We start from the raw sequence: 138,456 nt of genomic DNA on the forward strand, positions 1-138,456 counted from the left end.
TATTTGCATAGAAAGTCGCTCACAGCAGCTGTACTTATGCTGTGATACTGAGCTGCTGTCAGGAGGATCAGTCAGAAATAGAACAGAAAATATTTGCTTTAGTGGAAACGCAAGTGAATCTTTAATGTCAAAATCTACATATGGATTTTAGTCAAACGTGCTTCAACAACACGTTTCCAACAGCAACAAGGAGCAACAAACAGAAAGATGATGTCATGGATAGAAAGTGTTCAGGGATCAATGACACAATCAGCCCTGGACCTCCAGGAGCCTCATTCAGCTTATAAAGAGTGTGGGCCCAGGTCTGAGAGGGGCTTCATGTCAACGGAGGTAAGCATGAGACACACACTCACACACAGTCGACAAATGACGCTGCTGTTTGTTCACTGCATAATGCCAACCAGCTTAGTGATGACCGACTCATTATGTGTGTTGTAGATTCCAAAACCAGAAATCACCTTTCATGCTTAAGTTCCCTTCAATTTGATGAGACTCTAGAAAGATGAGTGTTGTTGTTATCGCTCTGTGCAGTTTGTGATGTGTTTTGTGGAGAATGAACACAATGAAATCTTGACAACATGAAAACAACTGAAACGGGAAGAAAAGAATAGAAATGCTATGAAATGCTGCAAACAGCATCACAGCTTCTGCTGCAAAACCAAGTGTTTGAAATGATTGTGTTGAAATGGAGCAATGAAGAGCTGTGGTGATGGTGTTTTCAGCTGCAGCTGTAGCAGCCTGTTCCACATTCAGCCCAAACTATTTGAAGATTCAGCTGCTTTAAAACCAGCCTGTCAAAGCTTTGTGGATTTGAAGCTACACAGCAGTGACTTCCAACCATGTGCCACTGAAAACTGTGTCTGTAGACTTTTATTTTCAGACCTTTCAGCAGTTTTACAAATCTGATGAGCCCATTTCTCTCCTTTCCATAAGGAGACAGTTTGTGTGCTTCACTCCTGAATCATGGCACCGTGACACCGTCACCTTTTCTACACAATCCAGTACATTAGAGCTGTTTTTGTGTTGCTGAGAGCCTCCACATGTGAACTCTTTAATGCATAAAGCTTCTGATGGTTTGAACATGTTCATGACATGTTTTGATCATAGTTTTATGTCTCAGTGTGACGTCCTGAGGTTTCTGTGTTTCTGTGGCTCATTAAATCAAAGTCATATCTGAAATGGAAATGTTCTATTGACTCTTGAAGCAGTGAATCCTTCTCAGTGTGTTTGATTTGAATGAGAACCTGCAGACACATGGATCTTAGTGACACAAACCAGAAGTCATATTTAATATTTCCAGCTGCTCAGTGATAGAAATGTAACTATTCCCAGAAAAATAAGGGACGTCTATGAAGTTAAAAACATTTTAATTTGCTAATTTGTGCATAACCAGGCAGGAATCGAATAAAAATGCAAACTGATATGTCGTTTTTCATTTAGTTTGATATGAAGGATTCTGACTTTTATCCTGTTTGAATAATTGGATCAGCTCAGTTTGAGTTTTAAATTTCACATTGAGACAAATGTGTGTCCCAACACAAGAGAAATGCATTATCCTCAGTTTGGGCATATTGACTCTCTTTTTTGCTTTGAACAGTCGTCTTTCTCTGAGGTGCTACTTTCAACACGTATGACAATGAAATTCTCCTGGAGTTTGTGACCATGACTATATCTACATCTCTGTCTGTATCTCAGCACTATGGAGAACCAAACTTTAGGTAAAGATATCCTGCTCCTGGAGGGGCTACAGGTCACCCCTCAGTCCTCCACCCCTGCCTTCATCCTCCTCCTCCTCATCTACATCTTCATCATGGTGTCCAACATCAGCCTTGTGGTCCTGATCTTCATGGACCAGAGCCTCCACCAGCCCATGTACCTGCTCTTCTGCAACCTGAGTATTAATGACGTGTTCGGGGCCACGGCCATCATTCCTCGCTTGCTGAGTGACATGTTGATTCCAAGTACAGAGCGGTACATTCACTACATCGACTGTGTCCTTCAGGCTTTTTGTGCTCAGATTTACGCTGGTGCCTCTCACACAGTTCTCATGGTCATGGCCTTTGATCGGTACGTGGCCATCTGTAACCCCCTGCGTTACACCAGCATCATGACCAACTGGATGGTGGTGAAGCTGTCGGTGTTGGCCTGGGGGGTCGTTTTTGTCATGGTGCTGATCCTCATTGGACTCAGTGTCCGCCTGTCACGCTGCAGGTCGATCATAGCCGGCCCATTCTGTGACAACGCCTCCCTGTTCAAACTGTCCTGTGAAAGCATCCTCATTAATAACATCTACGGCCTCGGCTACACAGCTGTCCTGCTTGGCTCCTCCATCTGCAGCATCATGCTCACCTATCTGAGGATCACCATGGTGTGTCTGAGCAGCAAGAACAAGGTTCTGAACACCAAAGCCCTGCAGACCTGTGCCACCCACCTAGCTGCGTTCCTCATCATGTATTTTTCAGGGTTAATTAACATCATCCTCCATCGTTTCCCTGACTTATCAGAGCAAAGGAAAGTGGCGTCCATCATATTTCACATGGTCCCTCCTGGCATCAACGCCTTTATATATGGGCTGCAAATCAAAGCTGTCAGACAAAAAGTTTTTGTCATGTTTACCAAAAACACAATGAAAGAGTGAATGAATCTAAGTCACTGTTCATGTTTTAATGTCATATACTGGACTATTTAAGACTACATGTACATCCATCATTCTAAAGATCATTTAGTTTCCCATATTAATTCAATTTGTCTAATCATCCATTGTTAGGACTCGCTGGTTAAGTCTAGGAAGTTACCTGAGAGTCTGACACAGCTGCAGGAACTCCATTGACACACGGATGGATTTCCTCAAGCTTAATGAAGTAATTTTGTGAAAGTACAACACACAAGCTGGACACAATGCATTAACGTAAAGAACAGCAATCAGAAGAAATGCTCACATGCTAAAGAAACTGCTGAGGTTCTGGCCAATTGCTTCAAGTTACAGCATAAATAAATCTCTCTTGACTAATGAAAATACCCTACTGACTATCTACAGGCTTCTAACAATACTGTACTTACAGATGTTGCTGTAAATGGTAAATGGTCCTGTACTTGTAGAGCACTTTTCTACACTCAAGCCCACTCAAAGCTCTTTTCCAATATTTATTGAAACACACAATCACTCATGCGCTCAAACACCAGTTGAACAGCCACCTTGGGGCCCTCATGCATCTCTCCTTGTCCAAGGACACTTTGACATGTGGACTCGTGTTGCTAAGGATTGGACCACCCACCCTTTTGATTCATGGTTGACCTGCTCTACCTCCTGAGCTACAGCTGCCTCTGCAACAAGTAGGAACAACACAAAACAAGAGGAGAAATACATCAATGATAGGGTGATAGAAAATCTTTTTATCACCATGTGTGGTAACTTCAACTTTTCTAAGCAGTCAATCTCTGCTGGTAAATTCTTTGTGACAATGGTCATGAGCCAATCGTTCCTTGTCACTTGTGCGTCCCTGAGTAGAACAACGTTTCCTTCCTGAAGGCTTGGTCTCTACTCCTGCCACTTGTGGTGAAACTGCAGTGTGCTGAGATACTCTTGCATCCACATATTCCAAAATATGACACAATCTGCTGTACCGTCTTCCATTGTTCCTTTTAGGGGGGAGCTGGAGGTTGAATCTGTGTTTTGGGTGGCTGGAGGGAGACTCAGAGGTGATTCTGGGTCTGACACTAGGATGAGAGGGCGTTCATTGATTATTGCAGCTGCATCAGCCAAGAAAGTGGATAACATTTCATGGGTCAACTGTGATTCTCCACGCTGATGTAACATGCAGTCAAGAATGCATTTGGTGATGGCGATGATCCTCTCCCATGTGCCACCCATTTACAGAGCGTGAGTTGGATTGAATATCCAGGAGCAGTTTAGTTTGTTGAGGTATCTCCCTACAGTCTTGTGTTGTCCATTTTGTGGTCGTGAGAATGACCATGAAATTAGTGCCACAGTCAGGCTGTATCTGCGTTGTGGGGCCTCTGATGGCAAAGAAGTGTTTCAAGGCACTGATGAAGCAGTCGGTGCCCACTGCTTCCATTAACTTGATATGTGCTGCTAATGTGCACATGCATGAAAACATCATAGCCCTCCTCTTGTGCAGTGTGAAATGATTACCCATGGTCCAAATACATCTGTGCTCACATGCGTGAAAAGGTGCAGCTCCTTTAAGTTATTTGGCTGGTAGGTCTCGTATCTGCTGACATTCTGTTTGTCCCTGCAACCTTTTGCAAGTGACACAGTTAGAGAATAAACTACTGACACTATGTTTGGCCCCCACTATCCAGAATCCTGCTGCTCTAATGAAGCCCTCGCTGAAGTACTTTCCCTAATGACTGACAGCTTCATGTTGATGCCATATTCGGAGGGGTGCAACCTGATGTCGACCAGGGATTGTCATGGGATTGATATCACCTGTGTCTAACTTGGAGGGTGACATGCAACCACCAACTCTCAACAGTCCGTCACATTTGAGAACTGGGTGCACTTTCTGCAGGCTGCTTGATGCCAGAATGTTTACCCCTGTAAGTATGAATCTGATTTTGTCCTTGTAGTGTTTGGACTGGACACTTTTGATAACGCACACTTTGGCTTTCATTGTGTCCTCTGTAGGGCTGCAGATGTGCCAACTGGTGCAGCTGTTGGCTGGGAGGGAAGAAGCAACATGGATGACATACTGCTCAGATGAGTGGGCTAAGCTTTGAAAATCATTCAAGGCATTTGGAGGCTGTTGAAGTCATACATCTCTTGTGACACCACATGCAGTGATGGGATTGATGAAGAAGACTGGCCTGTTAAGCCAAGTAGTGCTGTGAGCAGCTGTGACAGCTCTAGACCCACAGTCGGCGGGAGCACAGGTCATGTAGACTGTAGATATGTTGGACGCTGTTATGCATTTAGATATAGAAACTCCTGAAGTGGTTTTGGATGTACCAGAGCGCGACCCACTATTATTGTTATATGAGATGCTGTCGAATGTCTCATCCATCTCCCTCACGACCATCTCGGATATTTCAACTGTGAGCACTGCAGCTCCAATCTTGAAATTGTTTGATCAGGCTGCGGCACTAGCTTCGTCTTCCCAAACACAAAGCCAACGTGAATTTGATTTCCTTGTGTGTGATCTTCATATAGTTTCTGGCCAGGTGGTCGGTGAAGAGAAGCCGTGTTTTCTCAGCATTAAAGGCTGGGCAAATGTGTGCTCTTAGTGAAAAGGTCTGAATGAGCGGGAAATAATGGGAATATTTGCATAGAAAGTCGCTCACAGCAGCTGTACTTATGCTGTGATACTGAGCTGCTGTCAGGAGGATCAGTCAGAAATAGAACAGAAAATATTTGCTTTAGTGGAAACGCAAGTGAATGTTTAATGTCAAAATCTACATATGGATTTTAGTCAAACGTGCTTCAACAACACGTTTCCAACAGCAACAAGGAGCAACAAACAGAAAGATGATGTCATGGATAGAAAGTGTTCAGGGATCAATGACACAATCAGCCCTGGACCTCCAGGAGCCTCATTCAGCTTATAAAGAGTGTGGGCCCAGGTCTGAGAGGGGCTTCATGTCAACGGAGGTAAGCATGAGACACACACTCACACACAGTCGACAAATGACGCTGCTGTTTGTTCACTGCATAATGCCAACCAGCTTAGTGATGACCGACTCATTATGTGTGTTGTAGATTCCAAAACCAGAAATCACCTTTCATGCTTAAGTTCCCTTCAATTTGATGAGACTCTAGAAAGATGAGTGTTGTTGTTATCGCTCTGTGCAGTTTGTGATGTGTTTTGTGGAGAATGAACACAATGAAATCTTGACAACATGAAAACAACTGAAACGGGAAGAAAAGAATAGAAATGCTATGAAATGCTGCAAACAGCATCACAGCTTCTGCTGCAAAACCAAGTGTTTGAAATGATTGTGTTGAAATGGAGCAATGAAGAGCTGTGGTGATGGTGTTTTCAGCTGCAGCTGTAGCAGCCTGTTCCACATTCAGCCCAAACTATTTGAAGATTCAGCTGCTTTAAAACCAGCCTGTCAAAGCTTTGTGGATTTGAAGCTACACAGCAGTGACTTCCAACCATGTGCCACTGAAAACTGTGTCTGTAGACTTTTATTTTCAGACCTTTCAGCAGTTTTACAAATCTGATGAGCCCATTTCTCTCCTTTCCATAGGAGGACAGTTTGTGTGCTTCACTCCTGAATCATGGCACCGTGACACCGTCACCTTTTCTACACAATCCAGTACATTAGAGCTGTTTTTGTGTTGCTGAGAGCCTCCACATGTGAACTCTTTAATGCATAAAGCTTCTGATGGTTTGAACATGTTCATGACATGTTTTGATCATAGTTTTATGTCTCAGTGTGACGTCCTGAGGTTTCTGTGTTTCTGTGGCTCATTAAATCAAAGTCGTATCTGAAATGGAAATGTTCTATTGACTCTTGAAGCAGTGAATCCTTCTCAGTGTGTTTTGTGTGAATGAGAAGCTGCAGACACATGGATCTTAGTGACACAAACCAGAAGTCATATTTAATATTTCCAGCTGCTCAGTGATAGAAATGTAACTATTCCCAGAAAAATAAGGGACGTCTATGAAGTTAAAAACATTTTAATTTGCTAATTTGTGCATAACCAGGCAGGAATCGAATAAAAATGCAAACTGATATGTCGTTTTTCATTTAGCTTGATATGCCAGTGCATGTTGTGTTTACTTTATTTGATATTTCAGTTTGGCTGCACAACATATCCACACAATGCTGAAAGACATTTCAGTGATTTCAGTATTTGTAAAAACTGGACAATCGGCTTTTACTTTGAAGGATTCTGACTTTTATCCTGTTTGAATAATTGGATCAGCTCAGTTTGAGTTTTTAAATTTCACATGAGACAAATGTGTGTCCCAACACAAGAGAAATGCATTATCCTCAGTTTGGGCATATTGACTCTCTTTTTGCTTTGAACAGTCGTCTTTCTCTGAGGTGCTACTTTCAACACGTATGACAATGAAATTCTCCTGGAGTTTGTGACCATGACTATATCTACATCTCCCTGTATCTCAGCACTATGGAGAACCAAACTTTAGGTAAAGATATCCTGCTCCTGGAGGGGCTACAGGTCACCCCTCAGTCCTCCACCCCTGCCTCATCTCCTCCTCCTCATCTACATCTTCATCATGGTCCATCATCGCCTTGTGGTCTGATCTTCATGGACAGGAGCCTCCACCAGCCCATGTACCTGCTCTTCTGCAACCTGAGTATTAATGACATGTTCGGGGCCACGGCCATCATTCCTCGCTTGCTGAGTGACATGTTGATTCCAAGTACAGAGCGGTATATTCAGTACATCGACTGTGTCCTTCAGGCTTTTTGTGCTCACATTTACGCAGGCGCCTCCCACACAGTTCTCATGGTCATGGCCTTTGATCGGTACGTGGCCATCTGTAACCCCTTGCGTTACACCAGCATCATGACCAACAGGATGGTGGTGAAGCTGTCGGTGTCGGCCTGGGGGGTCGTTTTGTCATGGTGCTGATCCTCATTGGACTCAGTGTCCGCCTGTCACGCTGCAGGTCGATCATAGCCGGCCCATTCTGTGACAACGCCTCCCTGTTCAAACTGTCCTGTGAAAGCATCCTCATTAATAACATCTACGGCCTCGGCTACACAGTCATTGTGATGGGTGCCTCCATTGGCAGCATCATGCTCACCTATCTAAGGATCACCATGGTGTGCCTGAGCAGCAAGAACAAGGTTCTGAACACCAAAGCCCTGCAGACCTGTGCCACCCACCTAGCTGCGTTCCTCATCATGTATTTTTCATGTTTAATTAACATCATCCTCCATCGTTTCCCTGACTTATCAGAGCAAAGGAAAGTGGCGTCCATCATATTTCACATGGTCCCTCCTGGCATCAATGCCTTTATATATGGGCTGCAAATCAAAGCTGTCAGACAAAAAGTTTTTGTCATGTTTACCAAAAACACAATGAAAGAGTGAATGAATCTAAGTCACTGTTCATGTTTTAATGTCATATACTGGACTATTTAAGACTACATGTACATCCATCATTCTAAAGATCATTTAGTTTCCCATATTAATTCAATTTGTCTAATCATCCATTGTTAGGACTCGCTGGTTAAGTCTAGGAAGTTACCTGAGAGTCTGACACAGCTGCAGGAACTCCATTGACACACGGATGGATTTCCTCAAGCTTAATGAAGTAATTTTGTGAAAGTACAACACACAAGCTGGACACAATGCATTAACGTAAAGAACAGCAATCAGAAGAAATGCTCACATGCTAAAGAAACTGCTGAGGTTCTGGCCAATTGCTTCAAGTTACAGCATAAATAAATCTCTCTTGACTAATGAAAATACCCTACTGACTATCTACAGGCTTCTAACAATACTGTACTTACAGATGTTGCTGTAAATGGTAAATGGTCCTGTACTTGTAGAGCACTTTTCTACACTCAAGCCCACTCAAAGCTCTTTTCCAATATTTATTGAAACACACAATCACTCATGCGCTCAAACACCAGTTGAACAGCCACCTTGGGGCCCTCATGCATCTCTCCTTGTCCAAGGACACTTTGACATGTGGACTCGTGTTGCTAAGGATTGGACCACCCACCCTTTTGATTCATGGTTGACCTGCTCTACCTCCTGAGCTACAGCTGCCTCTGCAACAAGTAGGAACAACACAAAACAGAGGAGAAATACATCAATGATAGGGTGATAGAAAATCTTTTTATCACCATGTGTGGTAACTTCAACTTTTCTAAGCAGTCAATCTCTGCTGGTAAATTCTTTGTGACAATGGTCATGAGCCAATCGTTCCTTGTCACTTGTGCGTCCCTGAGTAGAACAACGTTTCCTTCCTGAAGGCTTGGTCTCTACTCCTGCCACTGTGGTGAAACTGCAGTGTGCTGAGATACTCTTGCATCCACATATTCCAAAATATGACACAATCTGCTGTACCGCTTCCATTGTTCCTTTTAGGGGGGAGCTGGAGGTTGAATCTGTGTTTTGGGTGGCTGGAGGGAGACTCAGAGGTGATTCTGGGTCTGACACTAGGATGAGAGGGCGTTCATTGATTATTGCAGCTGCTGCATCAGCCAAGAAAGTGGATAACATTTCATGGGTCAACTGTGATTCTCCACGCTGATGTAACATGCAGTCAAGAATGCATTTGGTGATGGCGATGATCCTCTCCCATGTGCCACCCATTTACAGAGCGTGAGTTGGATTGAATATCCAGGAGCAGTTTAGTTTGTTGAGGTATCTCCCTACAGTCTTGTGTTGTCCATTTTGTGGTCGTGAGAATGACCATGAAATTAGTGCCACAGTCAGGCTGTATCTGCGTTGTGGGGCCTCTGATGGCAAAGAAGTGTTTCAAGGCACTGATGAAGCAGTCGGTGCCCATGCTTCCATTAACTTGATATGTGCTGCTAATGTGCACATGCATGAAAACATCATAGCCCTCCTCTTGTGCAGTGTGAAATGATTACCCATGGTCCAAATCTCTGTGCTCACATGCGTGAAAAGGTGCAGCTCCTTTAAGTTATTTGGCTGGTAGGTCTCGTATCTGCTGACATTCTGTTTGTTCCTGCAACCTTTTGCAAGTGACACAGTTAGAGAATAAACTACTGACACTATGTTTGGCCCCCACTATCCAGAATCCTGCTGCTCTAATGAAGCCCTCGCTGAAGTACTTTCCCTAATGACTGACAGCTTCATGTTGATGCCATATTCGGAGGGGTGCAACCTGATGTCGACCAGGGATTGTCATGGGATTGATATCACCTGTGTCTAACTTGGAGGGTGACATGCAACCACCAACTCTCAACAGTCCGTCACATTTGAGAACTGGGTGCACTTTCTGCAGGCTGCTTGATGCCAGAATGTTTACCCCTGTAAGTATGAATCTGATTTTGTCCTTGTAGTGCTTGGACTGGACACTTTTGATAACGCACACTTTGGCTTTCATTGTGTCCACTGTAGGGCTGCAGATGTGCCAACTGGTGCAGCTGTTGGCTGGGAGGGAAGAAGCAACATGGATGACATACTGCTCAGATGAGTGGGCTAAGCTTTGAAAATCATTCAAGGCATTTGGAGGCTGTTGAAGTCATACTTCTCTTGTGACACCACATGCAGTGATGGGATTGATGAAGAAGACTGGCCTGTTAAGCCAAGTAGTGCTGTGAGCAGCTGTGACAGCTCTAGACCCACAGTCGGGGGAGCACAGGTCATGTAGACTGTAGATATGTTGGACGCTGTTATGCATTTAGATATAGAAACTCCTGAAGTGGTTTTGGATGTACCAGAGCGCGACCCACTATTATTGTTATATGAGATGCTGTCGAATGTCTCATCCATCTCCCTCACGACCATCTCGGATATTTCAACTGTGAGCACTGCAGCTCCAATCTTGAAATTGTTTGATCAGGCTGCGGCACTAGCTTCGTCTTCCCAACACAAAGCCAACGTGAATTTGATTTCCTTGTGTGATCTTCATATAGTTTCTGGCCAGGTGGTCGGTGAAGAGAAGCCGTGTTTTCTCAGCATTAAAGGCTGGGCAAATGTGTGCTCTTAGTGAAAAGGTCTGAATGAGCGGGAAATAATGGGAATTTGCATAGAAAGTCGCTCACAGCAGCTGTACTTATGCTGTGATACTGAGCTGCTGTCAGGAGGATCAGTCAGAAATAGAACAGAAAATATTTGCTTAGTGGAAACGCAAGTGAATGTTTAATGTCAAAATCTACATATGGATTTTAGTCAAACGTGCTTCAACAACACGTTCCAACCGCAACAAGGAGCAACAAACAGAAAGATGATGTCATGGATAGAAAGTGTTCAGGGATCAATGACACAACAGCCCTGGACCTCCAGGAGCCTCATTCAGCTTATAAAGAGTGTGGGCCCAGGTCTGAGAGGGGCTTCATGTCAACGGAGGTAAGCATGAGACACACACTCACACACAGTCGACAAATGACGCTGCTGTTTGTTCACTGCATAATGCCAACCAGCTTAGTGATGACCGACTCATTATGTGTGTTGTAGATTCCAAAACCAGAAATCACCTTTCATGCTTAAGTTCCCTTCAATTTGATGAGACTCTAGAAAGATGAGTGTTGTTGTTATCGCTCTGTGCAGTTTGTGATGTGTTTTGTGGAGAATGAACACAATGAAATCTTGACAACATGAAAACAACTGAAACGGGAAGAAAAGAATAGAAATGCTATGAAATGCTGCAAACAGCATCACAGCTTCTGCTGCAAAACCAAGTGTTTGAAATGATTGTGTTGAAATGGAGCAATGAAGAGCTGTGGTGATGGTGTTTTCAGCTGCAGCTGTAGCAGCCTGTTCCACATTCAGCCCAAACTATTTGAAGATTCAGCTGCTTTAAAACCAGCCTGTCAAAGCTTTGTGGATTTGAAGCTACACGGCAGTGACTTCCAACCATGTGCCACTGAAAACTGTGTCTGTAGACTTTTATTTTCAGACCTTTCAGCAGTTTTACAAATCTGATGAGCCCATTTCTCTCCTTTCCATAAGGAGACAGTTTGTGTGCTTCACTCCTGAATCATGGCACCGTGACACCGTCACCTTTTCTACACAATCCAGTACATTAAAGCTGTTTTTGTGTTGCTGAGAGCCTCCACATGTGAACTCTTTAATGCATAAAGCTTCTGATGGTTTGAACATGTTCATGACATGTTTTGATCATAGTTTTATGTCTCAGTGTGACGTCCTGAGGTTTCTGTGTTTCTGTGGCTCATTAAATCAAAGTCGTATCTGAAATGGAAATGTTCTATTGACTCTTGAAGCAGTGAATCCTTCTCAGTGTGTTTGGTTGAATGAGAACCTGCAGACACATGGATCTTAGTGACACAAACCAGAAGTCATATTTAATATTTCCAGCTGCTCAGTGATAGAAATGTAACTATTCCCAGAAAAATAAGGGACGTCTATGAAGTTAAAAACATTTTAATTGCTAATTTGTGGCATAACCAGGCAGGAATCGAAATAAAAAATGCACAATGATATGTCGTTTTTCATTTAGTTTGATATGAAGGATTCTGACTTTTATACCTGTTTGAATAATTGGATCAGCTCAGTTTGAGTTTAAATTTCACATGAGACAAATGTGTGTCCCAACACAAGAGAAATGCATTATCCTCAGTTTGGGCATATTGACTCTCTTTTTTGCTTTGAACAGTCGTCTTTCTCTGAGGTGCTACTTTCAACACGTATGACAATGAAATTCTACTGGAGTTTGTGACCATGACTATATCTACATCTCTGTCTGTATCTCAGCACTATGGAGAACCAAACTTTAGGTAAAGATATCCTGCTCCTGGAGGGGCTACAGGTCACCCCTCAGTCCTCCACCCCTGCCTTCATCCTCCTCCTCCTCATCTACATCTTCATCATGGTGTCCAACATCAGCCTTGTGGTCCTGATCTTCATGGACCAGAGCCTCCACCAGCCCATGTACCTGCTCTTCTGCAACTGAGTATTAATGACGTGTTCGGGGCCACGGCCATCATTCCTCGCTTGCTGAGTGACATGTTGATTCCAAGTACAGAGCGGTACATTCACTACATCGACTGTGTCCTTCAGGCTTTTTGTGCTCAGATTTACGCTGGTGCCTCTCACACAGTTCTCATGGTCATGGCCTTTGATCGGTACGTGGCCATCTGTAACCCCCTGCGTTACACCAGCATCATGACCAACTGGATGGTGGTGAAGCTGTCGGTGTTGGCCTGGGGGGTCGTTTTTGTCATGGTGCTGATCCTCATTGGACTCAGTGTCCGCCTGTCACGCTGCAGGTCGATCATAGCCGGCCCATTCTGTGACAACGCCTCCCTGTTCAAACTGTCCTGTGAAAGCATCCTCATTAATAACATCTACGGCCTCGGCTACAGCTGTCCTGCTTGGCTCCTCCATCTGCAGCATCATGCTCACCTATCTGAGGATCACCATGGTGTGTCTGAGCAGCAAGAACAAGGTCTGAACACCAAAGCCCTGCAGACCTGTGCCACCCACCTAGCTGCGTTCCTCATCATGTATTTTTCAGGGTTAATTAACATCATCCTCCATCGTTTCCCTGACTTATCAGAGCAAAGGAAAGTGGCGTCCATCATATTTCACATGGTCCCTCCTGGCATCAACGCCTTTATATATGGGCTGCAAAATCAAAGCTGTCAGACAAAAAGTTTTTGTCATGTTTACCAAAAACACAATGAAAGAGTGAATGAATCTAAGTCACTGTTCATGTTTTAATGTCATATACTGGACTATTTAAGACTACATGTACATCCATCATTCTAAAGATCATTAGTTTCCCATATTAATTCAATTTGTCTAATCATCCATTGTTAGGACTCGCTGGTAAGTCTAGGAAGTTACCTGAGAGTCTGACACAGCTGCAGGAACTCCATTGACACACGGATGGATTTCCTCAAGCTTAATGAAGTAATTTTGTGAAAGTACAACACACAAGCTGGACACAATGCATTAACGTAAAGAACAGCAATCAGAAGAAATGCTCACATGCTAAGAAACTGCTGAGGTTCTGGCCAATTGCTTCAAGTTACAGCATAAATAAATCTCTCTTGACTAATGAAAATACCCTACTGACTATCTACAGGCTTCTAACAATACTGTACTTACAGATGTTGCTGTAAATGGTAAATGGTCCTGTACTTGTAGAGCACTTTTCTACACTCAAGCCCACTCAAAGCTCTTTTCCAATATTTATTGAAACACACAATCACTCATGCGCTCAAACACCAGTTGAACAGCCACCTTGGGGCCCTCATGCATCTCTCCTTGTCCAAGGACACTTTGACATGTGGACTCGTGTTGCTAAGGATTGGACCACCCACCCTTTTGATTCATGGTTGACCTGCTCTACCTCCTGAGCTACAGCTGCCTCTGCAACAAGTAGGAACAACACAAAACAAGAGGAGAAATACATCAATGATAGGGTGATAGAAAATCTTTTTATCACCATGTGTGGTAACTTCAACTTTTCTAAGCAGTCAATCTCTGCTGGTAAATTCTTTGTGACAATGGTCATGAGCCAATCGTTCCTTGTCACTTGTGCGTCCCTGAGTAGAACAACGTTTCCTTCCTGAAGGCTTGGTCTCTACTCCTGCCACTTGTGGTGAAACTGCAGTGTGCTGAGATACTCTTGCATCCACATATTCCAAAATATGACACAATCTGCTGTACCGTCTTCCATTGTTCCTTTTAGGGGGGAGCTGGAGGTGAATCTGTGTTTTGGGTGGCTGGAGGGAGACTCAGAGGTGATTCTGGGTCTGACACTAGGATGAGAGGGCGTTCATTGATTATTGCAGCTGCATCAGCCAAGAAAGTGGATAACATTTCATGGGTCAACTGTGATTCTCCACGCTGATGTAACATGCAGTCAAGAATGCATTTGGTGATGGCGATGATCCTCTCCCATGTGCCACCCATTTACAGAGCGTGAGTTGGATTGAATATCCAGGAGCAGTTTAGTTTGTTGAGGTATCTCCCTACAGTCTTGTGTTGTCCATTTTGTGGTCGTGAGAATGACCATGAAATTAGTGCCACAGTCAGGCTGTATCTGCGTTGTGGGGCCTCTGATGGCAAAGAAGTGTTTCAAGGCACTGATGAAGCAGTCGGTGCCCACTGCTTCCATTAACTTGATATGTGCTGCTAATGTGCACATGCATGAAAACATCATAGCCCTCCTCTTGTGCAGTGTGAAATGATTACCCATGGTCCAAATACATCTGTGCTCACATGCGTGAAAAGGTGCAGCTCCTTTAAGTTATTTGGCTGGTAGGTCTCGTATCTGCTGACATTCTGTTTGTCCCTGCAACCTTTTGCAAGTGACACAGTTAGAGAATAAACTACTGACACTATGTTTGGCCCCCACTATCCAGAATCCTGCTGCTCTAATGAAGCCCTCGCTGAAGTACTTTCCCTAATGACTGACAGCTTCATGTTGATGCCATATTCGGAGGGGTGCAACCTGATGTCGACCAGGGATTGTCATGGATTGATATCACCTGTGTCTAACTTGGAGGGTGACATGCAACCACCAACTCTCAACAGTCCGTCACATTTGAGAACTGGGTGCACTTTCTGCAGGCTGCTTGATGCCAGAATGTTTACCCCTGTAAGTATGAATCTGATTTTGTCCTTGTAGTGTTTGGACTGGACACTTTTGATAACGCACACTTTGGCTTTCATTGTGTCCTCTGTAGGGCTGCAGATGTGCCAACTGGTGCAGCTGTTGGCTGGGAGGGAAGAAGCAACATGGATGACATACTGCTCAGATGAGTGGGCTAAGCTTTGAAAATCATTCAAGGCATTTGGAGGCTGTTGAAGTCATACATCTCTTGTGACACCACATGCAGTGATGGGATTGATGAAGAAGACTGGCCTGTTAAGCCAAGTAGTGCTGTGAGCAGCTGTGACAGCTCTAGACCCACAGTCGGCGGGAGCACAGGTCATGTAGACTGTAGATATGTTGGACGCTGTTATGCATTTAGATATAGAAACTCCTGAAGTGGTTTTGGATGTACCAGAGCGCGACCCACTATTATTGTTATATGAGATGCTGTCGAATGTCTCATCCATCTCCCTCACGACCATCTCGGATATTTCAACTGTGAGCACTGCAGCTCCAATCTTGAAATTGTTTGATCAGGCTGCGGCACTAGCTTCGTCTTCCCAAACACAAAGCCAACGTGAATTTGATTTCCTTGTGTGTGATCTTCATATAGTTTCTGGCCAGGTGGTCGGTGAAGAGAAGCCGTGTTTTCTCAGCATTAAAGGCTGGGCAAATGTGTGCTCTTAGTGAAAAGGTCTGAATGAGCGGGAAATAATGGGAATATTTGCATAGAAGTCGCTCACAGCAGCTGTACTTATGCTGTGATACTGAGCTGCTGTCAGGAGGATCAGTCAGAAATAGAACAGAAAATATTTGCTTTAGTGGAAACGCAAGTGAATGTTTAATGTCAAAATCTACATATGGATTTTAGTCAAACGTGCTTCAACAACACGTTTCCAACAGCAACAAGGAGCAACAAACAGAAAGATGATGTCATGGATAGAAAGTGTTCAGGGATCAATGACACAATCAGCCCTGGACCTCCAGGAGCCTCATTCAGCTTATAAAGAGTGTGGGCCCAGGTCTGAGAGGGGCTTCATGTCAACGGAGGTAAGCATGAGACACACACTCACACACAGTCGACAAATGACGCTGCTGTTTGTTCACTGCATAATGCCAACCAGCTTAGTGATGACCGACTCATTATGTGTGTTGTAGATTCCAAAACCAGAAATCACCTTTCATGCTTAAGTTCCCTTCAATTTGATGAGACTCTAGAAAGATGAGTGTTGTTGTTATCGCTCTGTGCAGTTTGTGATGTGTTTTGTGGAGAATGAACACAATGAAATCTTGACAACATGAAAACAACTGAAACGGGAAGAAAAGAATAGAAATGCTATGAAATGCTGCAAACAGCATCACAGCTTCTGCTGCAAAACCAAGTGTTTGAAATGATTGTGTTGAAATGGAGCAATGAAGAGCTGTGGTGATGGTGTTTTCAGCTGCAGCTGTAGCAGCCTGTTCCACATTCAGCCCAAACTATTTGAAGATTCAGCTGCTTTAAAACCAGCCTGTCAAAGCTTTGTGGATTTGAAGCTACACAGCAGTGACTTCCAACCATGTGCCACTGAAAACTGTGTCTGTAGACTTTTATTTTCAGACCTTTCAGCAGTTTTACAAATCTGATGAGCCCATTTCTCTCCTTTCCATAAGGAGACAGTTTGTGTGCTTCACTCCTGAATCATGGCACCGTGACACCGTCACCTTTTCTACACAATCCAGTACATTAGAGCTGTTTTTGTGTTGCTGAGAGCCTCCACATGTGAACTCTTTAATGCATAAAGCTTCTGATGGTTTGAACATGTTCATGACATGTTTTGATCATAGTTTTATGTCTCAGTGTGACGTCCTGAGGTTTCTGTGTTTCTGTGGCTCATTAAATCAAAGTCGTATCTGAAATGGAAATGTTCTATTGACTCTTGAAGCAGTGAATCCTTCTCAGTGTGTTTGGTGTGAATGAGAAGCTGCAGACACATGGATCTTAGTGACACAAACCAGAAGTCATATTTAATATTTCCAGCTGCTCAGTGATAGAAATGTAACTATTCCCAGAAAAATAAGGGACGTCTATGAAGTTAAAAACATTTTAATTTGCTAATTTGTGCATAACCAGGCAGGAATCGAATAAAAATGCAAACTGATATGTCGTTTTTCATTTAGCTTGATATGCCAGTGCATGTTGTGTTTACTTTATTTGATATTTCAGTTTGGCTGCACAACATATCCACACAAATGCTGAAAGACATTTCAGTGATTTCAGTATTTGTAAAACTGGACAATCGGCTTTTACTTTGAAGGATTCTGACTTTTATCCTGTTTGAATAATTGGATCAGCTCAGTTTGAGTTTTAAATTTCACATTGAGACAAATGTGTGTCCCAACACAAGAGAAATGCATTATCCTCAGTTTGGGCATATTGACTCTCTTTTTTGCTTTGAACAGTCGTCTTTCTCTGAGGTGCTACTTTCAACACGTATGACAATGAAATTCTCCTGGAGTTTGTGACCATGACTATATCTACATCTCTGCCTGTATCTCAGCACTATGGAGAACCAAACTTTAGGTAAAGATATCCTGCTCCTGGAGGGGCTACAGGTCACCCCTCAGTCCTCCACCCCTGCCTTCATCCTCCTCCTCCTCATCTACATCTTCATCATGGTGTCCAACATCAGCCTTGTGGTCCTGATCTTCATGGACAGGAGCCTCCACCAGCCCATGTACCTGCTCTTCTGCAACCTGAGTATTAATGACATGTTCGGGGCCACGGCCATCATTCCTCGCTTGCTGAGTGACATGTTGATTCCAAGTACAGAGCGGTATATTCAGTACATCGACTGTGTCCTTCAGGCTTTTTGTGCTCACATTTACGCAGGCGCCTCCCACACAGTTCTCATGGTCATGGCCTTTGATCGGTACGTGGCCATCTGTAACCCCTTGCGTTACACCAGCATCATGACCAACAGGATGGTGGTGAAGCTGTCGGTGTCGGCCTGGGGGGTCGTTTTTGTCATGGTGCTGATCCTCATTGGACTCAGTGTCCGCCTGTCACGCTGCAGGTCGATCATAGCCGGCCCATTCTGTGACAACGCCTCCCTGTTCAAACTGTCCTGTGAAAGCATCCTCATTAATAACATCTACGGCCTCGGCTACACAGTCATTGTGATGGGTGCCTCCATTGGCAGCATCATGCTCACCTATCTAAGGATCACCATGGTGTGCCTGAGCAGCAAGAACAAGGTTCTGAACACCAAAGCCCTGCAGACCTGTGCCACCCACCTAGCTGCGTTCCTCATCATGTATTTTTCATGTTTAATTAACATCATCCTCCATCGTTTCCCTGACTTATCAGAGCAAAGGAAAGTGGCGTCCATCATATTTCACATGGTCCCTCCTGGCATCAATGCCTTTATATATGGGCTGCAAATCAAAGCTGTCAGACAAAAAGTTTTTGTCATGTTTACCAAAAACACAATGAAAGAGTGAATGAATCTAAGTCACTGTTCATGTTTTAATGTCATATACTGGACTATTTAAGACTACATGTACATCCATCATTCTAAAGATCATTTAGTTTCCCATATTAATTCAATTTGTCTAATCATCCATTGTTAGGACTCGCTGGTTAAGTCTAGGAAGTTACCTGAGAGTCTGACACAGCTGCAGGAACTCCATTGACACACGGATGGATTTCCTCAAGCTTAATGAAGTAATTTTGTGAAAGTACAACACACAAGCTGGACACAATGCATTAACGTAAAGAACAGCAATCAGAAGAAATGCTCACATGCTAAAGAAACTGCTGAGGTTCTGGCCAATTGCTTCAAGTTACAGCATAAATAAATCTCTCTTGACTAATGAAAATACCCTACTGACTATCTACAGGCTTCTAACAATACTGTACTTACAGATGTTGCTGTAAATGGTAAATGGTCCTGTACTTGTAGAGCACTTTTCTACACTCAAGCCCACTCAAAGCTCTTTTCCAATATTTATTGAAACACACAATCACTCATGCGCTCAAACACCAGTTGAACAGCCACCTTGGGGCCCTCATGCATCTCTCCTTGTCCAAGGACACTTTGACATGTGGACTCGTGTTGCTAAGGATTGGACCACCCACCCTTTTGATTCATGGTTGACCTGCTCTACCTCCTGAGCTACAGCTGCCTCTGCAACAAGTAGGAACAACACAAAACAAGAGGAGAAATACATCAATGATAGGGTGATAGAAAATCTTTTTATCACCATGTGTGGTAACTTCAACTTTTCTAAGCAGTCAATCTCTGCTGGTAAATTCTTTGTGACAATGGTCATGAGCCAATCGTTCCTTGTCACTTGTGCGTCCCTGAGTAGAACAACGTTTCCTTCCTGAAGGCTTGGTCTCTACTCCTGCCACTTGTGGTGAAACTGCAGTGTGCTGAGATACTCTTGCATCCACATATTCCAAAATATGACACAATCTGCTGTACCGTCTTCCATTGTTCCTTTTAGGGGGGAGCTGGAGGTTGAATCTGTGTTTTGGGTGGCTGGAGGGAGACTCAGAGGTGATTCTGGGTCTGACACTAGGATGAGAGGGCGTTCATTGATTATTGCAGCTGCATCAGCCAAGAAAGTGGATAACATTTCATGGGTCAACTGTGATTCTCCACGCTGATGTAACATGCAGTCAAGAATGCATTTGGTGATGGCGATGATCCTCTCCCATGTGCCACCCATTTACAGAGCGTGAGTTGGATTGAATATCCAGGAGCAGTTTAGTTTGTTGAGGTATCTCCCTACAGTCTTGTGTTGTCCATTTTGTGGTCGTGAGAATGACCATGAAATTAGTGCCACAGTCAGGCTGTATCTGCGTTGTGGGGCCTCTGATGGCAAAGAAGTGTTTCAAGGCACTGATGAAGCAGTCGGTGCCCACTGCTTCCATTAACTTGATATGTGCTGCTAATGTGCACATGCATGAAAACATCATAGCCCTCCTCTTGTGCAGTGTGAAATGATTACCCATGGTCCAAATACATCTGTGCTCACATGCGTGAAAAGGTGCAGCTCCTTTAAGTTATTTGGCTGGTAGGTCTCGTATCTGCTGACATTCTGTTTGTTCCTGCAACCTTTTGCAAGTGACACAGTTAGAGAATAAACTACTGACACTATGTTTGGCCCCCACTATCCAGAATCCTGCTGCTCTAATGAAGCCCTCGCTGAAGTACTTTCCCTAATGACTGACAGCTTCATGTTGATGCCATATTCGGAGGGGTGCAACCTGATGTCGACCAGGGATTGTCATGGGATTGATATCACCTGTGTCTAACTTGGAGGGTGACATGCAACCACCAACTCTCAACAGTCCGTCACATTTGAGAACTGGGTGCACTTTCTGCAGGCTGCTTGATGCCAGAATGTTTACCCCTGTAAGTATGAATCTGATTTTGTCCTTGTAGTGCTTGGACTGGACACTTTTGATAACGCACACTTTGGCTTTCATTGTGTCCACTGTAGGGCTGCAGATGTGCCAACTGGTGCAGCTGTTGGCTGGGAGGGAAGAAGCAACATGGATGACATACTGCTCAGATGAGTGGGCTAAGCTTTGAAAATCATTCAAGGCATTTGGAGGCTGTTGAAGTCATACTTCTCTTGTGACACCACATGCAGTGATGGGATTGATGAAGAAGACTGGCCTGTTAAGCCAAGTAGTGCTGTGAGCAGCTGTGACAGCTCTAGACCCACAGTCGGCGGGAGCACAGGTCATGTAGACTGTAGATATGTTGGACGCTGTTATGCATTTAGATATAGAAACTCCTGAAGTGGTTTTGGATGTACCAGAGCGCGACCCACTATTATTGTTATATGAGATGCTGTCGAATGTCTCATCCATCTCCCTCACGACCATCTCGGATATTTCAACTGTGAGCACTGCAGCTCCAATCTTGAAATTGTTTGATCAGGCTGCGGCACTAGCTTCGTCTTCCCAAACACAAAGCCAACGTGAATTTGATTTCCTTGTGTGTGATCTTCATATAGTTTCTGGCCAGGTGGTCGGTGAAGAGAAGCCGTGTTTTCTCAGCATTAAAGGCTGGGCAAATGTGTGCTCTTAGTGAAAAGGTCTGAATGAGCGGGAAATAATGGGAATATTTGCATAGAAAGTCGCTCACAGCAGCTGTACTTATGCTGTGATACTGAGCTGCTGTCAGGAGGATCAGTCAGAAATAGAACAGAAAATATTTGCTTTAGTGGAAACGCAAGTGAATCTTTAATGTCAAAATCTACATATGGATTTTAGTCAAACGTGCTTCAACAACACGTTTCCAACAGCAACAAGGAGCAACAAACAGAAAGATGATGTCATGGATAGAAAGTGTTCAGGGATCAATGACACAATCAGCCCTGGACCTCCAGGAGCCTCATTCAGCTTATAAAGAGTGTGGGCCCAGGTCTGAGAGGGGCTTCATGTCAACGGAGGTAAGCATGAGACACACACTCACACACAGTCGACAAATGACGCTGCTGTTTGTTCACTGCATAATGCCAACCAGCTTAGTGATGACCGACTCATTATGTGTGTTGTAGATTCCAAAACCAGAAATCACCTTTCATGCTTAAGTTCCCTTCAATTTGATGAGACTCTAGAAAGATGAGTGTTGTTGTTATCGCTCTGTGCAGTTTGTGATGTGTTTTGTGGAGAATGAACACAATGAAATCTTGACAACATGAAAACAACTGAAACGGGAAGAAAAGAATAGAAATGCTATGAAATGCTGCAAACAGCATCACAGCTTCTGCTGCAAAACCAAGTGTTTGAAATGATTGTGTTGAAATGGAGCAATGAAGAGCTGTGGTGATGGTGTTTTCAGCTGCAGCTGTAGCAGCCTGTTCCACATTCAGCCCAAACTATTTGAAGATTCAGCTGCTTTAAAACCAGCCTGTCAAAGCTTTGTGGATTTGAAGCTACACAGCAGTGACTTCCAACCATGTGCCACTGAAAACTGTGTCTGTAGACTTTTATTTTCAGACCTTTCAGCAGTTTTACAAATCTGATGAGCCCATTTCTCTCCTTTCCATAAGGAGACAGTTTGTGTGCTTCACTCCTGAATCATGGCACCGTGACACCGTCACCTTTTCTACACAATCCAGTACATTAGAGCTGTTTTTGTGTTGCTGAGAGCCTCCACATGTGAACTCTTTAATGCATAAAGCTTCTGATGGTTTGAACATGTTCATGACATGTTTTGATCATAGTTTTATGTCTCAGTGTGACGTCCTGAGGTTTCTGTGTTTCTGTGGCTCATTAAATCAAAGTCATATCTGAAATGGAAATGTTCTATTGACTCTTGAAGCAGTGAATCCTTCTCAGTGTGTTTGATTTGAATGAGAACCTGCAGACACATGGATCTTAGTGACACAAACCAGAAGTCATATTTAATATTTCCAGCTGCTCAGTGATAGAAATGTAACTATTCCCAGAAAAATAAGGGACGTCTATGAAGTTAAAAACATTTTAATTTGCTAATTTGTGCATAACCAGGCAGGAATCGAATAAAAATGCAAACTGATATGTCGTTTTTCATTTAGTTTGATATGAAGGATTCTGACTTTTATCCTGTTTGAATAATTGGATCAGCTCAGTTTGAGTTTTAAATTTCACATTGAGACAAATGTGTGTCCCAACACAAGAGAAATGCATTATCCTCAGTTTGGGCATATTGACTCTCTTTTTTGCTTTGAACAGTCGTCTTTCTCTGAGGTGCTACTTTCAACACGTATGACAATGAAATTCTCCTGGAGTTTGTGACCATGACTATATCTACATCTCTGTCTGTATCTCAGCACTATGGAGAACCAAACTTTAGGTAAAGATATCCTGCTCCTGGAGGGGCTACAGGTCACCCCTCAGTCCTCCACCCCTGCCTTCATCCTCCTCCTCCTCATCTACATCTTCATCATGGTGTCCAACATCAGCCTTGTGGTCCTGATCTTCATGGACCAGAGCCTCCACCAGCCCATGTACCTGCTCTTCTGCAACCTGAGTATTAATGACGTGTTCGGGGCCACGGCCATCATTCCTCGCTTGCTGAGTGACATGTTGATTCCAAGTACAGAGCGGTACATTCACTACATCGACTGTGTCCTTCAGGCTTTTTGTGCTCAGATTTACGCTGGTGCCTCTCACACAGTTCTCATGGTCATGGCCTTTGATCGGTACGTGGCCATCTGTAACCCCCTGCGTTACACCAGCATCATGACCAACTGGATGGTGGTGAAGCTGTCGGTGTTGGCCTGGGGGGTCGTTTTTGTCATGGTGCTGATCCTCATTGGACTCAGTGTCCGCCTGTCACGCTGCAGGTCGATCATAGCCGGCCCATTCTGTGACAACGCCTCCCTGTTCAAACTGTCCTGTGAAAGCATCCTCATTAATAACATCTACGGCCTCGGTTACACAGCTGTCCTGCTGGGCTCCTCCATCTGCAGCATCATGCTCACCTATCTGAGAATCACCATGGTGTGTCTGAGCAGCAAGAACAAGGTGATAAACAGCAAAGCTCTGCAGACCTGTGCCACCCACCTGGCTGTTTACATCATCATGTATTTTTCAGGGTTAATTAACGTCATCCTCCATCGTTTCCCTGACTTATCAGAGCAAAGGAAAGTGGCGTCCATCATATTTCACATGGTCCCTCCTGGCATCAACGCCTTTATATATGGGCTGCAAATCAAAGCTGTCAGACAAAAAGTTTTTGTCATGTTTACCAAAAACACAATGAAAGAGTGAATGAATCTAAGTCACTGTTCATGTTTTAATGTCATTTACTGGACTATTTAAGACTACATGTACATCCATCATTCTAAAGATCATTTAGTTTCCCATATTAATTCAATTTGTCTAAACATCCATTCAGTAATTATTTGTTGATATAAATTAAACATATTTACACTTTTAGTTCATTTGAATTGCATTAATTGTTGCTAGTTTGGAGTGAGAACCCATTTCCCTGGGCACAAATCTGCTAATTGGCACAGATGTTTTTTATACTAATACAATTAAACTGTGTATACCACAAGTATTACATACGATATGGGACCATACAGATCCACAGTGCAAAACTGTTGTACATAAATAAAAACAGCTGAAAACCAAACTGCTGTGAGTTGACACACACACTGATAACGTGCTTAATCAAGTTGATGCAAAGTTGACAGCATTGGTTGTCTGGAAGCTGTAGACCAGGGAGTGCTCGGTCAGCCCATAAAACCTGGTTGCCCGACCAGCTGTGGTCTGAGCACAGGAGCTTCATGACACACACCTACACACACCTGAGCAGTGTTTTTCATTGACGCTTGTGCTTAGTGTGAAGACAGTGAACTGTGAAATTATCCCATCAATTGTGTGTTTTATATCAAAATAACTGTCCAGTTTGTTGTTGGAGCAAAATTTGAGAAGATGTGTTAAGCATTTTTATCTTCTTAACAATTATTTGAATATACTCAAATATTTGCTGAGTGACATGTTGATTCCAAGTACAGACTGGTACATTCAGTACATCAACTGTTGTCCTTCAGGCTTTTTGTGCTCACTTTAATGCAGGTACTTCTCATACAAATCACATACAGTGAGGTTTTATTTATCTCGGGTGTTAGAAAAAAAAAAACAAGCTTTTAACACAGCAAAGGTTTTATTTTGTGGTTCTGTGAACACTTTTTACTGTAACTACTGATCAGGAAGATCCTTTGCATTAGTAAAAAATAAAACAAAAGTAAAGTAAAACAGTATCAGATGAAAAAAAACCCAGAAAAGTCCTTGTTTTGCAGTAAAATATCTCCTGTGACTTAATACTGAAGTGTTTTACTTCTGAAAATAAAGAAATCAGAAAACTGGTACCTTCTTTTACCAATAGTCTGCTCAACATTAGCCATTTCCCACAAATTTAGCAGTGAAATAAAACCTATATTGTGACTCCTACTGTCCACAGAAGCCTGAAAGAACATAAACTTACATCTGACAACGCAGTTAATAAATTTAAGAAAATGATTCCATCTTTATTTCCATCTATGCCATGTGCCAACACAGTGGAGGGCAGCTGCCTCAATCCCACTTCCTACCAAATTGATGATATTGTTGACAGCACTGTAACCTCACTTGATACTGTGGCCCCTCTGAAAAAGAAGTTAGTGAATCAGAGGAGATTAGCCCCACGCTATAATTTACATATTTGTACCTTAAAGCAGCATCACGAAGGCTGGAAAGGAAGTGGCATTCCACTAATTTAGAGGAATTTTATCTAGCCTGGAAAAACAGTCTACTAACATATAAAAAAGCTCTGTAAAGCCAGAACTGCATACTATTCATCACTAATAGAGGAAAATAAGAACAATCCCAGGTTTCTTTTCAGCACTGTAGCCAGGCTGACAAAAAGTCACAGCTCTGTTGAGCCCAGTGTTCCCTTAGCTCTCAGCAGTGATGAATTTATGAGTTTCTTTACAAATAAAATCACAACTATTAGAGATAAAATTCAGCAGATGCTTCCTATACCTGCAATAAATGAATCTTCTACTACAGTAGCTCTTGAATCATCTGTAGGACCTCAGTTATGTTTAGACTGCTTCTCTCCCATAGATCTCTCTGAATTCACATCAGAAGTTGCTTCATCTAAATCATCAACGTGTCTCTTAGACCCCATCCCGACTAGACCGCTTAAAGACACCCTGCCATTAATTAACTATTAACTATTAGACTTAGTAAATTTATTTCTAGTATCAGGCTACGTACCACAGGCCTTTAAGACTGCAGTAATTAAACCCTTACTCAAAAAGCCAATAACCAATAGCCAACCTACCATTTATTTCTAAAATCCTTGAAAAAGCTGTTGCTAAGCAGCTATCAGATTAATCAGGATTTAGAGCACATCATAGTACAGAAACAGCACTGTTAAAAGTCACCAACGATCTTCTCTTAGCCTCAGATAATGGACTTGTTTCTATACTTGTCGTCCTAGACCTTAGTGCTGCATTTGACCACAACATCTTATTACAGAGACTGGAGCATGTGACTGGTATCAGAGGAACAGCATTAAAATGGTTAAAATCCTATTTATTGGAGAGATTCCAGTTTGTTCATGTCCATGATGAACCTTCCACACGAACAAAAGTTAGTTATGGAGTTCCACAAGGCTCTGTGCTAGGACCGATTCTGTTCACCCTGTACATGCTTTCTTTAGGATATGTTATTAGGAAACACTCTATTAATTACCACTGCTATGCAGATGACACTCAGCTGTATCTATCTATTAAACCTGTTAACACAAACCAGTTAACCAGACTTCAAGCATGACTAACTGACATGAAAGCCTGGATGACCAGTAACTTTCTACTTTTAAATTCAGAGAAAACAGAAGTTATTGTATTTGGGCCTTAAAACCCCAGAAATAACTTTTCTAAAATTATAGCTACTCTAGATGGCATAACCCTGGCCTCCAGCACTACTGTGAAAAACTTTAGAGTTATTTTTGATCAGGATATGTCCTTTAACTCACACATAAAGCAAATCTCTAGAACTGCCTTCTTGCTCTTGTGCAACATTGCCAAAATTAGGAACATCCTGTCTCAAAATGATGCAGAAAAACTAGTCCATGCATTTGTTACCTCAAGGCTGGATTACTGTAACTCATTACTATCTGGATGTCCCAATATTGCCATAAAAAGGCTCCAGTTAATCCAGAATGCTGCAGCCAGAGTCCTGACAGGAACTAGCAAGAGAGATCATATTTCTTGGCTTCTCTTCATTGGCTCCCTGTAAAATCCAGAATAGAATTTAAAATCCTTCTCCTCACATACAAATCCCTTCATGATCAAGCTCCTTCATACCTTAAAGACCTCATAGTACCATATTATCCCACTAGGCCACTTCGCTCTCAGAGTGCAGGTGTTGTGGTTCCCAGAGTTTCCAAAAGCAGAATGAGAGGCAGAGCCTTTAGTTATCAAGCTCCTCTCCTGTGGAACCAGCTCCCAGTCTGGGTTCAGGAGGCAGACACTCTCTGTACTTTTAAGGCTAGACTTAAAACCTTCCTCTTTGACAAAGTATAGTTAGGGCTGGCTTCAGGTAATCCTGAACCATCCCTTAGTTACTGAGCCCGGTTCTGCTGGAGGGTTTTTCTTCCGTTTAAGGGAGTTTTTCCTTTCCACTATCGCCAAGTGCTGCTCATAAGGGATTTGTTGGGTTTTTTGTTTTTGTAACTTTGTTTTTTGTTTTTGTAAAGTGCCTTGAGATGATTAGTATTGTGATTTGGCGCTATACAAATAAAACTGAATTGAATTAAATTGAATAAACATATTCCACATAACCATGATACCACATTGATGGATTTCAGGAAATTCTAACAAACTTCACAAAGTCAAAGTGCTTCCACCTGGATGCCCTGCTCAGGCACACATATAGACCCCTTCTGGGTGTGCTCGGGTCCTTAACAAGACCAGGAAGTGCTACCAGGTAAGAACAAAACAGACAATGAACTGGTGCAACACCCAACTGCAGAAAATCGGTTCTTCCAACTTAATGCTTGAGACTATGGCTGGATAAAACTAAGGGTTTGAATCACTGAATGAATATGGAGCAGCTGTGTTTTAAATAGTTCACTCTAATGAAGCTCATTTAAATAACTCATCCACTGAACTCCATTCTCATGTGACTTGTAGTCTAAGAACTGCAAACAAAGGACACCCACAGATGGTGACTTTGTAACCCAAAATGAATTAAGTCTCCTGAATGGTCTTTGTATTCTCATGTGCTGTCAGCAGAGCAGCAGGTTTTCTCTCCCAGTCAGGACACTGTGTTGACGTCCTTCGTGGATGAAACAGCAGCAGATCTGAACCTGCTCATGGTCCTTCTTATGGACTCTTGCAGCTCCTTGTTCCTCAAACTGTAGATCAGTGGGTTCAGGAAGGGAGTCAGAGCAGAGTGTAGCACAGCCGCAATGATACGGACCTGAAACAGTAATAAATAAATATATTAATAAATTTAAAAAATGAACCTTTTTATTGGACATGCAAGGTTGACTGATCACATCTGGCATATCCAACTGTGGATGATAAGGATCACTCTGTCATCCAGGCTTAAAAAAATCATGCTAATTTATTTTGGACTTCTAGGAAATCTGCTGTGGAAACTTCTCCCGAGCGATAGTCTCAATTAAAGTACTTGTCTTGAATATTAGAGCACAATTGTCATTTTTGGTGGACATATGTGGGACATACTAAAACAAAAACAAAGGTAAATATTGAAGTCAGATTATCTGAGTCTTGTACCTCTGGTGAAAAGTTTCCCACCCGGTAGGAAATGTACACAAAGGAGGCTGAGCTGAAAGAGATGGTCACCACAGTCAGGTGGGCACTACATGTCCTGAAGGCCTTCAGCCTCTGAGTGACAGCCCTCCTTGATAGTGAAACACCAATCAGGACATAGGACGTGAGGATGAGGCTTCCTGGAGTCAGTAGACACACCACAGCAAAAGAAAGGGAGACAAAGTTATCTACTGAGGTGTCAGCACATGCCAGTCGCCTTACAGACGACAGGTCACACCAGCCATGTTTCACCACGTTCGGGCCACAGTAAGGTCGGAGCAATGCAATGATGGCAGGTGGAAGTGTGAAGGCAGTGCTGAAAACCCAGGCTCCTGTGATGAGAAGCAGCTGAACAGACCAAGTCATAATGGAGGTGTAGTGCAGAGGGTTGCAGATGGCCACATAGCGGTCGTACGCCATGACAGTCAGGATGGCATAGCCAGTAACTCCTAGCTGGATGAAGAAATGCATCTGGAGGAAGCAGCCTGGGACAGAAATGGTTGACACATCTGACAGGAAGCCAGACAACATTTTAGGGATGGAGGAGGTGGTGTAGACCATGTCGACAAAGGAGAGGTTGGCAAGGAAGAAATACATTGGAGAGTTGAGCTTTGGGTCAGTCAGTGTCTGCATGAGAACAAAGGGCGATGGTTACAACACTAAGAATTCAATATTAGTCAGACTGAGCCAAGACTGAAGAAATACACAGACAGTTGGTTTTGTACCACAAAGATGATCATGCTGTTTCCTCCCAGGATACCGATGTAACCCAGCAGCAGGATGACAAACAAGATCATCTGTTTCTCACCGAGGCTGGAGAGGCCCTGGAGGATGAAGAAGGTGACGCCATCAGGCTCCCTGGTGCCGTTAACAGAGCTGGATCTGTGACTGCTCGACAAAGGCAGGTATGAATCTGGAGAAAAATAGTAGAGAGGCATCAGGGTTGAGTCCCAGTCAGGACATCAGAAGACTGAGAGCACTTCAGGGGTTATAGTCCATATAAGGGTTATGGTCCATGTTCAGCAGCTGCATGGATCATTCCCTCATTAATGACCTTACTAGTCAAACAGCAGCCTGGATATGAGCAGAGAAAATCCACTTTGTTTTAAATTCAGCCCAAATCAGTAACGTACCTCATTAGAGACACAGACAACACATGAATGTAGTGCACAGCTACAACAGTGTCAGAGAAGAGCAGTCACTGTCAAACCTGTAGGTAAATTAAACAGTGAAAAACAGCTCAGCACTGAGAGAAACACAGACATTAGTAAATGGTGTCAGGTATTTGGAGAATAATGTTTCACTGCCTTCAATTACTGGGAAACAATCACTGCTGTTGGGACAAAACTGCCCAGAAAACCAGTTAGAGCACATCATTTTCAAGGCATAAAAAAATCAAGCCTTTTGTCATGAGTTGTGTCTCTGTAACATGACTATACATCGCCTTTGGAAAACCTGATTAAAACAGTTCACCTCCCAATCAGCAACACAGGATGAAAAGCACAGAAACACTCACAGACCTCTGGGGCTTTCAGGTGAAACATGAGGCGGCAAAAGCTCCATTTCTCCTCAGCACACAGACAGATGGATAGATGGCTGGATGGACACAGATTTGCTGTCAACAGACAACAAGTGCAGACTAACTTCATCTGTGCACAAGCTCAGTTTGAAAGCTCAACATACAAAGAGAATCAAAAGTCATTTGGCTTTAAACATCTCAGCCCCTGCACAAAACAAAGCACAGCTTCTTCTGAAAAGTGCAAATACCTGACCATCATATCCACAATCTTTGAAAAGCATCATCTTACCTGAATATGTGGATCAGACTCCGCACTGCTCAGTCAGGTTTAGTCCCATGAAGGCAGAACTTCATCTCAGGGCCACGTTTTGGCTTCTGAAGGCCAACTGACCTTTGTCTGATTCTAATGGAGATTATAATGAGGCCAGGAAACGTTCATGACATCAGATCCTTTGCATCAAACATGTACATTGTACACAGGACAGCAAAATAATACCAAAGGGACATCATTTTAGTTGCCTGTGTGGCTATAAACAAGCATCAGGAAAGAAAACACAGAAACATAATTGTCTCTGTTGCCGTGACAACAAACAGCAACATTAAACGTTTGAGCTCCTTACTCATTAACTTTAATTACATGTTTGTGTGTGCGTGTGAGTGTTTTCTGTTAATGAAGTTGTGAGGACGCAAAAAAAACTTTACACAGTCACGTTATGGGGACCTCTTGCACTGTGGGGACCAAAAATCAAGTCCCCATAAGAGAAACCATTTAAAATTAATACAGGAACTATTCTGAATGTGCCTTTTTAATGTTGGCCCATAATGCATGTTTTTCAGTCAGTGTGCTTGTCTGTGGTGATTGCTTGCACCTACTAAGGGTTTTTGGTAGAAATGCACTTCCTGCTCCAAACACACTGTATCCAAATATGGTTAGGTGACAGACACTTCCTCTTCCTCATCAGGAAGGATCTGAGCAGCAAGAAGACATTTTCAGTGTTAAATGTAAAAATCCAAGGAAGGAGAATCTATGCATGATTTAGCTGCTAAAGAACCTACACTTACTCAATATGAGTAAAAGGAAGACACAAAGTAAACACATTTATATGCCCAACCATTTGAACCAGTGATAAAGCTTTCCAATATGTAAATTAGCTCAAGTTTGTAGGACAGCTAGCTAATTGTAATTAACTATAGCAGCTAAGAGGAGACCTTAAATGTTTTAGTGATTTTCTAGCTAGTTGCATGAAATTTGGTGTGAAAGAGCAGTGTACCTTAATTTGGGCTAACTAGCTGTAAAGTGTGAATTTTATTTCACTACAGTGGATTCAGGATCAATATCTGTAGTGATTACATTTAAGTTAATGTTAAATAAATATATAGAGCAGGCTTCATATATAAACCACAGGTTTTAAACAAAGTGCTTCAGAGACACATTTGAAAAACTAACAAATTAAAACAAAAATACATAAGTAATTTGAAATGACCCTGCTTTGCTGTGGGACTGCAGCTTCCCTTATGAGGCTTTTAATTTGAAATCCCATAGAAGATGATTGTAAATTTTAACTTTTACATGGCTATCTTTATTTTAAGTCTTTTGATGGAAGGAATGAAAACATAGTACAGCAAGCAATGTGATGGTGAAACGTTGGTTTGAATCTCAAAGCGTAACAAAGGTAAACTCATTTTTAAAAATTTGACTGAAATTAAAATTCTACATTACAGTTGCCTAAAAAGTCATGTTTTCTTAGACTTAGACTAAACTTTAATAATCCCAAAGAGAAATTGATTGTAAATCACTTTTTTCTTGACTGTCAATCTGAGTTTGACTAACCAGGAAGAAATATTGTACTATGGATGGATTATTTTTTATTTTTCTCTGACTCCATGTGTGTGTTGGCCTGTACCTATTAGAGATTTTGCCTAACCAAGTAGTCTCTTTGCTTGTTCTGCTGTATTTACAGCAATATGACCATTAGTTTCTTATGTTTATCTATTCTAATATGCTGATGTCATAAAATTATTGTTAAAGATGACCCTGACAGCTGACAGTAGGGCGCCTCCTGTCAGTCCTCTCAGCAGGTATCGTCATGTTCATCACTTCAGATTTATCCATCTTTGTCACCAGTTCCTCTGTGGGTGAATCTGTGCTGTTCACACCAATAAGACCTTTCCAGTATTGGTATGTGAACGTTATACAGAACCTGTGCTGAGTTCTGCTTGATTTCATGCTGTATTCAGTCTTAGATGTGACAAGAAAACCTTTTCGAAATGAGCTCCTTCATCGTATATGTTGGACTTACAGAAACTACAAAAACGAAAATATTTTTTGCATTACTAAAATGTTGATAGAACTTTTGACATATATCGAGAATCATGAGTGAGTCTGCACGGTCTCTGTCTCTGAGCAGGTTTTCTCTTCACACAGTTCAAACACATGGTGGTTGGGTTAATTGGTAACTCTGAACTGCCCGATAGTAATAAGCCATATAGATTATGGATGGATGATGATTGGCACAACATAAAACTAAAAAACACTTCAGTTAGAAATTGCATTGCTAAATTTGTCAAAGAGTCACTTTTTCCTTCAAAATTGGACATTAAGTCACATGAATGTTTTTCTGTCTTTATTTTTATGTGCTGTCAGCAGAGCAGCAGGTTTTCTCTCCCAGTCAGGACACTGTGTTGACGTCCTTCGTAGCTGAAACAGCGGCAGATCTGAACCTGCTCAAAGTCCTTCTGATGGACTCTTGCAGCTCCTTGTTCCTCAGACTGTAGATCAGTGGGTTCAGGAACGGAGTCAGAGCAGAGTGCAGCACTGCCACAATGATACGGACCTGCAACAAACACAGAAAGCACTTTATTGACTGCGAAAGGTAAATACTGAAGTCAGATTATCTGAGTCTTGTACCTCTGGTGAAAAGTTTCCCACCCGGTAGGAAATGTACACAAAGGAGGCTGAGCTGAAAGAGATGGTCACCACAGTCAGGTGGGCACTACATGTCCCAAAGGCCTTCAGCCTCTGAGTGACAGCCATCCTTGATAGTGAAACACCAATCAGGACATAGGATGTGAGGATGAGGACTCCTGTGGTCAGTAGAGCCAGCACAGCGAAACAAAGGGAGACAATGTTATCCATTGATGTGTCAGCACATGCCAGTCGCCTTACAGACGACAGGTCACACCAACTGTATTTCACCACATTCGGGCCACAGTAAGGTCGGAGCAATGCAATGATGGTGGCTGGCAGTGTGCAGACAGCACTGAATACCCAGGCTCCTGTGATGAGAAGCAGCTGAACAGGCCGAGTCATAATGGAGGTGTAGTGCAGAGGGTTGCAGATGGCCACATAGCGGTCGTACGCCATGACAGTTAGGATGCCATATACAGTAACACCTAGCTGGATGAAGAAATGCATCTGGAGGAAGCAGCCTGGGACAGAAATGGTTGATATGTCTGACAGGAAGCCAGACAACATTTTAGGGATGGAGGAGGTGGTGTAGACCATGTCGACAAAGGAGAGGTTGGCGAGGAAGAAATACATTGGAGAGTCGAGCTTTGGGTCAGTCAGTGTCTGCATGAGAACAAAGGGCGATGGTTACAACACTAATGCCACTTTTTCATTGTACACATCATCGCACTACTCGGTTCTACTTGATTCAGTTTTGGTCATTTTCAATTATAATTGAGTACTGCCTCAACGGGGGCGGGCCTATTATAGCACAGCGCCACGAAATAGTCATGCCATCACCAAGCCCAAAAACATCTGCATCTCCTCGTAGGACAACGATGTTGTTTTGTGAGTAGCATTAGCCATTTGCTAAAGATGATTAAAAAGGAAAAACAAATGGTCTTTGTTGCCTGTTTTTAAAATGGCGGGTTTGATTCTTGTGTCAAATTTGCATTCATGACCCTTCTGGTGATGTCACTCCTTAGGCAATAAGCGACCCACAGTCTGTCACATTTTAGTATCGGGTCAGCTCTCTTGGAACCTTGCCCAAGGAGTTCCTTAAAAAGTATTTGCTACCAGGTACTACTCCCTAATGGAAAACTCAAAAAACAAAAATCCAATTCAAGTTGTGCCAAAGAGTGCTAGTGGAAAAGTCCCGTAAGAATTCAATATTAGTCAGACTGAGCCAAGACTGAAGAAATACACAGACAGTGGGTTTTGTACCACAAAGATGATCATGCTGTTTCCTCCCAGGATGACGATGTAACCCAGCAGCAGGATGACAAAAAAGATCATCTGTTTCTCACCGAGGCTGGAGAGGCCCTGGAGGATGAAGAAGGTGACGCCATCAGGCTCCCTGGTGCCGTTAACAGAGCTGGATCTGTGACTGCTCGACAAAGACAGGTATGAATCTGGAGAAAAATAGTAGAGAGGCATCAGGGTTGAGTCCCAGTCAGGACATCAGAGGACTGAGAGCACTTCAGGGGTTATAGTCCATATAAGGGTTATGGTCCATGTTCAGCAGCTGCATGGATCATTCCCTCATTAATGACCTTACTAGTCAAACAGCAGCCTGGATATGAGCAGAGAAAATCCACTTTGTTTTAAATTCAGCCCAAATCAGTAACGTACCTCATTAGAGACACAGACAACACATGAATGTAGTGCACAGCTACAACAGTGTCAGAGAAGAGCAGTCACTGTCAAACCTGTAGGTAAATTAAACAGTGAAAAACAGCTCAGCACTGAGAGAAACACAGACATTAGTAAATGGTGTCAGGTATTTGGAGAATAATGTTTCACTGCCTTCAATTACTGGGAAACAATCACTGCTGTTGGGACAAAACTGCCCAGAAAACCAGTTAGAGCACATCATTTTCAAGGCATAAAAAAATCAAGCCTTTTGTCATGAGTTGTGTCTCTGTAACATGACTATACATCACCTTTGGAAAACCTGATTAAAACAGTTCACCTCCCAATCAGCAACACAGGATGAAAAGCACAGAAACACTCACAGACCTCTGGGGCTTTCAGGTGAAACATGAGGCGGCAAAAGCTCCATTTCTCCTCAGCACACAGACAGATGGATAGATGGCTGGATGGACACAGATTTGCTGTCAACAGACAACAAGTGCAGACTAACTTCATCTGTGCACAAGCTCAGTTTGAAAGCTCAACATACAAAGAGAATCAAAAGTCATTTGGCTTTAAACATCTCAGCCCCTGCACAAAACAAAGCACAGCTTCTTTTGAAAAGTGCAAATACCTGACCATCGTATCCACAATCTTTGAAAAGCATCATCTTACCTGAATATGTGGATCAGACTCCGCACTGCTCAGTCAGGTTTAGTCCCATGAAGGCAGAACTTCATCTCAGGACCACGTTTTGGCTTCTGAAGGCCAACTGACCTTTGTCTGATTCTAATGGAGATTATAATGAGGCCAGGAAACGTTCATGACATCAGATCCTTTGCATCAAACATGTACATTGTACACAGGACAGCAAAATAATACCAAAGGGACATCATTTTAGTTGCCTGTGTGGCTATAAACAAGCATCAGGAAAGAAAACACAGAAACATAATTGTCTCTGTTGCCGTGGCAACAAACAGCAACATTAAACGTTTGAGCTCCTTACTCATTAACTTTAATTACATGTTTGTGTGTGCGTGTGAGTGTTTTCTGTTAATGAAGTTGTGGGGACGCAAAAAAAACTTTACACAGTCACATTATGGGGACCTCTTGCACTGTGGGGACCAAAAATCAAGTCCCCATAAGAGAAACCATTTAAAATTAATACAGGAACTATTCTGAATGTGCCTTTTTAATGTTGGCCCATAATGCATGTTTTTCAGTCAGTGTGCTTGTCTGTGGTGATTGCTTGCACCTACTAAGGGTTTTTGGTAGAAATGCACTTCCTGCTCCAAACACACTGTATCCAAATATGGTTAGGTGACAGACACTTCCTCTTCCTCATCAGGAAGGATCTGAGCAGCAAGAAGACATTTTCAGTGTTAAATGTAAAAATCCAAGGAAGGAGAATCTATGCATGATTTAGCTGCTAAAGAACCTACACTTACTCAATATGAGTAAAAGGAAGACACAAAGTAAACACATTTATATACCCAACCATTTGAACCAGTGATAAAGCTTTCCATTATGGTAATTAGCTCAAGTTTGTAGGACAGCTAGCTAATTGTAATTAACTATAGCAGCTAAGAGGAGACCTTAAATGTTTTAGTGATTTTCTAGCTAGTTGCATGAAATTTGGTGTGAAAGAGCAGTGTACCTTAATTTGGGCTAACTAGCTGTAAAGTGTGAATTTTATTTCACTACAGTGGATTCAGGATCAATATCTGTAGTGATTACATTTAAGTTAATGTTAAATAAATATATAGAGCAGGCTTCATATATAAACCACAGGTTTTAAACAAAGTGCTTCAGAGACACATTTGGAAAACTAACAAAACAAAAACACATAAGTAATTTGAAATGACCCTGCTTTGCTGTGGGACTGCAGCTTCCCTTATGAGGCTTTTAATTTGAAATCCCATAGAAGATGATTGTAAATTTTAACTTTTACATGGCTATCTTTATTTTAAGTCTTTTGATGGAAGGAATGAAAACATAGTACAGCAAGCAATGTGATGGTGAAACGTTGGTTTGAATCTCAAAGCGTAACAAAGGTAAACTCATTTTTAAAAATTTGACTGAAATTTAAAATTCTACATTACAGTTGCCTAAAAAGTCATGTTTTCTTAGCCTTAGACTAAACTTTAATAATCCCAAAGAGAAATTGATTGTAAATCACTTTTTTCTTGACTGTCAATCTGAGTTTGACTAACCAGGAAGAAATATTGTACTATGGATGGATTATTTTTTATTTTTCTCTGACTCCATGTGTGTGTTGGCCTGTACCTATTAGAGATTTTGCCTAACCAAGTAGTCTCTTTGCTTGTTCTGCTGTATTTACAGCAATATGACCATTAGTTTCTTATGTTTATCTATTCTAATATGCTGATGTCATAAAATTATTGTTAAAGATGACCCTGACAGCTGACAGTAGGGCACCTCCTGTCAGTCCTCTCAGCAGGTATCGTCATGTTCATCACTTCAGATTTATCCATCTTTGTCACCAGTTCCTCTGTGGGTGAATCTGTGCTGTTCACACCAATAAGACCTTTCCAGTATTGGTATGTGAACGTTATACAGAACCTGTGTTGAGTTCTGCTTGATTTCATGCTGTATTCAGTCTTAGATGTGACAAGAAAACCTTTTCGAAATGAGCTCCTTCATCGTATATGTTGGACTTACAGAAACTACAAAAACGAAAATATTTTTTGCATTACTAGAATGTTGATAGAACTTTTGACATATATCGAGAATCATGAGTGAGTCTGCACGGTCTCTGTCTCTGAGCAGGTTTTCTCTTCACACAGTTCAAACACATGGTGGTTGGGTTAATTGGTGACTCTGAACTGCCCGATAGTAATAAGCCATATAGATTATGGATGGATGATGACTGGCACAACATAAAACTAAAAAACACTTCAGTTAGAAAATGCATTGCTAAATTTGTCAAAGAGTCACTTTTTCCTTCAAAATTGGACATTAAGACACATGAATGTTTTTCTATCTTTATTTTTATGTGCTGTCAGCAGAGCAGCAGGTTTTCTCTCCCAGTCAGGACACTGTGTTGACGTCCTTCGTGGCTGAAACAGCAGCAGATCTGAACCTGCTTAAAGTCCTTCTGATGGACTCTTGCAGCTCCTTGTTCCTCAGACTGTAGATCAGTGGGTTCAGGAAAGGAGTCAGAGCAGCGTACAGCACTGCCACAATGATACGGACCTGCAACAAACACAGAAAGCACTTTATTGACTGCCAAAGGTAAATACTGAAGTCAGATTATCTGAGTCTTGTACCTCTGGTGAAAAGTTTCCCACCCGGTAGGAAATGTACACAAAGGAGGCTGAGCTGAAAGAGATGGTCACCACAGTCAGGTGGGCACTACATGTCCCAAAGGCCTTCAGCCTCTGAGTGACAGCCATCCTTGATAGTGAAACACCAATCAGGACATAGGACGTGAGAATGAGGCTTCCTGGGGTTAGTAGACACACCACAGCAGAAGAAAGTGAGACAATGTTATCCATTGATGTGTCAGCACATGCCAGTCGCCTTACAGACGACAGGTCACACCAGCCGTGTTTCACCACGTTCGGGCCACAGTAAGGTCGGAGCAATGCAATGATGGCAGGTGGAAGTGTGAAGACAGTGCTGAAAACCCAGGCTCCTGTGATGAGACGCAGCTGAACAGGCCGAGTCATAATGGAGGTGTAGTGCAGAGGGTTGCAGATGGCCACATAGCGGTCGTACGCCATGACAGTTAGGATGGCAGAGACAGTAATACTTAGCTGGATGAAGAAATGCATCTGGAGGAAGCAGCCTGGGACAGAAATGATTGAAACATCTGACAGGAAGCCAGACAACATTTTAGGGATGGTAGTGGTGGTGAAGGCCATTTCCACAAAGGAGAGGTTGGCGAGGAAGAAATACATTGGAGAGTCGAGCTTTGGGTCAGTCAGTGTCTGCATGAGAACAAAGGGCGATGGTTACAACACTAAGAATTCAATATTAGTCAGACTGAGCCAAGACTGAAGAAATACACAGACAGTTGGTTTTGTACCACAAAGATGACCATGCTGTTTCCTCCCAGGATGACGATGTAACCCAGCAGCAGGATGACAAAAAAGATCATCTGTTTCTCACCGAGGCTGGAGAGGCCCTGGAGGATGAAGAAGGTGACGCCATCAGGCTCCCTGGTGCCGTTAACAGAGCTGGATCTGTGACTGCTCGACAAAGGCAGGTATGAATCTGGAGAAAAATAGTAGAGAGGCATCAGGGTTGAGTCCCAGTCAGGACATCAGAGGACTGAGGGCACTTCAGGGGTTATAGTTCATATAAGGGTTATGGTCCATGTTCAGCAGCTGCATGGTACATTTCACACTGGATCACATGGACTTTTACCTCAACATGCTCATGTTTCAACCCTGTTCTTCATACACATGGAACAATAGATTGAGTGTATATAAATGCCACTAAGTATAAGAGCAGCATGTCAATGTCCACACATGTAGAAATGATTATATTTCCCTCCATTCTAAAATATGTTTTGTATAAATTTTCCTTCAGTGTGTTGCCCAGTGTGTTCTGCTCAGAATGATGTTTGAATTCTACACTACAAGAAACTTTTCTCTCAGCTCACATACAATGAGAATGTGCATCAGTGTGAAGTAGGAGACGTCTTGTTCTGAGCAGTGAAACTTTGAAAATGAACATTTCACATATTCCCATATTCATGGATCCACAGTTTCTCAGTGTGAAGAGAAACAAGTGATGTCCTTTAGACAGTTTCCAATGAGTCCAACTGAATCATATGACAAGCCAGTTTGTTTTCAAAGCAGAGTCACTTTAAAGATCCTCATGGAATGAGTCATTGAAAAAATATATCAAAAGCCTGTTTATTATTAAAGTGAAGATAGAAAAGAGTTTTAAACAGATTTTAATCTACTTTCCATAAAACATGATGAATGAATTTAACACAAAGCTGAAGATATAAATGTTTCTTTCACTCTCAGGTCTAATAAATGTTAAGTTCTAACACCTCAGACAAGTTTTGTCCCAGCTGCATGGATCATTCCCTCATTAATGACCTTACTAGTCAAACAGCAGCCTGGATATGAGCAGAGAAAATCCACTTTGTTTTAAATTCAGCCCAAATCAGTAACGTACCTCATTAGAGACACAGACAACACATGAATGTAGTGCACAGCTACAACAGTGTCAGAGAAGAGCAGTCACTGTCAAACCTGTAGGTAAATTAAACAGTGAAAAACAGCTCAGCACTGAGAGAAACACAGACATTAGTAAATGGTGTCAGGTATTTGGAGAATAATGTTTCACTGCCTTCAATTACTGGGAAACAATCACTGCTGTTGGGACAAAACTGCCCAGAAAACCAGTTAGAGCACATCATTTTCAAGGCATAAAAAAATCAAGCCTTTTGTCATGAGTTGTGTCTCTGTAACATGACTATACATCGCCTTTGGAAAACCTGATTAAAACAGTTCACCTCCCAATCAGCAACACAGGATGAAAAGCACAGAAACACTCACAGACCTCTGGGGCTTTCAGGTGAAACATGAGGCGGCAAAAGCTCCATTTCTCCTCAGCACACAGACAGATGGATAGATGGCTGGATGGACACAGATTTGCTGTCAACAGACAACAAGTGCAGACTAACTTCATCTGTGCACAAGCTCAGTTTGAAAGCTCAACATACAAAGAGAATCAAAAGTCATTTGGCTTTAAACATCTCAGCCCCTGCACAAAACAAAGCACAGCTTCTTTTGAAAAGTGCAAATACCTGACCATCATATCCACAATCTTTGAAAAGCATCATCTTACCTGAATATGTGGATCAGACTCCGCACTGCTCAGTCAGGTTTAGTCCCATGAAGGCAGAACTTCATCTCAGGGCCACATTTTGGCTTCTGAAGGCCAACTGACCTTTGTCTGATTCTAATGGAGATTATAATGAGGCCAGGAAACGTTCATGACATCAGATCCCTTGCATCAAACATGTACATTGTACACAGGACAGCAAAATAATACCAAAGGGACATCATTTTAGTTGCCTGTGTGGCTATAAACAAGCATCAGGAAAGAAAACACAGAAACATAATTGTCTCTGTTGCCGTGGCAACAAACGGCAACTATAAATGTTTGAGCTCCTTACTCATTAACTTTAATTACGTTTGTGTGTGCGTGCGCATGGGAGTGTTTTCTGTTAATGGCTTTGTGGGGACACAAAAACTTTACACAGTCACGTTATGGGGACCTCTACCATGGTAGGGACCAAAAATCAAGTCCCCATAAGAGAAACCATTTAAAATTAATACAGGAACTATTCTGAATGTGTATGTGTACTTTTTAGCGTTGGCCCATAATGCATGTTTTTCAGTCAGTGTGCTTGTCTGTGGTGATTGCTTGCACCTTCTAAGGGTTTTTGGTAGAAATGCACTTCCTGCTCCAAACACACTGTATCCAAATATGGTTAGGTTGCAGACACTTCCTGTTCCTCATCAGGAAGGATCTGAGCAGCAAGAAGACATTTTCAGTGTTAAATGTAAAAATCCAAGGAAGGAGAATCTATGCATGATTTAGCTGCTAAAGAACCTACACTTACTCAATATGAGTAAAAGGAAGACACAAAGTAAACACATTTATATGCCCAACCATTTGAACCAGTGATAAAGCTTTCCATTATGGTAATTAGCTCAAGTTTGTAGGACAGCTAGCTAACTGTAATTAACTATAGCAGCTAAGAGGAGACCTTAAATGTTTTAGTGATTTTCTATCTAGTTGCATGAAATTTGGTGTGAAAGAGCAGTGTACCTTAATTTGGGCTAACTAGCTGTAAAGTGTGAATTTATTTCACTACAGTGGATTCAGGATCAATATCTGTAGTGATTACATTTAAGTTAATGTTAAATAAATATATAGAGTAGGCTTCATATATAAACCACAGGTTTTAAACAAAATGCTTCAGAGACACATTTGAAAAACTAACAAATTAAAACAAAAATACATAAGTAATTTGAAATGACCCTGCTTTGCTGTGGGACTGCAGCTTCCCTTGTGAGGCTTTTAAGTTGAAATCCCATAGAAGATGATTGTAAATTTTAACTTTTACATGGCTATCTTTATTTTAAGTCTTTTGATGGAAGGAATGAAAACACAGTACAGCAAGCAATGTGATGGTGAAACATGTTAAAGTAGGTGTCCAGTGTTTCTTTGAAATATACCAAATGAAACAATTTTTTTTGATTATTAAAAAGGTATTTATGATTCCATGTTGATACTATACCAGTGAAACATCATGTCTACTGTTGTAGAAACATTAGGTATATAACATTAGCTATGTAGCTCAACAGAAAGTATTTTGTGACCATGACAAATTAAATTCATTTAAATATAAGTTTGTAAATAAGTTAGCTTATAGTCCAAATCAGTTTAAATGAGTGTCCGTGCATTTTTGTGACATAATGGTTTGGGTTTTTGTACCTAAGAAACCAGGTTATAATACATGTCTCCTCAGTATAAAGGTGTCATTTGTCATTATGTTTTACAAAACAAAAAGGTGATCCCTGCAGACTTTATTTCTCAATGATGGATAAGTAATGACCTTGAGTTAACACTTTGTTTGATAGAACAGGAGGTGGAAAGCACAGAGTAGGAAGACCATGGAGTCCAGGGAAGATAGAGGAAGTAACCACAACTTATTCCAGTTTTATGTTAACAGTTTTAAATTCCACATAATATCAGATTCCCTTGTTGTTTTTGGTTCGAGTCTCAAAGTGTAACAAAGGTAAACTAAATTTTAAAAATTTGACTGAATTTAAAATTCTACATTACAGTTGCCTAAAAAGTCATGTTTTCTTAGACTAAACTTTAATAATCCCAAAGAGAAATTGATTGTAAATCACTTTTTTCTTGACTGTCAATCTGAGTTTGACTAACCAGGAAGAAATATTGTACTATGGATGGATTATTTTTTATTTTTCTCTGACTCCATGTGTGTGTTGGCCTGTACCTATTAGAGATTTTGCCTAACCAAGTAGTCTCTTTGCTTGTTCTGCTGTATTTACAGCAATATGACCATTAGTTTCTTATGTTTATCTATTCTAATATGCTGATGTCATAAAATTATTGTTAAAGATGACCCTGACAGCTGACAGTAGGGCGCCTCCTGTCAGTCCTCTCAGCAGGTATCGTCATGTTCATCACTTCAGATTTATCCATCTTTGTCACCAGTTCCTCTGTGGGTGAATCTGTGCTGTTCACACCAATAAGACCTTTCCAGTATTGGTATGTGAACGTTATACAGAACCTGTGCTGAGTTCTGCTTGATTTCATGCTGTATTCAGTCTTAGATGTGACAAGAAAACCTTTTCGAAATGAGCTCCTTCATCGTATATGTTGGACTTACAGAAACTACAAAAACGAAAATATTTTTTGCATTACTAGAATGTTGATAGAACTTTTGACATATATCGAGAATCATGAGTGAGTCTGCACGGTCTCTGTCTCTGAGCAGGTTTTCTCTTCACACAGTTCAAACACATGGTGGTTGGGTTAATTGGTGACTCTGAACTGCCCGATAGTAATAAGCCATATAGATTATGGATGGATGATGATTGGCACAACATAAAACTAAAAAACACTTCAGTTAGAAATTGCATTGCTAAATTTGTCAAAGAGTCACTTTTTCCTTCAAAATTGGACATTAAGTCACATGAATGTTTTGCTGTCTTTATTTTTATGTGCTGTCAGTAGAGCAGCAGGTTTTCTCTCCCAGTCAGGACACTGTGTTGACGTCCTTCGTAGCTGAAACAGCGGCAGATCTGAACCTGCTCAAAGTCCTTCTGATGGACTCTTGCAGCTCCTTGTTCCTCAGACTGTAGATCAGTGGGTTCAGGAACGGAGTCAGAGCAGAGTGCAGCACTGCCACAATGATACGGACCTGCAACAAACACAGAAAGCACTTTATTGACTGCGAAAGGTAAATACTGAAGTCAGATTATCTGAGTCTTGTACCTCTGGTGAAAAGTTTCCCACCCGGTAGGAAATGTACACAAAGGAGGCTGAACTGAAAGAGATGGTCACCACAGTCAGGTGGGCACTACATGTCCCAAAGGCCTTCAGCCTCTGAGTGACAGCCATCCTTGCTAGTGAAACACCAATCAGGACATAGGATGTGAGGATGAGGCTTCCTGTGGTCAGTAGAGCCAGCACAGCGAAACAAAGGGAGACAATGTTATCCATTGATGTGTCAGCACATGCCAGTCGCCTTACAGACGACAGGTCACACCAACTGTATTTCACCAAATTCGGGCCACAGTAAGGTCGGAGCAATGCAATGATGGTGGCTGGCAGTGTGCAGACAGCACTGAATACCCAGGCTCCTGTGATGAGAAGCAGCTGAACAGGCCGAGTCATAATGGAGGTGTAGTGCAGAGGGTTGCAGATGGCCACATAGCGGTCGTACGCCATGACAGTTAGGATGCCATATACAGTAACACTTAGCTGGATGAAGAAATGCATCTGGAGGAAGCAGCCTGGGACAGAAATGGTTGATACGTCTGACAGGAAGCCAGACAACATTGAGGGTATGGTGGTGGTGGTGTAGACTATGTCCACAAAGGAGAGGTTGGCGAGGAAGAAATACATTGGAGAGTTGAGCTTTGGGTCAGTCAGTGTCTGCATGAGAACAAAGAGCGATGGTTACAACACTAAGAATTCAATATTAGTCAGACTGAGCCAAGACTGAAGAAATACACAGACAGTTGGTTTTGTACCACAAAGATGATCATGCTGTTTCCTCCCAGGATGACGATGTAACCCAGCAGCAGGATGACAAAAAAGATCATCTGTTTCTCACCGAGGCTGGAGAGGCCCTGGAGGATGAAGAAGGTGACGCCATCAGGCTCCCTGGTGCCGTTAACAGAGCTGGATCTGTGACTGCTCGACAAAGGCAGGTATGAATCTGGAGAAAAATAGTAGAGAGGCATCAGGGTTGAGTCCCAGTCAGGACATCAGAAGACTGAGAGCACTTCAGGGGTTATAGTCCATATAAGGGTTATGGTCCATGTTCAGCAGCTGCATGGATCATTCCCTCATTAATGACCTTACTAGTCAAACAGCAGCCTGGATATGAGCAGAGAAAATCCACTTTGTTTTAAATTCAGCCCAAATCAGTAACGTACCTCATTAGAGACACAGACAACACATGAATGTAGTGCACAGCTACAACAGTGTCAGAGAAGAGCAGTCACTGTCAAACCTGTAGGTAAATTAAACAGTGAAAAACAGCTCAGCACTGAGAGAAACACAGACATTAGTAAATGGTGTCAGGTATTTGGAGAATAATGTTTCACTGCCTTCAATTACTGGGAAACAATCACTGCTGTTGGGACAAAACTGCCCAGAAAACCAGTTAGAGCACATCATTTTCAAGGCATAAAAAAATCAAGCCTTTTGTCATGAGTTGTGTCTCTGTAACATGACTATACATCGCCTTTGGAAAACCTGATTAAAACAGTTCACCTCCCAATCAGCAACACAGGATGAAAAGCACAGAAACACTCACAGACCTCTGGGGCTTTCAGGTGAAACATGAGGCGGCAAAAGCTCCATTTCTCCTCAGCACACAGACAGATGGCTGGATGGCTGGATGGACACAGATTTGCTGTCAACAGACAACAAGTGCAGACTAACTTCATCTGTGCACAAGCTCAGTTTGAAAGCTCAACATACAAAAAGAATCAAAAGTCATTTGGCTTTAAACATCTCAGCCCCTGCACAAAACAAAGCACAGCTTCTTTTGAAAAGTGCAAATACCTGACCATCGTATCCACAATCTTTGAAAAGCATCATCTTACCTGAATATGTGGATCAGACTCCGCACTGCTCAGTCAAGTTTAGTCCCATGAAGGCAGAACTTCATCTCAGGGCCACATTTTGGCTTCTGAAGGCCAACTGACCTTTGTCTGATTCTAATGGAGATTATAATGAGGCCAGGAAACGTTCATGACATCAGATCCTTTGCGTCAAACATGTACATTGTACACAGGACAGCAAAATAATACCAAAGGGACATCATTTTAGTTGCCTGTGTGGCTATAAACAAGCATCGGGAAAGAAAACACAGAAACATAATTGTCTCTGTTGCCGTAGCAACAATCAACACTGAATGTTTGATCTCCTCATTAAAGACTCTTTAATTAACTTTAATTACTTTGTGTGTGTGTGTGTTTGTGTGTGTGTGTGTGGACAACTCTTAATTTACACTTGTTTATCATTGTGGGGACATTTGGTTTGGTCCTCACAGCTTCAAAGGGCTGTTTCAGCCTTTAGACTTCAGGGTTAAGATCAGAGTTAGATTCAGGTTTGGCTCATGGCCTACAGAACATTATTTCATCTAAGTTCGAGCCAGTGGCCGACGACTTACATTGCCGACGTGTGGAGTTTCCACGTTATCTGTGTGGGCTTTTTCCTCCCACAGTCCAGACACATACAGGTTAGGCTCATTGGTGACTCTAAATGTCTTTGGTTGTTCCCTCTGCTCTTCCTTGCCAGCCTCTCCTTTCTTGAAATGGTCTACACCACCGCCAACATCCCCAACATGATGTCCGGCTTCTTGTCAGATGTATCGACCATTTCTGTCCCAGGCTGCTTCCTCCAGATTTATTTCTTCATGCAGCTTGGCATCACTGGCCTTGCCCAGTAGGTAAAGAACCACTGATGAAATTTTTGTATACCATTCCCTACTCCATTTTATGTTATTGCCATTAATATTTTTCATTTAATCATTTATTTATTGGTGTTTCTCCTATTAAATCCCACTTGTTCTTTTAGAACGACAGATTTCTAACAAAAACATTGCTAAAACCAGAAAACTAGGCAAAGGAAGCAAATTATTGCAAAGTTACTCTTGAATACTTGTTGAGGTGAAAGCAGCGAGTAATGATGCTGAGCCACCAAGTATGAGTGTAGTAAGTGGGAACACTAGCTACACTTATACATGGTGGCTCAAACCAGCAACCCTGAGTCATGTTGGGGGGTGGCCAGATCTTCAAGGAAGAGGATCGGGAAACACAGAGAGATGATGCCGGAGTGCTAGGATTCATTGCAGCTGCAGATGAAACCTGGGGGTTGGGAGTAGCAAGAACAGAGAGAGAAGGGGTGCTAGTTCCAGACACAGCTTCCTGGCAGGTGGACCAGACACTGATGAAACAGAAACAGTTCAGATTTTGTACAAATGTGAAGATGATGTGGAACCAACAGGGTCAATATGGTTGGCCAGAACAGCAAAAGAGTTAAACAAACTGATGGCTGGTTGTGAAGGTTGGAGAGCCTGTGGGGATGGTGGTTTCTTTCCATGATGTACATCAAGGGTATTCAACAAAAATTTAAAGAGGTCCAGTTAGAGAAGATTTCTTGAAGCAAAGGTCCGGAAGATCATAATGTCTAACTAGTTAGTGTGATATGTATTTAAGTAGCCTAATAGTTTTATCAACATCTGCATGTAATCAATACCTGACTGTCAAATCAAATGAATTCAGTACAATTCAAAAACTTTCTGACAATATTTATTGTCATGTAACATACAACTGAACATATCTGTATGGCTGTGGGTATGTATAATGTTCTCTCATTAACTAAGTTCTCTCTCTTTCTCCGTCTCACTCGGCTGTTTCTCTCCCTTTGTTTCCTACATGTATCGCCTTTTTTCTTTTTCTTTGTACCGTCTCTTCATGTATAACTTGCCTCTAGCTCTGTTTACACTGTAGAGTCGTAATGTTTGCCGCATTGGATGCACAGACTTGATTGGCTGAGTGGTATCACGTGGGATGGCTCAACCCGCATGTAATTGGTTTGTGCGTTTCCACTACTGTAAAGTCTACAAAAGCTGCGCCAGTGGAAAATGAAGCGCCCCGTTAGGTTTTAAATCTTAACCTTCTGTTTTGGCTGTAGGTACGGGTCCGTATGGGGCGGTTTCTGGGTCCGCATCCGGACCGCGGTCCACCAGTTAGTGACCTATGATGTACATCATCGGAGTAGCTGGAATATGAACGAAGCCGAGAGAGTAGAGTTTTAGATATTAGACAACGAGGGCCCCCCATTGATGGTAGACAAAGCAGCACAGGCTTGTTTTGGTGTTTGTCTTCAAACGCAGGGTAGCAGAGTTTGTTTTAGGTACAGCTGGGATGGAGATTTGAGTGGTGCTGAGACCGTCACAGCAAAGTTGGTGCAAGGGGAGATGGGAGACAGTGTCAGTGCTCGGGTGGGAGCGTAGTGGTGAAGTCAGACAGATGGACATGAAGGTTTTATAGGGAATAACTGAACAGCAAAAGCCAAAGAATGAATAAATATATAAATATGCATCACCTGAGATGTAGTGATTGATGTGAAGTGGTCAAGTAACTTGTTTTTCTCACTGATCTCAGGGTTTGAGGTGATGAAAGTGTTTTTGGAGACAGAAAACCAGTGAAGAGACCTCAGGGAGTCTGTCTGATGTCATGTAAATTTCTTTAAGTTTGAGAGTTGCTAATTCTCAGAAACAACCACAAGTGTGATGAGTCATCTCAGGTTTAATCACAGGTGCCTGGAGAGGAGACTTTGCAGACTTTGTGTTACAGCATCAGGTTTATATATCTTTTTAAAAAGGGGTGGACTCATACTGGAAAAGACCCTACATGTTTGTTCAGTTGTCTTCTAGCTTCAGGCCACTACCAGCACTAAACAAATTGTTGGCACCCTTTGACATGGTGTAAAACCCCCACACCGATGTCTCAGCTACGTCATTGTTAGCAGGTGCCAGGACGGTAACCATGGTAACTTCCATTTGTGAAGAAACTAGTTCCTCAATTCTGGTCATTTTCACCAGGACACATCTGGGACAGTCCATCAGACCAGTCTTTGGTAAATGTCCTGTATGCATCGCTTTGTCTTACGTGGCCTGTTCTACTAACATCCTATGTTTTGTGTCGCAATAAAGAAAAATGTCCTCACAATGACAGTGAAAACAAAACTTGGCCACACACACAGACACACACATATACACATAAGTAATTAAAGTTAATTAATGAGTCTTTAATGAGGAGATCAAACATTCAGTGTTTATTGTTGCCACGGCAACAGAGACAATTATGTTTCTGTGTTTTCTTTCCCGATGCTTGTTTATAGCCACACAGGCAACTAAAATGATGTCCCTTTGGTATTATTTTGCTGTCCTGTGTACAATGTACATGTTTGAAGCAAAGGATCTGATGTCATGAACGTTTCCTGGCCTCATTATAATCTCCATTAGAATCAGACAAAGGTCAGTTGGCCTTCAGAAGCCAAAACGTGGCCCTGAGATGAAGTTCTGCCTTCATGGGACTAAACCTGACTGAGCAGTGCGGAGTCTGATCCACATATTCAGGTAAGATGATGCTTTTCAAAGATTGTGGATATGATGGTCAGGTATTTGCACTTTTCAAAAGAAGCGGTGCTTTGTTTTGTGCAGGGGCTGAGATGTTTAAAGCCAAATGACTTTTGATTCTCTTTGTATGTTGAGCTTTCAAACTGAGCTTGTGCACAGATGAAGTTAGTCTGCACTTGTTGTCTGTTGACAGCAAATCTGTGTCCATCCAGCCATCTATCCATCTGTCTGTGTGCTGAGGAGAAATGGAGCTTTTGCCGCCTCATGTTTCACCTGAAAGCCCCAGAGGTCTGTGAGTGTTTCTGTGCTTTTCATCCTGTGTTGCTGATTGGGAGGTGAACTGTTTTAATCAGGTTTTCCAAAGGCGATGTATAGTCATGTTACAGAGACACAACTCATGACAAAAGGCTTGATTTTTTTATGCCTTGAAAATGATGTGCTCTAACTGGTTTTCTGGGCAGTTTTGTCCCAACAGCAGTGATTGTTTCCCAGTAACTGAAGGCAGTGAAACATTATTCTCCAAATACCTGACACCATTTACTAATGTCTGTGTTTCTCTCAGTGCTGAGCTGTTTTTCACTGTTTAATTTACCTACAGGTTTGACAGTGACTGCTCTTCTCTGACACTGTTGTAGCTGTGCACTACATTCATGTGTTGTCTGTGTCTCTAATGAGGTACGTTACTGATTTGGGCTGAATTTAAAACAAAGTGGATTTTCTCTGCTCATATCCAGGCTGCTGTTTGACTAGTAAGGTCATTAATGAGGGAATGATCCATGCAGCTGGGACAAAACTTGTCTGAGGTGTTAGAACTTAACATTTATTAGACCTGAGAGTGAAAGAAACATTTATATCTTCAGCTTTGTGTTAAATTCATTCATCATGTTTTATGGAAAGTAGATAAAAATCTGTTTAAAACTCTTTTCTATCTTCACTTTAATAATAAACAGGCTTTTGATATATTTTTTCAAAGACTCATTCCATGAGGATCTTTAAAGTGACTCTGCTTTGAAAACAAACTGGCTTGTCATATGATTCAGTTGGACTCATTGGAAACTGTCTAAAGGACATCACTTGCTTCTCTTCACACTGAGAAACTGTGGATCCATGAATATGGGAATATGTGAAATGTTCATTTTCAAAGTTTCACTGCTCAGAACAAGACGTCTCCTACTTCACACTGATGCACATTCTCATTGTATGTGAGCTGGAAGTTCTAATCCTGCTTATCTCCCACTTCTTTCCTCTTCACTTGTATTAGACTGGGATTAGCCTCCACAATATTTATGCTGTCACAGATCATGCTCCTACGTGCACGTATTCAAGTTTTAATGTGAGCTGAGAGAAAAGTTTCTTGTAGTGTAGAATTCAAACATCATTCTGAGCAGAACACACTGGGCAACACACTGAAGGAAAATTTATACAAAACATATTTTAGAATGGAGGGAACTATAATCATTTCTACATGTGTGGACATTGACATGCTGCTCTTATACTTAGTGGCATTTATATACACTCAATCTATTGTTCCATGTGTATGAAGAACAGGGTTGAAACATGAGCATGTTGAGGTAAAAGTCCATGTGATCCAGTGTGAAATGTACCATGCAGCTGCTGAACATGGACCATAACCCTTATATGGACTATAACCCCTGAAGTGCTCTCAGTCCTCTGATGTCCTGACTGGGACTCAACCCTGATGCCTCTCTACTATTTTTCTCCAGATTCATACCTGCCTTTGTCGAGCAGTCACAGATCCAGCTCTGTTAACGGCACCAGGGAGCCTGATGGCGTCACCTTCTTCATCCTCCAGGGCCTCTCCAGCCTCGGTGAGAAACAGATGATCTTGTTTGTCATCCTGCTGCTGGGTTACATCGTCATCCTGGGAGGAAACAGCATGATCATCTTTGTGGTACAAAACCAACTGTCTGTGTATTTCTTCAGTCTTGGCTCAGTCTGACTAATATTGAATTCTTAGTGTTGTAACCATCGCCCTTTGTTCTCATGCAGACACTGACTGACCCAAAGCTCGACTCTCCAATGTATTTCTTCCTCGCCAACCTCTCCTTTGTGGACATAGTCTTTACCACGACCTCCATCCCTAAAATGTTGTCTGGCTTCCTGTCAGAAGTTTCAACCATTTCTGTCCCAGGCTGCTTCCTCCAGATGCATTTCTTTATGCAGCTTGGCCTCACCGGCCTCGAAATCCTGACTGTCATGGCGTACGACCGCTATGTGGCCATCTGCAACCCTCTGCACTACACCTCCATTATGACTCGGCCTGTTCAGCTGCTTCTCATCACAGGAGCCTGGACATTCAGCGCTGTCTGCACACTGCCAGCCACCATCATTGTCATTAATAAACCTTATTGTGGCCCAAACATTGTGGCACATGGCTGGTGTGACCTGTTTACTGTAAGACAACTGGCCTGTGCTGACATCACACTGGATAGTATTATCTTTGTTTGCTTAGGCCTGGTGTCTCTACTAACCACAGGAGGCCTCATCCTCACGTCCTATGTCCTGATTGGTGTTTCACTATCAAGGATGGCTGTCACTCAGAGGCTGAAGGCCTTCAGGACATGTAGTGCCCACCTGACTGTGGTGACCATCACTTACAGCTCAGCCTCCTTTGTGTACATTTCCTACAGAGTAGGAAACTTTTCAGTAGAGGTAAGACACAAATATTCTTTTAGGAGATTAGATCCTTTAAAGGTGCGATGTGTAAAACATGAAATATTCAGTGGCATCTAATGGGGAGATTTTAGCTTCTCTCAAATGCCAACAACATTTCCAGGTGTTAATGGAGGTTAAAATGTCTAGCTACTGTATAAACATGGCAGTGTAACATGGCTGCCTCTGTGGACGGAGACCTGCTCCCATGTGGATTTAAAAGGCTCATTCTAAAATTATACATCCATCCATCATCTGTACCCCCTTAGTCCTAACCAGGGTCCCAGGGATCTGCTGGAGCCTATCCCAGCTCTCTTTGGGTAAAAGGCAGGGGTACACCCTGGACAGGTCACCAGTCCATCACAGGGCTCATTCTAAGATTAGGAAAATGCAAAGTTTGGTATTTTGAGGTGATTACAAAGTGATGATAAACACTATATTGCATTTGTTCTAACAGATGGCTCTAAATATTCCACACTGTCTGACTCTACACAGTTTTTCATTTGGGCCTTGATCGGTGCTGAAATGTTGAAGATTTGGAGAGCATGACAGTGACTCAGAGCCTGCTTCAATCCTAAATTATGAGAGCTGAAGATGTCGACTTACAATGAAATAAATGTCAGCAATGCAAAAACTGCCAGTGGCCGATGCCTCAAAGACATCATAAGGTGTTAGCATAGCGTGTTAGCATAATGGAATAGTTGGACAGACATTGATGAAGGCCACTGCCATGGTGTGATGATGATCATTATGAGCAGCAAACTGAGTTGAATCTTTAGTGTGAACTACCTTGACAACAAGGCTCCAATAAAGGGCAATGATCAAAATCCAACATGCTGAGACTTTTTAAAGCCTTGGACGACAGACTGATGGACCTAGTGGGAAAATGTCATGAATCATCAGTCAACCTTGCGTGATTAATAAAGTATTTTTTTTTATTTTGGGATTTTTTTAGGTTTGTATCATTGTGGCGGTGCTGTACGCTGCTCTCTGTCCATTCCTGTACCCACTGATCTACAGTCTGAGGAACAAGGAGCTGCAAGAGTCCATCAGAAGGACTGTGCGCAGGTTCAGATCTGCTGCTGTTTCAGCCATGAAGGACGTCAACAAAGTGTCCTGACTGGGAGAGAAAACCTGCTGGTCTGGTAACTGGAGTAAAGGCCTGAACATTTAGGAGACTTAATGTTTGTTTAAGTCTTAAATGTGTTTAGAAAGTCACTGATATTTTTAATGAGTATTCATGAACTTTGTCTATATTGTGACAATGATATCATATGCTTGGTCAGCAGAATGGTTATTAATTCAGTCATACTCAAAAGATATTAACCCTCCGGGGTCTAAGGGTGTTTTGGGGCCCTGGACAAGTTTTGACATGCCCTGCCATTTGTGCTTTTCTTAAAGATATTAATGGCTAAAGTCTGATAACACTGTAATCAGCACAGACCTGGCTAGAATAATATGTGAGCAGCAAGTTTACACATGACTGTGTTTTTGGGAAAACAGCGTTTATGCATGGCTGATGAAAAACTAAAATTTTAAGTCACTGAAATAAGGCTATAAAACACATACAGAATATTGGTTCACAAGACTTTTGAGAACCGGATCTTGTAGCTTAGAGTGTTTGCTTCATGATGTGAAAATCATCTTTTTTCCTCATTCACAGACAACAATACACTGATTTAAATTTTCCATGACACTTTATTTGTAGAAAGGCCATATGCAAGAAGGCGTGCCTGATCATGAATAATCATGTAATTCACCTGAGATGGCAAAGACTTGCATAATGAGCCTTTCAGTCGACCTTTTTAATTGAAGAAAACAAATCAAAATTTATTAATCCAAACATCTGGCACAAAATTCCACAAACTATTAGAAATAAAATCCATGAGATCCTTTCTCCTGCTGCAACACATGGATCATCTGCTACAGTAGCTCTTCAGTCATCTGTTAGACCTCAGTTATGTTTAGACTTCTTTCTCATAGATCTCTCTCAAATAACTAAACGATTGTTGCTTCATCTAATCCATCAACATGTCTCTTACACCCCATCCTGACTAGACTGCTCGAAGGCTTCCTGCTCCTGATCACCACGTCTCTGTTAGACCTGATCAATGTGTTTGTAGTAACAGCCTACGTATCTCAGGATTTTAAGATTGCAGTTTGTTACTCGTTACTCTAAAAGCCTAGTCTTGATCCAGGAGTCTTGACTTATTAAAGCCCAATATCCAACCTACCCTTTATTTCCAAAACCTTCAAGAAAGCTGCAAAACGGGTGTGTGACCACTTTTACAGGAGTCAAATATTTGAAGATTTTCAGGCAGAATTTAGAGCACACCATGGTACAGAAACAACACTGTCTACCATCAACAACACAACTTCCATCTCTTAGCCTCAGACAATGGACTAATCTCTGTACTTCTCAGATTTTTAGTGCAGCTTTGACACCAGCAACCACAAAATCTTATTACAGAGACTGGAACATGTGACTAGATTAAAGAAACAACTTAAAGAAACTGTTTTAAATCTTATAAGACCAGATCACTTGTTTGTATTCATGATGAACCTTTCCACACATGCAAAATTTACGTATGGAGTTCCACAAGGTTCTGTGGTTGGTGTGGTTCTTTTCACCTTATACAGGCTTCCCTTAGGCAATGTTATTAGGAAGCACTCTATTATTGCTATGCAGATGACACTCAGTTGTATCTATGAACTTGAAACAAACCAGTTAGCCAGACTTCAAACATAAAGGCCTGGATGACCAGTAACTTTCCACTTTTAAATTCAGATAAAACAGAGGTTACTATATTTTGGCCTTAAACTCTCAGAAATGTGTTATTTAAAAATATCGTTATTCTAGATGATATAGCTTTGGTTCTCAGTGGTAGTGTGAAAACATTGTTTGACCAGTATACTGTATGTGCTTTAACTTTAAAACAAATCTCTTGAACTGCCTTTTTCACTTGTACGATACTGTCAAAATTAAAAACTTAAAAAAATAAAAATAAATTAAGAAAGTCTCAAAATGATGCAGAAAAACTAGTCCTTCCAGTTTTAGATCCAAGCTTAATTACCATAATTCCTTACTATCAGGATGTCCCTGTAACTTGATAAAAAGCCTCCTGTGAGAACCCAGGCTCCGTGACTTCCGGGAATGCCTTTATTTTGGCGGAGCCAGCAGGATCTCCTCGCCCCTCACTTGCACCAACTTGGTATTATTAGTTAATTGTTTTCACCTGTTCTGTGCCTACCTTCCAGATAAGTACCGTGCACGTGTCCAGAGACAACCTCCAGATTGTCTGCCGTTACTCCTAGACCACCAGTCGTCCCGGCCCAGTCCAAGACCTGTTCGTTCCTCAGTCTCCCTGGAAATCCCGAACCCTGGCCTGCTCGCTGTTCCTTTCGTCTTCTGGACACTCAGTTTTGGAGTTCACCCTTTTCGTCCTGAGGACAAGGTACCCAGTGACTTTTTGTTTCCCCTGTTGGTTCCTCCGCTACAAGGAAAGCCGGAGAGGAGTTATTATTTTTTCCAACTCTCATGTTCCCCGGAGTTGCTGAACGAAGAGGGTTTTTTTCTGTTGTTCTCTTCCTAAAAGACTGAATTGCTAGTACTGCCGAGTAAGTTTTGTTGTGACTCTTTTTTTCTGACCCGGCAGAGTGCTTTAGTAGCAATTCCCTGCTTTTTCCCCACGTACCCTGAGCTGGAGTTTTGGAGCCCCCTCCCTTCCTCCGGCGTTTCTACCTCAGAGTAGTCTCCCTGCACAACGCTGGATTCCGTGACCAGGAAAATCGGTTATCTGTCTCCCAGCTCCATCCACTGTTCACAACACCACGTACCTAGTTCTCAATAAAATAAGCAAACACGTTACCTTTTGACTCTGTGTTCTGTGTGTGGCCCAGTGTGCTCCTGACCTGTTTACCTGAATTATGACACCTCCCGTTGTGCCAAAATGCTAAATGTTCTGACAGGAACTAGCAAGAGACATCATGTTTCTAGAACATCAGCTTCTCTTCATTCATACCTTAAAAACACAGAATAGAATTTACTTACACACAAAACCCTCGATGATCAAGCTCCTTCATACCTTAATGACCTTGTAGTACCGTATGCCTCTTTTCCATTACACAGTTTCAGCACTACTCAGCTCTACTCTACTCGACTCAGCTCGTTTTGGTCATTTCCAATAACAACTGAGTAAAACCTCAATGGGAGTGGAGCTGTTATAGCACCGCAGCGTGAAACTTAACTTTTTGCTCTGAGAAGGCCCAACAGTGTATTCCAGTGTCCCAGAACCACCTCTCCTGTTTGCCTGCACCCACATCCCAACATGTTCAAAGTAGCCTAGTAGGCAACGTGTTAAAGTAGAAAGTTGAAACCATGACGAAGTAGAAAGTATAAGTAAGATTACCTTAAACATTACTGCTGGCTTAAACAGTCGGCTCAGCAGCAGAAAAGCTAAACTGGTAGGCCTGAACTGGTACTGGCTAATAAACCAACACAGCCATTCACTCAATATTTACGAGAGCTAAAAAAATACAAAATAAATAAATAATGACTGAGAGATACTGGCAGCTTGGATGCACAGAAAACAAAACAGACCAATAGGCCCCTTAACTGCTAGTAAACAACATACACTGCCATCCTGAAAAGCCCACCCAGCAGCAGAAAAGCTGAACTAGTACCAGGCCTCAGACCTGTATCATACACAAATATTTGAAAAGGACACATCTAATAGCACCAAGCTGAACACCAATTGTTTATCCCATGGACTGAACTCCTCTCTCCTCTCCTCTATCCACTCACCCCAACCGGTCGAGTCAGGTGTCCACCCAAACTGAGCCTGGTTCTGCTCAACGTTTTTTCTTTCCATAGTGGACAAGTGCTGCTAATAAGGGATTTGTTAGTTCTTTATGTAAATTGTTTTGACTTGATTTTATTGTGATTTGGTGATATCAAAATTAATTGAGTTGAAATGTGAAATAAATAAATCCTGAGACTGTGGCAGTAAAACAAGCACGTCCATAACCTGACTCCACACCTGTTTCAAGACCAGTTTCTGTTTTATCTCACTGTGGCCTTATAAACTGTCCTTCAAAGGACGTGGTCTACAAAGGCACATCCTGTTGTAGACCTGTAGAACGAACTATGGGCTGAACTGAAACGAAACTGCCTAGTCTGTGGAGGACTTCCTGTTTGAGTCACCGACTATTTCCGCCCCTAATGTTGAGTCATGAAGCACTGCGCTTGTTACTTAACGACCTTCCAATCTGCAATTAGACCACTGATGTGAAGTGGACAAGCAACTAAGTGTTTTTCTCACTGATCTCAGGGTTTGAGGTGATGAAAGTGTTTTTGGAGACAGAAAACCATTGAAGAGACCTCAGGGAGTCTGTCACAACTACGTCTTTGTTAGCAGGTGCCAGGACGGTAACCATGCTAACTTCCATTTGGGAGGAAAATTTATTGGCAGTAGCTGTTTGAGCAGTTGAGGAAGAAACTAGTTCCTCAATTCTGGTCATTTCCACCATGACACATCTGGGACAGTCCATCACACCAGTCTTTGGTAAATGTCCTGTATGCATCGCTTTGTGTTACGTGGCCTGTTCTACTAACATCCTATGTTTTCTGTCGCAATAAAGCAAAATGTCCTCACAATGACAGTGACAACTAAAACTTGGCCCAAAACTCAGACACACACATATACACACAAGTGATTAAAGTTAATTAATGAGTCTTTAATGAGATGAAATGTTTAATGTTGCTGTTTGTTGTCACGGCAACAGAGACAATTATGTTTCTGTGTTTTCTTTCCCTTGTTTATAGCCACACAGGCAACTAAAATGATGTCCCTTTGGTATTATTTTGCTGTCCTGTGTACAATGTACATGTTTGATGCAAAGGATCTGATGTCATGAACGTTTCCTGGCCTCATTATAATCTCCATTAGAATCAGACAAAGGTCAGTTGGCCTTCAGAAGCCAAAACGTGGCCCTGAGATGAAGTTCTGCCTTTATGGGACTAAACCTGACTGAGCAGTGCGGAGTCTGATCCACATATTCAGGTAAGATGATGCTTTTCAAAGATTGTGGATACGATGGTCAGGTATTTGCACTTTTCAAAAGAAGCTGTGCTTTGTTTTGTGCAGGGGCTGAGATGTTTAAAGCCAAATGACTTTTGATTCTCTTTGTATGTTGAGCTTTCAAACTGAGCTTGTGCACAGATGAAGTTAGTCTGCACTTGTTGTCTGTTGACAGCAAATCTGTGTCCATCCAGCCATCTATCCATCTGTCTGTGTGCTGAGGAGAAATGGAGCTTTTGCCGCCTCATGTTTCACCTGAAAGCCCCAGAGGTCTGTGAGTGTTTCTGTGCTTTTCATCCTGTGTTGCTGATTGGGAGGTGAACTGTTTTAATCAGGTTTTCCAAAGGCGATGTATAGTCATGTTACAGAGACACAACTCATGACAAAAGGCTTGATTTTTTTATGCCTTGAAAATGATGTGCTCTAACTGGTTTTCTGGGCAGTTTTGTCCCAACAGCAGTGATTGTTTCCCAGTAATTGAAGGCAGTGAAACATTATTCTCCAAATACCTGACACCATTTACTAATGTCTGTGTTTCTCTCAGTGCTGAGCTGTTTTTCACTGTTTAATTTACCTACAGGTTTGACAGTGACTGCTCTTCTCTGACACTGTTGTAGCTGTGCACTACATTCATGTGTTGTCTGTGTCTCTAATGAGGTACGTTACTGATTTGGGCTGGATTTAAAACAAAGTGGATTTTCTCTGCTCATATCCAGGCTGCTGTTTGACTAGTAAGGTCATTAATGAGGGAATGATCCATGCAGCTGGGACAAAACTTGTCTGAGGTGTTAGAACTTAACATTTATTAGACCTGAGAGTGAAAGAAACATTTATATCTTCAGCTTTGTGTTAAATTCATTCATCATGTTTTATGGAAAGTAGATTAAAATCTGTTTAAAACTCTTTTCTATCTTCACTTTAATAATAAACAGGCTTTTGATATATTTTTTCAATGACTCATTCCATGAGGATCTTTAAAGTGACTCTGCTTTGAAAACAAACTGGCTTGTCATATGATTCAGTTGGACTCATTGGAAACTGTCTAAAGGACATCACTTGTTTCTCTTCACACTGAGAAACTGTGGATCCATGAATATGGGAATATGTGAAATGTTCATTTTCAAAGTTTCACTGCTCAGAACAAGACGTCTCCTACTTCACACTGATGCACATTCTCATTGTATGTGAGCTGGAAGTTCTAATCCTGCTTATCTCCCACTTCTTTCCTCTTCACTTGTATTAGACTGGAATAAGCCTCCACAATATTTATGCTGTCACAGATCATGCTCCTACGTGCACGTATTCAAGTTTTAATGTGAGCTGAGAGAAAAGTTTCTTGTAGTGTAGAATTCAAACATCATTCTGAGCAGAACACACTGGGCAACACACTGAAGGAAAATTTATACAAAACATATTTTAGAATGGAGGGAACTATAATCATTTCTACATGTGTGGACATTGACATGCTGCTCTTATACTTAGTGGCATTTATATGCACTCAATCTATTGTTCCATGTGTATGAAGAACAGGGTTGAAACATGAGCATGTTGAGGTAAAAGTCCATGTGATCCAGTGTGAAATGTACCATGCAGCTGCTGAACATGGACCATAACCCTTATATGGACTATAACCCCTGAAGTGCCCTCAGTCCTCTGATGTCCTGACTGGGACTCAACCCTGATGCCTCTCTACTATTTTTCTCCAGATTCATACCTGCCTTTGTCGAGCAGTCACAGATCCAGCTCTGTTAACGGCACCAGGGAGCCTGATGGCGTCACCTTCTTCATCCTCCAGGGCCTCTCCAGCCTCGGTGAGAAACAGATGATCTTTGTTTGTCATCCTGCTGCTGGGTTACATCGTCATCCTGGGAGGAAACAGCATGATCATTTTTGTGGTACAAAACCAACTGTCTGTGTATTTCTTCAGTCTTGGCTCAGTCTGACTAATATTGAATTCTTAGTGTTGTAACCATCGCCCTTTGTTCTCATGCAGACACTGACTGACCCAAAGCTCGACTCTCCAATGTATTTCTTCCTCGCCAACCTCTCCTTTGTGGAAATGGTCTACACCACCACCACCATCCCTAAAATGTTGTCTGGCTTCCTGTCAGAAGTATCAACCATTTCTGTCCCAGGCTGCTTCCTCCAGATGCATTTCTTTATGCAGCTTGGCATCACCGGCCTCGCCATCCTGACTGTCATGGCGTACGACCGCTATGTGGCCATCTGCAACCCTCTGCACTACACCTCCATTATGACTCGGCCTGTTCAGCTGCTTCTCATCACAGGAGCCTGGGTATTCAGCACCATTTGCTCTCTGCCAACAACTGTCGTTGCTGTGCAACAACCTTATTGTGGTCCAAACGTGGTGGCACATGGCTGGTGTGACCTGTTTGCTGTAAGACAACTGGCATGTGCTGACACTTTATTGGACAACATTGTTATTCTTTGCTTGGCCATGTTGGCTTTATTGACTCCAGGTGTCCTCATCCTCACGTCCTATGTCCTGATTGGTGTTTCACTATCAAGGATGGCTGTCACTCAGAGGCTGAAGGCCTTCAGGACATGTAGTGCCCACCTGACTGTGGTGACCATCACTTACAGCTCAGCCTCCTTTGTAAACATTTCCCACAGAGTAGGAAACTTTTCAACAGAGGTAAGACACATATATTCTTTTAGGAGATGGATCTTTTAAAGGTGCGATGCTTAAAATGTGCAAGATTTAGTGGCATCAGGTGGTGAGATTGCAGAATGCAACCTCCTTAGCCTGAAATAACATTCGAAAATCACCCAGTGTTCTGGTTCATAAAGTTGGGGGAAACTATACTTTAGGAAACTTCATATTTTAGAATCACTGTGTATTTCAAAGTCGTAATTAGACTTTCCTTCTCATAAATCTAATTTGACAGCCCATAGCCCATTGAGATATTTCTTCCTTTGTGCACATCAGAAAATATGTGACAGAAAGTGTTTCATTTGGGCCTTGATCGGTGCTGAAATGTTGAAGATTTATTTGGAGAGCATGACAGTGACTCAGAGCCTGCCTCAATCCCAAATTATGAGAGCTGAAGATGTCGACTTACAATGAAATAAATGTCAGCAATGCAAAAACTGCCAGTGGCCGATGCCTCAAAGACATCATAAGGTGTTAGCATAGCGTGTTAGCATAATGGAATAATTGGACAGACATTGATGAAGGCCACTGCCATGGTGTGATGATGATCATTATGAGCAGCAAACTGAGTTGAATCTTTAGTGTGAACTACCTTGACAACAAGGCTCCAATAAAGGGCAATGAACAAAATCCAACATGCTGAGACTTTTTAAAGCCTTGGACGACAGACTGATGGACCTTGTGAGAAAATGTCATGAATCATCAGTCAACCTTGTGTGATTAATAAAGTTTTTATTTTTTCATTTTTTGAGGTTCATGTCATTGTGGCTGTGCTGTACGCTGTTCTGAGTCCATTCATGAACCCACTGATCTACAGTCTAAGGAACAAGGAGCTGCAAGAGTCCATGGGAAGGACTGTGAGCAGGTTCAGATCTGCTGCTGTTTCAGCCATGACGGACGTCAACAAAGTGTCCTGACTGGGAGAGAAAACCTGCTGCTCTGGTAACTTTATTTTTATTTAAGACTAAAACGTATTTAGAAATTCTATGATACTTTTAACTTGTATTCATGAACTTTGCCTGTATTGTGGCAGTGATATTATACGCTTGATCAGCAGTATGTTTATTATCATATTCAAAAGACATTAAAAATATTCTACGGAGCCAGAACAGTGACAGTTTATCTTTGGAAGTGAAAACAATCATGGAACTGAAAAATTGGCATGGAAGGATTTCTCTTGGAAACAAAAACTTTGGTATTAGAAAAATATTAATAATGAAAATAATTAAAATTTTTTGGTTTTTGTTCTTGAAGTAAGTTTTTTTTAATGCTAAAGTCTTTTTAAACTACAATCTCTGTTTTCAGTCCATGTATGCTTTTCAATGCCAAAGTTTTTTTTTTCAGTTTCATTTCACTGTCACTGTTATGGCGTGGAAAGGAGGGATTTGAGGGGCGGGGCTAAGAAGAGCATGATTACTGATATTCAGCAGCATCTGCACAGCAAGGAGAGATGTTTACCCACAGAGCTCTGGTAAATGGCTTCCAGGTAGAGCTCCCAAACCACAGCTCGGTCTGTCTCTGTTTTGGTTTGAAGTTAGCTTTTAACTAACTAGGCTAGCTTAATGTTATACTGGTTTTACAGAGGTGTGCTGGAGCAAGTGCTAGTGTAAAGTTAGCATATATCGTAATGCTAGGCCTTAGCTAGGCAGCTAGTTAGCTAACCTGTGGTTAATGGTAACGTTAACTAAGTCTCACGTCCTGTGGTGACTTTTGCTTCAGTCCAGAGGTCAGTGTGACTGCTGCTGCTGCACAAGGTCTCATCAGCATGCTGACACAAAATATGCATCAGTCTCAACACCAGAGTAAATGCTCAGGGTTTGTTCTCCTCGATCCTGCTGCTCATGTGGCTGCTGCTGTGGACTTGCTCCAGTGGACCTCTGCCAAAACCAACATCATATTATTAAGCTGGTTAAAAGCTAACGTCAACTTCACACCAGTCCGATTCTTTGTGGAAATAACAGGACAGAGACTGACTTGCTGTTTGGGAGCTGCAGCTGAATTCATGCTGATCTAGCAAAATTAGTATTTTTATTAGTCAGAATGGTAATGAAATATATCCACAATAAGATTCTTACTAATTGAAGCTGTCTTTATGATGTTGACAGCATGGTAGTCAGAGTAGGCAGTGAGGTATGATCTGTGCTGTTCATTCCATATGCAAATTATATGCAGAGCATGCAGTTACCATGTCCCTTGGCCCCGCCCCCATGTGCCCTCCCCTACATGCCCAAACAGAAATCCATCCATCAATTATCTATACCTGCTTATTCCTAACCAGGGTCATGGGGATCTGCTGGAGCCTATCCCAGCTCTGACAGAAATCTGAAACTGAAAAAAATAAAAAGACATTGGAAAAATTCACACATTGACTGAAAACTAGGTTGTCATTGAAAAAAATAACTGACCTTGAAAAAATCTTCCATCAACAATTAATGAGAAAATTGTAATTATTTTAAGTGCTAAAACATTTTTCAGTGCCAGTGTTTTGCTTTTCAGTTTTTTCAGTGCCAAACTTTAACTGTCACTGTTCTGACTCCATAACCTGCTCTCTGGCAGGTTTTCTTCAGGAAACTCTATTTATGTGTCGCTTCACTCCTGCTGAGTCTGCAGAAAGTGTCAGATAGGCCGCTTCATTTCCTCAGGCATACAGTCCATGTTGAAGTGCTGATCGTAGCGTATTTGTTTTCAGAAGTAGCCAATACTTTAACTGGCATGATTGTTTTTATGATCAATCTCCTCCCATGTACAGTGTGGATTTATCCTCAGGTCAGAATAAAATCCATAGGCTCCACTGTTCTTTATTGCACTGGCACTGTGTGGACAGGCCTATCAATAAAACTGTCATTCAAATCAAATTACCTCCTGTAAATGTTCAAGATACAGTATTAGGGGCACAAAGGAAGATATTTTTTAATTTTGCATTTTGAGATTAAAGCTGAAGTTTTGGGATCAAACACAAAATATAATGTTGAGGATTGTAAAGATTTACAGGAGAAATGTGTTTAAACTGTATTGTGTTTAAATAATGTTGAAATAAAGCCACTGAATAATGATTGATTTCTTTAATGCTTGTATGCTTGTATCAAATGAGGTTAGAATGAGCCTGTACAGTCGGCTGTGCTGCTCCTGCCCTTATGTTCCATTTTCAGCTGCTCCCAGGTGCTTTTGGCCTATTGGATTACATTGGAATTTTATTATTACTATTAACATTATTGATTTAATCATTTATTTATTTTTGTTTCTCCTACCAACAAACTGAGAAGGTTGTCGAGTTGATAATGTACCCAGTCCCTCTCCGGAAAGGTAGAGATGGCTCACTGCCACCTTGAGACTCACCACTGATCCACTGATTCACCACTTGCGTCTAACATATTTGCTTTTTCTCGATGGCACACAAAGACTTGGGATATGTTGGGCCAGACTAATACCACCGAGGAAGTCTTTGTTTACTCGGTGAAAGAAGGCTGCATTTGTCAGCTGCTTTTCAAGGAGCCATTGAAGGAGCCTTGTCGAAGATGCCGCCCCTCAGGACACAGTTATAATCTTAAGTTGTTAAATCCAGGTTTGAGTTCCACAACTGTGGAAAACTGGTCCAAACAACATTCATCCTGAACACAAGTTTGAGGGAGGGGAACTATATAACACACGTCATCAGGTTTTAACAATTCATCCAATAAAAGTAGAAAATGTTTAGGGAATCACTAATCGAATCTGTACAACACTCCCTCTACTTCTTTTTTGTTTCTCCTACTAAAACTAGCCAACAAACTGAGAGGAGGTGTCAAGATGGTACTGTATCCTGTCCCTGGCAGCTTGAGGATGTGACTTCAGAGCACTCTGGGTGATGCTGTAGACTGGACAGCATGGGGGAAGAAGGTTGAGTCATCTCACCTTAACATCAATCAACCCAACTCTCAGAGCTAACTATACATAGCTGGGGTAGTTTGGTGTTTATGGCTAATACATTAGACCCCAGTGTGATAAGAGGAAGGCCATTTCTAGTAAAAAGTTTTGGGCTGTTCTCAAAAACCAAAAAGTTGGTAATATACAGAATCCCAGAGGAACAGCATGGTCCCTTCAGTCAATGGTGTAATTGGAAATGGAGACAAAAAAGGCAAAAGATTGCAAAGTTACTCTTGAATAGTGAAAATGTTTGTGTTGTGAGAGGAGCGAGTAATGACTCTAAATTGACTGAGAGACGAGCTGACAAACCAGCAAACCTGAGTTTGAGAGTTTTAGGTATTAGACAACGAGGGCCCCCCATTGATGGTTGACAAAGCAGCACAGGCTTGTTTTGGTGTTCGTCTTCAAACGCAGGGTAGCAGAGTTTGTTTTATGTACAGCTGGGATGGAGATTTGAGTGGTGCTGAGACCGTCACAGCAAAGTTGGTGCAAGGGGAGATGGGAGACAGTGTCAGTGCTCAGGTGGGAGGGTAGTGGTGAAGTCAGACAGATGAACATGAAGGTTTTAAAGGAAATAACTGAACAGCAAAAGCCAAAGAATGAATAAATATATAAATATGCATCGCCTGAGATGTAGTGATTGATGTGAAGTGGTCAAGTAACTTGTTTTTCTCACTGATCTCAGGGTTTGAGGTGATGAAAGTGTTTTTGGAGACAGAAAACCAGTGAAGAGACCTCAGGGAGTCTGTCACAACTACGTCTTTGTTAGCAGGTGCCAGGACGGTAACCATGTTAACTTCCATTTGGGAGGAAAATTTATTGGCAGTAGCTGTTTGAGCAGTTGAGGAAGAAACTAGTTCCTCAATTCCGGTCATTTCCACCATGACAAATCTGGGACAGTCCATCAGACCAGTCTTTGGTAAATGTCCTGTATGCATCGCTTTGTGTTACGTGGCCTGTTCTACTAACATCCTATGTTTTCTGTCGCAATAAAGCAAAACGTCCTCACAATGACAGTAACAACTTAAATTTGGCCCCAAACTCAGACACACACACATACACACAAGTAATTATAGTTAATTAATGAGTCTTTAATGAGATGTCCCCTTATGGGGGACTTGATTTTTGGTCCCCACAGTGCAAGGCGTCCCCATAACGTGACTGTGTAAAGTTTTTGCGTCCCCACAACTTCATTAACAGAAAACACTCACACGCACACACAAACGTAATTAAAGTTAATGAGAAAGAAGCTCAATCGTTTAATGTTGCTGTTTGTTGCCACGGCAACAGAGACAATTATGTTTCTGTGTTTTCTTTCCCGATGCTTGTTTATAGCCACACAGGCAACTAAAATTATGTCCCTTTGGTATTATTTTGCTGTCCTGTGTACAATGTACATGTTTGAAGCAAAGGATCTGATGTCATGAACGTTTCCTGGCCTCATTATAATCTCCATTAGAATCAGACAAAGGTCAGTTGGCCTTCAGAAGCCAAAACGTGGTCCTGAGATGAAGTTCTGCCTTCATGGGACTAAACCTGACTGAGCAGTGCGGAGTCTGATCCACATATTCAGGTAAGATGATGCTTTTCAAAGATTGTGGATATGATGGTCAGGTATTTGCACTTTTCAAAAGAAGCTGTGCTTTGTTTTGTGCAGGGGCTGAGATGTTTAAAGCCAAATGACTTTTGATTCTCTTTGTATGTTGAGCTTTCAAACTGAGCTTGTGCACAGATGAAGTTAGTCTGCACTTGTTGTCTGTTGACAGCAAATCTGTGTCCATCCAGCCATCTATCCATCTGTCTGTGTGCTGAGGAGAAATGGAGCTTTTGCCGCCTCATGTTTCACCTGAAAGCCCCAGAGGTCTGTGAGTGTTTCTGTGCTTTTCATCCTGTGTTGCTGATTGGGAGGTGAACTGTTTTAATCAGGTTTTCCAAAGGCGATGTATAGTCATGTTACAGAGACACAACTCATGACAAAAGGCTTGATTTTTTTATGCCTTGAAAATGATGTGCTCTAACTGGTTTTCTGGGCAGTTTTGTCCCAACAGCAGTGATTGTTTCCCAGTAATTGAAGGCAGTGAAACATTATTCTCCAAATACCTGACACCATTTACTAATGTCTGTGTTTCTCTCAGTGCTGAGCTGTTTTTCACTGTTTAATTTACCTACAGGTTTGACAGTGACTGCTCTTCTCTGACACTGTTGTAGCTGTGCACTACATTCATGTGTTGTCTGTGTCTCTAATGAGGTACGTTACTGATTTGGGCTGAATTTAAAACAAAGTGGATTTTCTCTGCTCATATCCAGGCTGCTGTTTGACTAGTAAGGTCATTAAAGAGGGAATGTACCATGCAGCTGCTGAACATGGACCATAACCCTTATATGGACTATAACCCCTGAAGTGCCCTCAGTCCTCTGATGTCCTGACTGGGACTCAACCCTGATGCCTCTCTACTATTTTTCTCCAGATTCATACCTGCCTTTGTCGAGCAGTCACAGATCCAGCTCTGTTAACGGCACCAGGGAGCCTGATGGCGTCACCTTCTTCATCCTCCAGGGCCTCTCCAGCCTCGGTGAGAAACAGATGATCTTTTTTGTCATCCTGCTGCTGGGTTACATCGTCATCCTGGGAGGAAACAGCATGATCATCTTTGTGGTACAAAACCAACTGTCTGTGTATTTCTTCAGTCTTGGCTCAGTCTGACTAATATTGAATTCTTAGTGTTGTAACCATCGCCCTTTGTTCTCATGCAGACACTGACTGACCCAAAGCTCGACTCTCCAATGTATTTCTTCCTCGCCAACCTCTCCTTTGTGGAAATAGTCTTCACCACCTCCACCATCCCTAAAATGTTGTCTGGCTTCCTGTCAGATGTTTCAATCATTTCTGTCCCAGGCTGCTTCCTCCAGATGCATTTCTTCATCCAGCTAAGTAATACTGTCTCTGCCATCCTGACTGTCATGGCGTACGACCGCTATGTGGCCATCTGCAACCCTCTGCACTACACCTCCATTATGACTCGGCCTGTTCAGCTGCTTCTCATCACAGGAGCCTGGGTTTTCAGCACTGTCTTCACACTGCCAGCCACCATCATTGCGTTGCTCCGACCTTACTGTGGCCCGAATGTGGTGAAACATGGCTGGTGTGACATGTCGTCTGTAAGGCGACTGGCATGTGCTGACACATCAATGGATAACATTGTCTCCCTTTCTCTTGCCGTGGTGTCTCTACTGACCCCAGGAAGCCTCATCCTCACGTCCTATGTCCTGATTGGTGTTTCACTATCAAGGATGGCTGTCACTCAGAGGCTGAAGGCCTTTGGGACGTGTGCAGCCCACCTGACTGTGGTGACCATCTCTTTCAGCTCAGCCTCCTTTGTGTACATTTCCTACCGGGTGGGAAACTTTTCACCAGAGGTACAAGACTCAGATAATCTGACTTCAGGATTTACCTTTTCTTTTGTCTTTGTTTGTCTTACATGTCCATCAAAAATCACAAAAATGTCAATGATATTTTAGTATTTTCTGCACTAATAATGTCATAAAACCCAGATTTAGCAGTCAATAAAGTACTTTGTTTCAGGTCCGTATCATTGTGGCTGTGCTGTACGCTGCTCTGACTCCCTTCCTGAACCCAGTGATCTACAGTCTGAGGAACAAGGAGCTGCAAGAGTCCATCAGAAGGACTGTGAGCAGGTTCAGATCTGCTGCTGTTTCAGCCATGAAAGACGTCAACACAGTGTCCTGACTGGGAGAGAAAACCTGCTGCTCTGGCAACTGGAGTAAAGGCCTGAACATTTAGGAGACTTAATGTTCGTTCCACTGATATGTTTCGTAGTAATTATGAAGTCTCCATATATGACAGTCACATTTGTTCAGCAGTATTTGTAACTCAGTCATTCTCAAAACTTTAAAATTAAGGGAATATACTAAAGATTCTCCTCAAAAACAAGTCCTACAACTGTGGCTTCAGACCAAGCATTTTCATAATTCAACCTGACACCTTCTGGAACTCTTATTTCCAATCTTGAATTGTTGAAGGCAGTTTCATTTCTGAATTTGAACAAAAACATTTCACATACCAAAGAGAAAAGAATTATCCAACGCACTGAATATCTTCATTTGCCCTGAAATACACTTGACTAGAACACCCAGAATAGAAAAAACCATGACATTTGAGCTCTGTAGTTCATTTCTCCAAATCAGGTCATAGCTTTTTAATATTCCAACAATCCCAGAAAGCAAAGACCAGAGTTTGCAATTTAACCTGCTTGGAGTTATCAAAGTTGTGATTCAGTATCATCCATGTTCCACTTAGTTCACATTATCGCAAGTAAATTCTTTCTCTTGTACAAATGAACAGCTCTAACTATATATAATTAGAATCTGAAGTGAACACTAGCAACAAACAAATGGCTTGTAGTTTCTTCTAAATCAAATACATTATGAACTTAACTATTAGAACTGAAGTTATGGATATATGATGTAGGGTATGAGATACCACAGCATCCAGACTAAACTCTACTGTTTATCTTCAGAAATTACTAATGGCAGTTTTACTTTAACAGTAAATTAACAGTAATTTAACCTGGATGCAACAAATGAATGGACTGGTTTTTCACTTTAAGACAGGAAGTTCTTAATATTGTACAGGTGAAAAGGGCAGATCTAGAGATGTGTTTAATGTGTGGATTAAAGGACATATACTGGTCAATAATAACTCCAAGATTTCTTATTGTAGCCATGGAGGCCAAAGCCATGCCAGCTAATGTAGCTATGTGATTAGATGGTAGTATCCATCATCTATACCCACTTACTCCTTAACCAGGGTCACATGGATCTGCTGCAGCCTATCCCCGCTCTCTTTGCATGAAAGGCAGGGGTACACTCTGGACAGGTCACCAATTTGAGATCTTAGAGATGACTGAAGAGCTGCTGTAGCAGATGATCCATCTGTTGCAGCAGGAGGAAGGATCGGATGGATTTTATTTCTAGTAGTTTGTGGAATTTTGTGCCAGATGTTTGGATTAATAAATTTTGATTTGTTTTCTTCAATTAAAAACATAAAAATGTTTTATTTAATTCAACTTGTTTTAATGTCTTGAGTATGACTGAATTAATAACCATTCTGCTGACCAAGCATATGATATCATTGTCACAATATAGGCAAAGTTCATGAATACTCGTTAAAAATATCAGTGACTTTCTAAACACATTAAAGACTTAAACAAACATTAAGTCTCCTAAATGTTCAGGCCTTTACTCCAGTTACCAGAGCAGCAGGTTTTCTCTCCCAGTCAGGACACTTTGTTGACGTCCGTCATGGCTGAAACAGCAGCAGATCTGAACCTGCTCACAGTCCTTCTGATGGACTCTTGCAGCTCCTTGTTGCTAAGACTGTAGATCAGTGGGTTCATGAATGGACTCAGAACAGCGTACAGCGCCGCCACAATGACACGAACCTCAAAAAAATGAAAAAATAAAAACTTTATTAATCACACAAGGTTGACTGATGATTCATGACATTTTCCCACAAGGTCCATCAGTCTGTCGTCCAAGGCTTTAAAAAGTCTCAGCATGTTGGATTTTGATCATTGCCCTTTATTGGAGCCTTGTTGTCAAGGTAGTTCACACTAAAGATTCAACTCAGTTTGCTGCTCATAATGATCATCATCACACCATGGCAGTGGCCTTCATCAATGTCTGTCCAACTATTCCATTATGCTAACACGCTATGCTAACACCTTATGATGTCTTTGAGGCATCGGCCACTGGCAGTTTTTGCATTGCTGACATTTATTTCATTGTAAGTCGACATCATCAGCTCTCATAATTTAGGATTGAGGCAGGCTCTGAGTCACTGTCATGCTCTCCAAATAAATCTTCAACATTTCAGCACCGATCAAGGCCCAAATGAAAAACTGTGTAGAGTCAGACAGTGTGGAATATTTAGAGCCATCTGTTTGAACAAATGCAATATCCATCAGAGTCCATCAGAAGGACTTTGCGCAGGTTCAGATCTGCTGCTGTTTCAGCCATAAAGGACGTCAACAAAGTGTCCTGACTGGGAGAGAAAACCTGCTGCTCTGGTAACTGGAGTAAAGGCCTGAACATTTAGGAGACTTAATGTTTGTTTAAGTCTTAAATGTGTTTAGAAAGTCACTGATATTTTTAACGAGTATTCATGAACTTTGCCTATATTGTGACAATGATATCATATGCTTGGTCAGCAGAATGGTTATTAATTCAGTCATACTCAAGACATTAAAACAAGTTGAATTAAATAAAACATTTTTATGTTTTTAATTGAAGAAAACAAATCAAAATTTATTAATCCAAACATCTGGCACAAAATTCCACAAACTACTAGAAATAAAATCCATCCGATCCTTCCTCCTGCTGCAACAGATGGATCATCTGCTACAGCAGCTCTTCAGTCATCTCTAAGATCTCAAATTGGTGACCTGTCCAGAGTGTACCCCTGCCTTTCACGCAAAGAGAGCGGGGATAGGCTGCAGCAGATCCATGTGACCCTGGTTAAGGAGTAAGTGGGTATAGATGATGGATACTACCATCTAATCACATAGCTACATTAGCTGGCATGGCTTTGGCCTCCATGGCTACAATAAGAAATCTTGGAGTTATTATTGACCAGTATATGTCCTTTAATCCACACATTAAACACATCTCTAGATCTGCCCTTTTCACCTGTACAATATTAAGAACTTCCTGTCTTAAAGTGAAAAACCAGTCCATTCATTTGTTGCATCCAGGTTAAATTACTGTTAATTTACTGTTAAAGTAAAACTGCCATTAGTAATTTCTGAAGATAAACAGTAGAGTTTAGTCTGGATGCTGTGGTATCTCATACCCTACATCATATATCCATAACTTCAGTTCTAATAGTTAAGTTCATAATGTATTTGATTTAGAAGAAACTACAAGCCATTTGTTTGTTGCTAGTGTTCACTTCAGATTCTAATTATATGTAGTTAGAGCTGTTCATTTGTACAAGAGAAAGAATTTACTTGCGATAATGTGAACTAAGTGGAACATGGATGATACTGAATCACAACTTTGATAACTCCAAGCAGGTTAAATTGCAAACTCTGGTCTTTGCTTTCTGGGATTGTTGGAATATTAAAAAGCTATGACCTGATTTGGAGAAATGAACTACAGAGCTCAAATGTCATGGTTTTTTCTATTCTGGGTGTTCTAGTCAAGTGTATTTCAGGGCAAATGAAGATATTCAGTGCGTTGGATAATTCTTTTCTCTTTGGTGTGTGAAATGTTTTTGTTCAAATTCAGAAATGAAACTGCCTTCAACAATTCAAGATTGGAAATAAGAGTTCCAGAAGGTGTCAGGTTGAATTATGAAAATGCTTGGTCTGAAGCCGCAGTTGTAGGACTTGTTTTTGTGGAGAATCTTTAGTATATTCCCTTAATTTTAAAGTTTTGAGAATGACTGAGTTACAAATACTGCTGAACAAATGTGACTGTCATATATAGAGACTTCATAATTACTACGAAACATATCAGTGGAACGAACATTAAGTCTCCTAAATGTTCAGGCCTTTACTCCAGTTGCCAGAGCAGCAGGTTTTCTCTCCCAGTCAGGACACTGTGTTGACGTCTTTCATGGCTGAAACAGCAGCAGATCTGAACCTGCTCACAGTCCTTCTGATGGACTCTTGCAGCTCCTTGTTCCTCAGACTGTAGATCACTGGGTTCAGGAAGGGAGTCAGAGCAGCGTACAGCACAGCCACAATGATACGGACCTGAAACAAAGTACTTTATTGACTGCTAAATCTGGGTTTTATGACATTATTAGTGCAGAAAATACTAAAATATCTTTGACATTTTTGTGATTTTTGATGGACATGTAAGACAAACAAAGACAAAAGAAAAGGTAAATCCTGAAGTCAGATTATCTGAGTCTTGTACCTCTGGTGAAAAGTTTCCCACCCGGTAGGAAATGTACACAAAGGAGGCTGAGCTGAAAGAGATGGTCACCACAGTCAGGTGGGCACTACATGTCCCAAAGGCCTTCAGCCTCTGAGTGACAGCCATCCTTGATAGTGAAACACCAATCAGGACATAGGACGTGAGGATGAGGCTTCCTGGGGTCAGTAGAGCCAGCACAGCAAAACAAAGGGAGACAATGTTATCCATTGATGTGTCAGCACATGCCAGTTGTCTTACAGACGACCGGTCACACCAACAATGCTTCACCATATTCGGGCCACAGTAAGGTCGGAGCAATGCAATGATGGTGGCTGGCAGTGTGCAGACAACACTGAAAACCCAGGCTCCTGTGATGAGAAGCAGCTGAACAGGCCGAGTCATAATGGAGGTGTAGTGCAGAGGGTTGCAGATGGCCACATAGCGGTCGTACGCCATGACAGTCAGGATTCCACGACTTGTCACACTTAGCTGGATGAAGAAATGCATCTGGAGGAAGCAGCCTGGGACAGAAATGGTTGAAACTTCTGACAGGAAGCCAGACAACATTTTAGGGATGGTGGTGGTGGTGTAGACCATGTCGACAAAGGAGAGGTTGGCGAGGAAGAAATACATTGGAGAGTTGAGCTTTGGGTCAGTCAGTGTCTGCATGAGAACAAAGAGCGATGGTTACAACACTAAGAATTCAATATTAGTCAGACTGAGCCAAGACTGAAGAAATACACAGACAGTTGGTTTTGTACCACAAAGATGATCATGCTGTTTCCTCCCAGGATGACGATGTAACCCAGCAGCAGGATGACAAAAAAGATCATCTGTTTCTCACCGAGGCTGGAGAGGCCCTGGAGGATGAAGAAGGTGACGCCATCAGGCTCCCTGGTGCCGTTAACAGAGCTGGATCTGTGACTGCTCGACAAAGGCAGGTATGAATCTGGAGAAAAATAGTAGAGAGGCATCAGGGTTGAGTCCCAGACAGGACATCAGAGGACTGAGGGCACTTCAGGGGTTATAGTCCATATAAGGGTTATGGTCCATGTTCAGCAGCTGCATGGTACATTCCCTCTTTAATGACCTTACTAGTCAAACAGCAGCCTGGATATGAGCAGAGAAAATCCACTTTGTTTTAAATTCAGCCCAAATCAGTAACGTACCTCATTAGAGACACAGACAACACATGAATGTAGTGCACAGCTACAACAGTGTCAGAGAAGAGCAGTCACTGTCAAACCTGTAGGTAAATTAAACAGTGAAAAACAGCTCAGCACTGAGAGAAACACAGACATTAGTAAATGGTGTCAGGTATTTGGAGAATAATGTTTCACTGCCTTCAATTACTGGGAAACAATCACTGCTGTTGGGACAAAACTGCCCAGAAAACCAGTTAGAGCACATCATTTTCAAGGCATAAAAAAATCAAGCCTTTTGTCATGAGTTGTGTCTCTGTAACATGACTATACATCGCCTTTGGAAAACCTGATTAAAACAGTTCACCTCCCAATCAGCAACACAGGATGAAAAGCACAGAAACACTCACAGACCTCTGGGGCTTTCAGGTGAAACATGAGGCGGCAAAAGCTCCATTTCTCCTCAGCACACAGACAGATGGATAGATGGCTGGATGGACACAGATTTGCTGTCAACAGACAACAAGTGCAGACTAACTTCATCTGTGCACAAGCTCAGTTTGAAAGCTCAACATACAAAGAGAATCAAAAGTCATTTGGCTTTAAACATCTCAGCCCCTGCACAAAACAAAGCACAGCTTCTTTTGAAAAGTGCAAATACCTGACCATCATATCCACAATCTTTGAAAAGCATCATCTTACCTGAATATGTGGATCAGACTCCGCACTGCTCAGTCAGGTTTAGTCCCATGAAGGCAGAACTTCATCTCAGGGCCACGTTTTGGCTTCTGAAGGCCAACTGACCTTTGTCTGATTCTAATGGAGATTATAATGAGGCCAGGAAACGTTCATGACATCAGATCCTTTGCTTCAAACATGTACATTGTACACAGGACAGCAAAATAATACCAAAGGGACATCATTTTAGTTGCCTGTGTGGCTATAAACAAGCATCGGGAAAGAAAACACAGAAACATAATTGTCTCTGTTGCCGTGGCAACAATCAACACTGAATGTTTGATCTCCTCATTAAAGACTCATTAATTAACTTTAATTACTTATGTGTGTGTGTGTGTGTGGACAACTCTTAATTTACACTTGTTTATCATTGTGGGGACATTTGGTTTGGTCCTCACAGCTTCAAAGGGCTGTTTCAGCCTTTAGACTTCAGGGTTAAGGTCAGAGTTAGATTCAGGTTTGGCTCATGGCCTGCAGAACATTATTTCATCTAAGTTCGAGCCAGTGGCTGACGACTTACATTGCCGACGTGTGGAGTTTCCACGTTATCTGTGTGGGCTTCTTCCTCCCACAGTCCAGACACATACAGGTTAGGCTCATTGGTGACTCTAAATGTCTTTGGTTGTTCCCTCTGCTCTTCCTTGCCAGCCTCTCCTTTCTTGAAATGGTCTACACCACCGCCAACATCCCCAACATGATGTCCGGCTTCTTGTCAGATGTATCGACCATTTCTGTCCCAGGCTGCTTCCTCCAGATTTATTTCTTCATGCAGCTTGGCATCACTGGCCTTGCCCAGTAGGTAAAGAACCACTGATGGAATTTTTGTATACCATTCCCTACTCCATTTTATTTTATTGCCATTAATATTTTTCATTTAATCATTTATTTATTGGTGTTTCTCCTATTAAAACCCACTTGTTCTTTTAGAATGACAGATTTCTAACAAAAACATTGCTAAAACCAGAAAACTAGGCAAAGGAAGCAAATTATTGCAAAGTTACTCTTGAATACTTGTTGAGGTGAAAGCAGCGAGTAATGATGCTGAGCCACCAAGTATGAGTGTAGTAAGTGGGAACACTAGCTACACTTATACATGGTGGCTCAAACCAGCAACCGTGAGTCATGTTGGGGGGTGGCCAGATCTTCAAGGAAGAGGATCGGGAAACACAGAGAGATGATGCCGGAGTGCTAGGATTCATTGCAGCTGCAGATGAAACCTGGGGGTTGGAAGTAGCAAGAACAGAGAGAGAAGGGGTGCTAGTTCCAGACACAGCTTTCTGGCAGGTGGACCAGACACTGATGAAACAGAAACAGTTCAGATTTTGTACAAATGTGAAGATGATGTGGAACCAACAGGGTCAATATGGTTGGCCAGAACAGCAACAGTTAAACAAACTGATGGCTGGTTGTGAAGGTTGGAGAGCCTGTGGGGATGGTGGTTTCTTTCCATGATGTACATCATCGGAGTAGCTGGAATATGAACGAAGCCGAGAGAGTAGAGTTTTAGATATTAGACAACGAGGGCCCCCCATTGATGGTAGACAAAGCAGCACAGGCTTGTTTTGGTGTTTGTCTTCAAACGCAGGGTAGCAGAGTTTGTTTTAGGTACAGCTGGGATGGAGATTTGAGTGGTGCTGAGACCGTCACAGCAAAGTTGGTGCAAGGGGAGATGGGAGACAGTGTCAGTGCTCGGGTGGGAGCGTAGTGGTGAAGTCAGACAGATGGACATGAAGGTTTTATAGGGAATAACTGAACAGCAAAAGCCAAAGAATGAATAAATATATAAATATGCATCACCTGAGATGTAGTGATTGATGTGAAGTGGTCAAGTAACTTGTTTTTCTCACTGATCTCAGGGTTTGAGGTGATGAAAGTGTTTCTGGAGACAGAAAACCAGTGAAGAGACCTCAGGGAGTCTGTCTGATGTCATGTAAATTTCTTTAAGTTTGAGAGTTGCTAATTCTCAGAAACAACCACAAGTGTGATGAGTCATCTCAGGTTTAATCACAGGCGCCGGGAGAGGAGACTTTGCAGACTTTGTGTTACAGCATCAGGTATATATATATTTTTAAAAAGGGGTGGACTCATACTGGAAAAGACCCTACATGTTTGTTCAGTTGTCTTCTAGCCTCAGGCCTCTACCAGCACTAAACAAATTGTTGGCACCCTTTGACATGGTGTAAAACCCCCACACCGATGTCTCAGCTACGTCATTGTTAGCAGGTGCCAGGACGGTAACCATGGTAACTTCCATTTGTGAAGAAACTAGTTCCTCAATTCTGGTCATTTTCACCAGGACACATCTGGGACAGTCCATCAGACCAGTCTTTGGTAAATGTCCTGTATGCATCGCTTTGTCTTACGTGGCCTGTTCTACTAACATCCTATGTTTTCTGTCGCAATAAAGAAAAATGTCCTCACAATGACAGTGACAAGCAAAATTTGGCAACACACACAGACACACACATATACACACAAGTAATTAAAGTTAATTAAAGAGTCTTTAATGAGGAGATCAAACATTCAGTGTTGATTGTTGCCACGGCAACAGAGACAATTATGTTTCTGTGTTTTCTTTCCCGATGCTTGTTTATAGCCACACAGGCAACTAAAATGATGTCCCTTTGGTATTATTTTGCTGTCCTGTGTACAATGTACATGTTTGAAGCAAAGGATCTGATGTCATGAACGTTTCCTGGCCTCATTATAATCTCCATTAGAATCAGACAAAGGTCAGTTGGCCTTCAGAAGCCAAAACGTGGCCCTGAGATGAAGTTCTGCCTTCATGGGACTAAACCTGACTGAGCAGTGCGGAGTCTGATCCACATATTCAGGTAAGATGATGCTTTTCAAAGATTGTGGATATGATGGTCAGGTATTTGCACTTTTCAAAAGAAGCTGTGCTTTGTTTTGTGCAGGGGCTGAGATGTTTAAAGCCAAATGACTTTTGATTCTCTTTGTATGTTGAGCTTTCAAACTGAGCTTGTGCACAGATGAAGTTAGTCTGCACTTGTTGTCTGTTGACAGCAAATCTGTGTCCATCCAGCCATCTATCCATCTGTCTGTGTGCTGAGGAGAAATGGAGCTTTTGCCGCCTCATGTTTCACCTGAAAGCCCCAGAGGTCTGTGAGTGTTTCTGTGCTTTTCATCCTGTGTTGCTGATTGGGAGGTGAACTGTTTTAATCAGGTTTTCCAAAGGCGATGTATAGTCATGTTACAGAGACACAACTCATGACAAAAGGCTTGATTTTTTTATGCCTTGAAAATGATGTGCTCTAACTGGTTTTCTGGGCAGTTTTGTCCCAACAGCAGTGATTGTTTCCCAGTAATTGAAGGCAGTGAAACATTATTCTCCAAATACCTGACACCATTTACTAATGTCTGTGTTTCTCTCAGTGCTGAGCTGTTTTTCACTGTTTAATTTACCTACAGGTTTGACAGTGACTGCTCTTCTCTGACACTGTTGTAGCTGTGCACTACATTCATGTGTTGTCTGTGTCTCTAATGAGGTACGTTACTGATTTGGGCTGAATTTAAAACAAAGTGGATTTTCTCTGCTCATATCCAGGCTGCTGTTTGACTAGTAAGGTCATTAATGAGGGAATGATCCATGCAGCTGCTGAACATGGACCATAACCCTTATATGGACTATAACCCCTGAAGTGCTCTCAGTCCTCTGATGTCCTGACTGGGACTCAACCCTGATGTCTCTCTACTATTTTTCTCCAGATTCATACCTGCCTTTGTCGAGCAGTCACAGATCCAGCTCTGTTAACGGCACCAGGGAGCCTGATGGCGTCACCTTCTTCATCCTCCAGGGCCTCTCCAGCCTCGGTGAGAAACAGATGATCTTTTTTGTCATCCTGCTGCTGGGTTACATCGTCATCCTGGGAGGAAACAGCATGATCATCTTTGTGGTACAAAACCAACTGTCTGTGTATTTCTTCAGTCTTGGCTCAGTCTGACTAATATTGAATTCTTAGTGTTGTAACCATCGCCCTTTGTTCTCATGCAGACACTGACTGACCCAAAGCTCGACTCTCCAATGTATTTCTTCCTCGCCAACCTCTCCTTTGTGGAAATAGTCTTCACCACCGCCACCATCCCTAAAATGTTGTCTGGCTTCCTGTCAGATGTGTCAATCATTTCTGTCCCAGGCTGCTTCCTCCAGATGCATTTCTTCATCCAGCTAAGTATTACTGTCTCTGCCATCCTGACTGTCATGGCGTACGACCGCTATGTGGCCATCTGCAACCCTCTGCACTACACCTCCATTATGACTCGGCCTGTTCAGCTGCTTCTCATCACAGGAGCCTGGGTTTTCAGTGTTTTCTGCACACTGCCAGCCACCATCATTGCGTTGCTCCGACCTTACTGTGGCCCAAATGTGGTGAAACATGGCTGGTGTGACATGGCGTCTGTAAGGCGACTGGCATGTGCTGACACATCAATGGATAACATTGTCTCACTTTCTCTTGCCGTGGTGTCTCTACTGACCCCAGGAAGCCTCATCCTCACGTCCTATGTCCTGATTGGTGTTTCACTATCAAGGATGGCTGTCACTCAGAGGCTGAAGGCCTTTGGGACGTGTGCAGCCCACCTGACTGTGGTGACCATCTCTTTCAGCTCAGCCTCCTTTGTGTACATTTCCTACCGGGTGGGAAACTTTTCACCAGAGGTACAAGACTCAGATAATCTGACTTCAGGATTTACCTTTTCTTTTGTCTTTGTTTGTCTTACATGTCCATCAAAAATCACAAAAATGTCAATGATATTTTAGTATTTTCTGCACTAATAATGTCATAAAACCCAGATTTAGCAGTCAATAAAGTACTTTGTTTCAGGTCCGTATCATTGTGGCTGTGCTGTACGCTGCTCTGACTCCCTTCCTGAACCCAGTGATCTACAGTCTGAGGAACAAGGAGCTGCAAGAGTCCATCAGAAGGACTGTGAGCAGGTTCAGATCTGCTGCTGTTTCAGCCGTGAAAGACGTCAACACAGTGTCCTGACTGGGAGAGAAAACCTGCTGCTCTGGCAACTGGAGTAAAGGCCTGAACATTTAGGAGACTTAATGTTTCGTTCCACTGATATGTTTCGTAGTAATTATGAAATCTCTATATATGACAGTCACATTTGTTCAGCAGTATTTGTAACTCAGTCATTCTCAAAACTTTAAAATTAAGGGAATATACTAAAGATTCTCCACAAAAACAAGTCCTACAACTGTGGCTTCAGACCAAGCATTTTCATAATTCAACCTGACACCTTCTGGAACTCTTATTTCCAATCTTGAATTGTTGAAGGCAGTTTCATTTCTGAATTTGAACAAAAACATTTCACATACCAAAGAGAAAAGAATTATCCAACGCACTGAATATCTTCATTTGCCCTGAAATACACTTGACTAGAACACCCAGAATAGAAAAAAAACATGACATTTGAGCTCTGTAGTTCATTTCTCCAAATCAGGTCATAGCTTTTTAATATTCCAACAATCCCAGAAAGCAAAGACCAGAGTTTGCAATTTAACCTGCTTGGAGTTATCAAAGTTGTGATTCAGTATCATCCATGTTCCACTTAATTCACATTATCGCAAGTAAATTCTTTCTCTTGTACAAATGAACAGCTCTAACTACATATAATTAGAATCTGAAGTGAACACTAGCAACAAACAAATGGCTTGTAGTTTCTTCTAAATCAAATACATTATGAACTTAACTATTAGAACTGAAGTTATGGATAGGTAAAGCAAGGCAAGGCAAGTTTCTTATATAGCACAATTCATACAATTATTAACTCAAAGTGCTTTACAGAAATAAAAGACAAGTTAAAAGTACATAGGCAAGAATCAAAATAAGAAACAGCAAATAGTGAAATTGAAATGAAAGGAATGGATAAATCACTGTCAATTGTCATATGCTGAGCTAAAAAGAAAGGTTTTTTAGCTTGGACTTAAACATTGCCAGAGATGAGGCCTATCTAATATCATCAGGAAGACTATTCCAGGTTTTAGCTGCATAGAACTGAAATGCTGCTTCTTCCTGTTTAGTCCTGACTCTGGGTACAAGCAGAAGGCCTGTCCCTGATGGTCTCAGAGTCCGAGATGGTTCATATGGCATCAATATGTCAGAGATGTACTGTGGTGCTGAGCCATGAAGAGACTTATACACAAGCAGTGTTGTTTTAAAGTCTATTCTCTGAACGACAGGAAGCCAGAGCAGAGATCTGAGAACAGGAGTAATGTGGTTGTACTTCCTGGTTCTAGTCAGGACCCAAGCAGCAGCGTTCTGGATGTTCTGTAGCTTCCTTACTGCTCTTTTTGAGAGCCCCGTGAACAGGCCGTTACAGTAATCTAACCTGCTAGACATAAAAGCATGGATGAGTCTTTCCAAGTCTGGTATAGACATGATCCCTTTGTTTTTGGCAATGTTTTTGAGATGGTAAAATGCTGACGATGTTATCGATTTAATGTGGCTGTTAAAATTCATGTCCATGAAAACCCCTAGATTTCTGACTTGATTTTTAAATTTTAGAGAAAGAGACTTGAGGTGACTGCTGACACTTTCTCTTTGTTTCTGTGGCCCAAAGATGATTATTTCAGTCTTATTTGGAGAGAATTGTTTTACATCCACAGAGTGATCTGTTCAATACATCTGCACAGTAAATCGACTGGTCCATGTTCACCAGCTGTGAGTGAAATGTAAATCTGAGTGTCATCTGCATAGTTATGGTAGGACACATTATTGCTGCCTATTAACTGGCCTAAAGGAAAAATGTAAAGATTGAACAAAAGGGGTCCCAAGATGGACCCCTGGGGGACCCCACATTTCAACGCCATTTGGTCTGAAACACAGTTACCAACTTCAATGAAATACTTCCTGTCTTCAAGATAGGACATAAGCCAGTGGCAGTACCAGAGATGCCTATCCAGTCCTCTAACCTTCGTAACAGGATCACATGGTCCACTGTGTCAAAAGCAGCACGTAGATCCAGCAGTACTAAGACAGAGACTCTGCCAGCGTCTGTGATCAGACGAATGTCATTTGTCACCTTGATGAGGGCAGTTTCAGTGCTATGATGGGGTCTAAAACCTGACTGAAAAACATCAAAGCAGTTATTTAGGATGAGAAAGTCAGTAAATTGTTGGTAAACAACTTTTTAAAGGATTTTGCCTAAAAACTGCAGGTTTGATATGGGCCGGTAGTTGTTCAGTACCATAGCATCAAGACTGCTCTTCTTCAGGAGAGGCTTGATGACAGCAATTTTCAGGGCCTTTGGAAATGTTCCAGACTGTAATGAGTCATTAACTAATTGAATGAGTTGTGGTAACAAACTGCTTAGAAGAAGAAGAAGAAGAAGAAGAAGTAGAAGTACTTTATTAATCCCCAAGGGGAAATTCAGTTGTTACAGCAGTTATTAAATTTGAGATTATTTAAATTATATTGACTAATAGTAATTCATAAAGTACTTAATAAAGTAATGAACTAATTATTTATGGGGGGGGGGGGGTTGTGTGTGTGTGTGTGTGCGTACATGCATGTGTGTGTGTGTGTGTATGTGTGTGTGTGTGCGTTATTGTTTATATTGAGGAATTATGGAGTCTTATGGCCGTGGACAGAAAAGACTTCCTGAATCTTTCAGTCTTGGCTTTAGAGGGAATTAGTCTGTGGCTGAATGAACTTAGTACTGATTTCAGAAATTTAGTGGGTAAAACATCGAGGCAACAGATGGATGAACTCAGACTGGAGATCTTTTCAACTGTTATGTCATTTACTGGTGTAAAGTGTGTCAGTTCTACCAAGTGTCTCCTGGATGGCTGCAGAGTTGGTATCTGCCTTGTGCGATTTATTGTTTGTTTAATACCCTGAATCTTGTCATTAAAAAATAATGCAAATTCATTACATTTAGATGTTGAAATTAGTTCCAGTGGCAATGGAGATGGAGGGTTTGTGAACCTACTCACTGTAGCAAACAGGACACGTGAGTTGTTACTGCAGTGGTTGATGATTTCAGAAAAATACATTTCTCTCTTTCTACGTAGCGTTTCATTGAACACACACAACACCTGCTTATAAATATCTGCTTATAAATACAATAATATCCCCTGGAGCTTTGATTTGCGCCATTTTTGTTCGGCCTTACGGCACTCCATTTTCTGACCGAGTCATCATCTCTCCACGGTGGCTTTTGCCTGTTCCTGATTTAGGTGCCCCGCCCCTTTTTTCGGCACACGGCCGAACAACACGTAGCTAAATTAAACTAGCTGTTGTTCTTACATTTTAAGAGTTATATTGACGACCTTGGTGTCGTTTGAAGCAAAAGCTTCCCAGTTTTCTATCGGCGCGCTGTAAAATGTGAAATATGACTCCTCCCCCTCTAGCGTCGAGCGCTGTTTGACCAGTGTTGTCAAGGCAACGTTTACAGTAGAGGTGGGGGCCGTTTAAAGCCCACTGTTGCATCATCAAACACAACGAGTCATAGACTGTTGGAAAGGCCTCATCATTGGCTACAAGATGTGTCAGTCACCATTGACGAACAATGTGACTGGCTGATTCTACTGTCAATGGAAGTTAGTCTATGCCCCTTGACTGGGATTTTCTCTGGGGATGTGAATTCTATTGGTTTTACCGTCAGTTACGCTGTGAAACGTAACAAACACGTTTGATTGAGGCCTCATGTGATTCACAGAAGCTTGCTATGTCAAACTTTATTGAATAAACGGCGAAATCAACCGTAAAACGAAGCGGATTACGGCTTTTTATGAGGAGGACAATGGATTTATGGATTTACTGTACAATATTACGTCTTTTGGACTAAAACATGGGTGCACTTTGTTCTATGGATTCTAACGAACAAAACGATAAGCGACACTCGATGTTTGAGTACACATATGAAGTAACGCGACAGAAAGGTAAGGAGCAGCGTATTGTACTGTATTTGTACTGTTGTTAAATATTAAGAAACTGTATTCGCTGTGATTATTCAATGCTAAATTGCTTTATGTCATTTGAATCGTGAGACTTTAAGGTTTTATTAGACATAAAATTTATTAGACTGTATCCAAATTTTTCTGACGATCTTTGGTGACATATCTGGACATACAACTTGGAGCGGATCCGCTCCAGGGTTGACTAACAGGTTTTAACAGCAGCAATCACATCTATGACATTAAGAACACTTGAAGAATATGAATTCAACAAATCTTCAACATGAGAGAAAGTGGTATTATTCAAACCTAATCATCTCCGTAAACAGTTTCCTGGTGTTATCATTTATGGGTCCTTTCTGAACAAGTGTAGGTCCAGTTGCATCTTTGGGAATTATGACAAATCAAAAAAGGCACAAAAATGATCAGACAAAGCAACATCAATCACAGTGACATTAGAAATGTTAACACCCTTAGTAATGACAAGGTCCAGAGTGTGACCTCTGGTATGGGTCAGCTCACTAACGTGCTGACTAAGGCCATAGGTTTCAAGGACGGCAGAAAGTTCTTTGGCATATCTGTCACAGGCCTTATCCATGTGAACATTGAAATCACCTGTAATAACCAAACAGTCAAACTCTGTGAGGACAACTGAAATCATCTCAGTAAAATCATCAAAAAAATTTTGACAGCATTGGGGAGGTTTGTAAATAATAATAAAAAGTACAGTGGGAGATAATTTTTGCTCCATTTTAAAAGATACATACTCAAATGATAAGAACTCCCCAAATAACAGCCTGTGGGGGACCACATTATCCCTAACAAAGGCACAGACGCCACCACCCTTTTTGTTTTCTCGTGTTTCTGATAGAAATGTAAAATTAGGTGGGTGGATTCAATAAGAACTGCATTTGCTGTCCTGCTATCTAACCATGTTTCTGTTAAAAACATAAAATCAAGATTGTAAGAGGAGATAAAATTATTGATTAAAAATGATTTGTTACATAGAGATCTGACATTGAGCACTGCAAGTTTCAAATTAGTTTGAGTAGGACCTGAAACTATCTGTCTGCAAGGGATTTGGTTCAGACGACTGTCCAGACCCAGTCTGGTGCCTCAGAGAGTGGAGGAGGTTATCCGTTAGCCGTCTCACTCCACTCCTGCTCAGTTATGGGCCCTTTCCCTTGAACAGGTCGTCAAGTTGAAGTTATCAATGAAGTGCACTCTTCTTATCTCACAGGCCTCGGACTGCCATATGTTCAATGCAAGCAGCCGGCTGAATTTATTAATCCTCCTGTCGATGTTTGGGAGAGGTCTACTGACAAGTGACTGGATTTTCAGTTTGTTAAGTTTCTCTAATAATTTGGAGAAGTTCTGTTTTAAAACCTCTGATTCTCCCGTTCTGGTCTCCACTGCACCCACATGCAGGATCAGCTGTTTGACTCCTTGGTGTTTTGAGATGAGCTGGGGGAGGACAGCTGCTATATCAGTAACCATGGCACTTGGGTAGCTGCATGTAATAATCCTGCTGTTGTTTATGTCACTGACAGCAGCGTCTCCAAGCAGCAGGATATCTCTGTCCTTCACATTTGTCACAGATTCTTTGCATCTGTTTCTCTGACTGGCTCAACTAGCTGTTTTTAAAGTTATTGCTTTTTTGTGTCTCAGTCACAGCAGACATTTCTTGCTCAATAAGATTTAGTTCAGACAGTGGTTGAAACCTCAATACGACAACAGAGATGAGACCCTTGAGCAAGGCACCGGACCCCCAACTGCTCCCCGGACGCCGCAGCACTGGCTGCCCACTGCTCTGGGTGTGTGTTCACGATGTGTGTGTTTCACTGCTGCGTGTGTACACTTTAGATTGGGTTAAATTGCAGAGCACAAATTCCGAGTATGGGTCACTATACTTGGCTACGTAAGTCACTTTCACTTTCACTGTTACTGAGCTGTATGTCTGATGATCCTACATATGCTCCTGGGGTACCACCATTTTTCTTTGTAATTCTGTGACGCTTTGGCTTGGCACCAAGTTTATGCCAGGTGGCTTCATTTTGATCAATTCCCACTTTTGAAAGTTTTGGGAAAGACACTGTATCATCCAGGTTCAAAGTAGCGTTTTGGTCAACATAGCACCTATTATTGATAGTAGGGTTTGACTTCTTACCACTGGGTCCGAACAGAAGCGTGTCATGAAGTCCTTTTTCAGATTCCAGAGCAAGAATCTTTATTTGTAACACATTGATTTCCTGAAGATATATCCGGCAGTTTTGGCACAATGTGTTTTCTTTTCCAGACGTGTTGAAATTTAAATGATCCATGGCTGTAGTCACTCAATAGGCCAGATGAGTTGTTAAAAAGAAAAGTAAAATCTTCACTAAAATTCCAAATGCAGTTAGAAAGGGGGTAAAAAAAGTGTATTATAAAATCATTGGGAAAAAATAAATGAAATAAAAAGGAATAAAAGCAAAGTAAAACTGGCAGATGCAGGAGCAACCAGAGAAGCGTCTGGTTTCTTTCTTTCTTCTAAATCAAATACATTATGAACTTAACTATTATAACTGAAGTTATGGATATATGATGTAGGGTATGAGATACCACAGCATCCAGACTAAACTCTACTGTTTATCTTCAGAAATTACTAATGGCAGTTTTACCTTGACAGTAAATTAACAGTAATTTAACCCGGATGCAACAAATGAATGGACTGGTTTTTCACTTTAAGACAGGAAGTTCTTAATATTGTACAGGTGAAAAGGGCAGATCTAGAGATGTGTTTAATGTGTGGATTAAAGGACATATACTGGTCAATAATAACTCCAAGATTTCTTATTGTAGCCATGGAGGCCAAAGCCATGCCAGCTAATGTAGCTATGTGATTAGATGGTAGTATCCATCATCTATACCCACTTAGTCCTAACCAGGGTCACATGGATCTGCTGCAGCCTATCCCAGCTCTCTTTGCGTGAAAGGCAGGGGTACACTCTGGACAGGTCACCAGTTTGAGATCTTAGAGATGACTGAAGAGCTGCTGTAGCAGATGATCCATCTGTTGCAGCAGGAGGAAGGATCGGATGGATTTTATTTCTAATAGTTTGTGGAATTTTGTGCCAGATGTTTGGATTAATAAATTTTGATTTGTTTTCTTCAATTAAAAACATAAAAATGTTTTATTTAATTCAACTTGTTTTAATGTCTTGAGTATGACTGAATTAATAACCATTCTGCTGACCAAGCATATGATATCATTGTCACAATATAGGCAAAGTTCATGAATACTCGTTAAAAATATCAGTGACTTTCTAAACACATTTAAGACTTAAACAAACATTAAGTCTCCTAAATGTTCAGACCTTTACTCCAGTTACCAGAGCAGCAGGTTTTCTCTCCCAGTCAGGACACTTTGTTGACGTCCTTTATGGCTGAAACAGCAGCAGATCTGAACCTGCTCACGGTCCTTCCCATGGACTCTTGCAGCTCCTTGTTGCTAAGACTGTAGATCAGTGGGTTCATGAACGGACTCAGAACAGCGTACAGCGCCGCCACAATGATATGAACCTCAAAAAAATCAAAAAAATAAAAACTTTATTAATCACACAAGGTTGACTGATGATTCATGACATTTTCCCACAAGGTCCATCAGTCTGTCGTCCAAGGCTTTAAAAAATCTCAGCATGTTGGATTTTGTTCATTGCCCTTTATTGGAGCCTTGTTGTCAAGGTAGTTCACACTAAAGATTCAACTCAGTTTGCTGCTCATAATAATCATCATCACACCATGGCAGTGGCCTTCATCAATGTCTGTCCAATTATTCCATTATGCTAACATGCTATGCTAACACCTTATGATGTCTTTGAGGCATCGGCCACTGGCAGTTTTTGCATTGCGGACATTTATTTAATTGTAAGTCGACATCTTCAGCTCTCATGATTTGGGATTGAGGCAGGCTCTGAGTCACTGTCATGCTCTCCAAATAAATCTTCAACATTTCAGCACCGATCAAGGCCCAAATGAAAAACTGTGTAGAGTCAGACAGTGTGGAATATTTAGAGCCATCTGTTAGAACAAACAGAGAGCTGGGATAGGCTCCAGCAGATCCCTGGGACCCTGGTTAGGACTAAGGGGGTACAGATGATGGATGGATGTATAATTTTAGAATGAGCCTTTTAAATCCACATGGGAGCAGGTCTCCTTCCACAGAGGCAGCCATGTTACACTGCCATGTTTATACAGTAGCTAGACATTTAGCTGCAAGCTAAAATCTCCCCATTAGATGCCACTGAATATTTCATGTTTTACACATCGCACCTTTAAAGGATCGAGTCTCCTAAAAGAATATTTGTGTCTTACCTCTGCTGTAAAGTTTCCTACTCTGTAGGAAATGTTTACAAAGGAGGCTGAGCTGTAAGTGATGGTCACCACAGTCAGGTGGGCACTACATGTCCTGAAGGCCTTCAGCCTCTGAGTGACAGCCATCCTTGATAGTGAAACACCAATCAGGACATAGGACGTGAGGATGAGGCCTCCTGTGGTCAGTAGAGACACCAGGCCTAAGCAAACAAAGATAATACTATCCAGCATGATGTCAGCACATGCCAGTTGTCTTACAGTAAACAGGTCACACCAGCCATGTGCCACAATGTTTGAGCCGCAATAAGGTTTTTGCATGACAATGATGTTCGCTGGCAGTGTGCAGACAGTGCTGAATACCCAGGCTCCTGTGATGAGAAGCAGCTGAACAGGCCGAGTCATAATGGAGGTGTAGTGCAGAGGGTTGCAGATGGCCACATAGCGGTCGTACGCCATGACAGTCAGGATGGCGAGGCCGGTGATGCCAAGCTGCATAAAGAAATGCATCTGGAGGAAGCAGCCTGGGACAGAAATGGTTGATACTTCTGACAGGAAGCCAGACAACATTGTGGGGACTGTGGTGGTGGTGTAGACCATTTCCACGAAGGAGAGGTTGGCGAGGAAGAAATACATCGGAGAGTTGAGCTTTGGGTCAGTCAGTGTCTGCATGAGAACAAAGGGCGATGGTTACAACACTAAGAATTCAATATTAGTCAGACTGAGCCAAGACTGAAGAAATACACAGACAGTTGGTTTTGTACCACAAAGATGATCATGCTGTTTCCTCCCAGGATGACGATGTAACCCAGCAGCAGGATGACAAAAAAGATCATCTGTTTCTCACCGAGGCTGGAGAGGCCCTGGAGGATGAAGAAGGTGACGCCATCAGGCTCCCTGGTGCCGTTAACAGAGCTGGATCTGTGACTGCTCGACAAAGGCAGGTATGAATCTGGAGAAAAATAGTAGAGAGGCATCAGGGTTGAGTCCCAGTCAGGACATCAGAGGACTGAGAGCACTTCAGGGGTTATAGTCCATATAAGGGTTATGGTCCATGTTCAGCAGCTGCATGGTACATTTCACACTGGATCACATGGACTTTTACCTCAACATGCTCATGTTTCAACCCTGTTCTTCATACACATGGAACAATAGATTGAGTGTATATAAAAGCCACAAAGTATAAGAGCAGCATGTCAATGTCCACACATGTAGAAATGATTATAGTTCCCTCCATTCTAAAATATGTTTTGTATAAACTTTCCTTCAGTGTGTTGCCCAGTGTGTTCTGCTCAGAATGATGTTTGAATTCTACACTACAAGAAACTTTTCTCTCAGCTCACATTAAAACTTGAATACGTGCACGTAGGAGCATGATCTGTGACAGCATAAATATTGTGGAGGCTTATTCCAGTCTAATACAAGTGAAGAGGAAAGAAGTGGGAGATAAGCAGGATTAGAACTTCCAGCTCACATACAATGAGAATGTGCATCAGTGTGAAGTAGGAGACGTCTTGTTCTGAGCAGTGAAACTTTGAAAATGAATATTTCACATATTCCCATATTCATGGATCCACAGTTTCTCAGTGTGAAGAGAAACAAGTGATGTCCTTTAGACAGTTTCCAATGAGTCCAACTGAATCATATGACAAGCCAGTTTGTTTTCAAAGCAGAGTCACTTTAAAGATCCTCATGGAATGAGTCATTGAAAAAATATATCAAAAGCCTGTTTATTATTAAAGTGAAGATAGAAAAGAGTTTTAAACAGATTTTAATCTACTTTCCATAAAACATAATGAATGAATTTAACACAAAGCTGAAGATATAAATGTTTCTTTCACTCTCAGGTCTAATAAATGTTAAGTTCTAACACCTCAGACAAGTTTTGTCCCAGCTGCATGGATCATTCCCTCATTAATGACCTTACTAGTCAAACAGCAGCCTGGATATGAGCAGAGAAAATCCACTTTGTTTTAAATTCAGCCCAAATCAGTAACGTACCTCATTAGAGACACAGACAACACATGAATGTAGTGCACAGCTACAACAGTGTCAGAGAAGAGCAGTCACTGTCAAACCTGTAGGTAAATTAAACAGTGAAAAACAGCTCAGCACTGAGAGAAACACAGACATTAGTAAATGGTGTCAGGTATTTGGAGAATAATGTTTCACTGCCTTCAATTACTGGGAAACAATCACTGCTGTTGGGACAAAACTGCCCAGAAAACCAGTTAGAGCACATCATTTTCAAGGCATAAAAAAATCAAGCCTTTTGTCATGAGTTGTGTCTCTGTAACATGACTATACATCGCCTTTGGAAAACCTGATTAAAACAGTTCACCTCCCAATCAGCAACACAGGATGAAAAGCACAGAAACACTCACAGACCTCTGGGGCTTTCAGGTGAAACATGAGGCGGCAAAAGCTCCATTTCTCCTCAACACACAGACAGATGGATAGATGGCTGGATGGACACAGATTTGCTGTCAACAGACAACAAGTGCAGACTAACTTCATCTGTGCACAAGCTCAGTTTGAAAGCTCAACATACAAAGAGAATCAAAAGTCATTTGGCTTTAAACATCTCAGCCCCTGCACAAAACAAAGCACAGCTTCTTTTGAAAAGTGCAAATACCTGACCATCATATCCACAATCTTTGAAAAGCATCATCTTACCTGAATATGTGGATCAGACTCCGCACTGCTCAGTCAGGTTTAGTCCCATAAAGGCAGAACTTCATCTCAGGGCCACGTTTTGGCTTCTGAAGGCCAACTGACCTTTGTCTGATTCTAATGGAGATTATAATGAGGCCAGGAAACGTTCATGACATCAGATCCTTTGCATCAAACATGTACATTGTACACAGGACAGCAAAATAATACCAAAGGGACATCATTTTAGTTGCCTGTGTGGCTATAAACAAGCATCGGGAAAGAAAACACAGAAACATAATTGTCTCTGTTGCCGTGGCAACAATAAACACTGAATGTTTGATCTCCTCATTAAAGACTCATTAATTAACTTTAATCACCTGTGTGTATATGTGTGTGTCTGTGTGTGTGGCCAAATTTTAGTTGTCACTGTCATTGTGAGGACATTTTGCTTTATTGCGACACAAAACATAGGATGTTAGTAGAACAGGCCACGTATGACAAAGTGATGCATACAGGACATTTACCAAAGACTGGTCTGATGGACTGCCCCGGGTGTGTCATGGTGGAAATGACCAGAATTGAGGAACTAGATTCTTCCTCAACTGCTCAAACAGCTACTGCCAACAAATTTTTTTTCCAAATGGAAGTTACCGTGGTTACGGTTCTGGCACCTCCACCTGTGTGTTTCTATGAGTGTGTTGACTAACATCATTGTGTTTTCACAAGTACATAAAGACAAATCAAGGGTTTGTGTATGATTGTCATGTTCTGTGCTCACTACCTGGTGCTGGACTTTCCGCTGTGGTCTGTCCCTGATTTGTATTGGTGTTTCTTGGTCATTAGTTTCTGATTGTTTTCACCTTGTCTTGTTGTTTCTCCCCTGGACATTATAGAAGCCACTGCCATTCTGCCCTCAATTGCTGGTTGGTTTTGCCAAGTCTGTGAAGATTCTCAGTCGTCCAGGGGAAGTTATCTAAAGGTTGAGTCATGACAACTGGATTTTCAGTTTTTTTAAGTCGAAACGTTTCATTTCGCATGTTTGGATTTTCACTCTTGGACACTCGTCCTACTTGGAGAGTATTCTTGTTTTCTGGACTTTTCTCAGGTATCGTGTTCTGTGTTTCCCCATGTGTTATGCCTGCGTTTAGCTCCTCGCCCTGCTTTAATCCTTGACATAAGACAACCGTCTGGTTGGATGCTAGATCAAGAGGCCAAAGCTAGAGTGTTTTGGGTGGTACTGGTGTCGAGCAATTGTATTAGAAACATCCCTGACTGCTTCAAACTCAGTGAACAGATATTTTTACAACATGTGGTCTGACTACCAGTGCACACTCACCACCAGTGGACCAGTGAGGCAACAGTGGCTGTTTTGGAGCTGAAGTTGCTGAAGTTATTGTAATCTCAGCCTGGAGGGGACCTACTAGTGTTGAGTGATCAAGATTAGTTTATACTTCATTTGCTCAATGACAAAAAGAGACATGCAACTTTGGATGATGTCTGCCATTTAAAAATGGGACTTCCAGAGCTGCAGTGGATGAGTCTGTGGTAAACACAGCTTGGCACATGGTATCTGTCAACAGTGGTTCATTTAACTGTATTATTTTTAAAGGCTAAGGCCTGGGATTTTCTATTATTTGCCTATTTTACACAGACCATATTCACTGGTCAGAGCTAATGAAATTGATGTACTCACTGTAATGCCTCAATCCAGAACCTGGTTTTGCATCACTGGAACATATCCCACAACTATTAAAAACACACCGTGAGCCACACTGCTGCATCTGTTCAGATGCATCTGTTGACACATGTTGTATTTAACTGTAGCTTAAAGTGCAGCTTTTAAACTGAGTTGAGATCCAGCTCTCCAGCATGACACCTTTCCTATCACACCTGGTGTTACTGTAGTAAAAGACAGACCATCGTTCATTCAAAAAGTGCTTTATATATAGAATATAACACTTAATTACATACAAAACATATCTACATTTTCTGTGTACTTTCAGAGGAATGTTTTAGGAAAGAGGGTTTGTTCATTGTCATGACATCAAGTGAAAATTTGCAAAATATTAAAGTAACAAAGGTCTACAAACAATTATCACAGTTTATAGCAAAGTCTGACCACCCCCCCCAAAAAAAAAACAACAACAACCTGTTATTATTGTGGAAAGAACTATTTGAAGATCAGCAGTCACGATTTACAGCACACCATCGTACAAAAACAGACAATGGACTCATCTCTGCACTTGTCCCGCTAGACCTTAGTGCTGCATTTGACACTATCGACCACAGCATCTTATTGCAGAGACTGGAGCATGTGACTGGGATCAAACGAACAGCGTTAAGGTGATTTTCAGTATCCTTTATCGGACAGATTCCAATTTGTTCATGTTCATGAAGAACCTTCCACACACTTAAAAGTAAGTTATGGAGTTCCACAAAGTTCTGTGCTAGGACCGATTCTCTTCACCTTGTACATGCTTCCTTTAGGCAATGTTATTATGAAGCACTGTTTTAATTTTTATTGCTATGCAGATGATGCTCAGCTATATCTACCTATGGAACCTGATGAATCTAACCAGTTAGCCAGATTTCAAGCATGTCTAAAGGGCAAAAAGGCCTGGATGAACAGTAACTTTCTACTTCTAAGTTTAGAGAAAAAAAGTTGTTCTATTTGGGAGTAAAAACCTAAAAAATAGCTTATTTGATAATACAGCTACCTAGAGTAGCTATCTAGAGTAATGTGATTAGATTACATATTTTTTTAAAAGTCTGAGGTGCAAAGCTTGTTACTAGGGATAAATTGACTAGGTCTAAAAACGGGGCAAGACGTCTTTGAGCAGCCTAGTCAGGATGGGGTCTAAGAGACAAGTTGATGGTTTAGATAAAGCAACAATTGAGGTTATTTGAGAGAGGTCAGTAGGAAAGAAGAAGTTTAAACAGATGACTGAAGAGCTGTTGTAGTAGATGATCCATCTGTGGCAGCAGGAGGAAGGATCTGATGAATTTTATCTCTGATAGTGTGTGAAATGTTCCAGGTCTTTGGATTAATAAATTTTGGTTTGTTTTCTTCTTGGAAACAATTACAAAAGTATAAAAATGTGTTATATTTAATGTTAACATGTTTTAATGTCTTGAGTATGACTGAATTAATAAACAGTGTTGACCAAGCATGTCAGATCATTGTCACAATATAGGCAAAGTTTATGAATACTAGTTGAAAATATCAGTGACTTTCTAAATACATTTAAGACTTAAACAAACATTACGTCTCCTTAATGTTCAGGCCTTTACTCCAGTTACCAGACCAGCAGGTTTTCTCTCCCAGTCAGGACACTGTGTTGATGTCCTTTATGGCTGAAACAGCAGCAGATCTGAACCTGCTCACAGTCCTTGTGAGGGACTCTTGCAGCTCCTTGTTCCTCAGACTGTAGATCAGTGGGTTCATGACCGGACAGAGAACAGCATACAGTGCAGCCACAATAATACAAACCTAAAAATAAACACAAAAACTTTATTAATCACACAAGGTTGACTGATGATTCATGACATTTTCCCACAAGGTCCATCCGTCTGTTGTCCAAGGCTTTAAAAATTGTCAGCATGTTGGATTTTGTTCATTTCCCCTTATTGGAGCCTTGTATTCCATTATGCTAACATGCTATGCTAACACCTTATGATGTCTTTGAGGCATCGGCCACTGGCAGTTTTTGCATTGCGGACATTTATTTCATTGTAAGTCGACATCATCAGCTCTCATGATTTGGGATTGAGGCAGGCTCTGAGTCACTGTCATGCTCTCCAAATAAATCTCACACCAAATTAGAGGAATGTTATTCAACATTTCAGCACCGATCAAGGCCCAAATGAAAAACTGTGTAGAGTCAGACAGTGTGGAATATTTAGAGCCATCTGTTTGAACAAATGCAATATAGTGTTTATCATCACTTTATAATCACCTGAAAATACCAAACTTTGCATTTTCCTAATCTTAAAATGAGCCCTGTGATGGACTGGTGACCTTGTCCAGGGTGTACCCTGGCCTTTTACCCAAAGAGAGCTGGGATAGGCTCCAGCAGATCCCTGGGACCCTGGTTAGGAATAAGTGGGTATTGATAATGGATGGATGTATAATTTTAGAGTGAGCCTTTTAAATCCACATGGGAGCAGGTCTCCTTCCACAGAGGCAGCCATGTTACACTGCCATGTTTATACAGTAAAACAGAATGAACAATCCAAAGACAGATGATTGCGTTTTAAAGCTGTTAAAGGTAATGGACACTATAACCTCCCTTAGACCAGGAAATGGGGGGATTGGGCTGTGATGAGTGGTTAAAAAGCCAACAGGCTACATGACTACACCACTAGATGGCACTAAATGTTTCACATTTTACACCTTTGAGGATCCAGTCTCCTAAAAGGATATTTGTGTCTTACCTCTGCTGAAAAGTTTCCCATCTGGTAGGAAATGTTTACAAAGGAGGCTGAGATGTAAGTGATGGTCACCACAGTCAGGTGGGCACTACATGTCCTGAAGGCCTTCAGCCTCTGAGTGACAGCCATCCTTGATAGTGAAACACCAATCAGGACATAAGACGCGAGGATGAGGCCTCCTGTGCTCAGTAGAGACACCAGGCCTAGGAAAAAGGAGATAATGCTATCCAGTGTGATGTCAGCACATGCTAGGTGTCTTACAGCAAACAGGTCACACCAGCCATGTGCCACCACGTTTGGGCCACAATAAGGTTGTTGCATAGCAATGACGGTTGTTGGCAAAGAGCAAATGGTGCTGAATACCCAGGCCCCTGTAATGAGAAGCAGCTGAACAGACCGAGTCATAATGGAGGTGTAGTGCAGAGGGTTGCAGATGGCCACATAGCGGTCGTACGCCATGACAGTCAGGATGGCAAGGGCTGTGAGGCCAAGCTGCATAAAGAAATGCATCTGGAGGAAGCAGCCTGGGACAGAAATGGTTGAAACTTCTGACAGGAAGCCAGACAACATTTTAGGGATGGAGGTCGTGGTAAAGACTATGTCCACAAAGGAGAGGTTGGCGAGGAAGAAATACATTGGAGAGTCGAGCTTTGGGTCAGTCAGTGTCTGCATGAGAACAAAGAGCGATGGTTACAGCACTAAGAATTCAATATTAGTCAGACTGAGCCAAGACTGAAGAAATACACAGACAGTTGGTTTTGTACCACAAAGATGATCATGCTGTTTCCTCCCAGGATGACGATGTAACCCAGCAGCAGGATGACAAAAAAGATCATCTGTTTCTCACCGAGGCTGGAGAGGCCCTGGAGGATGAAGAAGGTGACGCCATCAGGCTCCCTGGTGCCGTTAACAGAGCTGGATCTGTGACTGCTCGACAAAAGCAGGTATGAATCTGGAGAAAAATAGTAGAGAGGCATCAGGGTTGAGTCCCAGTCAGGACATCAGAAGACTGAGGGCACTTCAGGGGTTATAGTCCATATAAGGGTTATGGTCCATGTTCAGCAGCTGCATGGTACATTTCACACTGGATCACATGGACTTTTACTTCAACATGCTCATGTTTCAGTCAACACAATCTATGTATGAATGTCCTGATGACGAACGTGACATAACATAAAATAAAATCCAAAAGAATCCAGGCAGTGAATATGTGTAATTTTCCAACAAAAGAGTTGAAAGTATTAGTTGGTTAATTAATAAGTTTAAGGACAGAAAATATTACAAATGTCCCAGCTGCATGGATCATTCCCTCATTAATGACCTTACTAGTCAAACAGCAGCCTGGATATGAGCAGAGAAAATCCACTTTGTTTTAAATTCAGCCCAAATCAGTAACGTACCTCATTAGAGACACAGACAACACATGAATGTAGTGCACAGCTACAACAGTGTCAGAGAAGAGCAGTCACTGTCAAACCTGTAGGTAAATTAAACAGTGAAAAACAGCTCAGCACTGAGAGAAACACAGACATTAGTAAATGGTGTCAGGTATTTGGAGAATAATGTTTCACTGCCTTCAATTACTGGGAAACAATCACTGCTGTTGGGACAAAACTGCCCAGAAAACCAGTTAGAGCACATCATTTTCAAGGCATAAAAAAATCAAGCCTTTTGTCATGAGTTGTGTCTCTGTAACATGACTATACATCGCCTTTGGAAAACCTGATTAAAACAGTTCACCTCCCAATCAGCAACACAGGATGAAAAGCACAGAAACACTCACAGACCTCTGGGGCTTTCAGGTGAAACATGAGGCGGCAAAAGCTCCATTTCTCCTCAGCACACAGACAGATGGATAGATGGCTGGATGGACACAGATTTGCTGTCAACAGACAACAAGTGCAGACTAACTTCATCTGTGCACAAGCTCAGTTTGAAAGCTCAACATACAAAGAGAATCAAAAGTCATTTGACTTTAAACATCTCAGCCCCTGCACAAAACAAAGCACAGCTTCTTTTGAAAAGTGCAAATACCTGACCATCATATCCACAATCTTTGAAAAGCATCATCTTACCTGAATATGTGGATCAGACTCCGCACTGCTCAGTCAGGTTTAGTCCCATGAAGGCAGAACTTCATCTCAGGGCCACGTTTTGGCTTCTGAAGGCCAACTGACCTTTGTCTGATTCTAATGGAGATTATAATGAGGCCAGGAAACGTTCATGACATCAGATCCTTTGCTTCAAACATGTACATTGTACACAGGACAGCAAAATAATACCAAAGGGACATCATTTTAGTTGCCTGTGTGGCTATAAACAAGCATCGGGAAAGAAAACACAGAAACATAATTGTCTCTGTTGCCGTGGCAACAATAAACACTGAATGTTTGATCTCCTCATTAAAGACTCTTTAATTAACTTTAATTACTTATGTGTATATGTGTGTGTCTGTGTGTGTGGCCAAGTTTTGGTTTTCACTGTCATTGTGAGGACATTTTTCTTTATTGCGACACAAAACATAGGATGTTAGTAGAACAGGCCACGTAAGACAAAGTGATGCATACAGGACATTTACCAAAGACTGGTCTGATGGACTGTCCCAGATGTGTCCTGGTGAAAATGACCAGAATTGAGGAACTAGTTTCTTCACAAATGGAAGTTACCATGGTTACCGTCCTGGCACCTGCTAACAATGACGTAGCTGAGACATCGGTGTGGGGGTTTTACACCATGTCAAAGGGTGCCAACAATTTGTTTAGTGCTGGTAGTGGCCTGAAGCTAGAAGACAACTGAACAAACATGTAGGGTCTTTTCCAGTATGAGTCCACCCCTTTTTAAAAATATATATAAACCTGATGCTGTAACACAAAGTCTGCAAAGTCTCCTCTCCCGGCGCCTGTGATTAAACCTGAGATGACACATCACACTTGTGGTTGTTTCTGAGAATTAGCAACTCTCAAACTTAAAGAAATTTACATGACATCAGACAGACTCCCTGAGGTCTCTTCACTGGTTTTCTGTCTCCAAAAACACTTTCATCACCTCAAACCCTGAGATCAGTGAGAAAAACAAGTTACTTGACCACTTCACATCAATCACTACATCTCAGGTGATGCATATTTATATATTTATTCATTCTTCGGCTTTTGCTGTTCAGTTATTCCCTATAAAACCTTCATGTCCATCTGTCTGACTTCACCACTACGCTCCCACCCGAGCACTGACACTGTCTCCCATCTCCCCTTGCACCAACTTTGCTGTGACGGTCTCAGCACCACTCAAATCTCCATCCCAGCTGTACCTAAAACAAACTCTGCTACCCTGCGTTTGAAGACAAACACCAAAACAAGCCTGTGCTGCTTTGTCTACCATCAATGGGGGGCCCTCGTTGTCTAATATCTAAAACTCTACTCTCTCGGCTTCGTTCATATTCCAGCTACTCCGATGATGTACATCATGGAAAGAAACCACCATCCCCACAGGCTCTCCAACCTTCACAACCAGCCATCAGTTTGTTTAACTGTTGCTGTTCTGGCCAACCATATTGACCCTGTTGGTTCCACATCATCTTCACATTTGTACAAAATCTGAACTGTTTCTGTTTCATCAGTGTCTGGTCCACCTGCCAGAAAGCTGTGTCTGGAACTAGCACCCCTTCTCTCTCTGTTCTTGCTACTTCCAACCCCCAGGTTTCATCTGCAGCTGCAATGAATCCTAGCACTCCGGCATCATCTCTCTGTGTTTCCCGATCCTCTTCCTTGAAGATCTGGCCACCCCCCAACATGGCTCACGGTTGCTGGTTTGAGCCACCAAGTATAAGTATAGTTAGTGTTCCCACTTACTACACTCATACTTGGTGGCTCAGCATCATTACTCGCTGCTTTCACCTCAACAAGTATTCAAGAGTAACTTTGCAATAATTTGCTTCCTTTGCCTAGTTTTCTGGTTTTAGCAATGTTTTTGTTAGAAATCTGTCGTTCTAAAAGAACAAGTGGGTTTTAATAGGAGAAACACCAATAAATAAATGATTAAATGAAAAATATTAATGTCAATAACATAAAATGGAGTAGGGAATGGTATACAAAAATTTCATCAGTGGTTCTTTACCTACTGGGCAAGGCCAGTGATGCCAAGCTGCATGAAGAAATAAATCTGGAGGAAGCAGCCTGGGACAGAAATGGTCGATACATCTGACAAGAAGCCGGACATCATGTTGGGGATGTTGGCGGTGGTGTAGACCATTTCAAGAAAGGAGAGGCTGGCAAGGAAGAGCAGAGGGAACAACCAAAGACATTTAGAGTCACCAATGAGCCTAACCTGTATGTGTCTGGACTGTGGGAGGAAGAAGCCCACACAGATAACGTGGAAACTCCACACGTCGGCAATGTAAGTCGTCAGCCACTGGCTCGAACTTAGATGAAATAATGTTCTGTAGGCCATGAGCCAAACCTGAATCTAACTCTGACCTTAACCCTGAAGTCTAAAGGCTGAAACAGCCCTTTGAAGCTGTGAGGACCAAACCAAATGTCCCCACAATGATAAACAAGTGTAAATTAAGAGTTGTCCACACACACACACACACAAACACACACACACACAAAGTAATTAAAGTTAATTAATGAGTCTTTAATGAGGAGATCAAACATTCAATGTTGATTGTTGCTACGGCAACAGAGACAATTATGTTTCTGTGTTTTCTTTCCCGATGCTTGTTTATAGCCACACAGACAACTAAAATGATGTCCCTTTGGTATTATTTTGCTGTCCTGTGTACAATGTACATGTTTGAAGCAAAGGATCTGATGTCATGAACGTTTCCTGGCCTCATTATAATCTCCATTAGAATCAGACAAAGGTCAGTTGGCCTTCAGAAGCCAAAACGTGGTCCTGAGATGAAGTTCTGCCTTTATGGGACTAAACCTGACTGAGCAGTGCGGAGTCTGATCCACATATTCAGGTAAGATGATGCTTTTCAAAGATTGTGGATATGTTGGTCAGGTATTTGCACTTTTCAAAAGAAGCTGTGCTTTGTTTTGTGCAGGTGCTGAGATGTTTAAAGCCAAATGACTTTTGATTCTCTTTGTATGTTGAGCTTTCAAACTGAGCTTGTGCACAGATGAAGTTAGTCTGCACTTGTTGTCTGTTGACAGCAAATCTGTGTCCATCCAGCCATCCAGCCATCTGTCTGTGTGCTGAGGAGAAATGGAGCTTTTGCCGCCTCATGTTTCACCTGAAAGCCCCAGAGGTCTGTGAGTGTTTCTGTGCTTTTCATCCTGTGTTGCTGATTGGGAGGTGAACTGTTTTAATCAGGTTTTCCAAAGGCGATGTATAGTCATGTTACAGAGACACAACTCATGACAAAAGGCTTGATTTTTTTATGCCTTGAAAATGATGTGCTCTAACTGGTTTTCTGGGCAGTTTTGTCCCAACAGCAGTGATTGTTTCCCAGTAATTGAAGGCAGTGAAACATTATTCTCCAAATACCTGACACCATTTACTAATGTCTGTGTTTCTCTCAGTGCTGAGCTGTTTTTCACTGTTTAATTTACCTACAGGTTTGACAGTGACTGCTCTTCTCTGACACTGTTGTAGCTGTGCACTACATTCATGTGTTGTCTGTGTCTCTAATGAGGTACGTTACTGATTTGGGCTGAATTTAAAACAAAGTGGATTTTCTCTGCTCATATCCAGGCTGCTGTTTGACTAGTAAGGTCATTAATGAGGGAATGATCCATGCAGCTGCTGAACATGGACCATAACCTTTATATGGACTATAACCCCTGAAGTGCTCTCAGTCTTCTGATGTCCTGACTGGGACTCAACCCTGATGCCTCTCTACTATTTTTCTCCAGATTCATACCTGCCTTTGTCGAGCAGTCACAGATCCAGCTCTGTTAACGGCACCAGGGAGCCTGATGGCGTCACCTTCTTCATCCTCCAGGGCCTCTCCAGCCTCGGTGAGAAACAGATGATCTTTTTTGTCATCCTGCTGCTGGGTTACATCGTCATCCTGGGAGGAAACAGCATGGTCATCTTTGTGGTACAAAACCAACTGTCTGTGTATTTCTTCAGTCTTGGCTCAGTCTGACTAATATTGAATTCTTAGTGTTTTAACCATCGCCCTTTGTTCTCATGCAGACACTGACTGACCCAAAGCTCGACTCTCCAATGTATTTCTTCCTCGCCAACCTCTCCTTTGTGGACATGGTCTACACCACGACCTCCATCCCTAAAATGTTGTCTGGCTTCCTGACAAACGTATCAACCATTTCTGTCCCAGGCTGCTTCCTCCAGATTTTTTTCTTTATCCAGCTAGGCATAACAAGTCGTGGAATCCTGACTGTCATGGCGTACGACCGCTATGTGGCCATCTGCAACCCTCTGCACTACACCTCCATTATGACTCGGCCTGTTCAGCTGCTTCTCATCACAGGAGCCTGGGTATTCAGTGCTGTCTGCACACTGCCAGCGAACATCATGACCTGGCAGCGACCATATTGTGGCCCAAATGTGGTGAAGCATTGTTGGTGTGACCCATCATCTGTAAGACAATTGGTGTGTGCTGACACCTCAGTGGATAACATTGTCTCCCATTCTTTTGCTGTGGTGGCTCTACTGACCTCTGGAGTCCTCATCCTCACGTCCTATGTCCTGATTGGTGTTTCACTATCAAGGATGGCTGTCACTCAGAGGCTGAAGGCCTTCAGGACGTGTGCAGCCCACTTGACTGTGGTGACCATCTCTTACAGCTCAGCCTCCTTTGTGTACATTTCCTACCGGGTGGGAAACTTTTCACCAGAGGTACAAGACTCAGATAATCTGACTTCATTATTTACCTTTGCATTTGTTTTTGTTTGTCCATCAAAAATGAAATCTAAGGGGCCGTATTCAGACAAATAAAAAACAATCAGTTTGACAAAAATTGAACTCCATCTTGGAGTCTGTTTAGATAGCTGCTTCTTTCTAGGACTCTAGGCATCTGAAAAACAGACCGGCCCTACAACCAGTTCTTTTTCCAACCAAAGGTCTGTGAAAATCCTTAAAAGACACTGCAGATATTTAAAAGTTTTAGTCCACTACCAATATGAGTATTAAGAGTTAGTTTGTAGCTGGTGATGGCAATTTTCCAGTTGAGTAACATTTAAACACAAACAAGATTGTGTAACGAAAAGATCGCCAGTCAAGACGTGCAACTGAGATGAACTGAAACGGACAATGTACAAATGAAAATACACATGAGACCAGGTGGATGGGAGCTGACAGTACCTGCAGAAATCAGAAAACTTAGTATGGGCAAAGTGCTGGTAGCCATAAATATCTCCAGCATATTTGATATGACTCTGAGAGCTTTGTTATGAATGAAACTTTTTAATCAAATCGTTCATTGATTTGTCCAGTGATCAAGAGGTCACCAAAAATATCAGGAGGTAAGTCAAACCTGTTTAGAGACCATAAATGTCGAGAGCAACCGTACTGGAAATCTGAAATTGTCAAGAGTTCTCTCAAGTCACTGAAGAAACAGACTGGACGTGGTCACCTTCCTAAAAATGCCAAGAACACGTCCAGTTGATCACTTTTGGTTTTTCTCTTTTGGAACAAAACAAATTAAACAGAATTCTGTCCATTTGATCATTCAACTGCTCTGAAAACATAATTATTGATAAGACGCACTGAGCAGGAGGTTTAGCAATCACTGGAAATACACAGCTGATTTCTTAAGAGAATTTAATTAGGCAGGGAGTGTTGGATTACAGACTGATCCCTCGATCATCCTCAGGGGGTGACATGTCAGATATGATCAATCAAAGTCCACTAAAGGTTTGTTATTCTTTCAGGTCCGTATCATTGTGGCTGTGCTGTACGCTGCTCTGACTCCGTTCCTGAACCCTGTGATCTACAGTCTGAGGAACAAGGAGCTGAAAGAGTCCATCACAAGGACTGTGAGCAGGTTCAGATCTGCTGCTGTTTCAGCCACAAAGGACGTCAACACAGTGTCCTGACTGGGAGAGAAAACCTGGACTGGGCAGCAGAGAAAAGGCAACTGAACATGCAGGCATCTTGATGTCAATTTGTAAATAAAGAGCGATAGTCACGTACAGAAATTTAGCTGGGGTTTCGTTTGTTAACTGCATGTTGTGCCAATTGTATCATACGTCTTTTCGAAGTCAGAGCAAACCAACCCACAATCCACAACCTCAGAACGTCTGCACAGGCCTGAGAGCAAAAGTCTTTCCTCTTGGCTGCACTACCTGCACGTCTGCCAGCACTGGTCCCACTAAAAGAATCAGGCTCATGAAAACATTGGAAACAACAATCCTCCATTAAAGTGCTGCTGATAAGTGCATGCCACGCTAAAGTGTTAATAAAGTGTGACAATGCTATGAAATCTTATGGAAGATAACACAACAGCTGTTGAAAAAATCAACTCCATCAAAAATCACCAATTGTCTGGAGTGACAGCCTGCTAAAAATGAAATCAGACTGACAATGTGAGTCACTGTTAAAAACCAGTAAATCCATGTCCTTGTATAAGGACACTCCAGTAAACCCACAACCACCTAATGAAAATCAACAGCACAGAAATCTCTGAAGAACAAAAGGCCTCCAGTGTATCAGTAAAGTTTTATATCTGGACAAGCGTAGAGACCTACCACAACTAGCACTTAATAATCTTCTTCCATTGCTGAGAGCACCAAGACTTACTGTGCAGTCAAATGTGACCCTGCCAACCTGCAGGAGCCTTGAGCTGAATTTGGTTCTTGAAAACTAGTATAGTTTATGAAGTTAACACAAGTGCAAGTAAAGTCATTAATGATTTGGACTAATTACAGTCGTGACTTTGTAAAGTGTCTCCATGTAATGTGTCAGACGAAGAAGTTTCATTCTGCACATTTCCTGAGCTGGTCTCCCTGAGGAGGAGGAGGGCTGCCTGACTGATGGTACTGAGCTCACATGTGTGTTTATGACTTTGTGAGCTAATGTATGCTGTTATGTTGTTGATGTTTGATATCTACCCATGGACACAAAAGGAATTTCTGAATGGACAAATAAATAAATATCATATTGTGGTATGAATATTTTCTTTGTAGATGTGTACGGATGTATTTCTGTTGCTTTCAAACTGTGATATTAATTCAACTTTTGAAATTTCTGTTTTACTGAAACTAAATCAGACTGTGCAAATTATGTTCAAAGACTAAACATCTCCCATTTCTTCCTTACACACACACACACACAAGTAATTAAAGTAAAACATGAGCTGAAACAGAGCTTCTATAATGAGTCTTTAATGAGGAGATCAAACATTTAATGTTGCTGTTTGTTGCCATGGCAACAGAGACAATTATGTTTCTGTGTTTTCTTTCCCGATGCTTGTTTATAGCCACACAGGCAACTAAAATGATGTCCCTTTGGTATTATTTTGCTGTCCTGTGTACAATGTACATGTTTGATACAAAGGATCTGATGTCATGAACGTTTCCTGGCCTCATTATAATCTCCATTAGAATCAGACAAAGGTCAGTTGGCCTTCAGAAGCCAAAACGTGGCCCTGAGATGAAGTTCTGCCTTCATGGGACTAAACCTGACTGAGCAGTGCGGAGTCTGATCCACATATTCAGGTAAGATGATGCTTTTCAAAGATTGTGGATATGATGGTCAGGTATTAGCACTTTTCAAAAGAAGCTGTGCTTTGTTTTGTGCAGGGGCTGAGATGTTTAAAGCCAAATGACTTTTGATTCTCTTTGTATGTTGAGCTTTCAAACTGAGCTTGTGCACAGATGAAGTTAGTCTGCACTTGTTGTCTGTTGACAGCAAATCTGTGTCCATCCAGCCATCTATCCATCTGTCTGTGTGCTGAGGAGAAATGGAGCTTTTGCCGCCTCATGTTTCACCTGAAAGCCCCAGAGGTCTGTGAGTGTTTCTGTGCTTTTCATCCTGTGTTGCTGATTGGGAGGTGAACTGTTTTAATCAGGTTTTCCAAAGGCGATGTATAGTCATGTTACAGAGACACAACTCATGACAAAAGGCTTGATTTTTTTATGCCTTGAAAATGATGTGCTCTAACTGGTTTTCTGGGCAGTTTTGTCCCAACAGCAGTGATTGTTTCCCAGTAATTGAAGGCAGTGAAACATTATTCTCCAAATACCTGACACCATTTACTAATGTCTGTGTTTCTCTCAGTGCTGAGCTGTTTTTCACTGTTTAATTTACCTACAGGTTTGACAGTGACTGCTCTTCTCTGACACTGTTGTAGCTGTGCACTACATTCATGTGTTGTCTGTGTCTCTAATGAGGTACGTTACTGATTTGGGCTGAATTTAAAACAAAGTGGATTTTCTCTGCTCATATCCAGGCTGCTGTTTGACTAGTAAGGTCATTAATGAGGGAATGATCCATGCAGCTGGGACATTTGCAATATTTTCTGTCCTTAAACTTATTAATTAACCAACTAATACTTTCAACTCTTTTGTTGGAAAATTACACATATTCACTGCCTGGATTCTTTTGGATTTTATTTTATGTTATGTCACGTTCGTCATCAGGACATTCATACATAGATTGTGTTGACTGAAACATGAGCATGTTGAAGTAAAAGTCCATGTGATCCAGTGTGAAATGTACCATGCAGCTGCTGAACATGGACCATAACCCTTATATGGACTATAACCCCTGAAGTGCTCTCAGTCCTCTGATGTCCTGACTGGGACTCAACCCTGATGCCTCTCTACTATTTTTCTCCAGATTCATACCTGCCTTTGTCGAGCAGTCACAGATCCAGCTCTGTTAACGGCACCAGGGAGCCTGATGGCGTCACCTTCTTCATCCTCCAGGGCCTCTCCAGCCTCGGTGAGAAACAGATGATCTTGTTTGTCATCCTGCTGCTGGGTTACATCGTCATCCTGGGAGGAAACAGCATGATCATCTTTGTGGTACAAAACCAACTGTCTGTGTATTTCTTCAGTCTTGGCTCAGTCTGACTAATATTGAATTCTTAGTGTTGTAACCATCGCCCTTTGTTCTCATGCAGACACTGACTGACCCAAAGCTCGACTCTCCAATGTATTTCTTCCTCGCCAACCTCTCCTTTGTGGACATGGTCTACACCACCATAACGATCCCTAAAATGTTGTCTGGCTTCCTGTCCAACGTATCAACTATTTCTGTCCCAGGCTGCTTCCTCCAGATGCATTTCTTCATCCAGCTAGGCTGTACTGGTCATGCCATCCTGACTGTCATGGCGTACGACCGCTATGTGGCCATCTGCAACCCTCTGCACTACACCTCCATTATGACTCGGCCTGTTCAGCTGCTTCTCATCACAGGAGCCTGGGTTTTCAGTGTTGTCTGCACACTGCCAGCCACCATCATTGCATTGCTCCGACCTTACTGTGGCCCAAATGTGGTGAAACATGGCTGGTGTGACATGGCGTCTGTAAGGCGAGTGGCATGTGCTGACACATCAGTGGATAACATCGTATCCCTTTGTTTGGCCATGGTTGCTTTACTAACCCCAGGAAGCCTCATCCTCACGTCCTATGTCCTGATTGGTGTTTCACTATCAAGGATGGCTGTCACTCAGAGGCTGAAGGCCTTTGGGACATGTAGTGCCCACCTGACTGTGGTGACCATCTCTTTCAGCTCAGCCTCCTGTGTGTACATTTCCTACCGGGTGGGAAACTTTTCACCAGAGGTACAAGAGTCGAATAATTTAACTTTCCTATTTCCCTTTGCTTTTGTTTTAGTGCATCTCACACACATCTAAAAATAACAATTCACCTCCTGTATTTTACAGAGATTACGATGCATTCATTTGATTTCAGTCATCACAAGCAGTTAAATGGGGAAAATGAGTAACTTTACATTGTTGTTTTGAATCTGGTTCCAGTTGCTAATGAACTGCTGCAGCACTACAGCTACTAACCCCTTAAAATAATGTATGAACATTTCCAATTCAGGAATGTTCATCTGACTTTGCATCAGTGCAGCATCGGTTGATTTGTCTGTGTTTCCAAAGTTTACAACCAATTTCGTGGTTTCACTGAAGTTGGTCAATCATTAAACAAGCATCCACTATAGAAGAAATATTAAGAGTTGATTTATATTGTTGATTGAAGATAAACAGCTGGTGGCAGTAATTTTCCAGTTGGGTACTAATAAACTAGTAATAACATCAGGTCACAACAAGATGATGCGACAAATGATGTAGAAGAGAGAGGGAAACCTGATATTTTTGGTTGCTTCATTCATTAACATGAGGAACCTTACAGTCTCTGCTGCTGTTTCATGAATGTCTTCAGTTATAAGTCTGCTTCCATTGTGTTTTTTGTATTTTGCTTTCATTGATAAACCAACTTTTCCAAATTGAAAATATGTATAAAATGGAGCCACTGAAACTCAACCACAGTTATGAGACAGCTCAGCAAGGCCAAAGGTCTGAAAGAGGTTAGATAATCCTAAGAATGTGTTTTCAGTTTTTTAGTATAGGTTGTGTAAGTTGGTGGGAAAAATCGCAGTTTTATCTATTTAAAGCTGAATCTGTGATTCAATAAAGTGTGTAAAATGTGAAGGTGCCTGAATACTGTCTGAAACTGTTGTAGATCACATGATGAACTTCTTGTATGAACAGCCCCATTTACTGAGGAAGGTGGGACAATGATAGTTCCCTGACCAGACCTAGCAGCTTTGGTCAAACCCTGATCTTTCCCATAATGCCACTGTAAAACCATGGTTTTGAGTAAAATGCCATGTTTATGCCTCTGTGCCAGTGACAAATGTGGTCAAAGCCGTTATGTTTTTGGTTTGTTTATCTCGTGAACATGCCATGGCACTAACATCCACTAAGATTCAAGGATGATTTTGAGGTTAAAGTTCAGGCTCACTATGACCTAAAACATCTATGGCCTTAACTCAAGAATTCAAATGCTGGGCAGGACCACATTTCACACCTAACAAGATAAAATGATGAAAAGATGACTTTTCATATCCAAAACAGCACTGGGCAGCTCCACTGTGACATCACAATGGGCTGGTAAAACACTTGTCTGGCCATTATTCAGTGCCATAACACTGGGACAACTGATCACATTTGGTCAGACACTGATCTGGGATGTCCAAGCAAAACTACTTGATAGTTCTACAGGGCTGCATGTTTATTTATTACAAACTAGAAAAACTGCAAGTTGAATGGTTGGTGGAGGTATATGGTATATGAGGGGGTCATTCTCATTTTCTTTTACATGGTGAGTATCGTTCTGGCTTCTGCACTCAGCTATAAGTTCCTGGATTTGTTTTGAATGAATTTGTAAATCAAAATGTTGTTGGTAATCACTCAACATATAGAGAATCTAATGTTAATCCACTACACATTTCCTGTAAAACTAAAACTGTCACAACCTTTAAAGCATTGGATGACAAAATATTGTGTTCTACGTTCTTTTTTGTTCTTTTTGTTTGTAATTCTTTCAGGTCCGTATCATTGTGGCTGTGCTGTACGCTGCTCTGACTCCGTTCCTGAACCCAGTGATTTACAGTCTGAGGAACAAGGAGCTGCAAGAGTCCATCAGAAGGACTGTGAGCAGGTTCAGATCTGCTGCTGTTTCAGCCGTGAAGGACGTCAACACAGTCTCCTGACTGGGAGAGAAAACCTGCTGCTCTGCTGACAGCACATAAGAATAAAGACAACAGATCATTCAGACGAATTAGTGTCCATTTTGGATTTAAACTGTGTTAGAGAAAAACATATTTAGAAATGATACATTTCTAACTAGCCTTTATGAATAAGGTATGTTTGTTTAGCTGTCTGTTTATTAATCATACTCAAAACTTCCTCCTTTCAATTCATTTTAAGGTAACACATTTAAAAGAACAAATTGAATGTGTCTACTATGTGATCAGTAGAAGAACAAATACCAATGCACCACACAATCGAAGCCATACTGACACTGACTTTTCTGTTATTGAAATGAATAAAAAAAGCTAAATGGGTGCTCGGTTCTCATTAGTGGTGATCATTTAATCCATCATCTGTTTTAAGTCATTCAATAAAAATACATTTTGCTTTGTGCCACTGTTGGACAGGTATGCAATAACACACATACTCATGTTTGTCTGTAGTGGTGAGGACACTTATACTCTCTGAATAATGTATTTTCTAGCCCAGTGGTTTCCAAACTGGGGCATGTTTGAGTACTGAGAGCACAATATTAAGGTGCTTCCAGACCGGACAAACAAGCTTCATATTTCTTAGAACCTTTGAAGGAGGTTCCCATTTTTTGCAGGAACTGAGAACTATAATAGTTCTTAGGATGTTGATTGGTCAAACACTAACGTCAAATGAATGCAGCACTGACAAGCACCAATTTCAAAACTTCATTTTTGTGGTGGAAACAACAGTTTTCAGATGATAAACACTCACAGAAGGACCAACACCGACGTCCAGGCTGCCTGCATGATGGAGAAAGAGATTTTCGCCCAAGGTCTCACTAGCGTTGTTGCTCAATGTTCTGTGGAAGTGACGTCACCGTGGCAACAATCAGCCAGCTTACATCACTGCAGCATTGCTATAAGCCAGGGGTATTCAACTAAAATTTAAAGAGGTCCAGTTAGAGAAAATTTCTTGAAGCAAAGGTCCGGAAGATCATAATGTCTAACTAGTTAGTGTGATATATACTTACAGTGGGTACGGAAAGTATTCAGACCCCTTTAAATGTTTCACTCTTTGTGTCATTGCAGCCATTTGCCAAAATCAAAAAAGTTCATTTTATTTCTCATTAATGTACACTCAGCACCCCATCTTGACAGAAAAAAACAGAAATGTAGAAATTTTTGCAAATGTATTAAAAAAGAAAAACTGAAATATCACATGGTCATAAGTATTCAGACCCTTTGCAGTGACACTCATATTTAACTCACATGCTGTCCATTTCTTCTGATCCTCCTTGAGATGGTTCTGCTCCTTCATTGGAGTCCAGCTGTGTTTAATTAAACTGATTGGACTTGATTAGGAAAGGCACACACCTGTCTATATAAGACCTTATAGCTCACAGTACATGTCAGAGCAAATGAGAATCATGAGGTCGAAGGAACTGCCCAAGGAGCTCAGAGACAGAATTGTGGCAAGGCACAGATCTGGCCAAGGTTACAAAAGAATTTCTGCAGCACTCAAGGTTCCTAAGAGCACAGTGGCCTCCATAATCCTCAAATGGAAAAAGTTTGGGACGACCAGAACTCTTCCTAGACCTGGCCGTCCAGCCAAACTGAGCAATCGTGGGAGAAGAGCCTTGGTGAGAGAGGTAAAGAAGAACCCAAAGATCACTGTGGCTGAGCTCCAGAGATGCAGTAGGGAGATGGGAGAAAGTTCCACAAAGTCAACTATCACTGCAGCCCTCCACCAGTCGGGGTTTTATGGCAGAGTGGCCCGACGGAAGCCTCTCCTCAGTGCAAGACATATGAAAGCCTGCATAGAGTTTGCCAAAAAACATATGAAGGACTCCCAGACTATGAGAAATAAGATTCTCTGGTCTGATGAGACCAAGATTGAACTTTTTGGCATTAATTCTAAGCGGTATGTGTGGAGAAAACCAGGCACTGCTCATCACCTGTCCAATACAATCCCTACAGTGAAACATGGTGGTGGGAGCATCATGTTGTGGGGGTGTTTTTCAGCTGCAGGGACAGGACGACTGGTTGCAATTGAAGGAAAGATGAATGCGGCCAAGTACAGAGATATCCTGGAAGAAAACCTCTTCCAGAGTGCTCAGGACCTCAGACTGGGCCGAAGGTTCACCTTTCAACAGGACAACGACCCTAAGCACACAGCTAAAATAACAAAGGAGTGGCTTCGGAACAACTCTGTGACCGTTCTTGACTGGCCCAGCCAGAGCCCTGACCTAAACCCAATTGAGCATCTCTGGAGAGACCTGAAAATGGCTGTCCACCAACGTTCACCATCCAACCTGACAGAAATGGAGAGGATCTGCAAGGAAGAATGGCAGAGGATCCCCAAATCCAGGTGTGAAAAACTTGTTGCATCATTCCCAAGAAGACTCATGGCTGTACTAGCTCAAAAGGTGCTTCTACTCAATACTGAGCACAGGGTCTGAATACTTATGACCATGTGATATTTCAGTTTTTCTTTTTTAATAAATTTGCAAAAATTTCTACATTTCTGGTTTTTTTCTGTCAAGATGGGGTGCTGAGTGTACATTAATGAGAAATAAAATGAACTTTTTTGATTTTGGCAAATGGCTGCAATGACACAAAGAGTGAAAAATTTAAAGGGGTCTGAATACTTTCCGTACCCACTGTAAGTAGCCTAGTACTTTTATCAACATCTGCATGTAATCAATACCTGACTGTCAAATCAAATGAATTCAGTACAATTCAAAAACTTTCTGACCATATTTATTGTCATGTAACATACAACTGAACATATATGTATGGCTGTAGACATGTATAATGTTCTCTCATTAACTAAGTTCTCTCTCTTTCTCCGTCTCACTTTACAGTTTCTCTCCCTTTGTTTTCTACATGTATCGCTCTCTTTCTTTTTCTTTGTAGTCTTTTCATGCAGTGTTGCCAACTCGTCAGTAAGGAAAGTAGCTATTGGCTGTCCTAAAAGTCGCTAGAAGTCGCTGAATGACGTCATTGCGTAATTTGCATAATGCCCATGGCACATGCTGTAATTGTGATGGACGCTTTTGCCAACTTCAGAAATGGAAAGTAAGAGACAATTGTGATTCTTTATAAGAAATAAGGGACAGAATAAGGGACACTCAAAATATTTGTACTGTGCCATATAATGTAGCATGACGGCCTGCAGTTAATAAGTTCTCAGAAATAAATAATTTGCCTTGCTGTAAATGACTGAGGCTGTTTGAGTCAAATGCAGTGATTCATTTTAGACAAAGAACATTTTACTTTTTATTTTATTTTATTTTTTTATTACGCCATGCATCAGTACTGATCACGCACATACATGATCGCACGCGCGATTCATTTGCAGTCGGGACGCGGAGGCGTGAACACTTCCTGCTGTGACTGCAGCTTGGAGGGAGGGACTGCTGTGAGAGGACTGGGCCGCCTGTGAAGGCTTTGGGACGGGGCAGCGGCCCGCGGCTGCAGCTGATTTTCCGTCTTACTGCAGCAAATTAATTGAGAAGTGTAAGAATGGTGCAGTACAGACACATCAGAGTCTCCAAAAGTCTCCACTAACACCAGAAAAAGTCGCCAGATTTGTCGCTAGTCGCTTTTAAAAAAAAAAGTGTCGCTAGAGGGGTCCGAATACTCGCTAAATATAGCGATAAAGTCGCTAAGTTGGCAACACTGTTTTCATGTCTAACTTGCCTCTAGCGCTGTTTACACTGTAGAGTCGTAATGTTTACCGCCGAGGATGCACAGACTTGATTGGCTGAGTGATATCACGTGGGATGGCTCAACTCGCATGCAATTGGTCTGTGCGTTTCCACTACTGTAAAGTCTAAAAAAGCTGCTCCGGTGGAAATAGAAGCGCCCCGTTAGGTTTTAAATCACAATCTTCTGTTTTGGCTGTACGTCCGGGTCCGTATGGGGCGGCTTCTGGGTCCGCACCCGGACCGCGGTCCGCCTGTTAGTGACCTCTGCTATAGGCGGTATAGCAGGCTAACCTGGCCATCCAGACCCAGTCCTTTCTTAGGGAAAGAATGTGAGTCTGGACCCGTACCATAGAGAGTCTTTTTCTCTCGCCTCAAAGGAGCCAGGCCAATCACTGCCGTTTATCTGCAATTATCTATACCTGCATATTCTTAACCAGGGTAAAGGGGATCTGCTGGAGCCTATCCCAGCTCCATCCATCCATCCATCCATCCATCTTCTATACCCGCTTTTCCTGGTTCAGGGTCACGGGGATCTGCTGGAGCCTATCCCAGCTCCCTTTGGGTGAAAGGCAGGGGTTTCCAGGTAAGAGAATTCACTTCCTGTTGCAAGTGTGTTGTGTGCTGTATAGTTCGTGTAGGGATTAGCAACAGACTAGCTTTAGTCTAACACACCTAAAAACTAATTTAACTCTCTGAACAATTCAATAACCGCTACACATTCCTGTAATAGTCAAGTGCCTTTCTATTGTGTCTGGCATTTATTGCTATTTCTATACTTAGCGCTCGTTAGCCTACCAGTTAGCTTAGCTGGCTAGTAAAATGGCTTCTCCCTCTCCTTCTCTCTCTTTCCTGCTCGGTGTGCCACATGTTTAGTTATTCCCCTGCCTCCTTTAGCGATAGTGATACCTGTAATAAGTGTAAGGTTCTGGTAGCTTTGGAGGCGAGGATCACTGATTTGGAAGCTCCGCACCTTTGAACCAAAGCCAGCTAGCCTAGCCCCATTAGCAGGTGTGGAGCCACCAAGCTCAGGGTCTGTAAGCGGTCCAAGGTCAGGTCCAGAGCAGCCCAGAGAATTAGCCTGGGTGACGGTCCGACAGAAACATACTCCTAAGCAGCGCCTAACACAGAAAAACAGAACAGTCCAATGTGGACTATTAAATATTAGGTCTATTTTATCTAAATCTCTGTTAGTAAATGATTTGATAACTGATCACTAAATTGACTTACTCTGTCTCACTGTCTGTCTTCCTTTGAGGCAACAGTGCAAATAACCTGCCAATGTGCTGCCAAAATACATTATATATATCTCAAATGTGATGTTAAAACAGCTGGTCATAGGTGGCGTGAAGGGACCACCATTTGAGAGGTCTCCAGCTAAACATAACGTACAGCAGAGGATGAGTCTTCACCAAGTCAAAGCATAATGTCCAGAGCAAAGACTAGAAAATATAACGAGGCACATACCTCCCTGAGCCTAACCAGTATAGTGGTGGGAGATAGACCACAGTGTGTTTTGTGTCTGAACATATTAAGATCAGTGCCTGACACCTGAAAAGTTAAAGTTCCATTGACTTATTTTGTTTCATTACAGATGTTATGAATGAATTACAGTGTTTAAATGAAATCCCAGCAGAGAAAATTTGAGAACCACAGCTCTAGGCAATGACCCTGAAGTCTAAAGGCTGAAACAGGACTGAAGCTGTGAGGACCAAACCAAATGTCCCCACAATGATGGAGTAAATTAATACTTGTCCACACACTAATAGAGAGATATGCCCCCCAACACCACACACACACATACACACAAGTAATTAAAGTTAATGACTCTTTCATGAGAAGATGCAACATTTAATGATGCCGTTTGTTGCCACTGCAACAGAGACAATTATGTTTCTTTTGTCTAACGGTGTAACTCGGTTGCTTAATCATAAATGTGAATCTCTCTGTCATTCCAGTGTCCCAGAAACACATCTCCCCAGCCTGACATACTGCATTTGAATGTCAAATAGTCCATAATCCATACCGTCAGGGAGGGGGCCACCCCCATGCATAGAAGCTTGTCTCTCAGTATGGGAGGCCGTATAGTATTGAAAACCCTGGAGAAATCGAAGAACATAATCCTCACATATGAACCAGGGACATCCAGATAGGCATATGCCCGGTGCAGCATGTAAAGTACCGCATCTTCCACTCCCATGTGTTTCTGATAAGCAAACTGAAGGGGAACAGCTAGTTGTCCTGCACAGTCCTTCAGAAGCCTTGGACATACTCCTTCTGGTCCAGCTGCCTTCACTGGCCGAACTCTCCTGAGCTCAGCTCCAACCTCTTTTGTTGTTAGAGATATAAGCAGCTGTTCAGATTGTAACAGAGGGATGGTGGAGGAAGAGGGCACAGCCATACAGGTGGAGATGGAGGTAGCAGTCATAGATGATGAGGTATAGTAAGGACCTGCAGAGGTGGGGTGGAGGGAGCATCTGCCCAGTTGGAGAGGGAGGGAGCAGCCGCAGAGGTGGAGGAGACAGCTCAATATGTGGAGAGGGCAGCCTCAGAGTTAATGGTGGAGAGGGCAACCTTAGACATGGAGGTACAGGAAGCAGCAGCAGAGATGAAGGTGGAGGTGGAGGAAGCAGACATAGACAGTAAGGTGTAGTGAGGGTCTTCAGAGCTGGAGAGAGCAACCACTGACGTGGTGGTGGAGGGAGTAGCTGTAGAGATGGACGTGGAAGTAGCCACATTGTCAAACCTGATGTAAAACTGGTTGAAGGTACTGGCTCTACCCACATCACCATCCAAAGACTGAGAGTTGTTCAGTTTGCAGCCAGTGATGGCTCTTACCCCTCTCCACACTTCCCTGGTATTATTGTTCTCCAGCTGTTTTTCCAACTTTTTCTTGTACTCCACCTTAGCTCGCCTCAGTGTCTTTTTGAGATCCCGATGTACACTCCTCAGTGTCTCCTTATCTCTGTCCAGGAAAGCCCTCTGCTTCTGCTTCAGGAGGTCTTTAATGTCACTGGTGATCCATGGTTTATTGTTAGGATAGCACCGTACTGTACTAACTGGGAGTACTGTGTCTCTACAAAAATTAATGTAGTCAGTGATAATGTTGACTTTCCTGTCCAAGTCATTGTCCATTTCCTGCTCCTCCAGCAGTACATCTGTTTGTGCACTCAAACAGTCAATGAATCCCTTGCCTCTACTGACCATTTCCTGAAAGACCTGGCGGTAACAGGAAGCTTCTGCACACAAGGTCTATATGTAGGCTGAAGATATGTAAAGTGATCAGATCTACCCACTGGTGGAAGAGGTACAGCCCTGTAGGCTTCTATGACGTTAGCATAGAACAGACCTAATGTCCTTTCTCCACGTGTTGGACAGTCCACATACTGTACAAAGTCAGTCAGGCAGGAGGACAGAGAGACATGATCGAAATCCCCTGTAATTGCAATGAATGCATCAGGGTGCTGGGTCTGTATAGTACAGCCTTCGGGTGGAACAACAATGGTGACTATGTATGTAAACTGCCTTGGCACATAGTATGGGCGGAAACAACACTGAGACCAGTTCACAGCAGACCTTCTCTTTCACAGTCACATTTCGGGGGTTAACCCATTTCTGATTGAAAAATAGGATAACTCCCCCACCTTTCACCCTTACGCTCGTCTTTGGGCCTCTGTCCGCTCGTTGATACTGACATATATGGAAACAATGTTCAGGAATAGAAGTTCAGCCAGTACTACTAAAGGAGGGTATATAAATTAACTAAACAAAGTTATACTATAAAGAACTCTCAAACTACAACAACACGAAGACACCTGAGTAAACATAATAAAATTATATATGTCAAACAGGCAGACAAGGCAAAAAGATCTAATCAGAAATCTGCTAATAATTGATATAAAACATATTACTGCTGGCTGTTCACATTAATGACAAGCATGAACTTGAACTGTAACTACACACACATGTAATTAAAGTTAATTAATGACTCTTTAATGAGAAGAAGCAACATTTAATGTTGCTGTTTGTTACCACGGCAACAGAGACAATTATGTTTCTGTGTTTTCTTTCCCGATGCTTGTTTATAGCCACACAGGCAACTAAAATGATGTCCCTTTGGTATTATTTTGCTGTCCTGTGTACAATGTACATGTTTGAAGCAAAGGATCTGATGTCATGAACGTTTCCTGGCCTCATTATAATCTCCATTAGAATCAGACAAAGGTCAGTTGGCTTTCAGAAGCCAAAACGTGGCCCTGAGATGAAATTCTGCCTTTATGGGACTAAACCTGACTGAGCAGTGCGGAGTCTGATCCACATATTCAGGTAAGATGATGCTTTTCAAAGATTGTGGATATGATGGTCAGGTATTTGCACTTTTCAAAAGAAGCTGTGCTTTGTTTTGTGCAGGGGCTGAGATGTTTAAAGCCAAATGACTTTTGATTCTCTTTGTATGTTGAGCTTTCAAACTGAGCTTGTGCACAGATGAAGTTAGTCTGCACTTGTTGTCTGTTGACAGCAAATCTGTGTCCATCCAGCCATCTATCCATCTGTCTGTGTGCTGAGGAGAAATGGAGCTTTTGCCGCCTCATGTTTCACCTGAAAGCCCCAGAGGTCTGTGAGTGTTTCTGTGCTTTTCATCCTGTGTTGCTGATTGGGAGGTGAACTGTTTTAATCAGGTTTTCCAAAGGCGATGTATAGTCATGTTACAGAGACACAACTCATGACAAAAGGCTTGATTTTTTTATGCCTTGAAAATGATGTGCTCTAACTGGTTTTCTGGGCAGTTTTGTCCCAACAGCAGTGATTGTTTCCCAGTAATTGATGGCAGTGAAACATTATTCTCCAAATACCTGACACCATTTACTAATGTCTGTGTTTCTCTCAGTGCTGAGCTGTTTTTCACTGTTTAATTTACCTACAGGTTTGACAGTGACTGCTCTTCTCTGACACTGTTGTAGCTGTGCACTACATTCATGTGTTGTCTGTGTCTCTAATGAGGTACGTTACTGATTTGGGCTGAATTTAAAACAAAGTGGATTTTCTCTGCTCATATCCAGGCTGCTGTTTGACTAGTAAGGTCATTAATGAGGGAATGATCCATGCAGCTGGGACATTTGCAATATTTTCTGTCCTTAAACTTATTAATTAACCAACTAATACTTTCAACTCTTTTGTTGGAAAATTACACATATTCACTGCCTGGATTCTTTTGGATTTTATTTTATGTTTTGTCACGTTCGTCATCAGGACATTCATACATAGATTGTGATGACTGAAACATGAGCATGTTGAGGTAAAAGTCCATGTGATCCAGTGTGAAATGTACCATGCAGCTACTGAACATGGACCATAACCCTTATATGGACTATAACCCCTGAAGTGCTCTCAGTCCTCTGATGTCCTGACTTGGACTCAACCCTGATGCCTCTCTACTATTTTTCTCCAGATTCATACCTGCCTTTGTCGAGCAGTCACAGATCCAGCTCTGTTAACGGCACCAGGGAGCCTGATGGCGTCACCTTCTTCATCCTCCAGGGCCTCTCCAGCCTCGGTGAGAAACAGATGATCTTGTTTGTCATCCTGCTGCTGGGTTACATCGTCATCCTGGGAGGAAACAGCATGATCATCTTTGTGGTACAAAACCAACTGTCTGTGTATTTCTTCAGTCTTGGCTCAGTCTGACTTATATTGAATTCTTAGTGCTGTAACCATCGCCATTTGTTCTCATGCAGACACTGACTGACCCAAAGCTCGACTCTCCAATGTATTTCTTCCTTGCCAACCTTGCCTTTGTGGAAATGGTCTACACCACCACCACAGTCCCCACAATGTTGTCTGGCTTCCTGTCAGAAGTATCAACCATTTCTGTCCCAGGCTGCTTCCTCCAGATGCATTTCTTTATGCAGCTTGGCGTCACCGGCCTCGCCATCCTGAGTGTCATGGCGTACGACCGCTATGTGGCCATCTGCAACCCTCTGCACTACATCTCCATTATGACTCGGCCTGTTCAGCTGCTTCTCATCACAGGAGCCTGGACATTCAGCGCTGTCTGCACACTGCCAGCCACCATCATTGTCATTAATAAACCTTATTGTGGCCCAAACGTGGTGGCACATGGCTGGTGTGACCTGTTTCCTGTAAGACAACTGGCATGTGCTGACATCACACTGGATAGTATTATCTTTGTTTGCTTAGGCCTGGTGTCTCTACTGACCACAGGAGGCCTCATCCTCACGTCCTATGTCCTGATTGGTGTTTCACTATCAAGGATGGCTGTCACTCAGAGGCTGAAGGCCTTCAGGACATGTAGTGCCCACCTGACTGTGGTGACCATCACTTACAGCTCAGCCTCCTTTGTGTACATTTCCCACAGAGTAGGAAACTTTTCAGCAGAGGTAAGACACAAATATTCTTTTAGGAGACTCGATCCTTTAAAGGTGCGATGTGTAAAACTTGAAATATTCAGTGGCATCTAATGGGGAGATTTTAGCTTGCAGCTAAATGTCTAGCTACTGTATAAACATGGCAGTGTAACATGGCTGCCTCTGTGGAAGGAGACCTGCTCCCATGTGGATTTAAAAGGCTCATTCTAAAATTATACATCCATCCATCACCTGTACCCCCTTAGTCCTAACCAGGGTCCCAGGGATCTGCTGGAGCCTATCCCAGCTCTCTTTGGGTGAAAGGCAGGGGTACACCCTGGACAGGTCACCAGTCCATCACAGGGCTCATTCTAAGATTAGGAAAATGCAAAGTTTGGTATTTTCAGGTGATTACAAAGTGATGATAAACACTATATTGCATTTGTTCAAACAGATGGCTCTAAATATTCCACACTGTCTGACTCTACACAGTTTTTCATTTGGGCCTTGATCGGTGCTGAAATGTTGAACAACATTCCTCTAATTTGGTGTTAGATTTATTTGGAGAGCATGACAGTGACTCAGAGCCTGCCTCAATCCCAAATCATGAGAGCTGAAGATGTCGACTTACAATGAAATAAATGTCAGCAATGCAAAAACTGCCAGTGGCCGATGCCTCAAAGACATCATAAGGTGTTAGCATAGCGTGTTAGCATAATGGAATAATTGGACAGACATTGATGAAGGCCACTGCCATGGTGTGATGATGATCATTATGAGCAGCAAACTGAGTTGAATCTTTAGTGTGAACTACCTTGACAACAAGGCTCCAATAAAGGGCAATGAACAAAATCCAACATGCTGAGATTTTTTAAAGCCTTGGACGACAGACTGATGGACCTTGTGAGAAAATGTCATGAAACTTCAGTCAACCTTGTGTGATTAATAAAGTTTTTGTTTTTTCATTTTTTGAGGTTCATGTCATTGTGGCGGCGCTGTACGCTGTTCTGAGTCCGTTCATGAACCCACTGATCTACAGTCTTAGCAACAAGGAGCTGCAAGAGTCCATGGGGAGGACTGTGAGCAGGTTCAGATCTGCTGCTGTTTCAGCCATAAAGGACGTCAACAAAGTGTCCTGACTAGGAGAGAAAACCTGCTGCTCTGGTAACCGGAGTAAAGGTCTGAACATTTAGGAGACTTAATGTTTGTTTAAGTCTTAAATGTGTTTAGAAAGTCACTGATATTTTTAACGAGTATTCATGAACTTTGCCTATATTGTGACAATGATATCATATGCTTGGTCAGCAGAATGGTTATTAATTCAGTCATACTCAAGACATTAAAACAAGTTGAATTAAATAAAACATTTTTATGTTTTTAATTGAAGAAAACAAATCAGAATTTATTAATACAAACATCTGGCACAAAGTTCCACAAATTATTAGAAATAAAATCCGATCCTTCCTTCATCTCTAAGATCTCAAACTGGTGACCTGTCCAGAGTGTACCCCTGCCTTTCATGCAAAGAGAGCTGGGATAGGCTGGAGCAGATCCATGTGACCCTGGTTAAGGACTAAGTGGGTATAGATGATGGATACTACCATCTAATCACATAGCTACATTAGCTGGCATGGCTTTGGCCTCCATTGGTACAATAAGAAATCTTGGAGTTATTATTGACCAGTATATGTCCTTTAATCCACACATTAAACACAATAGTTTTTCCCCCAAAAATAGTTTTTCCCGCAAATCGTGTTTTGTCAGATCATTCTTTAATAACTTTTGAATTTAAAATGATGGATCATGCAGCGTTTAGAAGAAAATTCCACTACAGCAGAAGTTTATCTGACAACGCTGTTAATAAATTTAAGAAAATGATTCCATCTTTATTTACATCTATGTCAAGTATAAACACAGTGGAGGGCAGCTGCTTCAATCCCACTCCCTACCAAATTGATCATATTGTTGACAGCGCTGTAACCTCACTGCGTGAAACGCTTGATTCTGTGGCCCCTCTGAAAAAGAAGTTAGTGAATCAGAGAAGACAGGCCCCATGGTATAATTTACATATTCGTACCTTAAAGCAGGCATCACGAAGGCTGGAAAGGAAGTGGCGTTCCACAAACTTAGAGGAAATTTTTCTAGCCTGGAAAAACAGTCTACTAACATATAAAAAAGCTCTGTAAAGCCAGAACTGCATACTATTCATCACTAATAGAGGAAAATAAGAACAATCCCAGGTTTCTTTTCAGCACTGTAGCCAGGCTGACAAAAAGTCACAGCTCTGTTGAGCCCAGTGTTCCCTTAGCTCTCAGCAGGATGAATTTATGAGTTTCTTTACAAATAAAATCACAACTATTAGAGATAAAATTCAGCAGGTGCTTCCTATACCTGCAATAAATGAATCTTCTACTACAGTAGCTCTTGAATCATCTGTAGGACCTCAGTTATGTTTAGACTGCTTCTCTCCCATAGATCTCTCTGAATTTACATCAGTAGTTTCTTCATCTAAATCATCTACGTGTCTCTTAGACCCCATCCCAACTAGACTGCTTAAAGACACCCTGCCATTAATGAACTCATCTTTATTAGACTTGATAAATTTATCTCTAGTATCAGTCTTGGCTAATTATAGACCAATATCCAACCTGCGATTTATTTCTAAAATCCTAGAAAAAGCTGTTGCCATGTAGCTATCAGACCACTTACACAGGAATGAACTATACTTGTCCTCCTAGACCTTAGTGCTGCATTCGACACCATTGACCACAACATCTTATTACAGAGACTGGAGCATGTGACTGGTATCAGAGGAACAGCGTTAAAATGGTTCCAATCCTATTTATCGGACAGATTCCAGTTTGTTCATGTCCATGATGAACCTTCCACTCGAACAAAAGTTAGTTATGGAGTTCCACAAGGCTCTGTGCTAGGACCGATTCTGTTCACCATGTACATGCTTCCTTTAGGATATGTCATTAGGAAACACTCTATTAATTACCACTGCTATGCAGATGACACTCAGTTGTATCTATCTATTAACCCTCTGGGGTCGACGCACGCGCCGGCGCGTTTTGACGCATCTTTTTCTGATAAGGCCGAAACAAACTGAAATTACTCCGTCAATTCTGATCGTACAGATAAAAGAAGTATATCATTCAAATCTGTAAAGGGTCTAGTTTTAGTGGTATACCATCATAATAACAACAAAACGTTGTGCTTTTTTTAAATAAAGAAAGCTGACAGGGTGCGCTCTCGGACTTTTCTGTCTCTGCCTTTTCTCTTCACAGACGCGTAAATAAAACAACCAGAATCTCAGCGAATACTTGGCTCATAAAAATAAGAATTATATGGCTAGAAAGCTTGAAATGTTTTCTTTTGAGTGAAACAATACAAGTCAAAAACAAATCATCACTTTTTATTTAATCCGTATGAACTTAAGGAGAAGTCCGTTTTTTCCCGTCTCACCTCATTACAGGTAATGCGGTCCCGCCTTGTACACTGTCCACTGTTCACATGTAAATAATCTCAGGTGAACCAGGTAAATATGTGCACGCCCCCGAGAAATGACACAAAACATCAAACTTCATCATAGAATTTACTCACTTTTTCGGCCCGTTTGGATGATGGCGCGTTACGCACGTGAAGCGGCGCTCCTTACATTCCACACAGAGACAAATAGTTTAGCTTGTCCTCAGAGTAAAAACACTGATTTTAACTCAAATGAGGATCGTTTGCTCCTGATTGTGTTGTATTGTACAGCACTAATCCGTCCCATCTACATTGACTGAAAGGCTCATTATGCGCGGCTTTGTCTGGACGTTCAGTGCATCTTTTGTGTTCTCAGGTAAATCACATTTCATCAATCACTATTCATCCTCAGACACACCCTCTTGCATATGGCCTTTCTGGACAAAAAGTGTCTTAGAAAATTTAAATCAGTGTATTGTTTTCTGTGAATGTGTGAACAAGATGACATTCACAGCACTCTGAAGTAAACACTTTAGCCTACAACATGCTGGTCTCCAAAGTCTTGTGAACCAATGTTCTGTTTGTGTTTTATGGTCTTATTTCAGTGAGTAAAAAATTGTAGTTTTTCACTAACCATGCATAAACACTTTTTTCTCAAAAACACAATAATGTATAAACTTGCTGCTCACATATTATTGTAGCCAATTTTGTGCTGATTACAGTGTTATTAGACTTTAGACATTAATATGTTTAAAAAACACTGAAAAAAGCACAAATGTCAGGACATGTCAAAATTTGTCCAGGCCCCAAAAACCCCCTCAGACCCCAGAGGGTTAAACCTATTAACACAAACCAATTAACCAGACTTCAAGCCTGTCTAACTGACATAAAGGTCTGGATGACCAGTAACTTTTTACTTTTAAACTCAGAGAAAACAGAAGTTATTATATTTGGGCCAAAAAATCTCAGAAATAACTTTTCTAGCTACTCTACATGGCATAGCCCTGGCCTCCAGCACTACTGTGAAAAACCTTGGAGTTATTTTTGACCAGGACATGTCCTTTAACTCACACATTAAACAAATCTCTAGAACTGCATTCTTTCACCTGCACATCATTTCCAAAATTAGGAGCTTCCTGTCTCAAAATGATGCATGTATTTTTCTGAAATCATCAAAAACAGCAGTAACAACTCACGTGTCCTGTTTGCTACAGTGAGTAGGTTCACAAACCCTCCATCTCCATTGCCACTGGAACTAATTTCAACATCCAAATGTAATGAATTTCCATTATTTTTCAATGACAAGATTCAGGGTATTAAACAAACAATAAATCGCACAAGGCAGATACCAACTCTGCAGCCATCCAGGAGACACTGACACACTTTACACCAGTATGTCAGGATCTGACCTCGGTTTCCGGTTCTGAGCCCTGCCTGGCGTCTTATTTTGGTTAGTTTCCTGTTTCTGTTCTGTGTTTAGTTCCAGGTGGCTTTGTGTTTCAATTATCATTAGTAGATTGCTTTCACCTGTGTCTTGTGTTTTAGTATTTAAGTTCTCCGGATCCCTTTGTTCCCTGCCGGAACATTAGTTAGTTAACGCTACTGATGCCAATGATAGTTAGTTACCTTGATTCATGTTTGCCGGAAAACAGAGTTCCCTGTCTGCCTGCCGAACGGCAGAGAACCTTGTTTACCTGAGCCCTGGACAATCCAGGGGAATAAACCTGCCTGTTTGTCCTGCATTTGGGTCCTCACTCTTTCCCTTCACCACCAACATCACGAGAGCATAACACAGTAAACTACACGATGCAATTTCTGAAGAAATTGCGTTGGGATTGCCGATTGCCGCGAAAAGCTCGAGGCAAACCGCATCACTGAAGCACGTTTTGAATCGCACGACGCGGTTGCGATTATTGAGAAATACAAACTGTAGTGAGGGTGCTTTAATTTTGAGAAAATGCTATAAAAAAGGCTTTTATTCTGAAAGGACAAAGAGCTACAGGAGACTCATGGGAACTCACAAAAGAATCTGTACTTTATTTTGAATATTCCTCATACTTTACAAACGTGATATCTTCCTATAAATAATTGTAGACTTTTATTGTGAAAGTCTGACCATGTCAGAAACCATGGCTGACATGGAAAATGGCCTCACTTGGTACCGGAAGCTGTATGCCAATAGGTAATGTCCATTTTAATATTGAGTTGCTGTTTCAGGGATTTTTTATTGAGAAAATGCTATTTCGGGGCTTTTATTTTGAAAGGGCAAAGTGCTGCAGGAGACTCTTGGGATCTTGTACAAGAATCTGGTCTTTATTTTGAATATTCCTTACTATTTACAAAAATGTAATAACTTACTATATTTAACTGTAGACTTTTATTGTGAAAGTCTCACCATGTCAGAAACCATGGCTGACATGGAAAATGGCCTCACTTGGTACCGGAAGCTGTATGCCAATAGGTAACGTCCATTTTAATATTGAGTTGCTGTTTCAGGGCTATTCTATTGAGAAAAATGCTATTTCGGGGCTTTTATTTGGAAAGGACAAGGTGCTGCAGGAGACTCTTGGGACCTTATACAAGAATCTGGACTTTATTTTAAATATTCCTTAAAATTTACAAAAATGTAATATCTTCCTATAAATGAATAGACTTTTATTGTGAAAGTCCAAGCATGGCCTGCTGGGAGATGACACCATGGCTGACATGTAAAACAGCCACAGAGTAAATTGCTCTAAATAACTGAGAATGGTGCCCATGTGTAACAGCATTAGGCAGGCAGTCATTCTTAATTACCAACCACAGACAGCTGCTATGCTGCTATTGCTTTGTGAGCTGTTGCTATGGTGACCTAAGCTATTGATTGGTGACCCGTTGCTATGGTGACCTAAGCCCAGAGTGGGGGTGGGGGGGGGTGGTACTGAGTGGTCACCAAGTGTAACAGCAGTGGACATTATGCAGCCTTTCATTCTTAATTACCAACCACAGACAGCTGCTATGCTGCTATTGCTTTGTTTTGAGCTGTTGCTATGGTGATCAAAGCCCAGAGTGAGAGGGGGAGTGACAGCACTTTACAAGCTGAGTGGAGAAACTGACAAAACTTCACCTTACAAAATGGAGGATTACAGAAAAACTATAAGTGCTATCAATATAATTCTTTCACTAACAGTGCCAGGAGGCTTCAACAAAGAGAATGATCCCCTTTTTGTGAAGATATTCCAAAAAATGAAGGATTGGTGGCGGGTTAGAAACAGCCTTCATTTGTGTTTCTCTCCAAAAATTGTAGAGCTCTTTAGAATGGGAGAGAATGAGAGATTGAGCAGTCACTCTCTGTCTGTTAGGCCACCTTGTGGAAAAACCGTAAGTCCTATAAAAATGAGAACAGCATTGCTTGAAAGAAGACAAAAATCTCTACTACTTTTGAGAAAATGGTGTATGAAGAGTAAAAATTGTGGCCGTGATGGCGAGTTAGAGAAAAATTTTACATAAACTTAACAGCTTCTCCCACTCTAGCGATGACATCACACACTCTACCTCTCTCCCATACACACCAATGTAAAATTCAGAAATTTCCTAGAAAAACCATAAAACTTAACCTGCGATAAAAGAAAAACCGTAATAGATATCAAAAAGCTGTATACAAGACTTATAGATTAATGCCTTCTGACCCGTTTAAAGGTCGAATGGTGTTTCTAGCTGAAAGTATGCTGACACACTTAAAGCTCAAAGAGGACAAAGTTGAAGGGGATTTTAACGTTCTCTCCATTCATTCCTATGGGAAAAAATTCCGACAAAACCTGGCATATTTCGTAAATTATGAAAGATATCGCTGTAAAAAGTAGAAGCATCCCTCTCCTCATCGAGCTGAACGCGACGGTGTTTGCATGACGTTTCTACGTCGAACGGTGTAGGACTAGATAGCGACCGAAAAACGGCAGAATAATAATAAAAAGAAAAAAACGAAGAACATATCTTGGGATTGCTGCTTTGCACAGCAATCCCAACAATGACATAACAGTTGAAAAGATCTCCAGTCTGAGTTCATCCATCTGTTGCCTCGATGTTTTACCCACTAAATTTCTGAAATCAGTACTAAGTTCATTCAGCCACAGACTAATTCCCCCTAAAGCCAAGACTGAAAGATTCAGGAAGTCTTTTGTGTCCACGGCCATAAGACTCCATAATTCCTCAATATAAACAATAACGCATACACACACACACACACACACACATGCATGTACGCACACACACACACACACACACAAACCCCCCCAAATAAATAATTAGTTAATTACTTTATTACTTTATTAAGTACTTCATGAATTACTATTAATCAATATAATTTAAATAATCTCAAATTTAATAACTGCTGTAACAACTGAATTTCCCCTTGGGGATTAATAAAGTACTTCTTCTTCTTCTTCTTCTTCTTCTAAGCAGTTTGTTACCACAACTCACTCAATTAGTTAATGACTCATTACAGTCTGGAACATTTCCAAAGGCCCTGAAAATTGCTGTCATCAAGCCTCTCCTGAAGAAGAGCAGTCTTGATGCTATGGTACTGAACAACTACCGGCCCATATCAAACCTGCAGTTTTTAGGCAAAATCCTTTAAAAAGTTGTTTACCAACAACTTACTGACTTTCTCATGCTAAACAACTGCTTTGATGTTTTTCAGTCAGGTTTTAGACCCCATCACAGCACTGAAACTGCCCTCATCAAGGTGACAAATGACATTCGTCTGATCACCGACGCTGGCAGTCTCTGTCTTAGTACTGCTGGATCTACGTGCTGCTTTTGACACAGTGGACCATGTGATCCTGTTACAAAGGTTAGAAGACTGGATAGGCATCTCTGGTACTGCCACTGGCTTATGTCCTATCTTGAAGACAGGAAGTATTTCATTGAAGTTGGTAACTGTGTTTCAGACCAAATGGCGTTGACATGTGGGGTCCCCCAGGGGTCAATCTTGGGACCCTTTTGTTCAATCTTTACATTTTTCCTTTAGGCCAGTTAATAGGCAGCAATAATGTGTCCTACCATAACTATGCAGATGACACTCAGATTTACATTTCACTCACAGCTGGTGAACATGGACCAGTCGATTTACTGTGCAGATGTATTGAACAGATCACTGTGTGGATGTAAAACAACTCTCTCCAAATAAGACTGAAATAATCATCTTTGGGCCACAGAAACAAAGAGAAAGTGTCAGCAGTCACCTCAAGTCTCTTTCTCTAAAATTTAAAAATCAAGTTAGAAATCTAGGGGTTTTCATGGACATGAATTTTAACAGCCACATTAAATCGATAACATCGTCAGCATTTTACCATCTCAAAAACATTGCCAAAAACAAAGGGATCATGTCTACACCAGACTTGGAAAGACTCATCCATGCTTTTATGTCTAGCAGGTTAGATTACTGTAACGGCCTGTTCACGGGGCTCTCAAAAAGAGCAGTAAGGAAGCTGCAGAACATCCAGAACGCTGCTGCTTGGGTCCTGACTAGAACCAGGAAGTACAACCACATTACTCCTGTTCTCAGATCTCTGCTCTGGCTTCCTGTCATTCAGAGAATAGACTTTAAAACAGCACTGCTTGTGTATAAGTCTCTTCATGGCTCAGCACCACAGTACATCTCTGACATATTGATGCCATATGAACCATCTCGGACTCTGAGACCATCAGGGACAGGCCTTCTGCTCGTGCCCAGAGTCAGGACTAAACAGGAAGAAGCAGCGTTTCAGTTCTATGCCGCTAAAACCTGGAATAGTCTTCCTGATGATATTAGATAGGCCTCATCTCTGGCAATGTTTAAGTCCAGGCTAAAAAACCTTTCTTTTTAGCTCAGCATATGACAATTGACAGTGATTTATCCATTCCTTTCATTTCAATTTCACTATTTGCTGTTTCTTAATTTTGATTCTTGCCTATGTACTTTTAACTTGTCTTTTATTTCTGTAAAGCACTTTGAGTTAATCATTGTATGAATTGTGCTATATAAGAAACTTGCCTTGCCTTGCTTTACCTATCCATAACTTCAGTTCTAATAGTTAAGTTCATAATGTATTTGATTTAGAAGAAACTACAAGCCATTTGTTTGTTGCTAGTGTTCACTTCAGATTCTAATTATATATAGTTAGAGCTGTTCATTTGTACAAGAGAAAGAATTTACTTGCGATAATGTGAACTAAGTGGAACATGGATGATACTGAATCCCAACTTTGATAACTCCAAGCAAGTTAAATTGCAAACTCTGGTCTTTGCTTTCTGGGATTGTTGGAATATTAAAAAGCTATGACCTGATTTGGAGAAATGAACTACAGAGCTCAAATGTCATGGTTTTTTCTATTCTGGGTGTTCTAGTCAAGTGTATTTCAGGGCAAATGAAGATATTCAGTGCGTTGGATAATTCTTTTCTCTTTGGTGTGTGAAATGTTTTTGTTCAAATTCAGAAATGAAACTGCCTTCAACAATTCAAGATTGGAAATAAGAGTTCCAGAAGGTGTCAGGTTGAATTATGAAAATGCTTGGTCTGAAGCCACAGTTGTAGGACTTGTTTTTGTGGAGAATCTTTAGTATATTCCCTTAATTTTAAAGTTTTGAGAATGACTGAGTTACAAATACTGCTGAACAAATGTGACTGTCATATATGGAGACTTCATAATTACTACGAAACATATCAGGGGAACGAACATTAAGTCTCCTAAATGTTCAGGCCTTTACTCCAGTTGCCAGAGCAGCAGGTTTTCTCTCCCAGTCAGGACACTGTGTTGACGTCTTTCATGGTTGAAACAGCAGCAGATCTGAACCTGCTCACAGTCCTTCTGATGGACTCTTGCAGCTCCTTGTTCCTCAGACTGTAGATCAGTGGGTTCAGGAAGGGAGTCAGAGCAGCGTACAGCACAGCCACAATGATACGGACCTGAAACAAAGTACTTTATTGACTGCTAAATCTGGGTTTTATGACATTATTAGTGCAGAAAATACTAAAATATTATTGACATTTTTGTGATTTTTGATGGACGTGTAAGACAAACAAAGACAAAAGAAAAGGTAAATCCTGAAGTCAGATAATCTGAGTCTTGTACCTCTGGTGAAAAGTTTCCCACCCGGTAGGAAATGTACACAAAGGAGGCTGAGCTGAAAGAGATGGTCACCACAGTCAGGTGGGCTGCACACGTCCCAAAGGCCTTCAGCCTCTGAGTGACAGCCATCCTTGATAGTGAAACACCAATCAGGACATAGGACGTGAGGATGAGGCTTCCTGGGGTCAGTAGAGACACCATGGCAAGAGAAAGTGAGACAATGTTATCCATTGATGTGTCAGCACATGCCAGTCGCCTTACAGACGGCATGTCACACCAGCCATGTTTCACCACTTTCGGGCCACAGTAAGGTCGGAGCAATGCAATGATGGTGGCTGGCAGTGTGCAGACAACACTGAAAACCCAGGCTCCTGTGATGAGAAGCCGCTGAACAGGCCGAGTCATAATGGAGGTGTAGTGCAGAGGGTTGCAGATGGCCACATAGCGGTCGTACGCCATGACAGTTAGGATGCCATATACAGTGACACTTAGCTGGATGAAGAAATGCATCTGGAGGAAGCAGCCTGGGACAGAAATGATTGACACATATGACAGGAAGCCAGACAACATTTTAGGGATGGTGGAGGTGGTGAAGACTATTTCCACAAAGGAGAGGTTGGCGAGGAAGAAATACATTGGAGAGTCGAGCTTTGGGTCAGTCAGTGTCTGCATGAGAACAAAGAGCGATGGTTACAGCACTAAGAATTCAATATTAGTCAGACTGAGCCAAGACTGAAGAAATACACAGACAGTTGGTTTTGTACCACAAAGATGATCATGGTGTTTCCTCCCAGGATGACGATGTAACCCAGCAGCAGGATGACAAAAAAGATCATCTGTTTCTCACCGAGGCTGGAGAGGCCCTGGAGGATGAAGAAGGTGACGCCATCAGGCTCCCTGGTGCCGTTAACAGAGCTGGATCTGTGACTGCTCGACAAAGGCAGGTATGAACCTGGAGAAAAATAGTAGAGAGGCATCAGGGTTGAGTCCCAGACAGGACATCAGAAGACTGAGAGCACTTCAGGGGTTATAGTCCATATAAGGGTTATGGTCCATGTTCAGCAGCTGCATGGATCATTCCCTCATTAATGACCTTACTAGTCAAACAGCAGCCTGGATATGAGCAGAGAAAATCCACTTTGTTTTAAATTCAGCCCAAATCAGTAACGTACCTCATTAGAGAGACAGACAACACATGAATGTAGTGCACAGCTACAACAGTGTCAGAGAAGAGCAGTCACTGTCAAACCTGTAGGTAAATTAAACAGTGAAAAACAGCTCAGCACTGAGAGAAACACAGACATTAGTAAATGGTGTCAGGTATTTGGAGAATAATGTTTCACTGCCTTCAATTACTGGGAAACAATCACTGCTGTTGGGACAAAACTGCCCAGAAAACCAGTTAGAGCACATCATTTTCAAGGCATAAAAAAATCAAGCCTTTTGTCATGAGTTGTGTCTCTGTAACATGACTATACATCGCCTTTGGAAAACCTGATTAAAACAGTTCACCTCCCAATCAGCAACACAGGATGAAAAGCACAGAAACACTCACAGACCTCTGGGGCTTTCAGGTGAAACATGAGGCGGCAAAAGCTCCATTTCTCCTCAGCACACAGACAGATGGATAGATGGCTGGATGGACACAGATTTGCTGTCAACAGACAACAAGTGCAGACTAACTTCATCTGTGCACAAGCTCAGTTTGAAAGCTCAACATACAAAGAGAATCAAAAGTCATTTGGCTTTAAACATCTCAGCCCCTGCACAAAACAAAGCACAGCTTCTTTTGAAAAGTGCAAATACCTGACCAACATATCCACAATCTTTGAAAAGCATCATCTTACCTGAATATGTGGATCAGACTCCGCACTGCTCAGTCAGGTTTAGTCCCATGAAGGCAGAACTTCATCTCAGGGCCACGTTTTGGCTTCTGAAGGCCAACTGACCTTTGTCTGATTCTAATGGAGATTATAATGAGGCCAGGAAACGTTCATGACATCAGATCCTTTGCTTCAAACATGTACATTGTAAACAGGACAGCAAAATAATACCAAAGGGACATCATTTTAGTTGCCTGTGTGGCTATAAACAAGCATCGGGAAAGAAAACACAGAAACATAATTGTCTCTGTTGCCGTGGCAACAAACAGCAACATTAAATGTTGCTTCTTCTCATTAAAGAGTCATTAATTAACTTTAATTACGTGTGTGTGTAGTTACAGTTCAAGTTCATGCTTGTCATTAATGTGAACAGCCAGCAGTAATATGTTTTATATCAATTATTATCAGATTTCTGATTAGATCTTTTTGCCTTGTCTGCCTGTTTGACATATATAATTTTATTATGTTTACTCAGGTGTCTTCGTGTTGTTGTAGTTTGAGAGTTCTTTATAGTATAACTTTGTTTAGTTAATTTATATACCCTCCTTTAGTAGTACTGGCTGAACTTCTTTTCCTGAACATTGTTTCCATATATGTCAGTATCAACGAGCGGACAGAGGCCCAAAGACGAGCGTAAGGGTGAAAGGTGGGGGAGTTATCCTATTTTTCAATCAGAAATGGGTTAACCCCCGAAATGTGACTGTGAAAGAGAAGGTCTGCTGTGAACTGGTCTCAGTGTTGTTTCCGCCCATACTATGTGCCAAGGCAGTTTACATACATAGTCACCATTGTTGTTCCACCCGAAGGCTGTACTATACAGACCCAGCACCCTGATGCATTCATTGCAATTACAGGGGATTTCGATCATGTCTCTCTGTCCTCCTGCCTGACTGACTTTGTACAGTATGTGGACTGTCCAACACGTGGAGAAAGGACATTAGGTCTGTTCTATGCTAACGTCATAGAAGCCTACAGGGCTGTACCTCTTCCACCAGTGGGTAGATCTGATCACTTTACATATCTTCAGCCTACATATAGACCTTGTGTGCAGAAGCTTCCTGTTACCGCCGGGTCTTTCAGGAAATGGTCAGTAGAGGCAAGGGATTCATTGACTGTTTGAGTGCACAAACAGATGTACTGCTGGAGGAGCAGGAAATGGACAATGACTTGGACAGGAAAGTCAACATTATCACTGACTACATTAATTGCTGTAGAGACACAGTACTCCCAGTTAGTACAGTACGGTGCTATCCTAACAATAAACCATGGATCACCAGTGACATTAAAGACCTCCTGAAGCAGAAGCATAGGGCTTTCCTGGACAGAGATAAGGAGACACTGAGGAGTGTACATCGGGATCTCAAAAAGACACTGAGGCGAGCTAAGGTGGAGTACAAGAAAAAGTTGGAAAAACAGCTGGAGAACAATAATACCAGGGAAGTGTGGAGAGGGGTAAGAGCCATCACTGGCTGCAAACTGAACAACTCTCAGTCTTTGGATGGTGATGTGGGTAGAGCCAGTACCTTCAACCAGTTTTACATCAGGTTTGACAATGTGGCTACTTCCACGTCCATCTCTACAGCTGCTCCCTCCACCACCACGTCAGTGGTTGCTCTCTCCAGCTCTGAAGACCCTCACTACACCTTACTGTCTATGTCTGCTTCCTCCACCTCCACCTTCATCTCTGCTGCTGCTTCCTGTACCTCCATGTCTAAGGTTGCCCTCTCCACCATTAACTCTGAGGCTGCCCTCTCCACATATTGAGCTGTCTCCTCCACCTCTGCGGCTGCTCCCTCCCTCTCCAACTGGGCAGATGCTCCCTCCACCCCACCTCTGCAGGTCCTTACTATACCTCATCATCTATGACTGCTACCTCCATCTCCACCTGTATGGCTGTGCCCTCTTCCTCCACCATCCCTCTGTTACAATCTGAACAGCTGCTTATATCTCTAACAACAAAAGAGGTTGGAGCTGAGCTCAGGAGAGTTCGGCCAGTGAAGGCAGCTGAACCAGAAGGAGTATGTCCAAGGCTTCTGAAGGACTGTGCAGGACAACTAGCTGTTCGTCTTCAGAGGCTCTTTAATATGAGTCTTTGACTGGAAAAAGTCCCGGTGCTGTGGAAGACTTCTTGTCTAATACTCGTTCCCAAAACAGGGTGGCCAGTGGAGCTAAATGACTATAGACCGGTGGCTTTGACATCCCATATCATGAAGACATTGGAGCAGCTCCTTGTCCGTCGCATGAGGCTGCAGGTTGAGGAGGATCTTGATCCCCTTCAGTTTGCTTATCAGAAACACATGGGAGTGGAAGATGCGGTACTTTACATGCTGCACCGGGCACATGCCTATCTGGATGTCCCTGGTTCATATGTGAGGATTATGTTCTTCGATTTCTCCAGGGTTTTCAATACTATACGGCCTCCCATACTGAGAGACAAGCTTCTATGCATGGGGGTGGCCCCCTCCCTGACGGTATGGATTATGGACTATTTGACATTCAAATGCAGTATGTCAGGCTGGGGAGATGTGTTTCTGGGACACTGGAATGCAGCACTGGGGCTCAACAGGGGACTGTTCTTGCTCCTTTTCTGTTCACGGTCTACACTTTTTCCTGAAACACCATTTCCTGATATAACATGTACTGGACTACTTTTAGATTTGACCACCATATTCATCTGGGAGGAACATTTTCTAGATTACAAAACACTGATATCTGGCACTAAGTAGCCTGTTTGGATACTGAGTTTTCAGTGTATGTAGTGTGTGTCCACTATCCCTATAGCCTGTGACATAATCTAGTTCTGGCAAGTCCATGGTCTGTTATCAGTGAATTTACACCTGCTTCAATGAAGGAGGAAGCGCTGTCATGTATGTCACTAAATTAATACCCCTCTTTTTGACGCTCTAATTCTGCTTCGTTCCAACATCAGTCTGTGGGCTTGGAAGTTAACCTAGTGTTACTGTGAACCTTTGACAGGACCAACTATGTTCGGGGCTGAAGTCTTGAATGATTATGCCTAATGGCGCTATTGGTGCTAGGGCAAGATATGAAGCAAAGACACCCAGTGTGCGTACCCAGTAAGGGTGCAGTTCAACAAAATTCACTGTTTCTCTGCACAGCAAACCTGATTGTTCTCAGCAGAGATAAATAATTTGATAGTAATTGCGTGGTGGTTTGTAGTTGGATTCAGAGCTTTCTTCAGACTCAACCTGTCTGGGCAACAGAGTCAGCAAAGTCAGACTTTAGGCTCCAGATGCCCCCTCACCATCTACTGTGGCGATTTCCAGCCAGATGAACTGACAGAGGATTCAGACTCAAAAAAGTCACTGCAGCAATGTCACACTTTAATGAAGCTTAAGCAGGACACACACATGGCAGCAGCAATCCCTGTATCTTTTCTGCACAGCAACTGCAGCCAGTCTCTCTCCGGTCCCAGCAGCTGAAGGCTCAAATACCAGGCTGTGCAACTGCTTCACTTGTTATACATCTCTTTCTTAGCACTCTGTACTTTTGGACTGCACCCGCCACGTTTCCACTCATGGTGACAGAGAGATTCACACTTATGATTAAGCAACCGAGTTACACCATTAGAAAAAAGTACTTTTCCATTACAGGCTTTAAGTCTTTCATCTGGGTGAAGTGAACCCACAAACTCAAATTTCCGAGCAGTCTTCTAAAACCACGATGCATTGACACAGATGCTAATTTCCTAATGCATTTGAGCTTTTGGATGCTGGACCACATCCTCATAAATTTTAAGCACAGAAAAGTTGAGACCAGTGTTGTCAGGTGGAAAGGCACTAGACAACAGGCCTGTAGAGACATTTAAGGTTGTATTTCTGTTTGCCACAACATTGAACAAGCAATTGATATGTTTGGTACAATGTACAAATCATGAAGTGTAGATTAACATTATAACATCAAATATGTTTTGGTGCAAGACTGTCACATTGACAGTCACATATGGACACCAAAAACTGCTGAAAGTTCAGTTGCCTTTTCTCTGCTGCCCAGTCCAGGTTTTCTCTGCCAGTCAGGACACTGTGTTGACGTCCTTTGTGGCTGAAACAGCAGCAGATCTGAACCTGCTCACAGTCCTTCTGATGGACTCTTGCAGCTCCTTGTTCCTCAGACTGTAGATCACTGGGTTTAGGAACGGAGTCAGAGCAGCGTACAACACCGCCACAATGATACGGACCTGAAAACCAAACAATCAAAAAATCATAAAAGCTTCAATTGAATCACAAAGTAAAAGTTAAAGATCAAATGGACAAACCTTTATATTGTTTGGATGTTAATCATCATCACTATGAACCCAGGAGGTCATGGCAATGAGTGACACTGTCACAATGATGACATTCTACGGATGGTTCGGTCAAACTAATTTGATGGATGTACATGACTAAGAATAACATAAACAAAAATATTAACTTCAAATTAACTGTCTCTTGTACCTCTGTTGGAAAGTTTCCCACCCGGTAGGAAATGTACACAAAGGAGGCTGATGTGTAAGAGATGGTCACCACAGTCAGGTGGGCTGCACACGTCCCAAAGGCCTTCAGCATCTGAGCAACATTCATTTTTGATACTGAGATGCCAATCAGGATGTAGGACGTGAGGATGAGGACTCCTGTGGTCAATAGACACACTACACCAAAAAAAAGGGACACAATGTTATCCACTGAGGTGTCAGCACATACAAGCTGCCTTACAGACGTTGGGTCGCACCAGCCATGTTTCACCACATTCGGGCCACAGTAAGGTCGGAACAAAGCACTGATGGTAACCGGCAACCAAATGACAGTGCTGAATACCCAGGATCCAATGACAAGGAGCAATCGGACAGGCCTGGTCATAATGGAGGTGTAGTGTAGTGGTTTGCAGATGGCCACATAGCGGTCGTACGCCATGACAGTCAAGATGCCACGACTTGTAACACTTAGCTGGACAAAAAAAAACATCTGAACAAAGCAGTGTGGGACAGAAATGCTTGACACGTATGACAGGAAGCCAGACAACATTTTGGGGATGGTGGTGGTAGTGAAGGCTATGTCCACAAAGGAGAGGTTGGCGAGGAAGAAATACATTGGAGAGTTGAGCTTTGGGTCAGTCAGTGTCTGCATGAGAACAAAGGGCGATGGTTACAACACTAAGAATTCAATATTAGTCAGACTGAGCCAAGACTGAAGAAATACACAGACAGTTGGTTTTGTACCACAAAGATGATCATGCTGTTTCCTCCCAGGATGACGATGTAACCCAGCAGCAGGATGACAAAAAAGATCATCTGTTTCTCACCGAGGCTGGAGAGGCCCTGGAGGATGAAGAAGGTGACGCCATCAGGCTCCCTGGTGCCGTTAACAGAGCTGGATCTGTGACTGCTCGACAAAGACAGGTATGAATCTGGAGAAAAATAGTAGAGAGGCATCAGGGTTGAGTCCCAGTCAGGACATCAGAAGACTGAGAGCACTTCAGGGGTTATAGTCCATATAAGGGTTATGGTCCATGTTCAGCAGCTGCATGGATCATTCCCTCATTAATGACCTTACTAGTCAAACAGCAGCCTGGATATGAGCAGAGAAAATCCACTTTGTTTTAAATTCAGCCCAAATCAGTAACGTACCTCATTAGAGACACAGACAACACATGAATGTAGTGCACAGCTACAACAGTGTCAGAGAAGAGCAGTCACTGTCAAACCTGTAGGTAAATTAAACAGTGAAAAACAGCTCAGCACTGAGAGAAACACAGACATTAGTAAATGGTGTCAGGTATTTGGAGAATAATGTTTCACTGCCTTCAATTACTGGGAAACAATCACTGCTGTTGGGACAAAACTGCCCAGAAAACCAGTTAGAGCACATCATTTTCAAGGCATAAAAAAATCAAGCCTTTTGTCATGAGTTGTGTCTCTGTAACATGACTATACATCGCCTTTGGAAAACCTGATTAAAACAGTTCACCTCCCAATCAGCAACACAGGATGAAAAGCACAGAAACACTCACAGACCTCTGGGGCTTTCAGGTGAAACATGAGGCGGCAAAAGCTCCATTTCTCCTCAGCACACAGACAGATGGATAGATGGCTGGATGGACACAGATTTGCTGTCAACAGACAACAAGTGCAGACTAACTTCATCTGTGCACAAGCTCAGTTTGAAAGCTCAACATACAAAGAGAATCAAAAGTCATTTGGCTTTAAACATCTCAGCCCCTGCACAAAACAAAGAACAGCTTCTTTTGAAAAGTGCAAATACCTGACCATCATATCCACAATCTTTGAAAAGCATCATCTTACCTGAATATGTGGATCAGACTCCGCACTGCTCAGTCAGGTTTAGTCCCATGAAGGCAGAACTTCATCTCAGGGCCACGTTTTGGCTTCTGAAGGCCAACTGACCTTTGTCTGATTCTAATGGAGATTATAATGAGGCCAGGAAACGTTCATGACATCAGATCCTTTGCTTCAAACATGTACATTGTACACAGGACAGCAAAATAATACCAAAGGGACATCATTTTAGTTGCCTGTGTGGCTATAAACAAGCATCGGGAAAGAAAACACAGAAACATAATTGTCTCTGTTGCCGTGACAACAAACAGCAACATTAATTGTTTGATTTCCTCATTAAAGACTCATTATAGAAGCTCTGTTTCAGCTCATGTTTTACTTTAATTACTTGTGTGTGTGTGTGTGTAAGGAAGAAATGGGAGATGTTTAGTCTTTGAACATAATTTGCACAGTCTGATTTAGTTTCAGTAAAACAGAAATTTCAAAAGTTGAATTAATATCACAGTTTGAAAGCAACAGAAATACATCCGTACACATCTACAAAGAAAATATTCATACCACAATATGATATTTATTTATTTGTCCATTCAGAAATTCCTTTTGTGTCCATGGGTAGATATCAAACATCAACAACATAACAGCATACATTAGCTCACAAAGTCATAAACACACATGTGAGCTCAGTACCATCAGTCAGGCAGCCCTCCTCCTCCTCAGGGAGACCAGCTCAGTAAATGTGCAGAATGAAACTTCTTCGTCTGACACATTACATGGAGACACTTTACAAAGTCACGACTGTAATTAGTCCAAATCATTAATGACTTTACTTGCACTTGTGTTAACTTCATAAACTATACTAGTTTTCAAGAACCAAATTCAGCTCAAGGCTCCTGCAGGTTGGCAGGGTCACATTTGACTGCACAGTAAGTCTTGGTGCTCTCAGCAATGGAAGAGGATTATTAAGTGTTAGTTGTGGTAGGTCTCTACGCTTGTCCAGATATAAAACTTTACTGATACACTGGAGGCCTTTTGTTCTTCAGAGATTTCTGTGCTGTTGATTTTCATTAGGTGGTTGTGGGTTTACTGGAGTGTCCTTATACAAGGACATGGATTTACTGGTTTTTAACAGTGACTCACATTGTCAGTCTGATTTCATTTTTAGCAGGCTGTCACTCCAGACAATTGGTGATTTTTGATGGAGTTGATTTTTTCAACAGCTGTTGTGTTATCTTCCATAAGATTTCATAGCATTGTCACACTTTATTAACACTTTAGCGTGGCACGCACTTATCAGCAGCACTTTAACGGAGGATTGTTGTTTCCAATGTTTTCATGAGCCTGATTCTTTTAGTGGGACCAGTGCTGGCAGACGTGCAGGTAGTGCAGCCAAGAGGAAAGACTTTTGCTCTCAGGCCTGTGCAGACGTTCTGACGTTGTGGATTGTGGGT

General features: G+C 41.9%; 19 protein-coding genes and 2 pseudogenes across 19 annotated transcripts; 12 read left to right on the plus strand and 9 right to left on the minus strand.

The window, feature by feature from the left end:
- The first annotated feature begins 1,699 nt into the window (after positions 1-1,699).
- Positions 1,700-4,368, plus strand: LOC113142608 (olfactory receptor 5B17-like). The gene is made up of 2 exons (XM_026327647.1): positions 1,700-2,587; positions 4,279-4,368. Exons 1-2 carry the CDS (start codon positions 1,700-1,702, stop codon positions 4,366-4,368), a joined length of 978 nt encoding a protein of 325 aa, XP_026183432.1.
- A 2,731-nt stretch (positions 4,369-7,099) lies between these two features.
- Positions 7,100-8,031, plus strand: LOC113142609 (olfactory receptor 52N5-like; annotated as a pseudogene).
- A 4,327-nt stretch (positions 8,032-12,358) lies between these two features.
- LOC113142610 (olfactory receptor 5B17-like) lies at positions 12,359-15,391 on the plus strand (annotated as a pseudogene).
- A 2,361-nt stretch (positions 15,392-17,752) lies between these two features.
- Positions 17,753-20,421, plus strand: LOC113142611 (olfactory receptor 5B17-like). Its single transcript, XM_026327649.1, has 2 exons — positions 17,753-18,640; positions 20,332-20,421. The coding sequence occupies exons 1-2, from the start codon at positions 17,753-17,755 to the stop codon at positions 20,419-20,421; spliced, it is 978 nt and encodes a 325-aa protein (XP_026183434.1).
- Positions 20,422-23,030: 2,609 nt separating this feature from the next.
- Positions 23,031-23,969, plus strand: LOC113142612 (olfactory receptor 52N5-like). The gene has a single exon (XM_026327650.1). It carries the CDS (start codon positions 23,031-23,033, stop codon positions 23,967-23,969), a length of 939 nt encoding a protein of 312 aa, XP_026183435.1.
- Positions 23,970-28,010: 4,041 nt separating this feature from the next.
- On the minus strand, positions 28,011-30,094 carry LOC113143314 (olfactory receptor 10V1-like). Its single transcript, XM_026328866.1, has 4 exons — positions 30,052-30,094; positions 29,257-29,444; positions 28,496-29,158; positions 28,011-28,175 (listed from the first exon to the last, which is right to left on the minus strand). The coding sequence occupies exons 1-4, from the start codon at positions 30,092-30,094 to the stop codon at positions 28,011-28,013; spliced, it is 1,059 nt and encodes a 352-aa protein (XP_026184651.1).
- A 2,625-nt stretch (positions 30,095-32,719) lies between these two features.
- Positions 32,720-35,059, minus strand: LOC113143375 (olfactory receptor 13C2-like). The gene is made up of 4 exons (XM_026328963.1): positions 35,017-35,059; positions 34,222-34,409; positions 32,959-33,621; positions 32,720-32,884 (listed from the first exon to the last, which is right to left on the minus strand). Exons 1-4 carry the CDS (start codon positions 35,057-35,059, stop codon positions 32,720-32,722), a joined length of 1,059 nt encoding a protein of 352 aa, XP_026184748.1.
- Positions 35,060-37,680: 2,621 nt separating this feature from the next.
- On the minus strand, positions 37,681-40,216 carry LOC113143373 (olfactory receptor 13C2-like). The gene is made up of 4 exons (XM_026328961.1): positions 40,174-40,216; positions 38,681-38,868; positions 37,920-38,582; positions 37,681-37,845 (listed from the first exon to the last, which is right to left on the minus strand). Exons 1-4 carry the CDS (start codon positions 40,214-40,216, stop codon positions 37,681-37,683), a joined length of 1,059 nt encoding a protein of 352 aa, XP_026184746.1.
- A 3,198-nt stretch (positions 40,217-43,414) lies between these two features.
- On the minus strand, positions 43,415-45,252 carry LOC113143337 (olfactory receptor 13C2-like). Its single transcript, XM_026328909.1, has 4 exons — positions 45,210-45,252; positions 44,415-44,602; positions 43,654-44,316; positions 43,415-43,579 (listed from the first exon to the last, which is right to left on the minus strand). The coding sequence occupies exons 1-4, from the start codon at positions 45,250-45,252 to the stop codon at positions 43,415-43,417; spliced, it is 1,059 nt and encodes a 352-aa protein (XP_026184694.1).
- Positions 45,253-49,287: 4,035 nt separating this feature from the next.
- On the plus strand, positions 49,288-52,835 carry LOC113143347 (olfactory receptor 13C2-like). The gene is made up of 4 exons (XM_026328927.1): positions 49,288-49,330; positions 50,767-50,954; positions 51,053-51,715; positions 52,671-52,835. Exons 1-4 carry the CDS (start codon positions 49,288-49,290, stop codon positions 52,833-52,835), a joined length of 1,059 nt encoding a protein of 352 aa, XP_026184712.1.
- A 5,187-nt stretch (positions 52,836-58,022) lies between these two features.
- Positions 58,023-61,386, plus strand: LOC113143361 (olfactory receptor 13C2-like). The gene is given in 5 exon segments (XM_026328944.1): positions 58,023-58,065; positions 59,502-59,623; positions 59,625-59,690; positions 59,789-60,451; positions 61,222-61,386. Coding segments are annotated over 5 exon segments (1,059 nt in total).
- A 4,804-nt stretch (positions 61,387-66,190) lies between these two features.
- LOC113143385 (olfactory receptor 10A7-like) lies at positions 66,191-68,120 on the plus strand. The gene is made up of 4 exons (XM_026328975.1): positions 66,191-66,233; positions 66,841-67,028; positions 67,127-67,789; positions 67,956-68,120. The coding sequence occupies exons 1-4, from the start codon at positions 66,191-66,193 to the stop codon at positions 68,118-68,120; spliced, it is 1,059 nt and encodes a 352-aa protein (XP_026184760.1).
- A 3,865-nt stretch (positions 68,121-71,985) lies between these two features.
- On the minus strand, positions 71,986-73,915 carry LOC113143302 (olfactory receptor 13C2-like). Its single transcript, XM_026328850.1, has 4 exons — positions 73,873-73,915; positions 73,078-73,265; positions 72,317-72,979; positions 71,986-72,150 (listed from the first exon to the last, which is right to left on the minus strand). The coding sequence occupies exons 1-4, from the start codon at positions 73,913-73,915 to the stop codon at positions 71,986-71,988; spliced, it is 1,059 nt and encodes a 352-aa protein (XP_026184635.1).
- A 3,360-nt stretch (positions 73,916-77,275) lies between these two features.
- Positions 77,276-79,205, plus strand: LOC113143303 (olfactory receptor 10A7-like). Its single transcript, XM_026328852.1, has 4 exons — positions 77,276-77,318; positions 77,926-78,113; positions 78,212-78,874; positions 79,041-79,205. Exons 1-4 carry the CDS (start codon positions 77,276-77,278, stop codon positions 79,203-79,205), a joined length of 1,059 nt encoding a protein of 352 aa, XP_026184637.1.
- Positions 79,206-86,515: 7,310 nt separating this feature from the next.
- LOC113143390 (olfactory receptor 13C2-like) lies at positions 86,516-89,900 on the minus strand. The gene is made up of 4 exons (XM_026328981.1): positions 89,858-89,900; positions 88,234-88,421; positions 87,473-88,135; positions 86,516-86,680 (listed from the first exon to the last, which is right to left on the minus strand). The coding sequence occupies exons 1-4, from the start codon at positions 89,898-89,900 to the stop codon at positions 86,516-86,518; spliced, it is 1,059 nt and encodes a 352-aa protein (XP_026184766.1).
- A 3,549-nt stretch (positions 89,901-93,449) lies between these two features.
- LOC113143298 (olfactory receptor 13C2-like) lies at positions 93,450-96,385 on the minus strand. The gene is made up of 4 exons (XM_026328845.1): positions 96,343-96,385; positions 95,320-95,507; positions 94,559-95,221; positions 93,450-93,614 (listed from the first exon to the last, which is right to left on the minus strand). The coding sequence occupies exons 1-4, from the start codon at positions 96,383-96,385 to the stop codon at positions 93,450-93,452; spliced, it is 1,059 nt and encodes a 352-aa protein (XP_026184630.1).
- A 3,375-nt stretch (positions 96,386-99,760) lies between these two features.
- Positions 99,761-102,558, plus strand: LOC113143232 (olfactory receptor 13C2-like). Its single transcript, XM_026328740.1, has 4 exons — positions 99,761-99,803; positions 100,411-100,598; positions 100,697-101,359; positions 102,394-102,558. Exons 1-4 carry the CDS (start codon positions 99,761-99,763, stop codon positions 102,556-102,558), a joined length of 1,059 nt encoding a protein of 352 aa, XP_026184525.1.
- A 1,865-nt stretch (positions 102,559-104,423) lies between these two features.
- On the plus strand, positions 104,424-108,190 carry LOC113143366 (olfactory receptor 10A7-like). Its single transcript, XM_026328949.1, has 4 exons — positions 104,424-104,466; positions 105,302-105,489; positions 105,588-106,250; positions 108,026-108,190. Exons 1-4 carry the CDS (start codon positions 104,424-104,426, stop codon positions 108,188-108,190), a joined length of 1,059 nt encoding a protein of 352 aa, XP_026184734.1.
- Positions 108,191-116,480: 8,290 nt separating this feature from the next.
- On the plus strand, positions 116,481-119,413 carry LOC113143384 (olfactory receptor 13C2-like). The gene is made up of 4 exons (XM_026328973.1): positions 116,481-116,523; positions 117,359-117,546; positions 117,645-118,307; positions 119,249-119,413. The coding sequence occupies exons 1-4, from the start codon at positions 116,481-116,483 to the stop codon at positions 119,411-119,413; spliced, it is 1,059 nt and encodes a 352-aa protein (XP_026184758.1).
- Positions 119,414-128,505: 9,092 nt separating this feature from the next.
- LOC113143370 (olfactory receptor 10A7-like) lies at positions 128,506-130,435 on the minus strand. The gene is made up of 4 exons (XM_026328957.1): positions 130,393-130,435; positions 129,598-129,785; positions 128,837-129,499; positions 128,506-128,670 (listed from the first exon to the last, which is right to left on the minus strand). Exons 1-4 carry the CDS (start codon positions 130,433-130,435, stop codon positions 128,506-128,508), a joined length of 1,059 nt encoding a protein of 352 aa, XP_026184742.1.
- Positions 130,436-134,749: 4,314 nt separating this feature from the next.
- LOC113143300 (olfactory receptor 1052-like) lies at positions 134,750-136,769 on the minus strand. Its single transcript, XM_026328848.1, has 4 exons — positions 136,727-136,769; positions 135,932-136,119; positions 135,171-135,833; positions 134,750-134,914 (listed from the first exon to the last, which is right to left on the minus strand). The coding sequence occupies exons 1-4, from the start codon at positions 136,767-136,769 to the stop codon at positions 134,750-134,752; spliced, it is 1,059 nt and encodes a 352-aa protein (XP_026184633.1).
- Between the last annotated feature and the right edge of the window lie 1,687 nt (positions 136,770-138,456).

The sequence above is a fragment of the Mastacembelus armatus genome, chromosome 14, assembly GCF_900324485.2.
Source record: "Mastacembelus armatus chromosome 14, fMasArm1.2, whole genome shotgun sequence".
NCBI classification, from domain to species: Eukaryota; Metazoa; Chordata; class Actinopteri; order Synbranchiformes; family Mastacembelidae; genus Mastacembelus; species Mastacembelus armatus.

Coding starts and splice junctions, on each gene's coding strand:
- LOC113142608 (XM_026327647.1), top strand. CDS start 1,700: ATGGAGAACCAAACTTTAGGTAAAGATATCCTGCTCCTGGAGGGGCTA. Junction 2,588..4,278: donor ATGGGCTGCAAATCAAAGCT/GTCAGACAAAAA, acceptor CAAGTGACACAG/TTAGAGAATAAACTACTGAC.
- LOC113142611 (XM_026327649.1), top strand. CDS start 17,753: ATGGAGAACCAAACTTTAGGTAAAGATATCCTGCTCCTGGAGGGGCTA. Junction 18,641..20,331: donor ATGGGCTGCAAATCAAAGCT/GTCAGACAAAAA, acceptor CAAGTGACACAG/TTAGAGAATAAACTACTGAC.
- LOC113142612 (XM_026327650.1), top strand. CDS start 23,031: ATGGAGAACCAAACTTTAGGTAAAGATATCCTGCTCCTGGAGGGGCTA.
- LOC113143314 (XM_026328866.1), bottom strand. CDS start 30,094: ATGGAGCTTTTGCCGCCTCATGTTTCACCTGAAAGCCCCAGAG. Junction 29,159..29,256: donor ACAGCATGATCATCTTTGTG/GTACAAAACCAA, acceptor GTTCTCATGCAG/ACACTGACTGACCCAAAGCT. Junction 28,176..28,495: donor TGGGAAACTTTTCACCAGAG/GTACAAGACTCA, acceptor TTACTGTTTCAG/GTCCGTATCATTGCGGCTGT.
- LOC113143375 (XM_026328963.1), bottom strand. CDS start 35,059: ATGGAGCTTTTGCCGCCTCATGTTTCACCTGAAAGCCCCAGAG. Junction 33,622..34,221: donor ACAGCATGATCATCTTTGTG/GTACAAAACCCA, acceptor GTTCTCATGCAG/ACACTGACTGACCCAAAGCT. Junction 32,885..32,958: donor TGGGAAACTTTTCACCAGAG/GTACAAGACTCA, acceptor TGTTTGTTGCAG/GTCCGTATCATTGTGGCAGT.
- LOC113143373 (XM_026328961.1), bottom strand. CDS start 40,216: ATGGAGCTTTTGCCGCCTCATGTTTCACCTGAAAGCCCCAGAG. Junction 38,869..40,173: donor TTCACCTGAAAGCCCCAGAG/GTCTGTGAGTGT, acceptor ATTTTTCTCCAG/ATTCATACCTGCCTTTGTCG. Junction 37,846..37,919: donor TGGGAAACTTTTCACCAGAG/GTACAAGACTCA, acceptor TGTTTGTTGCAG/GTCCGTATCATTGTGGCAGT.
- LOC113143337 (XM_026328909.1), bottom strand. CDS start 45,252: ATGGAGCTTTTGCCGCCTCATGTTTCACCTGAAAGCCCCAGAG. Junction 44,603..45,209: donor TTCACCTGAAAGCCCCAGAG/GTCTGTGAGTGT, acceptor ATTTTTCTCCAG/ATTCATACCTGCCTTTGTCG. Junction 44,317..44,414: donor ACAGCATGATCATCTTTGTG/GTACAAAACCAA, acceptor GTTCTCATGCAG/ACACTGACTGACCCAAAGCT.
- LOC113143347 (XM_026328927.1), top strand. CDS start 49,288: ATGGAGCTTTTGCCGCCTCATGTTTCACCTGAAAGCCCCAGAG. Junction 49,331..50,766: donor TTCACCTGAAAGCCCCAGAG/GTCTGTGAGTGT, acceptor ATTTTTCTCCAG/ATTCATACCTGCCTTTGTCG. Junction 50,955..51,052: donor ACAGCATGATCATCTTTGTG/GTACAAAACCAA, acceptor GTTCTCATGCAG/ACACTGACTGACCCAAAGCT.
- LOC113143385 (XM_026328975.1), top strand. CDS start 66,191: ATGGAGCTTTTGCCGCCTCATGTTTCACCTGAAAGCCCCAGAG. Junction 67,029..67,126: donor ACAGCATGATCATCTTTGTG/GTACAAAACCAA, acceptor GTTCTCATGCAG/ACACTGACTGACCCAAAGCT. Junction 67,790..67,955: donor TGGGAAACTTTTCACCAGAG/GTACAAGACTCA, acceptor ACTTTGTTTCAG/GTCCGTATCATTGTGGCTGT.
- LOC113143302 (XM_026328850.1), bottom strand. CDS start 73,915: ATGGAGCTTTTGCCGCCTCATGTTTCACCTGAAAGCCCCAGAG. Junction 73,266..73,872: donor TTCACCTGAAAGCCCCAGAG/GTCTGTGAGTGT, acceptor ATTTTTCTCCAG/ATTCATACCTGCCTTTGTCG. Junction 72,151..72,316: donor TGGGAAACTTTTCACCAGAG/GTACAAGACTCA, acceptor ACTTTGTTTCAG/GTCCGTATCATTGTGGCTGT.
- LOC113143303 (XM_026328852.1), top strand. CDS start 77,276: ATGGAGCTTTTGCCGCCTCATGTTTCACCTGAAAGCCCCAGAG. Junction 78,114..78,211: donor ACAGCATGATCATCTTTGTG/GTACAAAACCAA, acceptor GTTCTCATGCAG/ACACTGACTGACCCAAAGCT. Junction 78,875..79,040: donor TGGGAAACTTTTCACCAGAG/GTACAAGACTCA, acceptor ACTTTGTTTCAG/GTCCGTATCATTGTGGCTGT.
- LOC113143390 (XM_026328981.1), bottom strand. CDS start 89,900: ATGGAGCTTTTGCCGCCTCATGTTTCACCTGAAAGCCCCAGAG. Junction 88,422..89,857: donor TTCACCTGAAAGCCCCAGAG/GTCTGTGAGTGT, acceptor ATTTTTCTCCAG/ATTCATACCTGCCTTTGTCG. Junction 86,681..87,472: donor TAGGAAACTTTACAGCAGAG/GTAAGACACAAA, acceptor GATTTTTTTGAG/GTTCATATCATTGTGGCGGC.
- LOC113143298 (XM_026328845.1), bottom strand. CDS start 96,385: ATGGAGCTTTTGCCGCCTCATGTTTCACCTGAAAGCCCCAGAG. Junction 95,508..96,342: donor TTCACCTGAAAGCCCCAGAG/GTCTGTGAGTGT, acceptor ATTTTTCTCCAG/ATTCATACCTGCTTTTGTCG. Junction 95,222..95,319: donor ACAGCATGATCATCTTTGTG/GTACAAAACCAA, acceptor GTTCTCATGCAG/ACACTGACTGACCCAAAGCT.
- LOC113143232 (XM_026328740.1), top strand. CDS start 99,761: ATGGAGCTTTTGCCGCCTCATGTTTCACCTGAAAGCCCCAGAG. Junction 99,804..100,410: donor TTCACCTGAAAGCCCCAGAG/GTCTGTGAGTGT, acceptor ATTTTTCTCCAG/ATTCATACCTGCCTTTGTCG. Junction 100,599..100,696: donor ACAGCATGGTCATCTTTGTG/GTACAAAACCAA, acceptor GTTCTCATGCAG/ACACTGACTGACCCAAAGCT.
- LOC113143366 (XM_026328949.1), top strand. CDS start 104,424: ATGGAGCTTTTGCCGCCTCATGTTTCACCTGAAAGCCCCAGAG. Junction 105,490..105,587: donor ACAGCATGATCATCTTTGTG/GTACAAAACCAA, acceptor GTTCTCATGCAG/ACACTGACTGACCCAAAGCT. Junction 106,251..108,025: donor TGGGAAACTTTTCACCAGAG/GTACAAGAGTCG, acceptor TAATTCTTTCAG/GTCCGTATCATTGTGGCTGT.
- LOC113143384 (XM_026328973.1), top strand. CDS start 116,481: ATGGAGCTTTTGCCGCCTCATGTTTCACCTGAAAGCCCCAGAG. Junction 117,547..117,644: donor ACAGCATGATCATCTTTGTG/GTACAAAACCAA, acceptor GTTCTCATGCAG/ACACTGACTGACCCAAAGCT. Junction 118,308..119,248: donor TAGGAAACTTTTCAGCAGAG/GTAAGACACAAA, acceptor TCATTTTTTGAG/GTTCATGTCATTGTGGCGGC.
- LOC113143370 (XM_026328957.1), bottom strand. CDS start 130,435: ATGGAGCTTTTGCCGCCTCATGTTTCACCTGAAAGCCCCAGAG. Junction 129,786..130,392: donor TTCACCTGAAAGCCCCAGAG/GTCTGTGAGTGT, acceptor ATTTTTCTCCAG/GTTCATACCTGCCTTTGTCG. Junction 129,500..129,597: donor ACACCATGATCATCTTTGTG/GTACAAAACCAA, acceptor GTTCTCATGCAG/ACACTGACTGACCCAAAGCT.
- LOC113143300 (XM_026328848.1), bottom strand. CDS start 136,769: ATGGAGCTTTTGCCGCCTCATGTTTCACCTGAAAGCCCCAGAG. Junction 136,120..136,726: donor TTCACCTGAAAGCCCCAGAG/GTCTGTGAGTGT, acceptor ATTTTTCTCCAG/ATTCATACCTGTCTTTGTCG. Junction 135,834..135,931: donor ACAGCATGATCATCTTTGTG/GTACAAAACCAA, acceptor GTTCTCATGCAG/ACACTGACTGACCCAAAGCT.